The following is a 129,060-nucleotide window of genomic DNA, read 5'->3' as shown; positions in this document are numbered from 1 at the left end:
CATGTTCCAGGGGCCTCTCATTTGGGGTAGACTTGGAGATGGTGTGGACTACATGTGTGTGTTGGGGGGTGTATGTGGAAGGATAAAGAATATTCTGGAAGATTTTTGAGCCTGAGTAATGGAAGGACGGCAGGAAGTAGTGAGCTTGTTTCCCACTTCTCCACGCTCAAGTACAGCAATCACACTTGGACTTTCTTTACTCCTCTGAAAAACCAAGCTACCAAGTCAGGCCTGCCTCAGGACCTTTGTCCTGCTGCTTACTCCACTTGATGGAAGGCTCCAGCTCCTTTATCCTTTAGCTCCTATGTCACAGCCGCATTCCCTACCTGTGTAAAGCAGGCCTCCCCCAACCATCTTGTTACTTGCCTATACCCTCACCGTGCTTTTTCTTAATAGCATTAGTCTCAATTTGTTATGTTATTAGTATATTTGTTTAATAGCTCCCTACCTCCTCTGCCCAGCTGTCAGCTCCTTGAAGGCGGGAGGAACAGACCATAAATCTCAGAGCTAGAGCTAGGGCTCCCTGCATATTTGCAGACAGCCTGGATCCACAGCAAGAAAATGCCTGCTGCCGAGGGAAGAGGTTGGACCTGGGTAGTTACCTTCGGAATCTTCTGTGGCAGTGGACGAAATGACTACATGAAAAGTTTCGAGGAAAGAAAAAAATATCTAAGGTTTCTTGAGCCTGCACTCTGTGCCTGTTGTTAAATTAATCCTCCTAATGTCTCTGCAGCGAGGACCATAATTCCCATTTCACAGACTTGGAAACTGAGGCGCAAAGAGAGCAATCACCTGCTCAAGTTCCATAGGTACAAAGAGGGAGCTTGGAATGGACCCCTTTCCCCCCATAAGCTGGCTCCAGAGCCCAGATGAGAAGCACTGTCAGCCAGGAAGATGGAGCAGAGTCTGGAGTTAGAGGTGCAGATGGAGAGTTGGAGTCTCTGGACAGGGCACTGGTTGGAGACTCAGAAATGTCCAGCGTCAAACATGGACCCAATACTAATTAGCTTGTTGAAGTAGATTCTTGGAGGTCATTGATGACTTTTTTTTTTTTAATCACTGCTCAAAAATAATATAAATATAAAATGAACACATCAGAGATTTTATCTAACTCATTTAAATAATGATACTTCTAAGGTGTTAAGACCAAATTCAAAGGAGGATTCGAAGTACTGCACATCTAAGGAAGGAATGCTCAATTTACAAATAGATGCAAAAACCGGCAGTTCAGTATCCACCGGGCAATAATCAATTTCATTCCAGGGGTTCCATTTGCATTTCCATGGACAGCATCATTTGCATAACTATTCGTCTTCTACAAGTTGCAGAGTTGTAAAATAGTGCCAAAGCAATGAAAGGTACGGGTAACCCAATGGGGAAGCTAGGCAGGCTACACATTAATCTTTTTTTTTGCCCCTTTTCCAGTCTTTAACAACTTTCCTCATGTTACATTTATTAATTTAGTTTTGAAGAAGTAATACATTCGCATGGTTGAAATTCAGAAGATATAGTGGTGAACACAACATTGTAAATCAACTATACTTCAATTAAAAAAAAAAGATACAATGGTAAAGTCTCCTCCCTACTCCTGACCCCCAGCCACCCAGGACCCCTTGGAGGCAAACATTGCTAGCAATTTCTTAAGTATGCTTCCAAGAAATTCTATGCGTAATAAGCAGACATGCTAAAGAGACACTCACACAGGTTTGCTTATTAAAAAAAACAACAAATGACTTTATATATTCCATGTTCTGGTCTTGTGTTTTTTAAACTCAACAATATGTCTTAGATTGTGTTCCATAAAAGGGTTCCCAGATTATTATTTTTTTAAGATTAAAAACATTGGGAATTCCCTGACAGTCGACAGTCCACTGGTTAGGACTCGGCACTTCCACTGTGGCAGCCTGGGTTCAAGCCCTTGTTGGGGAACTAAGACACAGCAAGCCATAAGGCGTGGTCAAAAAACAAATTGCAAAAACCCCCACACCATTATTATTTTTATTGCAGTATAGCTGATATTTTATTAGTTTCAGGTATACATTTATATGCATTATGAATTGATCATGATTAGTCACTGTCACCATACAAAGTTATTGCAAAATTGACTTTATTCCCTATGCTGTACACTACAGTTCTGTGATTTATTTTATAAGTGGGAGTCAGTTCAGTTCAGTGGCTCAGTCGTGTCCGACTCTTTGCGACTCTTTGCGACCCTTTGCGACCCCACGGACTGTAGCACGCCCACCAGGCTTCCCTGTCCACCAGCTCCCGGAGTTTACTCAAAATCGTGTCCATCGCGTTGGTGATGCCATCCAACCATCTCATCCTCTGTCATCCCCTTCTTCTCCTGCCCTCAATCTTTCCCAGCATGAGGATCTTTTCCAATGAGTCGGTTCTTCGCATCAGGTGGCCAAAGTATTGGAGTTTCAACTTTAGCATCAGTTCTTCAATTGAATATTCAGGACTGATTTCCTTTAGGATTGACTAGTTGGATCTCCTTGCAGTCCAAGGGATTCTCAAGAGTCTTCTCCAACACCACAGTTCAAAAGCATCAATTCTTTGGCGCTCTGAGTGTGTACCTCTTAATCTCCTTCCTCTGTTTTGTCCAACCCCTCTCATCCCACTCCCCTCTGGCAACCAACAGTTTCTTCTCTGTATTTATTCATCTGTTTATGTTTATTTTTAGTCCCAGATTCTTTTTTCACAGCTGCATAGTATTCTGTTGTGTGGAAGGACCATGTTTATTTAATCACTCCCTTATTGATAGCATGGTGTCTTCTGAGTAAATAGCTAATTGAAAGGCATTAAGGAGTTGGTGAGTAGTGAGGCAGAAGAAACTGGAAGTTTTCTTAGAATAGGACTGTTGATTGTTCCTACCTCAGTTTCATCATCTAGGAAATGGGTTGATGATTCTAACGCTACCTTACAGAGTTGTGTAGGTAAATGGGTTAGTTCATGTAAATTGCTTAGAACAGTACCTGACATAGTACTTGGAACATGGTAGGTATCAGTTATTTATCATTTTCCTCCTTTGGAAAATTTATGGTGAAAGAAGAAAGAAAACTGAGTGGGAACCATCCAGGAAATATCCTTTTTAGAGTGAGTAGAGAGGGAAATAGGAACAGCAAACAAGTGAGTGCTGTGTTGCTGCAAGTCTTGATGGGGCGGGTCCATTCAATGTCTCCAGGTAGGCATTACAATTGTGCCCGTTGTACAGATGAGGAAATCAAGGCACAGAGAATTTTGTTGCTCAGGCAAGACTGCCCAGCTGGCAAGCAGGGCAGGTGCATTCACAGACAGCCTGATGCCAGCAGCCACACACTCAACCACTGCACCATTCTCCCTCTTGATGTGGGAAAGAGAGGAAAAAGGTTAAAGACGTGAGAGAAAGGCTGTGGAGCCAGGGCTCGGATCAGAGGGCATCTGATAGAAGGAGGAGGGCTGGGGGAGATGCGGTGATGGGTGTGGGAATGGCACCTTCTTTCTGAAACCGACAAGAAGGCAGGAAGGAAGAGCAGCCACATGCAGGCAGAGGAGGGGAATGGCTGCTTTGGATGGTTTGGGGAAGTTGGGAGGTCGTCCGATTGGGAGCTTGGGAAGATCAAGTGCAAAGGCCCAGAGGAGGGAGGTTCGGAGTCAGGCCCTGGAAAGAACAGATGGACAGAGGCTAGAACAGAGTGAGCCAAGGAACAGAGAAGGAGATGTATGAAGTCAGAGATGCCAAGGGCATTGATGTTCCGGGGAGGCCCGTGGGCCGTATTTAGTCTTCGGGCTTTTACTATGAGTTGGGAGCCATTGATGGATTTTGAGCAGAGGAGGGATGAGATCTGACTTGTTTTTAAAGGGTCTATGTGTGTGTGTGTGTGTGTGTGTATGTGTTTGCGTGCGTGCACAAGCGTTTCAAGGGCAGAAGCAGGTGCTCAGGTAGGAGACAAGTGCAGCTGCCCAGGTGGGAGATGATGTTTAATTGAGCTCTAATCCATATCGATCACAGTGTTAGACTCTGGGGGACAATGGTGAAGGATTCAGGCCAGATCTTTGCCCTGTAGAAGCTCTAAGGCTAATGTAGGGTTTCTCACCGTCAGCCCTGGAGACTCTGGGGCTGGCTAGCTCTCTGCTGTGGGGGCCTGTCCTGGGCACTCTGGGACACCTAGCAGCATCCCTGATCTTTACCCTCTCGATGCAGTAGCATCGTCTCCCTTCCTCCAGGTGTGACAACCTAAAATGTCTCCAGACACTGGCACTGGTCTAGTGGGAGACGGAGAGCATATAAATATGTGCTCTTCTTCCCATAATGGTCATTGCTAGAAATAAAAAGAGCAGGTCAGGGGAGGTCCTGAATCTTCCTGATTTTGATTTTTTGTTTTCTTGCATCCATTACATCTCTGCCCACCCACACTGCCACCATCTGCCTGATGGTCAAGTACCATCCCCTCCCCCCTCTCCACCTGCCCTTCCTTCCCTCCTCCTTTCATTAGCGTAATCCTGCCAATCCCTCCTAGAAAGAAGAAGAAAACAGAACAAAACAAAACGAAGAAAACCTTCTAGAGGACCCCTCTTCTCTGAGGTAGGGGACCGAATCCTAATTGCCTCTTTACGGCTGTAACATGACTCAGTCAGCTTCATGCTCTGAAGGTGAGCTTTTCTGATTCCGTGCCCGAAGTTGGCCTTGGTTTCAACTGGCCAAAAAGGAACAAAATAAAACAAGATATTTAAGACATTTCCCGGCCTCGGTCCCGGCCGTTTCACGTAACAGACAGGGAGGCCTGCTGCTCGCTGGAGGCAGATAACTCCAAGGGTGCTTATTTTCATAGTCAGCCCAACAGACTATCTTGGGATGCAGCTTGCAGAGGCGGTCGCTCCTGCTGCTGGCCTGGCTGCGGGCCATTTCAGTGGGGCCAGGCCTGGGCCAGGAAGAAGCCTGGGGAGGGGGGCTGAGGTCAACCCATTGCTCTCCTCGGAGGCCCTCAGCTTTGTCACTGAGACACTCTGGCTTCCTTCAGCCAGATTCTATCCCCAGATTCTGTCTCCTGGAACTATTAAAAGCGACACGGTTTCATCGATTCTTACTAGCTCATGGCTTATTCGTATCACCACGAAACCTGCTTGTTTAGGCCTGTGCTGGCTTTGCTATCCAGAGGCACAGTGGCTAGATTTTTCTTCCTTTCCTTTAAGCCAAGGTTTCCCACCTTGGTGCAGTGGACGGTTAGATCACGTAAGTCCTTGTTGGGGGCTGTCCTGTACGCGGTAGGTTATTTAGCCACATCCCAAGTCTCTACCCACTGGGATGCCAAGAGCACCTCTCTCCCCACACTGTGACCGCCCGAAAGTCTCCAGACATTGCTACCTATCCCCTGGAGGGCAAAACCACCCTTTAGAGAAAAGCTGATTTCCAGGGATTTTTATGTTTCTGATTTTAGAGTTGGCAAAGTGTCACCCTGGACATCTTGCTGGAGGTTTGTAGGGAGAGAGGAGCTTTCTCTGAGCCTTAGAATGATTCCGACCTAAAGGTCTCCCAGTTTCATTATTCAGTACTTGAAACATTCTCAAAGAAGTCAAACTCCTGAAAGCAAACAGAGAGCACGCAGTCACTGTTGGTAGATTTTAGCCTTGTTTCTGCTCTGCTTGGTTCGGCTTTTTTCTTTTCTTTAGAGGCAGGCAAAAGTACAGGTTTTAGGGATATGACGTCTTCACTGGGTTGGAAATCTGACCTCTAGCACTGGCTTGCTGTGTGACCTTGGGCAGTTCACTTCACTTCTCTGGGCTCAGTTCCAGCTCTCAAACAATGCTCCGTACTTCATGGAGTCAGTCTGTGTAAAATGCTGATTTAGCAGCGCCAGGCCCAGGGCGAGCATGCAGAAGCTGCTGAGATTACTCTGCAGTGGGGGGTTTGAGAGGGGCCCACTGGGTAATCTCTCGATTGAAGCCAGCAGCATTTGGTTTTCTTTATTCCCGGCTTATCAGCCACATTCCATCAAACCCCAGGAACTGGCCCTTAGTAGGCCTGCCCTGGGCTTCCTTTTTCCATCCGAGTCCCTCCCAGGATTCCATCTGCCACCATACCTTTGTCTCTGTCCCCAGCCGAATTGCTGTTTTCCAGATAACCTCAGACCTACTCGAATGCCAGCAGCATTCCTCAAACAGAGCGGAGCTGCCAGAATAAGCCGGCAGCTTCCTGCTCTTTGCCCCAGAAAACATTTCAAGTGATCAAGTGATCGGGGCGGGGGGGAGGGGGGAGGGGGAGGATGCTGCAGCTGCTTATGCAACCAGCTTTAATCCCGGGTTAAAATCCACCAGGGGAACCAGCGCTGTATTTTATTTCCTCATCGGCTTGGGAAGTGAGCTGTTTGGGAGATCCGCCACAAACGCGTCGTCCTACTCGTCTCCCCCACCAAAGCAGCACCCACAGACACAGATAGTATTCCTTAAGGGATGGCGGTGGGGGGCCCCTGCCCACACTGCCGGGAGGGAGAGCACAGTCCGATTAGCTCTGGCCTCCTGGCCCAGTCCCCCACCCCCCGTCCCCCGCCCTCTCTTTGGTCTCCCGGTACCCAGTTCCACCCCCAGGAAGAGGGGGCCCCTCCCTGCTGGTGAGGCCCAGCCTGTTGTCCTGAGTGCTAGACCTCTGTGGAGGTGTCCCTCCCTGCATCTTGGCCTCTTCAGCCTAAAATGCAATGACAGCAGCCACAAAATCCCCTCCCTTTTCATACAGCCTGGGCTCTGCCCCTGCGGTATGCAGTGTGCTGGTTTGGATTCCTGGCTTGTTCCTGTCTTCATAGGAGATTTCCAGCCAGGGAGAATTTATGTATATGCGGTGGGCATCTGTTGTCCATGGGGGCGAGGGGGGGGCGGGGGCAGGGCGAGCAGGCCCTCAGCTCCACCATTTTCTTTGTGGCACCGCACGGGGTGGGATGGAGAAAGCCCGCAAGTCCTAATTTTAGGAGGAGAAGGGGAGACTTTCCTGGGCTATGGTTTTTACCCCGTGGCATACGGCTGCGTCACCTCTGGAAGATTTCTCCAGCTTCTGAAGAATGGTGTTTAGTTTCTGTTGTTCCAGCTTGCTGTGTTTGTTTTTTTTTTTTTTTAAAAACCTTGTTCATTAAGCACCTTGTCTTAAAAAAGAAAAAAAGAAGAAGCAAGCGAGCACCCAATGTTTTAAGATCCTTTTTTGGATCTGCTTTTTCTTCCTCAGGCTACAGACCCACGACAAAGGCAGCCCGACAGAGGAAACAGGCACAGACCTCCTAATACTGTTGCGATGGGTGGAATTATAAGCGGTTCTGAAACTCTAGTTAATATTTTACTGGGGAGCAGGGCCACAGATACGGTGGAGGTGGTGGTGGGGAGGACTGCCAAGGTAGGGCTGAGGGTGAAACAGCCGTTCAGTCTGCCTTCGGGGACCTGAAGAAGCCGTTCTCTGTGGAAATAAATTTAAGCAAGAGTCCTTAATAAAGCTCATGGGATCTGTCTGCCCACCGAGGGCCCAGTCTCTTGAGCACCACCATACAAGGCTGATTGTGGCAGGAAGGTCTAGGCAGTGGGTGTAGGCCTGACTAATAATGGGGGTTCTTGTTCCCGGGCTGAGTTTGACATCTTTCTTTCTCCCTCTGGATTTAAATGGCTTCTCAGCCCGGGAGGCACTGCCTGTGCCCTGGATTCAGAAGGTACACGCCTCCTTGGGAAGCCAAGGCGAGAGAGACAGCGGCTCACTCTCTCTCTCTCTCTCTCTCTTTCTGCATCTGCCGGGGGAGCTGCCGCTGGTATTTTTCCACAGGCCTTTTCTGCGATCTCAGGGCCTAGTTCTTCCCAGCCAGGCCCAGAGTCCGAGAGAGGGTTAATAGGCAGGAAGCTGAAGCCATCGCAGACTAATACGGAAGTCAGATTTTTGTTTAACTGACAGGTTTAGCAGGCCTCAGCCGTGGGGGAGGGGGCCGGGGAGGGGAAGGGAAGTTTGTAGATGTAGGCATGTGGCCTGCTAGGAGCGCCTTTGGCTTTTCTTAGGGTAAGGACGGAGGTTGGGGTGGGGGTGGGGGCCCTGGCATCCTGGCAGGGAGGCTGGAAACCATTTTGGTTTTTCCTTTGAGTTCTGGCTGGCGGGGGCGGTGGGGGTGGTGAGAGGTTAGATTCTGGGCCGGGGAACAAGTGGCCTCCCTGGTCTGCTTTGTCCAGAGGAGGCATTCGGACAATGACGATGCAAACTTTGACCACTCGGTTGCCCTCCTCCCCTGGCAGCCTGAGTCCTCTGGCCTCTGAGAAGCCCAGGGCTGCTCTGGGGCAATTTCGGGGTGGGGGTGGGGGCTCTCCTGGCCTGTCTGGTTTGCTCAGAGGCCTGCCTCCAGCCTCTTTCTCTTGCCCCTGGGCCCTTTTCCTGGGCCTCCCCTCCTTATAGCCATCACTCCCCACCCTGCCCCCCGCGGATGGGGTGGGGGGCAGAACATTCTGCTGGATTGTTCCAGAAAAGGGTCAGCCTTCCTCCCAGGGAGAGAGAGCCGTTTCTGAGGGGGCAGATGAGGTTGAGTCCTACCAGCTCACCCCCCAAAACTCTCTTGCCCGTGGCCTGCGGGCCTCAGGCTTTGCTGGAGCAGGTCAGGCTGGCTGCACTGGTTCGCCCGCGCCGGGAAATCTAGTCAGGGTGTGGGAGAAGGGCGTCTGGGGGCCCCTTTCCTCAGTTTTTCTTGCTGCAAAAGGCCTAGCTTAGCCTGTCTTTCTCTATGCACAGGATGGCTCTCTTGCTCACCAGAGCCTCACAAAGATAATCGCTCAGGAAGTGTCTCAGCCAATCCGGGGCCGCCTTACACTCCGATTTGCCGGGGCAGCCAATCGGGGGTGCGCTTTCATGAGGCGGCCAGATCATCAAGCCGAAGTGCCAAACCCTTTTTCTGTGAGAACTAGGAGCCTGTCCTCCATGTTTTATAAGTATTGACATTACACAGTGTTAACAATGCATCCACAGAGGTAAGCTCGACTTTTTAACCATCTTTTCTCCCCCTCCCTCTGAGACATCCGCATTTGTGGGCGAGCCGTGTGATTTCTTGTGGCTGGCCGTGCCACACTCACCCCCACAGCACTTAGGTTAACTTGGAACTGTTTAGAGATAATTTTTTTTTTTTTTTTTTTTGCTTTCTTGGGTCACATGGCTAAGTAGCCATTAGCCAGAGCTCGATTTTGCAAACTGGCAAGGGCCTGGCACACCTTTTCTTCCACCAGGACATGGTGTTTCTAGAAGAGTGTGAAGCTAGATCCTGGTATTGCCAAAAAAGAAGCTTTTTTTTTTTTCTTCCTCCCTCCTCTCTCTCTTTCTCTCTCTCTCTGAGCAGTTCCCACCCCCCCTGCACTATTGTCTTCTCTTGTGTCACATGCCTGCTGGGGAAAGAAAATGGAAGGTAAGCAAGCAGGCTCCCCTCCAAGGAGAGCTCATGGCAGACAGCAAAGCAGGCAAGTTTACCTCCAAAGAGGTGCTGGGAAGCTGGACTCAGTGCTGACCAGAGAGGACGTGTGTTTGAAAAAGAACCAAAGGCCTCAGCACAAAAGCAGTGCTAAGGACAGATCCTAGGTCCTGGGGCCTAGGTGGGTGGTGGTGTCTCCCTATGGTCTTTTCTCTTCCTGCAGGGTTTCTTCACTTGAAACTACAATGTTCAGCCTTTTTTCCTGACTTCTGTTGATACAGAGTGTTCTTCTGCAAAGCCAGCCTATAGCCAGCAAATGTTTCTGAAAGTGTTTTCTAGGCTTTGGAGGAAGTTTTTGGAGTAGGGATGGGGATTGGGGGTGGGGGGGAGTGTAGGAGGTTGTGGGGGGAGAGATGTTGGACAACATCCTGCAATAAATCTGAGGAGTCTTTTGAATCCCTTAGTTTTCTCCTCTTGCATGGTTTTCAGTGAACTCATGTATCCTTTCTCCTGCTTTTTCATTCTCCTTTCCTTCTTTTACATTGTATCATCCTCTGTCCTCCTGTGTGATAGAGTGGAGAGGAAATAAAATCACGTCTGTGGCTCATGACAGCATTCCATATTCAGTGGTTGGGTTGTGTTGTTGTTGTTGTGTGTGTGTTTTTAATAATCCCGTGTAACTGTTTAAAAAAATTTCCTTTTTGATCAAGTCCCAAATCTGCCAGCCTGTTCTCTCTTCTTAACTGTGGAAAAATGAGACGGTTGCTTGAACATTTGTTGGGTAAGTAAAGCAATCCATTTCTGTGACCATGTATAAAGAGTTTGGCGAACATTTGGGGTCTGTTTGTAACAGGGGGGTCTTGGCTCCAGCCGTTGGGGGCTTTTTTTTATGAGCAGGAACCCAAGGAGGGCTTTTAAATAGAGTCTTGATTTCAGGTGACTGTTTGAATCCACTGTTTTTCCTGATAACCTGGGGCTAGGATTGAAGATTATACTTCCTGTTTACCCTCAGACAGGGAGAAACTGTTCAGTTCATTGTGACTTGACTGGAGACCTTGAATTGGGTTTGTTTGGATATTAAGTAGAAAACTCTGGGGAGGTAATCTGCTTGTGAAATATAAGGAAACTGCTTGATGTTAAGAGTCACAGAGCCTTAAAGGCAGGGGGTGGGGGGGAGGAGCTCGGGGGTGGTGGTGGTGTGTGTGTGTGGGGGGTGGTGTCAGTACTTATGTTTTAAGATACTTAACATGTCTGTAAAAATCCCACCCACCGCCAAACTTGGTCTGATTCAGGATTCAGTACATCCCAGACCCGGCCTTTTTCCAAGCCTGCCCCACACATCTGTATGCACGTCTGCCTTTACTTCTGATTTATTTCTCACTTTTTACATTTCCCCTTGATCTCTCAAGGCTGCAGCTAGAACTTCAGAGTGAAAAAAGTAGCTTCTTGTTTAGCGTTCGCTTCAGAATTTCCCTAGACGTTCACTTCATACATTTCCAGCCTGGAGACCAATCCAGGACTGTAAAAGCTGGAAGTATATTCAGTTGCTGTATTATGCCAACTTTATGGGGTCAATAATCTTTCTTTTAAAGTGGTGTTCAGCAACCCACCTTTGAAAACCCTTTGGAAAAGGGTCATTTAATAACGAGGAATGTACCTCATTCTAAGCTTGAGAAACGTCTGTGTAAGACTTTTAAAAGTCTGTGTAAGGCCAGCTTCTCAGAGTAAAGAGACAGGCCCTTAATGATGCAACATACTTAGAACCGTGTGCTTCTACCCCACACCAGAAAGTTCAGACACTTTAGCTCTTTTCTTTGTTCTTATCTCCTGGCTGTAAATGAAAATTACATATTGAGGTTCATAGGAGCAGTATCTAAACACAAGACTGCTGATTTCTTGCCGTCAGTGTTTGCATAAATGATGTATTTGTTGGGGTGGAAGGCAACCTAAGGGCCGGGCATTTGTCCTCCAAAAGCTTGCATTAAAATGGCTCCCACAGGTTTGCAAAGCCAAGATCTGTTTTCAGATGTGCAGCCCCAGCAAGTTCTCAGCCCTGGACCAAGCCAGCCTCTTGCCTCTGGTACTGTGGCCAAGCACCAGACATGAGTCTGTAAAAAGTTAATTGCTCTCAAAGTAGTGTTGTTTTCCAGTTTTCACTCGGGGTGGGGGGTGGGGGTAAATAAATGTCTGCATTGCAGCAGGACTAGGTAAGAGGCAGCAGGGCTGGCTCACGGTGCAGCCCAATGGGCTTTCTCTTTCCAGCTTTTGAACCAATAGACTTGGAGGAAAGGTTACAGATTGACAATTGCAGTGGCTGGACCCAGATCAGGCCTTCTGGAAATTTCTACCACCTTTGTTCCTTTTAGGAGAAGCAGGTCCGCTGAGCTGAAGCATCTCCTAGGTTCCATGCCTAGGGCATCTCCCTCCCCCCTCTTTTTCTTTTTTACATCAAGGTAGACGGGTTCTCTCTGCCACATTTGTAAATTGCAGAGGGAGGAACAGAACTGTTGGGCTGTTTTCCTTTTTCCTTCTGCCTCCTCAATCCCCAAAGAGGATGCACAGCTGCAAGGAACAAACACAGACACACTGGAGCTTTTGATTCCTCTCTCTCTTTTTTTTTTTTCCCTTCAAGACCCTCCAGGATGGATTCACTTTCTGCTTTGGGAAATTAAGTGGCATTTGTGTGGGGGAGGGGGAGTAACTGCTTTTATTAGCTCCAGAAAATGGTCAGTGTTCTGACTGTAACTAAGAATTAATTATATATAATCACTCAGTAAACTTTCTACAGAGTTTTTCTAATTGCTGCGCAGAAACATGGTTTGCCTGCTGAAGCTGTGTCTAGTTACTTTTATAATTAACAGCTCAAAGATTTGAGTCAGAAAGAAAAGCAACAATGGGACCTCCTGGATTAAAAATTAGAGATGAAAACAATAGCTTTTTTTTTTTCTTTCTTTCTTTCTTGTTACCCCTTTTCTTTTAAACAAAACATTCCCCTTTTTCCTACCCGGGGAGAACAGTGGGGAAATGGCTTCAGGTCTTAAACAGGAGAGGTGGGGGGGATGAGTCACTCTTTCAGAAAGCTGGGTGACAGCAACACAGAAAAACCTGAAGGCAAAGGTAGGTTTTTCTTTTTTGCAAAGTCCAGCCACTTCACATGTGTGTGATCTCTTTGTTTCTCTTGCCTCCTTTCCCCCTTCTCTCTCCTGGGCAGAGGCCACAAACATTTGTCAGCTGGGAAGCCCTAGGTCTGGCTTTGCCTCTGGTTTGACCCTGAAAAGAAAGATACCTGCAAAAGTGCCTTGATCACCCCACCACAGAGAAGGAGGAAGGGAGTCAGTGTAGCAAGCCAACCCTTGCCTTGCTTGCAAAGGCAGAAACAAGTAAGGATTCACCCTTGGCTTCAGGTTGCTAAGGCTATGGCCGCCCTTCCCCCTCCGCCCCACTCTGCTTACTGATAAACAAGCAGGCAGGAGCCATTTCAGCAGTGCAGCGAGCTGGGCTGCCAGCCTGTCCCTCCTCATCAAGATTACCTACCTACCGGCCGGCCAGGAGCCAGCCGCCCGCCTGTCCTCGCCCTGGCACAGCGTTGGGCACTCTGCCCTCCTTTCTCTCCTGGAGCTCCAAAACAGTCACCTTGAAAACTCTGAGGCCATGCTCAGACCTGTAACCGTAAATTACATTATCCACTATGAGGCTCTTAGCTCGGCCTGTGAAAGCAGGTTTTTCCAAACCCATGGTTAATTTTGAGGGCTCTTTTGGGGGTGCACAAAAATTAATTTGTGAGTATTCTCCTGCGCCTTGGCTAAGGGGGGAGGCTTTCCTGTTGTTTCTCCTCTGCAGGCTCGGATTGTCTTTCCTTGATGTTAACTTAGGACTGGCTGGGTGTTGGGGGGCCGTTTCCAGGCTTATTAAACAGCCTTTTTATTTTCCTTTGGCCTCAGACTGGGGTACAGCCCTTCAGATGCCTGCTGCCCTGGAAGCGCTTTTCATTTTCCCCAGCTCCTCTTTGGTAGAGATGCCAGGCTGGTTTCTAATCTACCAGCAAGGAGGAATGGGCTTCCTTCCCCCTCCCTAGCCTGCGCCCTTTTAAGATTTTTGTTGTCTGCACAGACACCTGTCTGTCTGCACTTTATGCCACAGGGCTGCCTGATGCCTAACCTTCCACCCACCTAATTTGAGGGTAAGGGGGCCTCACTGTAGAGCCTCACGTTGAAGGCTCAGGATCTGAAAGAGAAGGGTTTTCCTTAGGAACCTGTGACTTCACAAACTCCCCCTGTCACTGCAGATTTTTTTTAAGCCTCTAAACGTTGGGTTGTTGGTGTCCTTTGGTTGAGCTTTTTCCTAGTTCTGATATTTAGGAAGGTGGCTTTGAAACTAGCAGGGCTGCTTAAGCCAGAGCTACAGCTATTGAACAAACTGCTACCATTTTAGCTTCAATACAGGAATGAGGCAGTGTTGCCAGACGCCATTTTAAGAATCCTGCATAAATAGCTTAGCTCCCGATGACTCTGCCTGTTTTAGGTGAGTGCTTATATAAAGCTGCTAACCATTCCCTCCCTCCCCCGCCCCCCCATTTTTAAAGAAATTAATTGCAGATTTAGGGAAGCATGGTGTTTGGATTTTGATATTCCCTCTTTTGTGATCTGGAAGAGGAAAGATGTTTGTGTCTTGGGGATGAAATATTTCTTACAAGCCTGGACCAGTTTGGTATTTTGAATGAAAGTAAAAAGCTGAAGGAAAAGTCCTTTCTAATGATTGCATGATTCTTGAATTGCTGTGTGATGGTCCTCAGCTGTAGACCCAGAGTCTTGTGCATGCTGGTTATATAGTCTTAGAGGGGTTAGATGTTCTTGGTTAAAAGTCAAATAGGAAGGGCACTTGGGGAAAAGAAATATCTGGGCATTGTGTTTCCAGGCAGTTTTCTATCCAAACTAGCTATTTTTCTCTTTTCTCTCTCTCTCCTGGAAGTGTGGAGGGGATGGGATTCCTGGGAATTACGGACCAGCCTTGAGTCTCCAGAATTAATAATCAGAAGGCTTAAAACATCCTGGAGGTGCAGTTCATCTGCAACTTTTAATTGCTCTTTTCCAGTGCATGCAGGTTAAGTAAGCAGAGGTTTTCTTGCTCAGGCATTGGGGGAGAAATCTTTTATTCTTTCTGGGTGGGATGGGATGGTCTTGGTTGTCTGTGCAGGCGCTGGTTATTTCTTCTTTAATTGCCTGAAATGTATCAGCGTGTAAAATCCAGGGGCAAGTGACTTAGGCGAACCCGTGAGTGCAAGAGGGGATGGTGGTGGGGAGCATACAGTATATACAACTAGTTGGTGGTGTATTTTCCTGTTGGGGTGAGAGGCTGTTGTTTGATTTTCAGCTAATTTTACTCTTTCCCTTAGCGGGCCCCCAGCCTCCCCAGCCGACTTAAAAAAAAAAAAGTAATGTCAGTTTGAAACAAGGGACTGCTTGTTCCATTGTTTTGGATTTAAATAATCGGGGTTGCTGGAAGCTAGCAGATATGGAAGGAAAAATTCTGTGTATTTTGTAAGACTTTAATGTGTTAATGACAAGAGTTCAACGTCTTTTCTCTAGACGTAGCCTCTTTTTCTTAACAGTTATTATTTGACTTTTTTTTTTTCCTCCAAATGACTGAACAGTTCTTAACCTAAATTGACCGAGATCTGTGGGGCATTCAGACAGGTACAAATCTTTTCTCACCACCACTTTTGATGTAATACTCATATTTTTTCCCCCACTTAACAACATACTAGTACTTAACACTAAACCAAAAAAGCAAAAAAAAAAAAAAAATGAGATCAGTGGTGTAGAAAAAAGGAAGTCCCTTTAGATGTGGCTATTCAAAATGACTAATTTTGCGTTCTGGTCTTTGCTTTTGTAAATGAATTTTTTTTTTTTGCCCTTGAAATGCATAGACATTGCAATTTCCTTTAGTCAAATACAAGTTAGTGTGTGTGTGTGTATGTGTGTGTGTGTGCATGCATGTGCATGTATGAGTTCCCTTTGAAAGGATGGCTTGCTGATCTGTGAAAAAGATGGTTTTCTGAAATTGTTCTTCAAATTCTTGGCTAAAGCCGGTGGTGCTGTTGCTAGAGTTAGGTGATCATGGTGCCCACTTTGTAAGACTGGGAAAGATAAAACAGCTAAAGTCTCTTTTCCCTCTTTTCTGCCCCAGCATTGATTATCTTAAACTCTGCAGCAAATAGCCACCCCTTTGCTAGTTTGCATTTTCTTGGCCTCTCAGCAGCTTTCCTCCCTGAGGTATTCAGCCTCCTCTAGGCTGTTACAAGCCAAATAATTGTTCTCTTGAATGCAGCCCTCCTCCGTGATCAATACACCTTTGAATGTTTTCATCACTGCAGAAATCCTTCAAGTGGGTTTGGGGAGGGGGGCGCGGTTAGGCTGTGTAAATGCATAATTGTTTCTTTTCGTCACTGAACATTTTGGTTGGATACCAGATTAGCGTTTCCTACATCACTCAAAATATGGGATCAGTTTCAAGAAGTTTAGTATTTCACATACTTCATGCTAGAGAGGGGAACAGAATTCTAGTTGCTAGAAAGATAAAGGTTGCTCTTTGTGCTTTTGAAGCTGACCATTTTCCCCCTCTCTGAAGGGACCGCCTGGGGCTTTCTGTTAAAATTTATTTCCAGTCACCCCAAGCAAGAGACCATCAGCAGCATCCATTTGACAGTCTGGGTATGTTGCATGGGGGGTGTGTTTGGAAGTTGAGAATGTTTGCCTCGTAAGTTGGAAGAAAACGTACCTGTGCTAAAATCACCTGCCACAAATCACTGCTCTAATATTGCATGTTAGTGATGTGTTTCAATTTCAGAGGTGCTGGCTTCTGACGAAAACTGCTTGTGACAACATGTCCGTTGTTTCTTTGGTGGTCTGTGTCCCAAGCTTTCCCTACAGATGCAGGGTGAATGAAATTGTCAGCGGGGTTCAATATCAGAGGCCTAAATGTGTTAATATTCTGGTTTAAAAGCAAACTACCTTTCTCTTTCTTCCCTTCGCTGAGACCAGTGAAGTTGGGGGCCTCCAAGTTCTTCTAACTTAATTCTGAGCTCTCATCTCTTCCTTTTTCTATCTAGTCTTATCAAACACAGAACTCTCCTAAATGCATCTCCATCTGACCCTGAGGTTCCAGGCCATTTGGGACTTCTCTTTTGTCTCATCACTGTCCCAGACCACGAAACACAGAAGGGACGTTCTTACTCTTCCTGCCTTAGCCAGCCTCCCTCCTGTCCTGGCTCTTGAGTCTTCCAGAAAATTTCAGCCATCTCAATTAGAGATGCACTCATTTCTTCTTGTTGAGCCACAGTCTGATGGAAATGCACCTAGAATAATTGCTCAGATTCTTATCACTTCGTTGTCAGCTGAATGCTTGGAAAGTTCCAGCACCTCAAATAGTTGGCACTTTTAAAAGCAGATCTTCCTGGCTTGGCGTATGTGTGTCCATGGGAAAAATGGAAATGACCTGCGCTTTGTTCAGCTGGAGAGAGTTCCGGCCAAGAGAGGGAGAGAAGATTCTGGTGAAGGGGCCTGGTTTTCCCTACTTCTTGTCCCAACCCCCGACTCTCAGCCTGTCTTTTAAATAATCCTTCCTCATTCCACTTTGGTGGGGGGGGGGGGGAGATAATTAGTCACAGCTCAGAAGAGTGCTGAATGCTTTCTCTAAGCCATGCCTGCTGCAGAGAAGAAACATCCCAGGGGCTGGGAGTGTGGAGACCCCAATCTTAATTCCTGGGCTAAATGCTGGTGATTTGAATGTTTTGAAGCTAGGCCTTTTGCTTCTAGCCTAGGCATATTTTTCTACTTTGTGATTTAATGGATGTATTTTCATGTTCCTGCCTCATTGGGGAATTTTAAGATTTATCAGGGAGGTCTGCAAAGATACTCTTTGCCTTGCAGAACTCAAGAGGTCAGAACTCCAGGTACCCTGAAAACCATCTCCAGCCTGAACCCAGCGTTAAGAAGAAACTTACTCGGAGGCTGGGTTTTCACTGGTCCAGGGCGAGTAGATTGTAACTGTGTGTCTCATTTAAAAAAAGCCTTTTGCATCCCCCAATAGCATGACAACTGGAATAGTCATTTGACTTCAAGAACTAGTATTTAAAAAAACCCCTATAGGAATCTTACACTTCATTTGAAATCAGATGTGGGTTTCTTTCCCCCTTGCCTCATCTAAGGATGGGGGATTGTCTTAAAAAGGTGGCTTTGTTGTTAGAACTTCTGAATAAATGCCCCCATGGGGCAAGTTCTCAGTCTACCTAAAACGTGAACATAATTTGCTCTGTTTCAGCTTGGCTGAAGAGGAAATAAAAACAGAACAGGAGGTGGTAGAGGGCATGGATATTTCTACCCGCTCCAAAGGTAAGTAAAAACCTTGTATTATCTATTCCAGAGCAGAGGAGGAAACTGGAATTCCTTTTTCTTGTTGTTGTAGTGCAGTCAAGTGTGGCTTACGAGCCGAGGTTGCAACACTCCTCCCATTTTGAGAGGTTGGCGCCTTTGATGGATGAACCTCATTTATAGAGAAATCTCCTCCTGATTTTCTTTCCCTTGCATGTCTGGGTAGGTGTTCTGACCTGTTGGGAATTGTCCCGACAGTCAATTTTACGTGGTGTGTGTCATGACTGAGGATGGCTGGCTAGCTCTCTGCAGGGTGACTTTTGGGAATCAATTTAAATAAAGCATGTTCTAGAAGCAACGGGCATCTCCAGCCGCTTCTTGGTTTCCGATTTTAATAAAAGGTCTCTTTGGAATCGTGAAGGTGGAACGAAGGTGATCTACTTCCTGGAAAACGGTGGTCTTGGTTAGTGAGTAAAGGAAAATGTTAGGACCTCCTGGAATGCTGGGGCCAGTGTTAGAATTTTGCAAGTCAGAGTAAACACGGTGTGTGCTTCTGTGCAGAATCCTGTGTTAGAGCGCTTCAAAGATCTTCTAATTGCGATATTGATAACTTTTTGTTTGGTCTGGTCTGTGTGAGATTTTACGAGGTTTCCCACAAGGAAGCAGTTACCCACATTGCCTTCGGGGTGCTTTTAAAAGGTTGATGAAAATGTTCATCTCCAAACTAAGTGGTTGTACCATGGTGTTGTTATGCATTGGACAAGTCACTGGGTACCTGTGCTGGGGGTGGCTGGAAGGGCTAGACAGAGGATGAGTACAGACTCGGCCAGAAAGACTTCTTTCCAGCTCAAGAGCTTCACAAAATGTGGTTCCATAAAGGCATTTGAGACAACAGAGGTTTTTGAGGATTTTTATAAGACAGCCTGTCATTCGGGGCAATGATGAGGGTCAGCTAGTGGTGGCTGTTGTTGGATCTGGCCAGCCTGATGGGGTCTGGGCCTGGTTCAAAGAGGAGGGGAGGCCCCTCAGGTGGGTAGGCCGGGCTGCCCGGGTGGGTGGTCAGTGCCTGGGGAGCGGGAAGAGGATATTGGGAGGGAGACAAGGCCCAATCTGAGGCCTGCTGCCCTTCACAGCCCCCACCCAGCTCAGGCGAGACCAGCAGCAGAGCCGCAGGGGAATCTGAACAAAAGGTGTCTGGAGACAACTGCTGATGGGAAAGCAGGTCCTGGCTCCCCTGTTGTGGTTAGAATTGACTGGAGAAGAAACTCAAGAGAATGGGAGCTGGAGGCCCGGCTCTTCGTCCTTGCTCTGCAGATCACTTGGACACTTTTCTGGCTCTGCTGCTCAGTTTTCTTATCTGTAAAATGGGCTGTTGGGTTAGATTCCAAGGTTCCTTCCACCTTGGGCTTCTCTTGTAAAGACAACACGTCCTGGCAACATTTATGCAGGCTGTGCTTGGAGGGTCCAGGAGCCTTTTCTTAACCTGGGAAGATGTGGGAGGTCATTCATGTTCCCATTTTACAGATGAGGAAACTGAGGCTCCGAGTGGTAATGTCTCCCAGGTCTTAAGTGTAGGATGGGATCGGACCGATCGAAGCTCTGATTCCAAGGAGGTGCTTCTTTCCTGAGCACTCAGGGCCCGGAACCCAGTCGTTCTCCAAAAGGGTCCAAATTGGGGACTGTCAGCCTGCTCAGGCCCGTCCATCTGTGTGTGGAGACCCCACTTCTCATCTTCTTTCAGACCCCTAGATGTTCCTGGCCCTTCACCCTATGTCTGGGCTGCCCAAGGTGTGACCACTCTGGGGTCATCCCTGTCCCTCTTTCTTATCTGCCCCACCCCATCCTCTCCCAACAGCCGCCAGGGTGATCTTTGAAAAACACATAGGATCCATCTGCTCTTGCTGAGTCCCTCCACTGCCCTTCCAGTGCCCTCAGGCTCCAGTCTGAAGTCACTGTGACCCACCTGCCTGGCCTGAGCCCTTCAGCTTCCTTCACTTTTGTTTACCTGTGATGTTCTGTGCACCTGACCTCACTTGAGCTCCCCGCTCTTCCTTCCTTCTGTCTTCTGGGGGCCCTTTGCTGGGAGCAGGCCCCCCTGGGTCCTGCTGCCTAGTTCTCATCTCAGAGCCATCTCAGACGTTGTCTCCTCAGGGAGGCCTTCGGTGGCCACCCAGTCCACGGAGCCATTCCATCGTTTTCTGATATGTTTTCAAAATAAACCTCATTTTAGAGCAGTCTTTATGTTTCTGGATAAGCAGAGTGTTCCCATATCACCTCCTCCCCTCATGCACACACACATAGTTACACACCATTACCCCTTTCTTATTAACACCATATATTGGTCTGGTCCATATGTCACAATTAATGAATGAATTGGTGTGCTTCATTCAGATTTCCTTAGTTTTTCCCACTAAGATCCCTTTTCTGTTCCAAGACCCCACCCAGGATCCCACGTGACATTTAAGTAATGGGTCTCCTTAGAATCTTCTTGGCTGTGACAGTTTGTTAGATCTTCCTTGTTTTTGATGGCCTTGCTAGTTTGGCGGTATTTTGTAGGATGATCCTCATTTGGGGATAATAATTTTCTCATGGTTGGACTGGAGTAGACTGGAATTACGGGTTTCTGAGAGGAAGACTTTAAAGTACCGTTTTCATCACATCATATCAAGGGTATGTATTGTGAATATAATTCATCACTGGTGATGTTGACCTTGGTCACTTGGCCAAGGGGATGTTTGTCAGGTTTTTCCTCTTCCTTTTTGGAAGGAAGCCACAGTGCCCAGCCCACATTTACAGAGTGGGGAGCCACGCCCCATCTCCCGAAGGCCGGAATATCTACATAAAGTATTTTGTGTTCTTCTGTATGGGAGATTTGTCTTGTTTTTCTCATGTATTTGTTCAGTCGTTTATTTATATCAGCAGGAACTAAACTATTTCATACTTTGGGTTATAGTTCAGTACTACTTACTTATTTTGTTGCTCAAATTGTTCCAGCTTTGGCCACTGGGAGCACTTTCAGTTGGCTCCTGTGTCTTTTTGACGTCATTGTTGGTTGATCGGTTGATTGATTGAATACTGTTTTACTTTCTGCCACTGCAGAAATGCTCTCGGCATTTCTAGGATGCTCTAGGCTTGTTTGGGACTCCCTGGTGGCTCAGCGGTAAAGATCTGCCTGCAGTACAGGAGATGCAGGAGCCACAGGTTCAATCCCGGTCGAGAAGATCCCTTGGAGAAGGAAACGGCCACCCACTCCAGTGTTCTTGACTGGGAAATCCCATGGACAGAGGAGCCTGGTGGACTACAGTCCATGGGGTCTCAAAGAGTCGCACATGACTTAGCAACTAAACCACCACCACCACCACATAGGCTCATCTCGTATGTATTTTCTGCCGAGAATTAGCCATTTCCCTAAGGCCCCCTGTTTGTTATTGGAGAATGGCCTTAGAAACCAAGATCTGGGTGCTGGATGTGCTCATTGCTACTGAGGTATCTTGGCTTCTAGGTCCTTTCAGCTGACAGAGTGAAGAAACACCTATGTGTATGGGAACCTACATGTAGGCACATCTATAAGTGTTTCTGTCTGTATCTATGTTAAATTGAGTTCCTACAGTTGTCTCCGATTCTGATCCATCACCACCTGGACCCTTCTAGCTTTCTGTCCTTACTTAGCTCTGACCTCCCACTCTCACAGTGAGAAAGTGGCTCCTTCCATCTGCCATTCCTTACCATTTTCTGGTACATTTAAAGTCGTTAAAAAAAAAAAAAGTTTGTTTATTTGACTGCACCAGATCTTAGTTGCAGCACGTAGGATCTTTAGTTGCGGGGCACGTGAACTCTTAGTTGCAGCATGTGAGGTCTAGTTCCCTGACCAGGGATTGAACCCAGGCCCCCTTCATTGGAAGCGTGGAGTCCTAGCCACTGGACCACCGGGGAATTCCCCATCTAAAATCTTATGTTCAGCATTCAGCTTGAGGCACTTTAACACGTGTGTACACTTGTGGAACCATGGCCCAGATCAAGATAGTTGAACATTCATGGCATTCCAGAAGCTTTTCATAGCCCTTGTCCATGATATTATACTTTGATTTATTTGTTTATTGATGGTCTCCTATGCTATGTCGTAGGCCCCTTCTCTCTCCACGGCCTACACCACCATTGTCAACCTTTCCTTTCCATTTGAGAGGCAGGATGGCATGGAGGTTTAAGAAAATCCGGCTTCTAGAGTCAGACTCCCTGAGCATGCGTTCTGGCTGCCCTCTGCCTGGCTGGGCTGTTCTTTATGGCTCAGTTTCCCCTTGTGCATGGGGGGTAATAAGAACAGAGGGTTATGGTGGAGATAAACAGTGCCAGGGACATGGCTAGTGCATGGAAGTGTTAACCATGGTTAGAATCAGCTGAGGAGGGATACACTTGTGTTGATAAGCCTATCAGGTGGAAGCCTTACTCAGCAAGTTCTGGTTCTTTCCCTGCTTCCAGTCTCTAGGAAGAGGACATGGAGGTGGTTAATGAAGAATTGTATAATCCAAAATATATAAACAGTTTATAAAGCCCAATATCAGAAAACAAACAACCCAATCAAAAAATGGGCCGAAGACCTGAATAGACATTTTCCCAAAGAGAAAACACACATGGCCTTTGGGCATGCAGGAAGATGCTCAGCGTGGCAAATATCACAGAGATGCAAATCAAAACTTTAACGATAAGAGATCACCTCATACCTTTCAGAATGGCCATCATCAAAGAGTGTACAAATAATGAGAACTGGCGAGGGTGTGGGTGAAAGGAAACCCTTGCTGCATTCTTGGTGGGATGGTGAATTGGTGCAGCCCCTATGGAAAATGGTATGGTGATTCCTCAAAGAAACTAAAAATAGAACTAACGTGTTACAGCAGTTCCACTCCTGGTTGTGTGTATATATACTGAAAAAAAAAAAATAGAAAAGACACATGCATCCTGATGTTCGTAGCAGCACTGTCTGCAATAGCTGAGATATGGAAGCAACCCAAGAGTCCATCAACAGAAGAAGGGATAAAGAAGATGTATATATACAATTGAATATTACTCTGCTATAAAAAAAAATGAAATTCTGCCTTTTGCAGCAACATGGATGGACCTAGACAATATTTGGCTTAGCAAGATAAGTCAAAGACAAGTACTGTATGATATCACTTATATGTGGAATATATATATATGGGCAATGTAGGGGTATGGGATTAAGAGCTACAAACCACTATATATAAACAATAAGGATAAACAATAAGGATATACACATGGCACAGGGAATTATAGTCAGTTTGTCATAATGGGGTATAATCTGTAAAAATATTGAATTGAAATGCTATATACTTGAATTTAATATAACATAAATCAATAAAAAATTGTACTTCAATTGAAAAAAAGAGACTTGTATAGGGCAGCCCAGTGGGTATGCTCAGGACAGGCATCCTATCCTCTGAGACATTTGGACTGATTATTTCAGGACTTTTGGAGCCTCTGTTCTGGTGGGGAATCGGGAGGGGAAGGGGCACCTGGTTTTGAGGGAGACCTTCCACTCTCCCCAGGGACTGCCTTGGATGGCTTTCCTTGCGTGGAGCCGAGCTCCCACCCTCCAGGGTCATCGGATGGCCAGATGACTGGCTGCTTCTATGTCTAGGGAATCTTTCTGATAGAACCTCAGGGGTTAGGTGAGGAAGCTGCATATACAAAGAAAGGCCTGGAGTTATGATGCTGGGTTGCTGAGGCTCTGAGAGCTAAAGTTAGCCCGGTCCAAATGTGACCCCCTTGCAAAGGCGGGAGTGAAGGTTTATCTCTCTCTTAGTCCCGATGATTCGAAATCCACGTTGTAAGGCTGTGGGCTCTGTGAACACCTACTTGTTCCTCTAGCCTGCTTTTCTTTTGGTTTGGGAAATTCATGCTTCAGCCCTTACCCGGTACCGTCCGATCAGGGTTCTTTTGTCGTGAGCAGTGGAAGCCAGGTCGGGTTCTTTGGAGCAGGGAAGGGATGGACTGGAAGGTGGTCAGTTGCCTCACGTGCTCAGTGGAGTGGCTGGAGGCCCAGGGCTGCTCTGGGGAGTGGAGCTAAATGTAGTCTCTTCAGATCAATAGGGCAGAGTCCCCAGGGAGAGTCCTTACCTAGTGTCTTATTTTTGCCCTTTGGCCGAGGAAGGGCTTGGTACTAGACACTTGGACCCCCCAGAGTTGCCCTCACTGGGAAGAGATAATTCCTCAAAGGAAGATGGGGACCACCGGGCATCTTGGCAAACTGGCAGGATCACGCTCTCCTTGTGGGTGGAGAGGAGACCCTGAACTGTACTGAAGAAACTTAGAAATCCTAACAGGAATTGGCCTAGAATTCTTTCATTCTGTTCCTATGTCTAGTTTGTACGACCTTTCATATTCTCTAACTGAATTTCAATTTGTGCACCCTCTTCCCCCTGACACATACTCACTTATTAACTGAATAATTCCCAAGCCAGTCATTGCCATAACACCAGCCCTGGCATTTACTGGAGCTTTTTAGTTCTCAGGAGACAAAGCTTTCTCACTTGCAAGATGTCAGGTTGACATTTGTGTCCGGGGGTAATGATCTGCTGAAAGATGCTAGAGCAAAACTCGGAAGTACCGTCGAGGTGCCAAGTGTGTTTGCCTAGCTGCTGTTTTCCTGAGTACTTACTGGGTGTCAAGTATTAGATGTAAATTACTTCGTTTGATTCTCTTAATAATGCTGTGTTACAGGTGTGTTGTTATTCCCATTTTATAGTTCAGGAAACTGAAGCTCAGAGGGATTAATGAAGTGGCCAAGTAGAGAAGAGAGGTTAGGTTTTATCTTTGATCTTAAATCTTTGTACTTAGTCATGAGCTCTGCCCTCAGGATCCCGGGTGAGATGTCTGCAGGGGCCAGCAGGTGGACCAGTGAATGTAGCTGGTATCCAGGGTTTTGGGGCCTTTGGTGGGCGGGAGACTGTCTGTCCTAAAGGGGTAGGGTGCCTCCATCTGATCGCCGAGCAAAGCAGGAACCAGGAATATGTCTCACTTGGTGTCACCAGCTGGGATTTTATTCCCCTCCCCGCCGCCTCCTGTAAAAATGCCTGATTTAGAATCGTGATCCGTGTAGCCCAGTTGCTGAAAGACCATGCGTGAACCCAACAGAACACATCTCCGGGTCACAAGTGGTGGGAGAGTTGTGGGTTTGCATTTTCCGCAGGAGACTGGACACAGCACCGTTCATTGCAGGAGTTGAGCCATGCAACGTAAGAGTCAGAATAAGCTCCTCCAAGGACAGGGACTTAAATCTGAAAAATGACGGACGCTGGGAGCTCACGGCTCTGTGCAAAGGCTCCCCTGTTGGGCTGCCTGCATCTTGATCCTGCTATGTATGCATTTGGCAGTGATGATTGTGGTGTGAGGATGCCAGGCTGCCAAAGCTGAGACCATTTTTTAAAAATGTCTGTGTAACGTCACCCGCACAAGGGAACGAACCACTTGGAAACCGTGCACAGATGCAACGGAAGCCCAAGATATTAAAATCTTGAACAGTATCATTCTTGCTGAAATTTGCCTCAGTATGAATATGTTTTCCAAGACACAGGAAGCTGGAGAATATACAATTACAGCAATTTGCTAACCAGCCCCAGACCTTAATTAGTACAGGATCCTCGTTCTCACTGTTGTATGTAAATTAAGCTTGTTTCACAAAGGGACTGTTTATGAGGACGGCTCTCAGATAGAGACCTTGTATCATTCCTTTTTTTTCCCCCAAGGAAACTTTAAGAAAATATATCCGTAAACACCCTTTAAATCACAGTGCGAGGCTGAAGTGCTGAGAATATTTCTTTTCAAAAATGAGCATCAGTATTTTTAACTCGATTTTGGCTCTTTCACATTTCCTCCAGCCCGAGAAGTGCCATCCATGTACTGTGCAGTGGAAGGAACTGATTTGTGAGTTAGATAACTACCAGATTGTTCCTCTCCCAACAAGGTCTAAAATATCCTGCAACTCTTGAGAATGTCGGATATGGCTTTCTGAATGAGAAACCTTCTACCTTGTCTTGGCCCGCAGAGCCTCGGTGCAATCTGTTCATGGAATCCTGTCAGCACCTTCTGTGCAATTTATCTCTGTGGTTCACTCGTGGAAAACCTTGCGTTTGCCCCATTTTTGAAGCCTGACCTACGTTGTATGTTTATGTGACTGCTGTTGTTCCGGAAGACTGTGATGGTCACTGGACCATTTTCAACCTTAGTTTCAAAAGAACCATCTCTCCTTTTTCCTCCTCCCAGTGCCTCTGGAGTTAACATTCTAGGTCTGAGGCTTTTTAGAGATCCTGGCACTTTTTTTTTGTTTGTTTAAAAGTTTCAGAGTAGTTATTTCACTTTGCTCCATTTGTGGAGGCCCCTTGACGATTACCTTGAGGGGAGCAAGCTTGGCAAGCCCACATCTCAGAGTCGGGGTGAGTGCAGTGTTATAGGCGCCCCCCCATACCCACTACTGCCCCACCCCCATTCCGTCCTACCTTCAGCTTTCCTGGAACCCAGAGATCCAGCGTTTCAAAGCGAACAGTAACATAGTTTTTATTTTTAAATTATTATTACATTTGGCCAATTTGTGCAGCATGTGGGATCTTAGTTCTCCGACCAGGGATCGAACCAGTGCCTTTGGCGCTGAAAACACAGTGTTCTAACCACTGGATCACCAGGGAATTCCCAGCAACATGTTTTTTAATCCAGTCACAGAATTGTTCAGTGATCATCTTGTTTAGTCCTTCAGTCATGTCCAACTCTTTTGCAACCCAATGGACTGTGGCCTGCCAGGCTCCTCTGTCCATGGGATTTCCCAGGCAGGAATACTGGAGTGCATTGCCATTTCCTTCTTCAGGGGACCTTCCCGACCCGGGGATCAGACCCTCAGTTCCTGCATTGGCGGGTGGATTCTTTTACCACTGAGCTACCAGGGAAGCTTCATTCAGTGAGTCACCACAGTCTTATTTTGGAACATTTTCATCACCCTAATAAAAACCCCTGAACTGTTAGCAGTAACTTCCCATTCATCGCCCCTTTACCCCAGCCCCTGGTAACCACTAACCTGCTTTCTCCCTCTCTGGATTTGCTTACCTGGAACATTTTATATAGATGGAATCATTTAGAATGTGAACTTTCATGTCTGACTTACTTGTAGAATAATGTTCTTACGCTGATTCATGTTATAGCACATACTGCTTAAAAAAAAATTATTTGTTTATTTTAAGGCTGTGCTGAGTCTTAGTTGTGGCAAGCAACTTTGTGGCATGTGAACTTCTTAGTTGCAACATGTGGGATCTTAGTTGCAACATGTTCCCTGACCCAGGGATTGAACCCCAGCCCCTTGGACTCGCAGTGGAGTCTCAGCCACTGGACCACCAGGGAAGTCCCCTCATACCACTCCTTGATTCCTTTTTATGACTGAATAATGTTCCATCGCATTATTCCATCGTGACATTTTGTTTATCTATTTATCTGTTGATGGACTTGAGTTGTTTCCTTTTTTTGGCTGTCATGAAGAACAGTGCTGTAAACATGCGTGCGCAAGTTTTTGTGTGGGTGTGTGTTTTCATTTCTCTTGGATGTAGACCTCGGTGCGTGGTTATGGGGTCATAGGGTAGCTCTGTGTTTAGCCTTTTGAGGAATGTACAGATTTTTGAATACACGCAGGTCTTTTCCACATTTCCTCTCTTGACCCTGCATCTTTCCTATTAGTGTTTCTCCTTTTTCTGGCCTCTCCATAGCCAAATTTGGTAGAAGGAGCTTCAGTACTTAGGTCTTGGTTTCCTTACTTCCTGCTTTGTTCTGCCAGCTCCGTGGTGGCATCCACCCTGACTCTCCATGTTAACAGTTATCGCCCGCTTCCTGTAGACTCCAGTGGGTGGGGTCAGCACTTTGTGGCTTGATCTAGCAGAGGCAGTGGACAATGCTGACCATTCTTCTCATGGAACCTGCCTCTTCTTGTGCTTTTCCTCGACTTTCCCCGGCTCCTCCTCTTCTCCCCACCGCTAAGTGTTGGCGTTGCTGAAAGCTTGGTTCCTCATCTTGCCCAGCATGTTCTTTCCCTGGGTGATCGCCCCCACATCTGTGGCTTTATGACTCACAGATATCTTACTTCCAGCCTAGATGTTTCTTGAGTTATGACGCAGAGGGCTAGCTGCCTACCTGACCGCCTGAGCTGTTGTTCATGGGCTTCTCAAACTCAACATGTCCCCAACTGATTTCACTGTCTACCTTCCCTCCTGCTCCCCCAACAAACACCTGCTTCTCCCCATGGTGAATAAGCCAGGACTCTGCCAGTTGGCTTGGCCAGGGATGTGGGACTGAGCCTTGATTCTTCTATCCTTTTGCTTTTTTTTTTGTTGCTTCCTTACAATAATATATTGTACATAACACTCTTCTCCAGGTTATCACCAGTGAACTGGACTAGTGTTTTCTTTTGGCTTCACCCAGCAGCATGTGGGATCTTCGTTCCCCCAAGCTTGCACCTCCTGCATTGAAAGTGGGGCGTCTTAGACACTCGACCCCCAGAAAAGGCCCCGTAGTAGTCTTTTAATTGGTCTCCCATCTCTTATCTGCCCTGCCCTCCTGATCTTTCTAAAAGGAACCTCTCTTTCAGCTACCACCTCCTGCTTTGAAGTCTTAAGGGCTTGCTTCTTGGTTTTAGGATGAAGAGCAAAATCCTAAAATCCTTATGTGTGAGCCTTTCCCACTTTTCCAGCCTCCTGCCTCCGTGTCCCCCTTTCTCTCTACTCCAGCCACACTGATCTTTTCAGATCCTCAGAAGAAACGTCCTCCCCTCTCTTTTTTTCTCCTAAATCCTACCTTCCCCGGATGCTCAGGCTCCAGGTGGGGGTGGGTCCTGCCTTTTGTTTTTGTGCATCTCATTTCCCTGGTGCCCGTTTTACCACCACTTGTTCCTGTTCCAGTTGGAGCACAATAAATACATCTTTTGAATGAATGAGTGAATGACTTGACTTTGTCTACCAGGTGGATAGAACTTTTCTCCTAGAGAAGGAAGTAAAAGCAGCCTTTCAGCTAGGGCGGATGGCTTTGTTTCCAGCATCTTCTGCGCCTGGAAATAATTACCTAAGCTCAAATTTCTACTCTCTCTGAAACCATCAGTGGCTTGTCTGTCTTTCCCCCCAGAGATACGGGGCTCTTTGAAATGGCCCTCTTCCCTCTGATTTCTTTCCTTCCTCAGGTATTTAGCCCACTTGTAATGGGCCCTTTTCCAAACACAAGTGCGATTGTCTTGCTTGCCTGCTTTGGGTTGCTGGTGGCTCCTGACGATGACCCCAGTCCTGAGTCGAGATTCAAGGCCCTGCTCCATCTGTCCTTTCCGGGGCTCTGGTCAGTGTCCCTGCAGAACCTGCCCCTCTTATTCAGCCTGTCCGACCAGAGTGTTGGTCCTGTGATGTGCCTGCCGGCTCCCTCCTGCTCCTCGCCGGGTCATACCTTTGTCCATCCTTCCAGGCTGCTCTCCCCGAGGACCTGTCTTCTCCACGTCCTTGGGGACCCAGGCTCCCATCTTGCGGAACCTTCCTTTATACCTCCGACAGTGGAGATATACCTCCTCCTTTAGCTTCCAAAGTCAAATGTATCCTGGGGAAATTCCCTAGCAGTCTGTTTAGTGGTTAGGACCTCATGATTTCACTGCTGAGGGTACAAGTTCGATCCCAGGTCAGGGAACTAAGATCCTGCAAGCGTGGTGAAGAAAAGTCATCCCGAAAAGTCCCCTTAATTGCCCAGGAAAAGGACAGGATGGTAATCTGCTCTGATCAGACATTCTCACACATCCTGAAGGTTTGAGAAATTTCCAACCTAGGCTGAAGGTGGCAAGTCCACAAACATTTCTAGGCCCCGAATCATTATGCTTTGAAGGCTACTACCAGATTCTTCCCTTGGGCGTGGGTGGAGGATTCTGAAGGGTCCCGCTTGCCTGCTGAACTTCCTCCCTTGTCTGTTGTATATTGAACTTCTAAAGCTAGGCTTGTCTGATTAGGTAGCTACTCTGTGGCTGTTTCAATTTATATTAATTAAAATAAAAATTCCTTCTTTAGTTGGACTAGTCACATTGCAAGTGCTCAGTAACCACACGTGGCTAGAGGCTGTCCAGATATGTAGACAGCACAGATACGGAATGTTGCCATCACTATAGAAAGTTCTGTTGGATAGCACTGCGTTACAACTCTCAATACATTAATATGTCATGCTGGATGTAGTAGGTGGAAACACCTAGCTACGGATTGGCTCAGCATAGAACATGCTCAAAAAATAATTAATTCTATCGGTGTCTTAAATTTCACTTGATTAGATTCTCCTGGGCTTGCTGTTTTTTGAAAAGATCCGCGAAGAAAGAACACACCTATCTTCCCATCTTCTCGAGTTGGTATTTTTTGTCCAGGCCCTTCTGAACTGCCTTTCTGCCAGGCTCTTAGGCACCTTGGTGCACTGGCTGGGGGAAAAGAATCCAGGATGTGCTGGGCCACCCTCTCCCCAGCCTTCAGCCTCTGTTGTTGAATTCTTTTCCCTTTGTATCTCCTCCTGAACTGATAACAGGGACCAGGTCTTCTTACCTCTTTAATGTGGGGCTAGTGATATCTAGTACTGGCTTCCCTCGTGGCTCAGTCGGTAAAGAATTTGCCTGCAATGCAGGAGACCTGGGTTCGATTCCTGGGTCAGGAAGATCCCTTGGAGAAGGAAATGGCAACCCACTCCAGTATTCTTGCCTGGAGAATCCCATGGACAGACGAACCTGGCGGGCTACAGTCTGTGGGGTCGAAGAGTTGGACACGACTTAGTGACTACCTCAGCGATTTGTAGTAGCTGCTCAATAAATGCTTTTTGAATGAAGACTCTCTTCCAAAAAATAGAAACTAAGGGAAGAAAATGGTTTATTGGATTTTCTTTGCTTTTTTAAAAAAAGTAATTTTATTTATTTACTTTTGGCTGTGCTGGGTCTTTGTTGCTACGCGGGCTTTTCTCTGGTTGCAGAGAGCAGGGGCTACTTTCTCGTCGTGGTGTGTTGGCTTCTCCTATTGCGAAGCACAGGCTCTAGGACGCACAGACTTCAGAAGTGGCGGCTCCCAGCCTGTACAGCACAGACTTAATAGTTGTGCACGGGCTTAGCTCCTCCGTGGCTTGTGGGATTCTCCCAGACCAGGGATTGAACCCGTGTCTTCCACATTGGCAGGCAGATTCTTCACCACTGAACTACCAGGGAAGCCCTGGATTTTCTTTTGTTGTTCTATCTTTTGTTTTGATCGCACCATGCAGCATATGGGATCTTAATTCCCAGATCAGGGATGAACCCACACCCACTGTAGTGGAAATGTGGAGTCTTAACCACTGCACTTCCAGGCAAGTCCCTGGATTTTCTTTTCAAGTGATAAAGTCAGTGGATCTCCTGGCAACAAGCTGAAGTATACAAAGAAGAAGCTCAGAAATCCTCTGCCAGGTAACCTAGTTGACAGTTTGATATGTTTTCATCTGTCCTTTGTCTCCCTTCTAGAAAAATATAAACAAAGGTATACCTTGTTGGGCTTGCGTTGTCTAGATCTTGGCCATTTTAGCAAAGCATCCTTTATCTCTTATCCTACTATTTACCTGCTTTGCCCTTCTCTGCTCTACTCTGCCTTGAAGGGATTTTCAAGGTTACGATTAATTATCTTGACAGTTAAGAATGATGGAAACCTTGGCAAATGGGGAATTTCACGTTCCATCGTAAGGGTAGGGGAAACAGCCTGGAGGATCATACCATGTGGAAATGGGGACTTTTGTGGCTGGATCTTAATTTTCTTTTTTCAAAGAGGAGCTAGTAATCTGGATTTCTAGATCAGGTTTTCCCAATTTTTAAATATCGACAACTAAAGAATCACGCAGCTGTGAGGGCTGGACTGGATGCAGTCTGGAATCCTTCCGTGGGGCCATCTCCCACCCAGGCCAGGGCTGTCAGTTTCCTTAGATGATTTTCTGGCCATTGCTTCTCTTCTGGATCACTGGCTCATCTCATCAGCTGTCACTTGGGCCCTCTTCCTAGTAAGACTGACCTGGTTTTGCCCTTCACCTCCTTAACCAGCCTCTAGTAACTGCCCATACCCACACAGGAACATGGGGACCATCTTTCAAACCAGGCTGCTATTTCTTGGGTTGAGACCAGACATATTAGTAGTTGCTAAGAGTCACTTGACAAATATCTTTCAAATCGAGACTCCCCTCAAGCCAGGTGAAATTGCTTTTGTCTGAGAAGCCCAGGGGAACAAAGATGGAGACAGAAGAGAGCAGATTTAATTTCTCTTGTCGCATGTCTGTTGAGTGGGATGGAGGGAAGGTGAACTTGAGAAGTCATTTTTTACTCTCCCCTTTTTGAGGCAGAGCCCATCTTGCTGGCTTCCCATGGATGAGTGCCCATGCGATGGGCCCCTTTTTTCGTTCCGCAGGGCCGTGCTGGACAGTCCAGGCGAGCCTTCAAGGAGGCGTGGAAAAGAGAACCTCGGCGGCCTTAAAAAAGGGTCTGATAAGAAAAAGGGCCAAGAATCTGGGCTAAGAGGTGTGGTGAAATGGTCATCACAGTGGGGAGTCTCCCAGTTGGGCGTGTGTTTTCCCTGGAGAAAGTCATTTCTCTTTTCCAACACTAAATCTTTCTGAAACAATAGCTCTCCCCAAGAAGAATGGAGGGAGTTAGGAAATGAGTGGCCAGAGAAAACCCTTCTGAGTTTTCCGCCTTTGGTTTCTCTGTAATTGCGTTTAGCTGCAAGGCCCCATCACATTCAAGATATAAATCTTCACTTAATCTCCTCCTTTGGGGAAAATGGGCTCTTTAGGCCAGAAGCGAGAATAGCCGAGTACCTGTTGAAAAGGGAATTTCCTCCTCCAATTTGTTTCAGACCCTGGAATGGCCAAGGCTCCCTTTTGTGTAATCTTCCCCGTCCACTTCACCAAGACCCTCTGGCCTTCCTGGTTTCCTAGGACAAATGCTTAGACCTGGGAAGAAAAACTGGAGTTTGCTGTGATCACATCTCATTTAGCTGGTCCAGTGTGTTTGGGGACTGCCTCTGAGCCACGGTGGGTGTCAGGCATTGAGCTACAGCAAAGAAAGAGAATTGGAGATCGAGTTCGCATTCTGGAGGAGGCACAATAAGCTAGCGAATCAGTGAAAAAGAGAATGTTTTGATGATTTCCAGCCAGAGATGACCTCAGTGAAGGGGCGGGGTGGGGGGGAGCGGAAACTACCTCAAGATGATAGAATAAGAGACTGGGGTGGTCAGGGAAGGCTTCTCTGAGGAGGTGACTATTGAAGCCAAAAGTAGATGTCCAACTCTTTGCGAGCCTCCAGGCCAAAATTCTGGAGTGGGTAGCCTTTTCCTTCTCCAGGGGATCTTCCCAACCCAGGGATTGAACCCAGGTCCTCCCGCATTGCAGGCGGATTCTTTACCAGCTGACCCACAAAAGAAGCTGTTTGTGGTTAGGGTTGAGTGAAAGGTGGATGAAAGATGGGCAGGGCCAGATACCTGAGGGTGTGGCGAGTCCTGATAAGATGCTGGGTGTCTGCAGTAAGCCCCTTGGCAGTGGGTTTTAAGTAGGGGAGGGCTTATTTCATTTAGGTTTGAAGAAGGCTGCTGGCAAGGGCAAGTGAATAGTCCCAGGGCTGGGATCAAGATGGTGGCCACTGTGAAGGGCAGACCAAACGGGAACAGGCAGGAGGAGAGTGGGCAGGGGAAGAACAGCTCTCTGCAGAGCACTTGCTGTGTGCCAGACACCACGTAGACACTTCCATGCCTCCATCCTGACCCTGCCAGGTCCGGCATTCTTCCCACATGTTGCGGATTACTAGGATTCTGAGGCCAGCACTCTCCCAGGCTTCCTGAGTCTCACTTGAGTAGGGAGGAGAGGGCATTAGGAGGCATCCTAGGGCAGGGCTGGGTCTGTGGGCCACCAGCCTGGTGCTGCTTCTTTGATCTGGGAGGAAATCCTGAGCCCTGAGAGGATTTGAAGCTGGCTTGGTAGAACTTGTGCCAGCCTGGGAGGACTTACTGTGAAAGTCTGTATTTCCCATCAGTGAACCCTTTTCAGAAACAGGCTGGGAAGGGCTCATTGGGGGCAAATCAAGGTGAAGAGGCAAAATGATTGGGGGAAACTGGGTTGAGGTTTTTGGGTTCATGTCTTTGCCCTGGCACCTAGGTTACCTACCAGTAATAACTGGTGTTTTGATGAGCTGTTCACTGTGCACATAGTACCTCTTTTATTCCTAACAGTCCTTGAAGGAAGAGTCTTAACAGTTAACAGCTGGGTTGACTAGGCACAGAGGTTAAGTCACTTGCCGAAGGGCTCGGTGACAGGGCTCAGATTTAGACCTGGTGGTGTGGCTCCAAAGTCCACATGCTGAACAACAGCATTGTGTTGACGTTGGCTGGCACCAAACATGCCCTTGTGTGTAAAAGTAGCTCAGTCGTGTCTGACTCTTTGTGACCCCATGGACTATACAGTCCATGGAATTCTCCAGGCCAGAATACTGGAGTGGGTAACCATTCCCTTCTCCAGGGGATCTTTCTGACCCAGAAATTGAACCGAGGTCTCCAGCATTGCAGGTGGATTCTTTTACCAGCTGAGCTACCAGGGAAGCCCCCCTGGTAAACATGCCCTTAAGTGACAGAGAATTACAAGGTGGCACCCTGGACCTCAGGAAAGTCAGCTGACTGATTTGGAGGAGGGGGTGTCGTCTTTGGATTGGAACCCAGCTATGATGGAGCCCCAGCCTGCTGCTTTGACCTGCGTGCCTTAAGGCACAGGTGATTTCACCTCTCACCTATGAAATGGGTACGAAAACGTCATCATTGGACTTCCCTGATCCATTGGTTTAAGATTCTGTGCTTTAACTGCAGGGCACAGGTTTGATTCCTGGTCGGGGAAGTTCCAAAAGCCATGTGGTACGGCCGAGAACCAAAGCAGAAAGCCCAAACAAAAACCATCCTTACCTCATGGGATTTGGGGGAGGATTTGTAAAGTAGCTTCTTAATAAATATCAGCTGTGACTCACACAAGCCACGTTTGAGAAGGAAAGAGCAGAGATCCTTTCCAGTTATAGTCTCTCCCCAATGTGCTCTTCACGAATTCCCGGTGTTTGTCCTGCTCAGCTTTTTGTCCATCTGTAATCAGTTTCTCATTATTTCTAGGTTGAATATATTCTGTATCCATTATTTACTAGTCACTTCCTCATGGGCTTGCTTTCTCTGGGCCTCAGTTTCCTCATCAGTAAAGCGGAGGAGTCTCTGGCCCCACCACCTCCTAGAGCCGCAGTGGGGAGTAAGTCGGTTCACACTTGTGTCGAGAACAGGTGATACGTGGTCCAGGGAAGGGAGCTGTGCGTACTGTTTGTCTGCCAGCCGGGCAGGGCCCTTCCCTGGGTGGTTTCTCGGGGAGCCCAGATGTCTAGGAGTTTCTTAGTGACTATTTGTTGACTGACTGATCCCATTGTTTTCTTCTCTTTGAAATCTGAAGTCAGGGCCGCCAGGTGAAACATAAGGCATCATTTTCCTTCTTAATGGCTATATAAACCATCGTGGGTGGTGTATTGACACAAAGTTAGACCTACCTGGCAGCTTCCTGGAAGTTTCTTTACCGCCAGGGTTTTCCTCAACATCGGGTGCTATTGACATGTCCTATTCCTGATCATTCACTGGGATGGGAGCTGACCTGAGCACTGTGGGGTGTTCAGCAGCACCCCTGGACTCAGAGTCCAGGTAGCAACCCCCCTCTTTACAACCAGAAATGTCTCCAGACATTGCCAAGTATCCCCTGAGGGGAACGGGTTGAGAACCAGTTTTTCACTGTTTCAGACACCTGAGCCCCTTAAGAGCAGCTCCTCATTAATGCTGGGGTAGGGAGAGGGTGGTGGGGGTGTGGGAGATGTTCTGAATTCCTCTTGCGTGCGGGCGGTAGGGGTGGGGCGGGTGCTGGGGCTGCAGACGTGGTCCCTGGCATGTACTGGGAGCCCCATAAATCTTGTTATCATCCGTTTCTCCCCATGGCCATTTAAAAATACCTTAAGTAGTTAAATACGTGACCGGGATCAGAAAGCATTCAAAGAGGAGTTCCGTGCTGGCTGATTTTCCTGGGTGTTCCTCCAGGCCTTTGCAAATCCAGAGCCCACGCAGCTCCTATTTCTTTCACTCAGGTTCTATTTCTGGCCTTTTTTCATTTGGATTTTGCCCCACGCCAGTACATAAAGACATGCTTCCTTCCCTATTTCATTTTATGACAGCGCGTCAGTCCCCTATGGATGACATTGGAGTTACTGCCCATCTTTGTCTTTCCTCTTAAGGCATGTTGCAGTGGCTGTGCTAATCCATGCTTCTGTACACGCTTAAGCCTGGGGGCCTCCATATCCGGGTGATGTTAGGGCATCCTTTTGACCGGAGTAATTTGAGTGACATTCTGGGCCTAACGTCTTTGCTTCCTCCAAAAAAAGAAAAAAGGCAATGAGGTGACTAGAGGGCCTGTCCCTTCTTCCCTGGTGTCTTCCTAGAGAATTTTCTTTGTCTTCATTAAGGCGACATATAGAGGCCAGACCCCGCCCAGGGTGGGTGGGGAACGTTGCCTGGTTACCACCGGGGGCAGCACCTCTTCCTTCATCTGCCCATCCCCTTCTGTGTCTATCATCCCCCCTTTCTTCTCCAGCCCACTTTGCTACTTCAGCTGGCGGCTGGCAGTCTTTTTGTTTCGGAACTGGCCTTCTGATGCTGCAATTCCCCATTGCAGTTTGAAAGCCACCCACCAGCACCTGAGCTTTCCAGAACCTGAGCCGAGTCCCTGCCGCCTGGATAAATAATGCACACGGGCTTGGGACGCTGGGACCAGCTCCTCCTGTGACCTTGCTCCTCTGCCAGCTGCGCTGTAAAGGCCGAGGGCAACTGGTTCCTCCACATTTTCTTTGCGGCAATCTGGCGGGTCTTTAAAGGCCTTGTCTGTGTACACATGTTGGATGCCAGCCTTCTGGGCCTAGACCTGCTGAGGGGTGTGGGTGGGGCACAGTGGTTTTTTCTTAGGGAGTTGGGCCCTGCCTTCCCTCCGCTCTGTAAAGCCTGAAAGAGTTTGGCATTCTGGAACCAGGAAATTCCTGTTGAGATGTTGTCGTTTTTTCCAGAGGCTTCATCCCAGCTGGGGTGGGGGGGGGCGGCGGGGGGAAAGAGAAAGGGCTACTTGGTTGCCATTGCCTCTAGTTGTTGAAGGCTAAACCGGGAATTCATTTGTAAATCAGCCTCTTCTCCTTCCCTTGGTGGAAGCCATCTCAGTCTTGCCGGGAGAGTTTGGAAGTTCATCTTTTACATATGAATGTGCCCATTAATCACCACTTCTGCATTATTGGGAGAGAGAAAGAGAGGAGACAGAGGGAGGTGGAAAGGGAAGAGGGTGGGGGAGAGGGAGACTGAGTCTGTACAGTGGGAAGATGGTTTTCTTATTTCTGGGAGAGGTGCATCAGCACTGAATTGGAAACAATTATTTAAAAAGAAAAAAACACCTTCAAAATGCAAGCCATCCCAACTTTCACCCCCCACACCCCCATCCAACCTCCCTTCTGATATTCTCAGTCGGGCAAGTAGAACCATGAAATTTGTTGTGTTTATTCACATCAGCGAAATAAATGGCTCTTTGGTGCTGGCACTGAAGATTTTCAGCTCAGCCGAGCCGCTGTCTGCCGAGGGTGATAAATGAGAGCCTGCAAGCCTGGGGGACACGGAGGCCTGTCGTGGGCCTCGGGCTGCCTGACTACAGGGAGGCGAGGCTGTCCTGGCCCCGCCGGCCGGCCTGGGAAGCGGTGACTCTTAGCCTGCCGGCCCTGCCGCTTCCTCCTCCCCCTGGGAGAGGCCGCTGAGCATCCGGAAGCAGGAATGTGTGCCGTGTGTGAGCCTCTGTTCTCTTTTAAAGAGAGGCTAGGCCCTCAGAACAGCAGAGCTTTCTCAATGGCAGGTAAGCGCCCCGTTCGCAGGGTTACCTGCCCCTCGCTTGCTTGGCCTCTGAGGTACCCGGATTCTGGTCCAGTGACGTGTCCCCCAAGTTGAGAACGACCCCTTTACTCATCTCCATTCCAGCCTTCTTTTGCTGATCTGGAAGTTCACAGTCACATGCGGAGACCTTTAAAGGAGCCCGGCTTAGGCCAGGGCGGCCTTTCCCAGGGAGGCCCAGGTTGTGGCCATGTCTTCTAGCTTTTGTGGGTCCTCGGTCCGCAGACTGTTCACCTGAGGTTTTGGTCACTCACTGTTCCTCGTGGCCGGGACCTGGTCCGTGGCATGAGAAATGTTGTCCCACCCCTGCCCCCAAGCTTTGCTCTAGATTCCTCTCCTTTTCTTCTCCGGCCCTGGAGGAAATTCCGGGCTTTTGTTTCATTATGATGTAATTACTGGCTGGAGAGGGCCAGAAGGATTCCTGGGGAGGGAGGTCTGTTTGTTAGGGTCCCTGCTCTGTGTCTTTGGGAAAGACTCTGAAATGATGAGCCGTGCTGGGCTCTGCTGCGCCCGGGAAAGAGCAGCGTGTGGTCACGCTGGAAGGAGGCCATGATGAAGGCTGGCAGTTATGGCGCCTGTTTTCGTGGTTGAGCCTCCACAGGCCTCCGGTCCGCTGCTGCCCCTGCCTTCACTGTGGCAGGGGGAAACCTGGACTCTGCATGATCTGATGGACGTGGAGACATCACGTCCTGGGCTCCTTCCTGTCTCCACTTTATATAGGCTGGTATTTCCGTAACAGAATTTGTGGCCTTGATTTAACATGCTTTCTTGGAGAAATTGGCTCTGTTTTTGGAGAGGGATGGAGGGAGGAGGAAGATGAGGAAGAAGGGGGATGTGTGTTGCTTTTTTAAAAAACTAGCTACTGTTTATCCAGTGCTTCCTCTCTGTCTACTAAGAGCATCTCATGAATTAACTCTGTTTAATCTGTGGATAGCTCCGTGGGGTACCACCATCTCCATCGGCCGGAAGGAAGCGTGGAGGCACAGAGAGGTTAAGGAACTTGCTTAAAGCCACACTGCACTCTAGCGCAGTGGCAGCAGGACTGGGTCCTGACTGCCCTGTATCCTGTGCCGCCCGGCCTGACTTCAGTGTGGGGTGACCAGCTTGTCTGGGTTTGCCTGAGATTGTCCATCTCCAGCCAGCTGATGGCTGGTCACCCCACCTCTGTGGCCTTCGATGCTGGTCCAGGCCTGCTGACCGAGAATCTGTTTCATTCAGCCCCTCCCTGGCCGCCTCACCATTGACAGCATCAGGGAAATTTAACACCCATAAAAACACACTACTGGGCTGGTCCTCCCCAGGAAGCGCCCAGCCTTCAGCTGGGGCCCCTTCCCTCTGTGGAGGAGACAATTCCCTGTAATTGGTGTGTCATTTCCTGGACTCTGGAGAAGGGCGGGGGTGGGGGGGGCTGTGATTCAGGTGCCGGATGTGGATGGGGGCGGGGTGCCTGGATGGATGGATGGACGGTCGGACACTGGGGAGGAGTGTTGGGGGAAGGGAGATGGCTGTGGAGTGCCGCTCCCCACGGGCCCGTTTTGTGATGCTGACCAGGCTGTGGTGCCACTTGTGAGGGTTGGGAGGTGGGGGATGTGCTTCTGCATCATTGCGAGTGACACGGTCACAGTTTTCCATCTTCCTCCTGGTTCCTGGAGCACCCCAACCCCCACATCCCGCGTGATCTGGAGCAAAAGGAGCGTGTGCTGTTGAACACAAAGACCCTGAATTAGGAAGTCTTCAGGCAACAGAGCTGAGGCAAGCCTCTCCCTGGGGTGAGGCCCCGCCAGTGGGCCTCAGAGTTCTGCTGCCTGGGTTCGAATCCCAGTCCGGCCACTTGTGTGCTCTTGGGCCGGTGACTTAGAGGGAAGGACACGAAAGGCATTTTGAACAGGGCTTGGTGCATTGTGTGCAATACAAGAACATCCTGGCTGTTAATACCCACGGCTGCGTTATCTGGAAGGAGGGCGTCCCTTGTGTCAGGGGACATCTAGGAAGGGCTGAGCGGGATTATTTCTGGCCTTTCACAAGACACAGGTTCGGGGAGGATGGCATCACATGCCTGGTTCCTAATACCCAGGAGACTTGCCATATTATTAAGATTTCGGTGAAATGTCACAGGCGGGGAAATTCTGCTGCTTCCTGCTCCATGCCAAGCTGTTTTCCTGAGTCGTGGCTCTGGCCTTTTCTTCTCTGCTCTGCTCTCTTGCCCACGTTAACTCCTTCAGAACCAGACTGTGGGGGAGTGGGCGTGGGCCAGCCCCATAGCATCCCAGGTCCTGCTGCTTTGCCAGGAAGGTCTCTCAGATCAAGGGTGAACCATTTCCCTGGTGATTCGGTGCACAGTGGCTGTGTGTTATCATCATTTCAAATTTATACATGAAATGCATTTAGAAATATGTCCCTGTCACAATTAAATCATCAAAAAGGGGGAAAAAAAAAAACCTTTGACTCAGCTTTCTGGAAAAGGTCCTCGAGGCAGCTTTGTTACCATGACTACAGCAAGGTTCCCACCCACCGTTCTATCCCCAGCAGAGGCCTAGCCTCCACTGGAGTGGGTAGGCTCTGAAGTCAGAATGCTGCTGGCCTGCTGTTTTGTATCTCTGAAGGACACTGAACCCAACCGGCATTTCTCAGTTTTTCTAAGAGGCTTCAGTGGGAGCCTCTGCTGTTGACAGATGTGTCTGTTGTTGGGAGCCTATTAAATTTCTTGTATCCCCTTGGATACAGCCGCTGAACTCGCCTTAACTCTGGAGTGAGTTGCTGTGTGTGTAACCAGGAACAGAATTGGGGATTTTCTTCTGTTTTGCTCAGACTAGAAGGTTGGGGATCCTCTTGGGTGTGGGCAGCCTTGGGTTAGACCCCCTCCGCTCACTGAGTTAGACCCTTCTGCCCTTTTGTTTCCTGGTGGCCTTGGGGAAAACTGTTTCCTCCACTCTCAGTGGGTTATGAGTATATTCATTTCTAGTGAATCCCCCCCATCCCCCCGCACCATCCTGCTCTTTCACGTGGAATTAAAGAATTTCAAAGTTAAAAGACTTCAGGATCCTCAGGTCCTGTAGCTTTTGATCTTCAGAGTTGGTTCACCTTTAAAAAGGTGAAGTAGGCTCAGGCCCCCTTTCTCAGGAAATTGCATCCACGTACAGAACTGTGGCAGGTGGCTCTTGGGGCCTTGAGGCACTTTCATGGACTCCAGGTAAGAACTGGTCTGGTCCCTTTCCTTACCTTTGCTCCCATTTTACGGATGTGTCCCCGAGGCCCTGAGAAGTAGGGAAAGTCATTTAGCTGTTTTCATTCTTTCTCCTTGCCTCCTTCTCGGCTTCTGTTTCCTGGGGTCCCGAACCAACGCTCTAGTTGGCTGTGAGGAAGGAAAGGAGATTCCTGAGACTAGAGAACTCAGGCTCTGTCTCCCAAAGACACATGCACCTGAGTCCTCCAGAAGCCTGCTTAAACCCCGGATCGCTGGGCCCTGCTCCAGTTGCTGATCCTGTAGATATGACATGGAGCCTGAGACCACGCATTTCCGGCAAATTTATAGGTGACGCTGCTGCTAGTGTGGGGACAACACTTGGATGGGGAACCATCGTCCTAGGAGATCTCAGCCACAGGCGGATGATTTAGATGGCCCAGGGAGAAGCTGGAGCCATTTCTGGCCCCAGAGGTTGACCAGGTGTGGGCTGGGCTGTGGGTTTCATCTACTGTGCCCCATACTCCAGCTCCTAGGTGCTCCAGGAGGCTGGTACCACTCCTGGGAGGGTTCAGAAAGTATGTGGGGTGCTTTTGGTTGTCACAGTGTTTGGGGCCATCAGTGGCAGCGGGGGGAAGGGGGTTGGGGTTGTCCTTGCAACGAGGGGCCATCCTTTCCAAAATCCACTAGTACTCCATCGAGCAACATTGTCACATTACACTTGACTCTTGAAGAACACGTGTTGTATCTGCTCTGATCCACTTACACGTGGGTTTTTGTTCAATACATAGAATACTTGTCTTTTCATTTTGGGCTTCCCAGGTGGCTCAGTGATAAAGAATCACCCTGCCAATGCAGGTGACGCAGGTTCAATCCCTGGGGCAGGAAGATCGCCTGGAGTAGGAAATGGCAACCCACTCCAATTTTCTTGCCTGGGAAGTCCCATGGACAGAGGAGCCTGGCAGGCTGCGGTCCATGGGGGTCACAAAGAGTTTGACAGAGCTGTGGGAGCACGCACACATTTTCATTTTACCAATTTTTAAGTGCGGGGAAAAGTTTGTGTTCGAAAAAGTTTGTGTTTGATTACAGATCACAAAAACCAGGACTTGAGTCCTGATTCTATCCAGATTGCTTCAGCTTCCTGCGTTTCGGTGAGTCCTTTATCAGTTCCTTTGTTTTTGAGGCAGAGATAGCAGTATGTGGATTTTCAGCTGTTTGTTTTTGAGGCAGAGATAGCAGTATGTGGATTTTCAGCTGTGTCGTGGTTGAAGGCCCAACCCCTCTGTTGTTCAAGGGTCAGTGGTTGTTTGTTTTTTCCCCAAACATTTCCCTAGCTTTACACTGGCCTGACTGCTCACGTACTCTCCTCTTTCAAACTTGGCTCACTGACGAAACAATACATACAGAATCAAAACCTTGGCCCAGTAGCCTTCAGTGTCTGCCCAGCCAGGGCACCGTTTCTTCTGGGACACATCTCCTTTGAGCCCCCAAGACGATTTTGTTAAACACCTGTCCTCTGATACATAAATGGAGTTGTTTGGATTTATTAGATTCACACAGAACAAATTTCAAGCTCCTTTCTGGGGTCTGTAGGCCCACATGGATCAACCCTAAGTTTGTACATCTGGTCACATTTTTTATCCTGAATCAGGCCTCTGTCAATTAGCTCATTACCGGCTTTGGTTTGCACCTACTGCTTTTTTTAAAAATGTTTAACACTGAACCTTCTAAATACTTCCTTTTTATTTTTCCTTATTTTGATGAAGTAGTTCAGGAACATGGTAAAGTACAGTAAGATACACAGTGGAAAGTCCTTCTTCCACTTCTTGCAGATTCTCCTCCCCTGAGGTAACCTCCGGTCCCCATTAAGAGCTTATACTTTTGTGTTCAACTAGGAGTATTTTAGGCTTATGTAAATATGAATATATATGAAAACATCTTTTTCAAAAAGAAACAAAAAACCCCAACAAAACAGAGGGAAAAAAAAACCCCCGAAAAAAACCAAGTTAACCCAAACCGACCCATCTTTTTTGGGCTGTGTCTTTTGGTCTATTATTGGTGCTAGACATGCATTGCTTTTTTGTATATGGTGTTAGAGAATGTTCTAATTTTATTCTTCTACATGTAGCTGTGCAGTTTCCCCAGTACCGCTTATTGAAGAGACTGTCTTTTCTCCATTGTATATTCTTGCCTCCTTTGTCATAGATCGACCATAAGTGTGTGGGTTTATTTCTGGGCTCTCTGTCTTGTTCCATTGATCTATGTGTCTTGTTTTTATGCCAGTACCAAAGTGCTGTGATGCATGTATCTTTGTATTAAATAATATAGTCTAAAGTCAAGAGAGTGTGATTCCTCCAGCTCCGTTCTTCTTTCTTAAGATTGTTGTGGTTATTCGAGGTCTTTGTGATCCTATACAAATTTTAAAATTATGATTTTTTTAGTTCTGTGGAGAACATCATTGGTATTTTCATGCTCTTTTAACCTGACCCAGAAGCTTGGAGATTATCATAACGAAAGTTTGTCTCGAGATGCCTTGTTCTTCTTCATGGCCTCATCCCACTATATGTCATCAGACCAACTCCCAGTTTGTGGACACGGATGTCCTTTCTAGTCTTAGCTATAACACTCGGTGCTGCAGTTGAATCATCTTGCATATGCTTTGCTGCCCTGTGACCAGGCCTGTAGAATGTGTTTCTAGGAGGAGATAGTTAGGTCAAAGACCCTATGGAGAACGTGCGCGTTTTCACGTATGATGGTGATGTGGGGTGAGGATCCCTGTGGGAATGAGAGGAGGTTCTCTCCGGGGAAACTTGCCAATCGTAGGCTACATCTTTTTAGAGCATTTTCCCACTAACTAGCTGTTGTGTGCCTCTGAGCCATCCCTTTGGGCTCTCCAGGCCGCTGTTTTGATGTCTGTGGGGTGGCCCCTTGACTCTGAGGTCTCTTCTCCCTCAAGGTGCCTGTGGTTAGCATTTAATTTCCTCTCGGGGCTGGTCTCAGAGCAGCACTCGGAACATTTGTTCAGGATTTTCCTGCAGCCTGCCTGGTGAGCGGAGAGAACTCCCTGGTGTGGATTGGATTTTGCCAAAGTGGTCCGTTGTCTGAAGCGTGCTGGAGGGTGCTCCAGCTCTTGCACCCTGGTGATATGCCCCAGCAGCTCTGGCCACCATCCCAGACATAGGCTGGTGCTACACAGCAGAGCCCGCATGCTAGGACTTGCCGGAGGGTTAACCCTGGAGCTGGGGAACGTCATCAGGCCATCTTCGCAGATAGTCATCTTTCTGAACTCTGTATCCCATTCTGCCACCTGTGCTCTTGGCACAGCCCTGTGCTCTTCCGGTCCCAGGAGTTTTCATTCTTCAAGCGTAGAAGGGGCTCCAGGCCGTTCCCTTGTGGCCTCCCTCAGCTAGCGGGAGAGCCATCGGGCATGGAACGGGTTCAGATCTTTGCAGGTGAAGATGGGATGGTTGTGTAAATGCTAGTGTTTAAATGAAGTACGGGGAGAATAAAAATAGAAACGGATTGGCGAGGGTGGCGTTGGTATTTTTCAGATGAGACGCGGTGAGAATGTAGTTTTCTGTTGATCTCTCTTTGGAGGAGAGTCACAAACACGTTGTCTACTGGTGACTGGGTCACGGGAACTCTGGAGTGGGGTATATTTTTTTTACATAGTTATACCTTGTTAACCTGATAAACAGGAATAAATGTCTTCTACCACGAGTTATGTTTGCCTTCATTTTCTTAAAAGTGTGTGGCCTTCTTTTCTTGGTCTGTCTCTTTTGGTTTCCTGCTTTTGCCATCAGCCTTGGGTATGTGACAGCTCATGGCTGCTGGTTCATGACCTGCTCAACAGGGATACAGTAGGGAAGGCTGGTGGTGGTTGTTATTCAGTCGCTAAGTCGTGTCTGATTGTTTGTGACCCCATGGACTGCAGCACGTCCGGCTTCCCTGTCCTTCACTGTCTCCCAAATTCATGTCCATTGAGTCGGTGATGCTGTCCAACCATCTCATCCTTTGCTGCCCCCTTCTCCTTTCGCCTTCAATCTTTCCCAGCATCAGGGTCTTTTCCAATGAGTTGGCTCTCTGCATCAGGTAGTCAAAGTATTGGAGCCAGCATCAGTCCTTCCAATGACTCTTCAGGGTTGATTTCCTTTAGGATGGGCTGGTTTGATCTCCTTGAAGTCCAAGAAACTCAAGAGTCTTCTCCAACACCACAGTTCGAAAACGCCAGTTCTTTGGCGTTCAGCCTTCTTTATGGTCCAACTCTCACAGCTGTACATGACTACTGGAAAACCATAACTTTGACTGGATGGACTTTTGTCAACAAAGGGAAGGGTGGGGATTTTGGCAAAATAGAGGGCATATTCCCATTTAAAAAGTGGCTGGCAAGTGTTCAGCTCTATCTGGTTGTATAAGGGCCCTGCAGGCTCTGATTTTTTTTTTTTTAATAGAAGCCCCAAATCTAGGGTATTATGTGAAGTTTCCCCATTTTTGTATTTTGGCCATAAATTACAAATTTCACAGAAATGTTATGTATGCAAAAGAAAGAACGTCTTACCTCTTTGAGACATGCAATGAAGACAGTGGGGTAAGTATATTCTAGGAGGATCAGTAAGATGGCATTATGTTAGGGGACAAAATGAGTGTGTCCTCCACACCCCCCTTCCCACGGGGCCTAGTCCTGACTGCGTTAAAATATGTGATCCTGTGTGTCTCTTTCAGATCCTGGCTCCACAGAGAGAACAGCCCAGAAAAGAAAGTTCCCCAGCCCTCCTCATTCCTCCAATGGCCACTCGCCACAGGACACATCCACGAGTCCCATTAAAAAGAAAAAGAAACCCGGCTTACTGAACAATAACAATAAGGAGCAGGTAGGAGGCCACGGGGAATGGTGTCCACACTCGTGGGGCGGGTGGGGAGGGGGTGCGGACAAAGGCTGTTGTTTCTCTAACTGCCCGTGTGCTTGGCACTTAGGAAGCTGCCTCGCTCCGGCAGTCATTTGCATAGGACAGAAAGGGGAGCTCAAAATGGGCCTGGGGAGAAATTCCCAGTGGTTTTTCATATCTCTTTGTGGGGACAGGACAGTGACCCAGATAAGTCAGAGATACCGTACTCTAGGATTTGGTGATTTTCCATGGATTTCTTTTTTTCACGTGTTGGCACTGTTTGCCCTCGTGGCCTGAGGGTGTTGCCCCCCTAGGCTGGGCTGGTAGGACAGTTTGGAGTTCTGCCTGGAGGGGGTGGTATGGCTGAGGCCTGTGCTCCCTTCTGATGTCAATTTTCTCATCTGTAAAAGAATGGGTTTAGGACTGTGGTGAGAGACAGCCGCCCTCCCGACCCACTGCCCACTGCGACTTGGGTAATTGGTCCCCATCTCTTCTCAGAGTGCCCAGTCCCTTGCAGACCCCAGCCTCGATGCAAACATCGATTTGCCATCTTATATCTTGTCTCAGGGACCTTCTAGCTCTAAAATTCTGTGCTGCAAACTAGCTACTCTTCTGACTTAAAAAGATGAGAGGTGCTTTCCTGGTCCATGAGGTCGAGTTTCGTAGCATAGAGCAAGCAGGATGCCTGGTTTCCTGATACCATTTCAGAGGATTCCTCTGGATGTATCCACGCATTTGTGCAGATTATGGATGTGGAAGTGGGCCCTGGGGATTTGAGGTTGAATAAAATAAGATTGTTGCTTTCACGGGAAGAAACCGGGCAACGGTTAAACGGCCAGGACTCTGAGAGGGGGACGTTTCTGTGCACGAATCTATTTTCTCTCTCAAAATTACACAGTGAAATGCCAGCGCTGCTGCTGCCCTGTGGCTGTGGGCAGGTTAACCTCTTTGTGCTTCATTTTCTCATTTTCTGAAATGAGAATAATGATCTTATTGCTACCAAACTCGCAGGGCTGTTGTGAAGAGGAATTGAGCTAAATGACATAAATAATAAAAGTTAAGCGAGAGTCTACACTAAGTGAAATAATCACACAGACTATCTGTGAAATAATTAAATAGCTTTGGAAATGTTCCAGGCCTGTGCTGTTCAGTGTGATAGCCACCAGCCACGTGTGGCCACAGCACTTGTGAAAGTGGCAGCTGTGCCTGAGCAACTGAATTTTTAAATGAATTTAAATTTACATGGCCACCTCTGGTTTATAGCTGCCATGTTGGTCAGCCCAGGTTTAACGAGTTGGAACTCCCATTACTGGAGAAACTGATAGCTTCAAAGTAAATTTCTGGGAGGAATTGCAATTTGAAAGATCATAGAATAACAGTGTTGGAAAAGTTGTGAAAGTGAAAGTCATGTCTGACTGTTTGCGACCCCATGGACTATACAGTCCATGGAATTCTCCAGGCCATAATACTGGAGTAGGTATAATAGCCTCTCCCTTCTCCAGGGGATCTTCCCAACCCAGGGATCGAACCCAGGTCTCCCACATTGCAGGAGGATTCTTTACTAGCTGAGCCACCAGGGAAGCCCAAGAATACTGGAGTGGGTAGCCTGTCCCTTCTCCAGGGGATCTTCCCAACCCAGGAATCGAACTGGGGTCTTCTGCATTGCAGGAGGATTCTTGAGCTCAATTGATGAGACTAACACTAGAAGCAGAACTAACAGTGTGCCTATCCTTTCATAAGCTTTTTTGTGTGTGAATGTTTATAATGATGCTGTGAGGAAGGGTATAGTCGTCTCTGTTTTACTGGCAGAGAGGTTAAGTCACTTTCCCCAAGGCCTTATAGCAAGTAAGAAGCTTAGGTCTGCCTGTCTGGCTTGAAGCTGCTGCCCCCATCCCACCCCTCGACCCCCGCCCCCGTCACCGTTAGCCATCCCATAGCTGTTGGGCTTGAAGATTAAGAAACTCAAAGGCTATAAATAATCCTCAAATCTTAATTTAAGGCAAGCCCTCTTTTACCAGTTATCAATAAAGTCAGCAGATATTGTCCTCTCTGGGTAGAGATAGTCTCCTGGTGGTTCTGTGTGTGTGTGTGTGTGTGGTCAGTGACTTCCTCCTGTCCTTTAAGAATTGGCTCACATTAAAAAACAAAAACAAAACATTAAAACAAAACAAAAAAATTGGCTCACATCTCTTCCTAGAATCTGACCAACTTAGGCAATTCACAGATTTTCTTCTCCCCTCTTCCTCATCCACGGGTCCTCTTAACACTCAAACCTCATGACCACAATGGTGTATTTGTAAATCTGTGGCCAGAAAGTGGCCAGTGGCTGCTGTCGCCCCAGAGTTTGACGCAGGGGGAGCTCGTGAATGCAGAACGCGCTGTGCATGTGGAGCAGAGCAGCAGGGGTGACTGGACACAGGACGTGACTGTGCTTCTGCAGAATCGGTCATCTTCCATAGTGACGAGAGAGTGGTCCAGATCTGTAGTCCAGACTCCTTCCTGCCCCACTGCATCTGGGAAACCCACTGGGTGACCTTGTCAGTTGCTTTCCCATCCTTGTAAAACAGGGGTTTGAACTGGGAAGGAACATTCTAAGGTTTTTTGTAGTTTTTTGTTTTTCACATCTAAAACTCCCTGGGGCTGAACGGCCAGGAGTTGGCAAGGGAGAAATAGCCTGAACTGTAAAGAAAAGAAATTCCTGACCCTTGACCCCATAATTCATTCTAGTTTATAGTGTTTGCATAAACTATGCAAACCTTCCCTCGAGGCAGCTTCCCTTGAGCATAGTCTGTTTTCCTAAGGGTAACTTAAATCCTTAAAAAAAAATTCTCTGGACTTTTTTTTTCCTCTTCTCTTTCCCTTTACTTTCTTCTTTTAGATTACAGAATTGAAAAAAAGTTATGGAATTAAATGCAAAATGTATGTCTCCATATGCTAGGTTTTACCAATGTAATTTCTGCTAGTCATCAACATTTGATGATCATGAGATGTCAAACATCAACTTATATTTTATAGTTCCTATAAAAAGGCAGAAAAATCCAGCAATAGCTGGACATTGAATCTGTGTGCTCTGCCTTTCTGCACTCCGCACCCCTCCCTGTAGTGCTGGACCCGGCCAGCTTTGCTCAGTCCTTCTGCCTTTGGCTCTGTCTAGGCATTCATACTCTTTTGATTTTTCGTACATATCAAAATTCTTCACTCCTTTCTTGTTTCTCTTCACTCTGAAATTTCTCTGTGTTCCAGTGTTCTAAAAACAAAACCATTCTAGCGTAATAACCCCCCCGCCCTCATATTTTCCCATTTTTGGTAGAGATGGTTTATTATGAAGTAGAGTTATGGGTGTTAAGTTTCCACCCATTTTTCATGTATTGGGGACTCATTACTTTTAGGGGAGTTCTAAGAGTTCTAAGAAGAACTTTGGAACACACTTTACTTTTAGGGGAAGTGTTTCAAGGTTTGTATTTAATTTTTTTCAACCTTTTTGTCCACTGATTTTGCTTCTTTTTTTTTTTTAAATACCTTTTTAAAAAAAGACTTGTGGATTTTATTTTTTGGCGGTGGTGAGCCTTCATTCCTGCACGCAGGCCTCCTCTAGCTGTGGCGAACAGGGGCTACTCTTTGTTGTGGTGAGTGCTTTGCCTTGCGGTGGCTTCTCCTGTTGTGGGGCACAGGCTCTAGGCTGGAGGGCCTCAGGAGTTTCGGCCTGTGGGCTTAGTTGCTCCGAGGCCTGTGGGATCTTCCTGGGCCAGGGGTCAGACGCGTGTACCCTGCATTGAGAGGTGGGGATTCTTAACCACTGGACCACCAGGATTTCACCACCTGAAATGGACCACCACCATCTTGTTTCACCTCTTAACAAAGGTTAGAAAGTATGTAGGTGCTTTTTTGTTGGAACTGGGGGTGGGGGACATCCCAGAGCCTGGAAAGATGCTTCTGGTGTTGTGTGGAGGAGGGTTAGGTTGCTGAATGACCTCCGGTAGGTGGGGCGAGAATAAACGGACATTTTTGAGTTTGAATCCTTTGGGGAGGTTCTCTCTCCCTTCCTCCTTTCTTTACTTCTTTTCTTTCTTATTCAGGTATTGAGCAATAATCTGCTAACAGATTTGTGCGTAATGGCCTTAGGTGTACCTTTGATCAGATATGGCAGAGAAATGACAGGGCCCCTGTTGTGTCCTCTGAGTACAGGGCTATACAGATTCATACGGAGGCGAGCTGGGACTTATTTTGTTGGGCCCATGCGTGGTCTTGGGCTTCCCTGGTGGCTCAGACTGTAAATAATTTGCCTGCAGTGTGGGAGACCTGGGTTCAATCCCTGGGTTGGGAACATGCTCTGGAAGAGGGCATGGCAACCCACTCCAGTATTCTTACCCGGAGAATCCCCCTGGACAGAGGAGCCTGCGGTCCATGGGGTCGCGGAGTGGGACACACGAAGCACAGCATACAGCACATGCATTGTCTTTGAAACAGAAGTTCCTTGTTGAGTGGGAGCAGTATATTAACAGCCAAGATAGATCAGGGGACAGTCAGTAGGACTGCCCATCACTGGAGCCCCAGGGCCTTGAGGACGCTCTGCCCTCCTGCTGTTTCTCTCCAGCACCATCCTCACACTCCAGGGCTGAGCAGTTTTTCTTCATTTTGCAGCCTTTGTGTACTTTTATCAAATGCAGGAAAACACAGGCTGGAATGAAGACAGTTTTCCTTCCTCTATGTTTCTTGTGTGGCCCCAGAAGGAATTTGAGTCTGTGGTCCTCCCCCCGGCTCCCCGGACATGTTCTCTGGTTTTCACAGACCAGATGTGGCCCAGCGCCTGTTTCTGTAAATGAAGTTTACAGGCACCAAGCCACGTCCACTTAGTGACACCACGTTTGTAGTCACTCTGCTCTCCTGTGACAAGAGTGTTGAGGTAGAGACCATACGACCTGCAAAGCCTCAGCTGTTTACCTCCTATCTTTATAGAACCCTTCTGTCGAGAAGGTTAGCTGGCTCCTGGTATAGGCTGCGGTGTTCCATGGGGTGTCCCAGAAGCCAATGAACGAGCCTGTCTATTTCTCGTTAAGCCGACCTGTGGAAGGAACAGGGACATAAGAACGTGTGCGCTCGGAGCCTGCAATTAGTCCCATAGCAATGCAGGTTGCAGCCTGCTCGCCTGACGCTGGGAACACACCTTTTGCATGTGGGGGAGAAAAAAAAAAACATAACTCATTCTACCTGAAATGATTTACCTTTCCTTTTTTAAAATGTTGCGTATTTATTAGAGTTTTATGGAGCAGAAAACACTTACAGGCAGCGGATAAGGCCGGTATCTGATTGGCAAGGTGATTCCCAGCCAGCTAGGACTCATCAAGGATGAAACCTCCTAAACAAAGGACAGCCTGGTCCTCCCTCCTCTTGGTCCTCCCGGGAACGCCCACCCCTGGCCAGGTGGGGGTAGGGGCAGGGACGTGGAGGAGGGGAACTTAACTTCTCAAGGGGCGATACCCTGGCTTCTGTTAGATGGAAAGGACTTGGGTTGCCTGCTCAAGAGATGATGAGCTGTCACATTCTGATTCTTCTAGTTTCATTGAGGTCTTCATGCCTCTTCCTGTTCTATTATTAACTTACTGAAAGGAAGTTGGGCCCTCAAATACGCCTTCCTGCTATCTTGCAGAAAGCCGCAATGCATCCTGGAGGACCCCACTCAGGTTAGAAATAGTTCTGCTTGCTTGATAGGTTCAGTTTATCTCTCTGTGGGGGTTCCTCCGTCTTCCCCTCCCCCAGCCCCTCCACTTTCACACCCTCCCCCGTAGAAATTCAAGCAACCATTTTCCTAGGCAGAGAGCAGGCCTCTGCATGGGTGAGTCTCAACTGAGGGCAGTTTTGCCCCCCACTCGGGGACCTGGGCCTTGTTTGGAGACATTTTTGGTTGTCCCAGTTTGGTGCGTAGGGTGTGGGGGTGCCCCTGAATGATGCCACAAATCCTACAGTGCACAGGAACAGGTCCCCACAACCAAGATTTTCTAGCCTAAGATGTCATCTGAGTTGAGAACCCTTTACCCTAGACGCTGTTATCTTTTCATGCCCCCTCTATTATATTTCTAGTTGTCTTCCTAAATTTCAGATTTTTTTTCTGCTCTACTTTTTTGCGTTAGCAGAAGTTATTATTATTTTTTTTAAATTTTTACTGGCGTATTGTTGATTTATAATGTGTTAGTTTCAGGCATATAGCAAAGAGAAACAGTTATGCACATAACGTATATCCAGTCTTTTTCAGATTGTTTTCCCATATAGTTCATTACAGAGTATTGAGTAGAATTCCCTGCGCTATACAGTAGGTCCTTATTAGTAGTCTATTTTATATATTGTTGTTTAGTCACTCAGTCACGTCCAACCCTTTTGCGACCCCATTTACTGTAGCTCACTGGGCTCCTCTGTCCATGGAATTTCCCAGGCAAGAATACTGGAGTGGGTTACCATTTCCTTCTCCAGGGGATCTTCCTGAACGAGGAAGATCCAAACCTGAGTCTCCTGCATTGAAGGCGGATTCTTTACCACTGAGCCTCTGGGGAAGCCCATCTATTTTATATATAGTAATGTGTATATGTCAATCCTAATCTTCCAATTCATCCCCCGTTCCCTTTACCCCCTGGTAATCATAAGTTTGTTTGGCAGAAGTTATTTTGAATTACAGAGAATGTTCTCTGAGGGGGTCACTGAATCATCAGAACCTCTTCTGCATCCAGCTTCATCTTCTGTGGGGCACAGGGATGAGAGAAGGTGCTAGGAGACCCGGGGGGGAGTCCTTGCTTCTGGACTCGGGGGTCAGTAGACTTATCTGCCTACTAGGACTAGTGGTGTCTCCCCTGAGTCCCTCTCTGGATGATGGCGAGGACAGAGGGAAGATGGTGTGTGCGACAGTGAGCTGAAAAACGTAACATGGAAAGAATAGCATAATGGTGATATTATTCACTGGAAAGCAAGGAGAGCACTCTATTTAATGTTGAACTGAAACAGGACTCAAAAATTACACAATTGCCCTTTATTAGTCTTAGCTCTTTTCTTGGTAGAAATGAGTTGGGAGGCTTAGAAGGATTGATTCATGACGATCTGCTAAGCAAGGATCTCTGAAACTTTATCTAGGAAGGTGGAAGCACCAGGCATTTGGGAGACATTAAAACCTCATAATAAAAACCAGGAGCAAGATGGATGCCTGCAATTGTGGTCATTTTCTCCCGTTATCCTGGGGGTCCTAGCCGGTAAAACACGGAGAAAACTAAAGTGATACAAAAATATTAGACATGAGCAGACAAAACTAATGTTACTTAGAGATGATAAAAGTTTTTAATCAGTAAACTATTAGAACTGTGTATATATAAGTAGTATTAAAAGTCTAATAGCGCTTCTATGTACCAACAATAACTATTTAGAAACTGTAATGGGAAAATGACCCATTCACAGCAGCAACAAAAATTATGCAGCCCCTAACCAATACATGAGATCTTTATGGAAAAAACTGTTAAGTTTTACTGAAGGACAAGGAAAAGCTCGTTAACAAGGAGGTTTTTTTAGAGGTTGGCCCTGTGGTTGTGGCTGCCCTGTTGTCCACGGAATCAAGGCTAAAGTGGGTTGAGTAGCTTTCCCAAGGTCACATAGGAAGTTACCAGGTCATTTTGAACACTTACCCTAGACTTTCTCATACTTCCTAAACAAGATTTCTTACTGGTCTCTCCAATAGGCATTTTCTGAATGAGTTTCTTCTGAGGGATTGTTTTCAGAAAGTGGCTTTGCTGGAGTCTGTAATGCATCATTCAGTTCAGTTCAGTTGCTCCGTCGTGTCTGACTCTTTTTGACCCCATGGACTGCAGCACGCTAGGCTTCCCTGTCCATCACCAACTCCCAGAGCTTGCTCAAACTCCTGTCCGTTGAGTTGGTGATGCCATCCAACCATCTAGTCCTTTGTCGTCCCCTTCTCCTCCTGCCCTCGATCTTTCCCAGCATCAGGGTCTTTTCCAGTGCATCATTCGGGAAGCATTTCTCTTGCTATTTTGGTGTAGGGAGGGGCCTGGTTCCCATGAATTGGTACTCCCCGCTCTTATCTTTCTGCCATTGTTTGTCTTCAGTAAAAAATGTGACTTCTTTGCAAATACCAGGGCTTCCTGTGTTTGAGAAGCATGGTTTTAGGAAAGCCTCTTGTTGGCTATAATTCTTTGTGCATTGGGGATAGCCTTCTAAAAAATGAATGATCATTTTTGGTGACTCATTTCCAAACGGATCCATTCTCCCATGGCCCGTTGTTGAAAGACTCCCAGGGCAAATTGCCATACTTGCTTGGCTTTTTACATTTAGACTAACATATGTTGGACTTTTAAGCTTATTAGCAATATTTGTCATGGTGGTGCTGTGTTAATTGCATACGTTGTATGATTCCTTTTAATTCCAACCGCAATCCCATGGAGTTAGATATTATCAACCCCATTTTACAGATGAGAAAATTGAAGCTGGGGGGCTTAAGAGACTTGCCCTGGGTCCTGCAGCTGGTAGAGCTAAATTTGAAACCAGGCATGCTTCGGTTTTAGCCGTTGTGCTCTCCTGCTAGGCTGCCTGTTAACTCCCAGACACCGGCTTTTCAAGTCATGGCCTCTTAAAATACAAGGTTGAAAAATAAATCTTAATACCTAATGACTTGCAAATTCTATGTTAACATAAAGTAGAGGAATCCCAGATAGCTTTTTAATGAATGTGTGTAATGCTCTGATTTTCTTTTGTTGTTACTGTTGTATTTGTTCAAATTCCTTTTGAGAATGCACATTTGTTTTGAAACCAAACCTGTCTTTCTTGCCTACATTTCAGTCAGAACTAAGACATGGTCCGTTTTACTATATGAAGCAGCCACTCACCACAGACCCTGTTGATGTTGTACCGCAGGATGGACGAAATGATTTCTACTGCTGGGTTTGTCACCGGGAAGGCCAAGTCCTTTGCTGTGAGCTCTGTCCCCGGGTTTATCACGCTAAGTGTCTGAGACTGACATCGGAACCAGAGGGGGACTGGTTTTGTCCTGAATGTGAGGTTAGTTCCTGATGAATGAATGCATTGTCTGCCTCGTTTACTCTCCTTTCTGTTTCTTCCTTTGATATCGAATTTTTCAAATAATCCAAACACAAGGAAAAGAGAAGTTTTTTGCCTTCCCTCTGCTTGGTCCTGATCATCCCCTTTTTGGGGGACCAACGCTGGCAGCGGCCTTAGTACTCCAGCTTTTGGAGAGACAGTCGCACTGAATATTGGTTTTGATTCTTTGCGGGTTTTTGGATCGCTCTGAGATCTTCGGCCTTCTCCGATTCTTCTGTAATGAGCATTCCAGAAGTTACAGACTTCTACTAGTTCATATGTTTTGAAGAGATCCCGAGCTCTTTTCTGCCTTCTTGGATGTTGTTTCCTGCTGCATCGTTGAATCCTCGGCAGTAGCCCAGCTGGAAGACCAGTGTTGGTTGTATGTCCCACGTGGTGGCCATCTTATGCTCTTATTCAAACCTCTTAAATGAAGAGGTCCAGGAAGTCCTCTTATGATTTGAGAAAGACTTAAAAAAGGGAAGGAGCCATGGAGCCACGGGAAAAGGCAGTGGGTACGGAACCCAAGGCAGAAGCACGCTGGCACAGTGAAGGGAACGTGTATATTTCGTTTGTAGCAAAGCCTGAACACTCTTCATGAAACCAATTATTTTAAAGTGTCTTCTAGTCTTGGGAACATCCATCTATGATGCTTTTTCCAAATGCTGAAAATAAGAATGTTATCTAGAGAACAAAAACGAACTGAAACAACACCAGCAGCAAACAAAAAGAATGTCATCTACAAAGTTATTTAATATGGAATGTCACCTGAATTCAAAGGTACACTGGTATTAGATCTCAAATGAGGATGCTTTCTATGTAGGAAATGGGAAGTTCTCCCACATGTTGATCATGGGGGAAAAAAGGCAAGCTTTAGGACGGTGTCTGTAGTACCACTTTTGTGTACAGTAAAGGGAAAATCTATGGGAAGAAATCAGATGTCAGATCAATATGATGATGACATTTTAATGGTGTTATGCCCCTAGAATTGCAAAAGATGATCCCTGATTCTCTCTGGGTTACTTTAGACAGACACATTGTTCAGCAGTGACCTCCTGTTCAGAGTCCAACCTCATTCTCCTGCATTTAATTGTGGAAACTGGAGCCTTCATCTATTTCCTTTGTCTTGACCATTCCTTCCCAATTGTTTAATAACTTCTCAGCAAAGATAGTGGCTCAGATAGGATACTTTTGCTGTAGAGAGTAGAGCTTGATGAAAGGCAGCTGAAACCATAGGGATTTATTATCGTGTAGAAAGAAGCCAGAGGCAGGGCCAGGACTGAGTTTGTTCAGAGCCAGACTCTTTACATTTTGTTGTTGAGGTGACGTGTCCCTGACCATAAGATGGTGGCTGGAGGTTTTATCACGTGTGGCTAGACAATAGTCCTCCTGGGAGAAGTGTGTCTCCTACATCTTTTTTTATCAAGCAAAAGACATGCCCTTGGCCTCCTTGGTCAGGATTGGCTCACCAATCCCCAGGCAGGAAAGGCTTGAAAATGTCTGTCTGGCCCTTTTTCAGTCTATATTGTAGGACCCGGGCGTTGCCAGCCAGGAGGGCAGGGCTGGGGCTGGGAGAGGAGAGGTCAACAGTTGCGTGAGCCACTCAGGTGTTCCCCATGTTCACCTGGAAACGAACTGGAGTTCAAACAGAGGAGTGATCTGTGTTTAAGACTTTGAGTCCCGAATTTCTTCCAGGAGTGAACGGGTGAGGTGGTCAGCTGGGAAGAGTAGCTGTTTCCGGTTCTGGTAGCCAAACAGTCAGACCCATGCATCATTTCTTCTTCCGAGTGCCTCTTGTGTTGCCCTATTTTCTTGACAACCAACCTTGAAAGTTCCTTTTGGAGGATCTGGAGATCTGAAGAATGGAAACAAAATCCAGATTAGTTGCAGAAACCTTGCTTTGCTCTCCCTACACGGATGATTCAAGAGTGACATCCTCCGAGTTGGCTATTTTTGTTCTTGCTGCTACCTAAGGATTCCACAGCTCTGAGATCTGGTACCAGTTTATATAGCAGAATCTGGTTTCAGACATGTCTTTGATAGGAATTTCTCTTTTTTCACCCATGGAGGTAGACATGAAAGAGTGCTCCTTGGGTAGTTTGCTGGAGTGTCCTGAGTGGGTTCACGTCAGTGGTGATGGGGCATGAAGTCATACTTGTTATTGTTCACTTCCACGCATTAGACTTTTTCTATAGGGAAGACTGTCCCGTTCCATCCATGGTGTCATTGAATTAATGCCTTGTCAGTTTCCTGAAAGATAGCCCAGAACCTTAAGACGCTCAAGGAAAGTGGTTCATTCATTGTGTGAAGAGAGTACTCTGAAACCACCAGTGGCCTTTCATGTCCTATTTTTGAAACCCGAGGTTATAATAATGATGATTTTTCAGGTCCATGCCCACCTCCCCTCTTTTCAGATTATGTCGCCTCCATGAGCTACAACGCCTCTCAATCAGGTCATCTGTGGGTTGGCGTGCTGCTTCATTTTTATCCACTGATCCAGCACCCAGGTCAAGTAGATTGGAGTCCTCATCAAGCGAAACAACTGGTCTCATTTAGATGGGGATCGATTTTTATGTGTGAACTTACCGGAAAATTAGGAGGAAAGGGAAATGAATACATGGGATCGTAGTATTCTTTTCTAACTGGTTATTTGTATGATTTTGACTTGCAGAAGATCACAGTAGCAGAATGCATCGAGACTCAGAGTAAAGCCATGACGATGCTCACCATCGAACAGTTATCATACCTGCTCAAGTTCGCCATTCAGAAAATGAAACAGCCAGGGGTAAGGAGACACTGCCTCTTGTTACACGTGTTAATGAGAATGGTGATTTTTGTTCTATTAACATTTTTGTTCCTTGTAGTTACCTTGGCTTTTCAGACACCTGTGCTTCTTACTCTTTGGGTCTTGTGTGCCCAGATGCAAAGCCCTGTGAATTAAATTGGACAGAGGCATTCAGTGAATTCTCAAAAGTGAGCACTTTGTGTCCCCTGGGAGTTTAATCATGAAATGACATATATTAGGAAGCTGGTGGGGATTTAAAATTCTTAGTGGTTGTGAAGTGAAACCTCAGACCACACTAGATAAGGGGGAGTTGTAAAAATTCCATTTCAGTGAGAGAGCTGAGTGCAACCCAGTTTATTTGTAATCAGGATCTAATGAGGGAGCCTTCAAGGAAAACTCAACCAGTGAGATTCCTGTAAAGGGTGGGGATTTGCTTCGTTTCTTGAAGTTTGAATTGGGATTTGATGCGCAGCCTTTGCCCTTAGGAAAATCTTTGTGAAAGCAGGCCTGCCATGTTCAGCTGGCAAGCTGTGTACTTTAAAGTGGTTTCTCTCAAAGAGTCCCAGTTATAGCATAGCTGTCATTTTGTAGTTTTTTGCAGCAGTTTTCAGAAAGGTGGCAGTAAAATATCTTGTTTTTAAAAATAATACTTTATGACAAGATTATCAACATGTTAGGACATTTTTCGTACAGAAAGTTGGGTTCTTTGGTAGAGTTCTTTGGTAGATTTACACAAAGGCACCAGATGGGCTAGTGGTGACCCTTGATGAAACTCTTCAGACTCTGCTTTGTAAGTCAAAGGAATATATGGAAATACAGAATCTGAATGCTTTTTGTAGCCAATGTGGTTTAATTTCTTTAAAAATGTAGAAACTTTAGTTTTGAGATTATATTCTGACATTCGATATCATGATGGAAAAATTCAGAGCATGCCCGTTGGGTGTTGCTAAATTGGGAACCTGTCTGTCTCTTTCACAAAAACTCCATGAACGGAAGCAAACGTATATAGCCTCATTAAAAAAAAACACCAAACTTTGTCAAGAAGAATTGATTTATTTAGATTTGTCAACACTGTAGAATTATAAACCAAAAAGAAAAATCAAAGAAGGTGTTAATTTCTTCCCTAAATTGTTTATTATGAAATCAGGGCAGAAAGTTGCTGATTTTATGGAAGCATCTTTTAAACTGACAAAGCCAAACTTATTCTGGATGAGAAAGAGCTTGGATAACTGCAAATGGTAACCCATTCACATGCCTTGCTTGAGCACAATTTGGTCTTTAATTAAATCTTATCTATATGTGTGTGTGTGTTTGTATAAATTGTATATGTGTGTTCCTGGTCATAGTTCCTTGACAAGAGATCAAACCTGGGCTCCTGGCAGTGAGAGCACTGAGTTCTAACCACTGGAAATTCCCTATATATTTTTTTATTGATAAATAAATAGTACCCATTGACAAACTAGGCCTAGCATTTCGAACTGATTCAAACAAGGCTTAAAATAGTGGACTAAGATACAAAACCTTTACACCAGGGGCCCCAGCCTCCGGGCCACGGAATGGTACACTTGTCAGATCAGCAGCAGCATTAGATTGGAAATAAAGTGCACAATGATTGTAATATGCTTGAATCATCCCAAAACCATTACCTCACCCCAGTCCATGGAAAAATGGTCTTCTACAAAACTGGTCCCTGGTGCCGAAAAGGTTGGGGACCACTGCTTTACATAGTCCTTGTGTTGAAAGTAATTTGGCTCCTCAAAGGAGGAGCAAAATCTCACTAAGATTTCCACCCATGTGTAAAATATCTTTTGGCACTTAGGGCAACTTTATTTGGCATGTCATCTCTAGGTGTAGCCAAATCTCACCCCCAGTCAGTTTTAATTATGGGCATTTGCAGTGTACTACAGACAAGCCTCCTTCAGAGTTGAGGTCTAAAGTAACTGATAGCCCATTGTTCTTGTCAGTCTTAACTGAAGAGGCCTGGACCTGTTATTTGAGTATACACTGAGAACAGGTGGCAAAACCGGAACACCGCTGGGCCTGTGATTATTGATAACCAGGCAGAATTAGAGGGTAAACCACTTTGGAGCTTTTCAAGGGCCTGTTTTGTAGAAAGTTTTAGAACTGTGTTTTCTGGAAAGATGTCTCCATTGTTGAAGTACTTTGTAGGTGTTAATGCTTGTGGTCTTCCGTAGCAGTGATGAGTTTGTGTTTGTGTGTATGCATCCTTTCTTTTACAGACAGATGCATTTCAGAAGCCTGTCCCATTGGAGCAACATCCTGACTATGCAGAATACATCTTCCACCCCATGGACCTTTGTACGTTGGAAAAGGTGGGCTTCCATCAGAGAGCCCACAGCTGTCGAGATGACTCAAGATTCTCCCTCACTTCCCATGTCCTGTCTCAAGTTAGATGGCTGCTCTTTGTCTCCCCTGCGCCACTTTTATTTGGATGGAAGAACGCTCATTCCCCTAACTTTTTCGTAACATTTTCCCCAGGATTGCAGTGGGCGTTGAAACCCACTGCTTAGCGCCAAATAGTATTTCTGCTGGTGATTCTAGCCTTTTATCTGAGAAAGTTACAGCTTCTAAGCATTAGTGATTTGATTGATTTGGGGTTTACCCTTCTCTTTCTTTTGGAGGTGTTAATGAGAGCAGCAGGAAGGAAGTAGAGAAAATTAAGTATCTGGGAAACCTTCATGTTAGCAGTAAACATGTGGCTTCTTAGATCTTGACTTATTTCACGGTGAAGGGTATTTCTGTAGTGCCTAACCCTGGTTTTCAAAGGTTCAAACTGAAATTCCATGCTGAAAATTACACTGGTAGCATTTTAGACTGTGTCTGTCATCTTGGTGCTGATTTTCAAATTTTTGGCACCAAAATATTCTTAAAGAAAAGCATGAATGAGGAGAAAACATTACTTTATATTGAGTGTATTGATGGACCCACTCCCCCAACCTCCAAACAGTAAATTCAACTTGCTCTGGAAAATTGCTCACACCCTTAAGGTATTTAAAAAAAAACAACAGACATTCCAAAAAGACGAGGTTGGAATCCTAATTTCACAAATTTAATAGCTTTGGAAGTTTGTATTAGTTCTTTAACATTACTATATCTCAGTTTCCCTGTCTGTAAAATGGGGATTAAAATGGCTTCATTGAGTTTTCAATTATGAGGCTTATGGGAGACTGTACAATTAATAATAAATGTGTAAATATATAAAATACCCTGGTTCATTGGAAGAAGCTGCTTGATAAATGACAGTGCTATAAGATGAGAAAATTCAGGTTAGTGTGATGAATTCAGTGAATGCATTTTTATAGAGTTATAGATCTCAACTGTAATAGCATCTTGGGAAGTGAGTAAAAGCATTAATTAATTTGGCAAATGACTGCTAAGAAAATTATGTGGGACGCAGGTGTTACGGGCTGTGGCTTATGGAGACTCACTGGTGATTATTTTCTGTGGCTTTTCTCCCCAGAACGCTAAAAAGAAAATGTATGGCTGCACAGAAGCCTTCCTGGCTGATGCAAAATGGATTTTGCACAACTGCATCATTTATAATGGGGGTGAGTGGCTTAGATGACTCTTAGAAAAGAGAGTATGCTCTGTGTGTGGCCTGTTCTTCTGCCCTTTCATAAAAAAAAGAAAACCAGGATCTTTTTTCATGCATCAGAACCCAGAGCTGAAGAAGCTTACATGTAGATTGCTAATATGTGTGAATAGGGGGCGGTGACTAACGCATTTTAGGATATGAGCCGATGTCCACTGTTGCTTTGACTATATGATGCTTTTACCTGTCCTCTTAATTTTTTAAAAATACTTAAACTTATTTATCTCTGGTTGCACCGGGTCTTTGCGCTGCGTGTGGGCTGTCTCTAGTTGCGGCGAGTGGGGGCTCCTCTTCGTTGCCGCGGATGGGGTTCTCATCACGGCGGCTTGTCTTGTTGCCGAGAACAGGCTCTAAGCGCTCAGGCTTCAGTCGTGGTGCCTGGGCTTAGGTGGACCACGGCATGTGGCATCTGGGATTGAACCCATGTACCCTGCATGGGCACGCAGATTTTTAACCATTATATCATCAGGGAAGGCCTCCCTGTCCTTTTTAATGGAGGAATAATTATATAAAATAGAAAGCACAGGTTTTACAGGTACATTCCATGAATCTGACAAATGTGTCCCACCTCCAGAACTCCAGCCCCAAATAAGACCCTGGAACATTTCTATCACCCTATTATATCCCAGTTGCCTCTCTTCACTAAATGCACGCTCCTCAAAGGGAACTACTGTTCTGTTTTCTATAACTGAGAATTAATTCTCCATATTCTAGAATTTCATATCAGTGGAGTCTTGACTATGTTGACAGGGTGTATTATTTTGGGGATTCATTCCTGTTGTATGTATTATTGCTTTGTTTCTTCTTATTGTGGAGTGGTATCAGTATTGTGTCAGCACACGATTTATCCGTTTCCTTTGTTGATATTGATGGATATTTGCATTGTTCTCAGTTTTCAGCTGTTATGAATAAAGCCCCCCGTGAACATTGTTGTAGAAGTCTTTGTGTGGACATAGGCTCTCATTTCTCTTGGATAAATACCCAAGAGTGATATTGCTAGATCATTGAGTAGGTTTGTATTTAAATTATAAGAAATTTTACCAAACTGTTTCATCAGTTGGTTGTATTATTTTACAGTCCTTCTAGCAGTGTATGTGAGAGTTTTTGTTGTGGTACATCATTGCCAACATTTGATACTGTCTCTTTTTAACTTTAGCCGTTCTTGAAGGCATGACGTGTTATGTCATGGTCATTTTATCTGTCTCTAATGACTAATGGTATTGAGGATCTTTTGTGTTTATTAGTCATTTATACATCTTTTGTTGGTAAAACATCTATTCAGATCTTTTGTTCTTTTCAAAAATTGGATCGTTTTTTATTATTGACTTTTAGGACTTCTCTTGATTCTGGATGAAGTTTTGTTAGTTATGTTTTTGTGGATTAAGCCTTCTGGACAGATTGGAGGAGACTTCCCATTAAAAATCTCTTCCATGGGTACCTATCCCCTTGCCCTACCTTCTCCCGTAATCCTCTCTGTCTGCCTTCCTGCCAGGTAGATCTTTAAGAGGGTCCTGCCCCATCCTGCTCCTCTAGTCCTCTGCTGAAGCACTCCTCTCTCTTTGCCTTGATGATTTTTCCTTGTCCTTCAGTCTCAGCCTTCAGTCCTCTGAGGAGTTTTCCTTTGTGACCCAGACCGTATTACATATTACCATACTCTCAGTACCTGTCCTTCCACGTGACAGTATTTATCACACTTTCTTGATGGTGCTTTTGAAATTTTGAGTTGCTCACCAAGGTGTAAGCTCTTTAAGGGCAGATATTGTTTCCTATACATGCTTGGGCCTAGCGTAGACTGTTGTTAGGTGATGTTTGAAGAAAGAAATATGAGTGGATGACTATCTGCTTCAAGTACATATTTTGCATTACTAACGTGTTTGCAGGGCTGGGGATGCAGGGATGGGAGAAAGATATGTATCTAGGCATCGGGAATTTGTGTAAAGGTTATAAACTCAAATACAGAGAAAGGCCAGTAAGATCATATAAACAAGTGAATGAAGCCAGGTAGCAGAAAAACAGTAGAATAAGCCAGGATGACCAGTGGGGAGAGCCAGAGACTGCAGACAACAGGGAACTCCTACCCACTCTGGAGAGGTCGCCACTGGACACTCCAGTGGTTTATTGGATACAGAGTTTTCTGATCTTCTGAGTTTTCAAACATGTCACAAATCTAGGTGTTTATGTGTATGAAATCTTTTGCCACCAAATTTACAATTTCTAAAAACATACTGTTCAATACAACATGGCTTTTTGGCCTTCTTGTTCTCTGGTTTAGTGCAAAGGTGAGGGATCAAGAGTTAGACCTGGAGCCATAACCTCAGTTCATTAGCTCAGTGATCTCATATAAGTGATGACTCCTGAACCTCAATTTACTCTTAAGTGAAATGAGACCATTCATGCTTGCTTCCTAATAAGGCTTTTTTAAGGAGTTAAGTTCATTGCACCAGGCACACTGGAGTTAGTCAATTAAATGTTTTCTTTTGCCTGGACTCTTCTTGGGTTAGGGTCTGGTGACGATGGCAGAAGAAGGCTTCTTTATTTATGTATTTATTTATTTACGGCTGTGCTGGGTCTTTGTTGCTGCCAGGGCTTTTCTCTGGTTGCAGAGAGCAGGGGCTACTCTCTAGTTGAGACGTGTGGGCTTCTCATTATGGTTACTTCTCTTATTGTAGAACATGGGCTTTAAGGTGCTTGGGCTTCAGTAGTTGTGGCTCGTGGGCTCAGTAGTTGTGGCACATGGGCTTAGTTACTTGTGTAATTTTCCTGGACCAGGGATCAAACCTGTGTCCTGTGCATTGGCAGATGGACTCTTTATCACTGGACTACTGGTCCAGAAGGCTCCTTTCCACTAATTTAGGCCTTGAGACTATAAAAGCATCTTTCAAATATTAACTTGTGAGCTACTGGGAAACCACCACAAATTGTCACATTTCAGGGAGTATCTCAGCACCAAAGGTTGGTTCCTGGGAAAAGTCATCTAAACTGATGTTAGAAGCCAGACATGTCTGGTTTTTAACCTTTAAAGGGTTAATCCCAAGGGAAAGCAAGTGAAGAGGTTGTTAGTAGAGGTATAAATCCTAAGGCTCTATAGGTATAAATCCTAAGGTGTTCCTGTGTTTCCATTTGAATTAATCCTATTGTCTTATTCCCTTAGGAAATCACAAATTGACGCAAATTGCAAAAGTAGTCATCAAAATCTGTGAGCATGAGGTATGTGTTTCCCACTGTCCGTTTTAAGTGTACCTGTAATGGTGGGTTGGGTGATTGATGTTCCTATTGGTGAAATTGTCCGAGGGGAGTTGTGGAGATTTGAGAATTTGTTGATGCACAGACAGCGTCTTTTGTCTTCGAGGAAGTAAAAGCAACAGAGGGGACCCTAGTATGTGATGAAATAACAGCCTTACCTTATCTGTGATCTGAGAGAGAGGATTTTTTTCAGCCTTGACTGGTGGTCAAGCACTTCATGTAGCGTAGAGTTTATGAATTCTTTGCCCCACAATCTGTGCCATTTCCTTGGGTCCCTTTTAGGCTTCTTTTTTTGTTGTTGTTGCAGCACAACTTATATATTTCAAATGGACAAAAAAATCAGTATCATTTACAGTATCTTAAGATAAACTGCCTTTGAATGGGAGCTTTCTTTCCAGTACTTTGAGGTCTACAAGATGTATCTAGAAAATGTATTACTGTGGAAAATGAACACTGCTTAAATCAAATAGTGGGCAGGGGAAGGCCTGTGGTTTTTCTTTTTGATTAATTGCTGTAACACTGTCCTTCAGGCGGCTGAGGGAGTTTCAAATTTTCTTTAGACATCATTAGGCGCCGAAGCTCTTGCAGGACAACTTTGATGCTATATGAATTCTGCCATTTTGCTAGCACTGATATGGCTCTTGGGTCCACCACTCCATTAGAACTATTAGCTTCATTCGTATTAATTTTTGTTACAAATCTTACAAAGGGGAGGCAGGTGCTTCTGGGTATTTAGGTCCACATTCTATTTTAAGGCTGTATATTCGGTTTTCATAAATTGTCCGAGCCCGTGGTAGCTGCCGTCGGGCGTTGCTGCTGCTCAAAGGCCGACCCCTTCTTCCCTTTCAGTCTTCTTGTGGCAGGTGTTTGCATTTGATGTTATTTGCAGGAAATGTCCTGAATTTCTCCAAGAATGGCCCAGGTGTCCTGGAAAAATACACCCTAGTTTTGATGGTGTGGGTGAAATGAACCTCCTGGGCCAGGTTTGGGCTGTTCCATATGTGTGGGGAATGGACCAGGTTAGGAAGCTGGGAGACGAGGTTCAGAAAGAGATGACGATGGCTTGGGCTAGGTGAATGCATCAAGGTTCGTTAGAAATAGTCTGACTAATGTCCAGGGTGTTCCCTACCATGGCGCTTAGTTTAGCTAACCTTACCTTCCAGTATTGTCATGTATTTCTTGAGGGCTTGCAGATATAAGGCTCCTGGGAGTGACACATTCTAACACCTTTTTGCTTTACAGATGAATGAAATCGAAGTTTGTCCAGAGTGTTATCTAGCTGCCTGCCAAAAACGAGATAACTGGTTTTGTGAGCCTTGTGTAAGTTGGGTTTCCTTTTCTTTCTTTGTTTTCTGAACTCTGCCTTGGATGACCCAGGACAGCTTTCTCCAGGTGGCTTACTGGATGAAACTTTGGATGATGTTTTTAGATAATTTTCTTACTGATACAGTTATAGCCAGAAAGGGAGTAATCCAGGTGGGATAAACCTCTTTGGCTAAAAGTTCAAAGCATCATGATTGACGGGGTCTGTTAGTCCTTGAAAACAGCAGGATGCAGAGTAAAAGGAAAACTCAGAGGAAAGACACACCACAGTCATGTAGACAGTGAGCCGGTAGTGGTAAATGAGTCTGTTACTTACAAATCACCTGCGTCTAATTTAAGAGGTTTGGAAATCCCTTCCAGGATTAACTCCATGATCTCACCAAACCATGGTTCTTTTTTTTTTTTTCCCCTTTCTTTAAGATTTGATCAATGATTTAATCAACAATGACATAGTCAGAGCTCAGGAAAGAGCAGGAAAATACAAGGTTGTCTGGATTTCCCTTTTTTTTAAAATCTATTTTTAATTGGAAGATAATTGCTTTACATTGTTGTGTTGGTTTCTGCCATACACCAGCGTGAGTCAGTCATAGGTATACATATGTCTCCTCCCTCTTGAACCTCCCTCCCACCTCACACCCCATCGCACCCCTCTAGGTTGTCACAGAGCACCAGGTTGAGCTCCCTGCGCTATATGGCATCTTCCCGCTAGCTGTCTATTTTACATATTAAACCATGGTTCTTGAGGATGGGATGGGGGTAGGGAGAGGACGTCACTCTTGTTGCCCCCAGGGATCTGCATTTTCCAAACTGGTGCTTTGCAGAGAGAGGTGTGTTTTGGGGTGGGCTGGGAGTATGGGGCTGGGGTGGAGGGGATTGGGCAGCAAGACTTGTCATTAGAGTTGAGAATCAAAACGTAGTTGATAGCTTTTCCTGCCTTTGGAGATGAATATCTGAATAGTTAAGGCTCTGAGTAGCACTTGATAAAGAGTAAAGGTACCTAGTGCTGCCTGTTACTCTGTGCTGGATGTCATGTGCATTTAACCCTCCAACTTAATGGAGAGCATAGGTATTACTGTCCCTGTGTTGCCCAGAAAAGGTCAATCTCTTGCTCACTGCCATCCAAGCAATGGCGGCATAGCCAGGATTCAAGCCTGGTTTTGTCAGCGCTCACTTCTTCTCGGTTTCCCCATTTACCCCCTCTCCCAGCCTTGCCCAGGCTTACTGGCCGTGCATCTGGGGACTGCTGCTTGGGGAGACAGACCCTGCTTGAACCTATCCTCTTTCACTTCGTGGCCTGTCTGACTGCTCCCTTGCCTGAACCTCAACTACCGAGCTTTATATATGGGTCTTGGCTGTCGAATACGTACAAACTCGGGATTTTGTTTTTCTTTTCCTAGAGCAATCCACATCCTTTGGTTTGGGCAAAACTGAAGGGGTTTCCATTCTGGCCTGCGAAAGCTCTGAGGGATAAAGATGGGCAGGTGGATGCCCGTTTCTTTGGACAACACGACAGGTGGGAGTTAAACGCGGGCTTCAAACGCGTAGCTCTGAGTGAACCTTCGATCCTGTCAATGAATGCGAGATGGGGAGGGGGGCACGGCTATTATTTCATTGTCATGATACCCACCGATGATCTTGTACTTTAAAAATACTGCTCTGGGCTGTGTTAAGCCTGATTGTGCACCGGCTTCCGTTTTTTCAGGTAGGTTGGAAAGGATCTTGCTTTCGTGGTTTTGTGGATGTAGTCGTCATGGGCATAGGTTCCACGGCTATTTTAAGCTCTGCTGTTCTTTTTGGTTTTTTTCTTTTCCCCCTGCAGTAAATTAAATCACTGCACAAATTGCTTTTCAAAATAGTGCTTTCAGGGATCAGAAGCATTTCCCCAGATTGCTGGTAAATGAATCTCCCATCGTCGTGCGGGGTAGTCCCCTCCTGTTCCTATTTCTGTGGAGCTAAAATGGGAAATTATAAGGGGTTGCTGTTTTGACAGGTAGGAGCCCTCCCTCCTAGCCTTCCTGCCCTCCCCCTTCCCCCTCCCAGCGATGTGAATTATTCTAGTTAATAGCGGCTCTCTGCAGAGCGCAGCCCCCTGCCTGCTTCAGAACAACAGGTAGACGGAGATGAGCGGCGGTTAATATCTTCGGTTCTCTTTTAGCAAGTTATGTTGTGATTAAATGAGGCAAAACCCCCCCTTGAGCCCTAGCAGGCAGGCTGGGAAAGTGTTTGTGTGTGTGTATATTTAAAAGACATATTTTCAAAATTATACCCGCCCACAGAACATACAGAAAATACAGTTTATCATTTGAAACAACAGCAGAATCTGAAATAATTGCTGCTTGTGAAATTTTGCTTGTCATCTTGAGAAAAAAAAAAACGAATTTCAAAGTAATCTGCAAAGTCACTTACCAGGAATCCTAGCAGCCTATTGATAGGAGACAAGATGGAAATTAGCAGAGATGGTCCTGGGTTTGATGGCAAGTATTGTATTTTAATTTTGACCATTTTTTGTTGGAAAGCTTTCTGAAATTCCCTTACTCATTCATTCATTCAAAGAAACATGTTTTCAGTGTGTGCTGTGTGCCAGGCCGAGTGAATGCTACTGTGGCAGCTGACATTGTTTTAAGTGCTTTTTTTAATAGAAGCTGCTTTTATCCCCATTTCATTGATAGGAAAACCGAGGCCCAGAACTAGGAAGTAGTTCAGCTGTGTGACTGTGTTGCCTCTCAAGACATAGCCTCCCAGAGGCTTCCTGTCACTAAGCAAATAGGATATCCCTTTCAGTATTTCCTGAGTCTTCTTTAAGAAAAAGAAACCCTTTTCTGAAATCACTGGTAAAATAACTTCATGGAACTTAAGGCACCAGTTCCAGACAAAAGTGGGAGACGGTGCAATCCCTGTGACTGTGGCTGGTCAGCTCCTGGGGGTGCAGGGGACTGGTCAGGTGCGTCTCCCCAGCATCCTTCCAGGTAGAGGCTCATCCTCCACCTCACCAAGAGAGCGGAGGCTGGCCCAGCGAAGGGGCGTCAGCTGTCGGGGCTGCCTGGGGCTCCCCACTGCTCCTCAGCGCCCCGTTTTGGTCCGGACTCCTGCCCACTCGGCTGAAAGCTCCGGAGGCCCCGCAGACTCTGCCCGGGGGCATCTGGCTCCTGCCCAGCCCTCGTTCTGCCTGGCTGCGCCTTTGGTTCCTCGGGCCTCTGCAGAACGACAGCAGTGAGTGGGAGCGGACGAGAAGTGGGTGGTTTCCAGCATTCTGAGGGCACGGGTTGGTATTTTGAGGGGTTCCATGTTCATAGGCATCGTGACCTAGCATCACCAAGAACTGTGAGCTGTGGGCAGCCCGCCTGTGCCCTGGACTCTGTGCCATGGCCAGCTTTGTTTCTCCTTGGTGGTTTTCTCTTAAAAATTAGGAATGAGATGCTGTTAACATTTGGGTAAAATAGAAGATAAAAAGTTTATATTTTCTACTTTAAAATTTTGGAAGACTTGGTGTTGGGTCCAAATTCCCAAGGCACTTTGATAGCACCTGAGTAGGGGGTCCTTGCGTTAGACTGGGTGTGAGTTTTCCACCCGCTCTCCCCACTAAATCCACATTGCTCCCCATGGCTTTGTCCCTGGCTTGAGTTTATGGTCTGTGAAATCCCTGAGGTCTCCGTGGAAACGCTCATTCCTACCAGATTCCCGTCTACACGCTGGGTTGAGGCTAGGGACGTCAGGGATCACGAAGGCACACCCTGGATGCTCTCATATACACTCTTGCCTTCCCCAGAGTACGGTGGTCTTGTTTCCAGCTATCTCCTGCCTGCCTTCACTTAGGGGGCTGATTCCAGAAAAGCAGCTCACGTTCTAGTGGATTTCTGCAGAGCATTCTAGGATGTGAGGGTTGACGATAGGAAGACAGAACTAGCCTGAAGTGAGTTGAAGGGCTCATACCCCAAGGCTAATAGGCTCTTTTCTTATTTTTTCCCACGTGAATTATCTCACATTCAGAACTATGCACCCCTTTTAGGGATGTGGTTTTCTAACCTTTCCTTCTAGTCCCATGCAGAAACACAGTTTTAAAAGAGAAACCTCTTTATGTCTGAGTGCATGAGAGTGAGATTTGGGGAATAATTATCTTCTCGGAGGTGTGGTCTAGGATCCAGACTGTTTTCTTACTCTCTACCAACCCAGAGGCACAAAGGGGATTTACTATTTTTTTAATGGATTAAATTGACTAAGCTATTGAGCCTTTTAATGTAGCTGGGTGTCTTGTTCACATTCAGTCCTTGTGACAGAATATGCCTGTTAAGTGGATTGTTAATCAACCATTCAAACCAAGTCATTTTTAAAAAATGGGATATGTATTTAAGAATCTTGGCAAATCCACCAGGATAATTTGGTTTGCATTAAGAAAAACAAACAAACACCATTCTGGAAACGACCTAAATGACCGTCAAGAGATGAATAGATAAAGAAAATGTGGTCTCTACATACAGTGGAATACTGTTCTGCCTTAAGAAAGATGAAGCATCATGGCTGTACCAGAAGGACTTTTGGCAAAGGGGAATAAGCCAGTTCCACAAATACTGCATGCTTCCATTTGTAGGAGGTATCTGAGATAGTCAGGTTCATAGAATCAGAGTAGAGTGGTGGTTGCAGGGGCTGGGGACAGGGGAAAAAGGGAGACTGCTGATTAACAGATGTCAAGTTTCAGGTAAACAACATGACTAAGCTTTAGAGAGCTGCAGTACCAGCATATACCCACAGCTGGCTGTTGATGAAAAAATGTTTCCTGCTCTATCAGTAAGCAAAGGACGTTACTGCCATCAAGCCAGTACAGACACCCAGATGGTGAACCCTGAGGAAGCTTAGGATGGAGACAAATGGGCACCCAGCTGCCAAGCCCTCAGCCAATGCAGCCACCCTCCAGCAGTGCACCCTGAGGGGACTCAGGAGGAGAAAGCCCCAGATAGCTAAGGTGCATGTCAAAGGAACGATTTCAGTGAACCCAGACTCTTGCATCTTCCCCGACTGAGAGAAATGCTGAATTCCTTAACATGAGATGTCTGGTTTTCTTTAATAGCACTCTTTTGAAGTTCTGGCTACCTGGTCTTTGTTGCAAAAAATCTCCTGTATATCCTGACTCCTCCCTTGCCTCTTTGGAGCAGTCTCTCAGCCTGATCTGAGAGGCTGCGTCCTGGGCTAAGGTCCTCAGTTTTGTCCGCCAAATAAAACATAATTCTCAATTTTTAGGCTGTGCTGTTTTTCCGTTGACACAGCAGTAATGTATGATACACTTGTTAAGAGGGTACATTTGTTAAAAGGGCAGATCTCAACTTAAGTGTTCTTGCACAATAAAATTTGTAAAAAAAAAAAAAAAAAAGACTGAAGAATCCTGGAAACGACCAAAGCTGACTTAAACTCCCTTTCTCTTTTGTACTCCCAGGGCCTGGGTTCCAATAAATAATTGCTACCTCATGTCTAAAGAAATTCCTTTTTCTGTGAAAAAGACTAAAAGTATCTTCAACAGTGCAATGCAAGAGATGGAGGTTTACGTGGAGAACATCCGCCGGAAGTTCGGGGTTTTTAATTACTCTCCATTCAGGACACCCTACACGCCCAACAGCCAGTACCAAATGCTGCTCGACCCCTCCAACCCCGGCGCTGGTGCCGCCAAGATGGACAAGCAGGAGAAGGTCAAGCTCAGCTTTGACATGACGGCGTCGCCCAAGATCCTGATGAGCAAGCCAATGCTGAGTGGGGGCGCAGGCCGCAGGATCTCCTTGTCCGACATGCCGCGCTCCCCCATGAGTACAAACTCCTCCGTGCACACGGGTTCCGACGTGGAGCAGGACGCCGAGAAGAAGGCCACGTCTAGCCACTTCAGCGCCAGTGAGGAGTCCATGGACTTCCTGGACAAGAGCACAGGTCAGCCCCCCCCCGGGGGGGTGCAGGGGGTCCCCGGGACACAGGGGTTCTCATTGGGGCGACACCTGTCTGGCTCTGCCTACTTGGTGAGCATCACAGAGTCAGAGGGAGCTGTGGGGGTGGTTCTCATCCCAATGGAGCCGATTTTAAATTTTAAGTGAGTAAACCCGTTGGGATTCTTGCTGTCGTTGTTCATTTGCTACGTCGGGTCTGACTCTTTGCGACCCGGTGGACTGCAGCACGGTCCCACAAATGAGAAAAGCGTTCCCCAAAGGCCAGCTGGAGGTCATTCCTAGAAGTGGGCAGAGGTGGCCAAAAATCCTTCAGAGTTCGGTTCAAATGCCTCTGAGATGAATCACAACTTCCTGCAATCGTTTTTTTCTTTCTCAAGAATTTTATTTTAATGGAAACAGTATTTTTCTATCAAAACCAGATACTTGCATTACTGAAGGCTCAAATATTAGAGAAACATGTAAGGGAAACAAGAATATTATCTCCCCAGAGAGAGCGGAGCACTCCCACTTCTTAAATGGCCCCAGTCCACGCCTCCCCGCGCCCCCCTCAGCTTAACAGTCTGGGTGCATCTTGCAGCCTGGCTGCTGCAGCAGAGGGGAAGGAGGAGGATGCTGGTCTCGGATCAGGTCCCAGCTCTGCCGTTCACTAGCTCTGTGGCTTTCGGCAAGGTGCCTGACCCTCCCTTGCCTTGGTTTCCTGTCCTGTAACACAGCCATAATGATACGCCCTGCCTCAGTGTTTCTTGTGAGGGTTAATGAACCGATACACATAAGGAGTTTAGAGCTGCACCTAAAATAATAAGTACTACAAAAATGTTGGCTGCTCTATTATTTATTCTGGTAGTCACTCATCCCATGCTGATACGGATCCAGAGAGGTGTTGCAAAGGAGGGGTGCTGGCTGAGTGTAACAAAAGCAAGGATGACTTAAATTGAATTCTTTTCCATCCAGACATAATTCAGTTGCATGTTAAAACCTATGAGAGGGCTTCCCAGGTGGTCCAGTGGCTGAGACTCTGAGCTCCCAATGCAGGGTGCCCAGGTTTGATCCCTGGTCAGGGAACTAGCTCCCACATGCCGCAACTGAGACCTGGTACAGCTAAATAAATAAATATTAAAAAAAAAACCAACCTGTGAGAACTTTATGGTTTCCTCAAGGAAATAGGTTTACTGTCATTTTTCCTGAAACATGGCCTTTACTGTTTGTTCTTTCTTGTTCTGTCTTTGAGAGGCATAGGTAAAGAAAATAAAGCTTTACATAAACGCGATGATGAACACAGGCAGCCTGCAGGCTCTGGGCTGAGGAGACTGTTGGTGAACCTCAGGGCACATGCCCCATTCTCAAGGGTTTTAGCCTGTGGTTGCCGCCCAGAAATGTGGCCTTAGGGTTTTCACGTCTTAACATTCTTATAGAGAAATGGGAAATCTTCCTTTTTATGTAGACTCTCCAGTTATGAAAGTTCAGCTCAAAATGTCTGAAGATATTTTCCAGAATGAATTCAGCACATCACAGGTTGGGCCACCAGTATTTAGACTTCTGGCCAGAGCATTACCCTTGGATAGCCTTTCAGATCACCCCCTCTCCCTGCCTCCCTCCTTTCCTCTTTCCCTCCTTTCCTTCACATAGAACTCTTTAGGGAGCAGGCATCGGGAATTTCCTGGTGGGCCAGTGGTTAGGACTCCAAGGTCTCACTGCTGGGGCCTGGGTTCGATTCCTGGTTGGGGAACTAAGATTAGACAAGCTGAAGCAGAGTTAATCCCTAACGGCTTTTGATTCTTCCGAGTAAAGGCTGCAGTCTCTTCCTCAATTCTGATCCAGCCGCGTGGTTGACGGACTCAAGGTCGAGTTTAAGAGCCTTGTTCTGGGATGACATAACTTCTGTTGACATAGCTTCAGAAAAAAACTTGCCCTTTGCACCCTTGTTTCTTACCGGAGTCCTTAAAGGCTTACTTTTTATTCCATGACATGATTTCATTTAAGCCAAGTTAACAGCATATGGTGTATAATCACACAAGCTCCTCAGCCTCTGAGTTCCTATTGAAATCCTACTGTTGAGAAAGTGTTTTAATGGGCAGCAATCCCATGAATTACTGTTGCCTGAACTTTTCATCGCCATGATTTTTTTTTTTTGCTCTGGTGTACATACCACCTGTTCTATTACATTCTTAAATATTAGATCCACAATTTAACTTCATGTGAAGCTAAATAAAATACACAAGCTCGTGTGTTTAAATTGCTTGCTGTTTTTTTTTTTTTTTTCCTAATGTACATGAAATTAGCACATAGCTTGTAAAGTTAAACATGTTGGTCCATGAACCACTCTGGATGTTTCTACACCATATTTCAGGAAACACAGTTTCAGAGGAATATGAGGAACACATATAATGGGTTTAATTAAGCTTCTTTCTTCCTTCGAGAGGGGCAGAGGTTGAAATGATGCTAGAACTCCTGACAAAGTTCCTCATTATTTGAGTGACTTTTGAGGTAGTGAGTTAGCAGATGCCCCATTTCAGTAGAATTTAAAACCTGTTTCCCAAAACATAATCTGCTTGCTAGTATGTGTCTGGGTTATTTTGCTGATCATTAGTTAGGCAGCCAATGAGTAGTGTAGGGAGAGAAGGTATTTATTAAAAATCTTCTTAGTCTTAGAAACTGTCCCCTTTCTGGAGCCAGATGGTAAATATTTTGAGGCTTTGTAGGTCTCTTGTCACAACTCTGCAATTATTCAACACCTTGTTTGTGTTACTAAAACAGCCATAGGCAGTAAGTATGTGACTGACACTGAAATTTGAATTCCATATAATTGTTATGTTTTCAGGAGCTATGAATCCTTTTTCTCTCTCCTAAACCACTTACAAATGGTAAATAACCTTCTTGGCTTCCCAAGTGACTCAGCGGTAATAAATCTGCCTGCAGTGCAGGAAATGCAGGTTCAGTTCCTGGGTCGGGCAGATCCCTGGAGAAGGAAATGGCAACCCACTCCAGTATTCTTGCCTGGGAAATCCCGTGGACAGAGGAGCCTGGCAAGCTACAGTCCGTGGGTTCAGAAAAAGAGCTGGACACGACTTCGTGACCAAACAAGAACAGCACCCTTCTTAGCTTGCAGGCAGCATGGGTTGGTTTGCCAATATGTGGCACCAAGAGAAACTCTGAGTCACTCATCTCCTTTTACAGAAGGCAATTTGAGGTGCCTGAGAAGAATGGGGGAGTACCACAGCCAGATTCTGAGACTGGCTTTCTTTGCCCTGCACACCACTGCCCTCTGCTGTTGGCAGTGATAATAGCATTTAGTGGAAGAAGACGTGGGATATTTGTTGAAATGCCCCCACGATCATTGAGAATATAAATGAGACAAGACTGTGTTTTATCTAAGATTGTATTAAAATAGTAGCTTGTCATAGGATTGCAAAATCTTATTAGTTTCAGCAGGAAAAAATTTATAGCCTGCAGCATTAAAGTACACATTGAAATAAGTAATTAGATAAAAATTTCATGAGAGTTTAGAAACCCTCCTTTTGTTTAGGGCGTTGAGGAGCTCAGAATCACGTGTCTGTATCCTCAGGGCTGATTGTAGTCTTCGAGGAGCACTTTGGTCAGCCAAAAGCTGTTCACTCCTGGAATCTTGTCGTGTTAAGGGTCAGAGTAGTTTATATTCTCCATGCTTTGTCTGCATCCTCTATCTAGACCTCCTGGCCAGAATTGATGCCTTGCCAGTATTTTGCTTGCAGGATCCTGTTGCATTTTATATACATACTGCAATCATGTATATAAAATTATAATTAATATGTATTAGGGTAAGAACCCTGGGGCCTGGCTTTCACCAGCCTCTGGGCTAATGGTGGTCCTTTGGTCTTGCAGCTTCACCTGGGTTACTCCAGGGAGAAAGGTAGACGGTTGCGTATATACTGTGCCCTGTGAAATCAATATGTATTTGTCATAAAGCAATGGTTAGTTACAAAAACTAAAGTCGGGGATAATCCCACCTTCCACAGTCAGCCCTTAGAGATTGTTTCCTGAACTTGTTTTTGGCTATACCACACGGTGTGTTGGATCCTAGTTCCTCGACCAGGGATCGAACCTTGGCAGTGAACATGAGGAGTCCTAAGCACTGCACTTCCAGGGAATTCCCCGTCCTGAGCTTTTTTTTCTATGTTGGTTGACACAATCATATGCCAAGTTGAAAACTCAAGTACTTTGGGGGATCAGGCAGATACAGAAATAAGCGAGGATTGGAAATGATAGGGACTGAACTGAAAGCAGAAATATGCTTGTCTTCGTGACCATTTAACCACTCATGGGTGCTTGTGTCTGTAACGCTTCTCAAAGCAGTACTGACTCTCCCAGTATGTATGCACTGAGCTAGAGACCTGTGCTTTTTTAAAGTCACTGGTGGCCCTCTCCCCTTGCTGGTTCTAGCCAAGTGGGAAGGTTGGCTCAGTGTTGCCACATTTCTGGTTGTTCAAGAGAAATCCCAAATATTTTTTTAAAATGCAGACTACCCCAGCTTTTACGTGTTATCTCCAATTTTTAAAAATAGCTCAGAGGGACTTCCCTGGTGGTCAAGTGATTTAAGACTCTGCTCTCCCAATGCAGGGGGCATGGTTCAATCCTTGTTGGGATACTAACATCGCACGTGCTGTGGGATCTTACAAACCAAGACAAATGAAAAAAACTAGAGGCTGCATCAAATGCATCTGTGAATTACTTGCTTCGTGGACCACCTCTTCAGTGTAGACCTATTTAACGTAACCTTGTATTCTGAATGGGCTCCCCTGGTGGCTCAGATGGTAAAGAATCTGCCTGCAATGTGGGATACCCTAGTTCGATCCCTGGGTTGGAAAGATACCCTGGAGAAGGGAATGGCTGCCCGCTCTGATATTCTTGCCTGGAGAATTCAGTGGACAGAGGAGCCTGGCGAGCCACAGCCCATGGGGCCCCAAAGAGTGGGACACGACAGAGCGACTAAAGCTGAACTGAGAAAAATAAAACTGTTCTGACTACCTTTCCATGTTACTAAAATAACCACTCAGAACAGCATTTGTGTCCTGTACTAGACCATCCAGTGATTTTGTGCTACGTGGGTCCTGTGTATAAGCCACCAAGAGTGGTGCAAGATGCCAGCAGCGCTTGGAATGTATAGGTTGCTTCCAAAGTTCTGTAAGTAGAGGAGCTGAAGCATGAATCATTAACTCCTCCACCGCTACCCCACCCAGAGTGCCGGGGTGCGTGGGAGGAAAGGGCCTCTTTTTTCTAATTTAATTCTACACCTTGTATTCCATGTAGTCAAAAGGGCACGTAGCACAGGCCGGGGGTTTTGTAAATGTAGATAATAAATGATGTGTTTTAGCCAGCACTCGTGAATTGTACATCAAAGTAGATTATCTGATTGAATTATTTGTGACTTCAAAGGCAATTAGGTCTTCCTATGGGCAAGATTTATGGCTTTATAAAAGGATTGGCATCCATTTGAAGGCATAATTGAAATGAGCATTTCCAAATGTCTTTCTGCTTTTGAAAATGTCTACAGTGATTTAAAACAGGGTTTCTTAACCCCAGCACCACTGACATTTTGGGCCGGATGGTTCTGTGTGGTGGGGCCGTGCTGCGCCCTGCAGCATCCCTGACCTCCACCCATTTGATGCCAGTCCACACCCCTGCCCACTGTTACTGTGGTCAGTACATCTCCAGACATTGTCACACATTCCCTGTAGGGGGGCATGGTCACCTCTCCAGTCCTTATTGAGAATCGTAGATTTAGGTACCATGCTTTTGATTTTCAGCACCAATAAAACTTTGCTCAGCCTTCAGGTTTGAATCTCTTCACTATTTATATTTCATTTTATTTCCCCCTGAATATAAAATATTCCTTTGAAATTTTAACATTATAGAATAAATAGTCCATTATTCCACCTTGAGAGGTGACAACTACTAAGAATTGGGTGGTCCTTCAGATTTTTAATGTATATAATTACGTTGATGATGACAGTAGTAAAAATTATTTTGTGTGTGTGATAGAATGGGATCGTACTGAACTTTTTGCTTCTTTCAACTTGGCAATGTGTCTTTGACATCATTATATTTGCATGCGCATATTATTGGGCTTCTCTGGTGGATCAGTGGTAAAGAATCTGCCTGCCAATGCAGGAGACACGGGTTTGATCGCTGGGTCAGGAAGATCCCCTGGAGAAGGAAATGGCAACCCACTCCAGTATCCTTTGCCTGGGAAATCCCGTGGACAGAGGACTCTGGAGGGCTACAGTCCATGGAGTTGAAAAGAGTTGGACACGACTTAGTGACTAAACATCAACAACAGTTCTCATTATCAATAGTAGGTGGATTTTATGAGACCATACGAATGCAGGTGTTTTAAACAGATACATCAACTTGTTTCTTAATGTCACCTGTATATGTGTATATAGGGAGAGAGGCCTTGCTTGGTGTCTAACCCCCAGTACTGAAGGTGTTTTGGCCAGCTTAGTATTTTACATGTTTCTCTAGATGCATGAATGAAAGTCTTCTAGAACATACCTATTGAATGTTACTGGAATCATACAGAATTCCTCTCACTTCATTACATTTTTTATATTAACAAATATATGTTTGCACCCATTTTAATGCTTGCCCCCCAACAAAACCACAGTAAAAGCATTTTTAAAAGAGCAAAATGGTCCATAATCTAAATGCCTCTAGTTGACTTTTTAAAAAAAAACGACAAAAGGACTAAATGCACATGGTTAGAATTAAAACAACAAAATGACACCCAGGCAGTATTAGAGCAGGTGAGAAAGGTATACAAGAAAAGCTGAAGGTTTTTTTTTTTAATCCTCGCATTCTGGGGTCCAGTTTTTCTCCAAAGTTTCTATGGTTATGGAATGTGCTGCTAGGAAAAAAAAACCATGCATTCATTTAAAGCCGAGGGCCTGCTTTTAGAAAGCATTTACCCGTATGGGGGCATTTCTCTACACACTTGACTTTACCTTCCTTTTTTCCATACTTTTTCTTTTTTGGCTGTACTGTGTGACTTGTGGTCAAACCCAGGCCCTTGGCAGTGAAAATGCAGAGTCTTCACTGGGCTGCCAGGGAATCCCCTGTAGGTCCTATATGTTTCATTTTTATTTTTTAAAAGATTTATTTATTTGCATCAGGTTTTAGTTGCAGCACGCTAGATCTTCAGTCTTCGTTGTGGCATGTGGGATTTTTTTTTTAATTGCCATATGCGAACTCTTAGTTGAGGCTTGTGGGATCTAATCTAGTAGGCTGACCAGGGATTAAACCCAGCCCCCCTGCTTTGGGAGCACAGAGTCCCTGGACCACCAGGGAAGGCCCAAGGTGTTATTTTTTGTAACAAGTGTACCATGCTGGAGAGGGCAATGGCACCCCACTCCAGTACTCTTGCCTGGAGAGTCCCATGGACGGAGGAGCCTGGTGGGCTGCGGTCCGTGGGGTCGCTGGGGGTTGGACACGACTGAGCGATTTCACTTTCCCTTTTCACTTTCATGCATTGGAGAAGGAAATGGCAACCCACTCCAGTGTTCTTGCCTGGAGAATCCCAGGGACGGCGGAGGCTAGTGGGCTGCCGTCTGTGGGGTCACACAGAGTCGGACACGACTGAAGTGACTTAGCAGCAGCAGCAGCAGCAATACAATGCAGATGAAAAGGCTGTAGGATAGAGCCTATAAACAGACAGACTTTATCTATTTATCTCCGGACCTCTTTAGTAGCTGAGTTTACGTTTATTTATATCCAACTCAAGTTTCTCTCTAAATGTGCTTCTTGAGCTTTTGTATTTTTTCTGTGGGCTACTTATCCATGTTTCTCCCTTGGATGCTTAATCACTCAGAACGCCTGCAGAATATCGAGGAGATGGTGTAAATTGGCACCTTTGTATGGGAGAGGTTTCATTTTGATTTTCATTATCATTTCTGTATTGCTTATTGTGACCACAGTCACGAGAAGAGAGATGAAGACCTGATTCTTCAGTTAATCATCTCACATATTGACTCATTTTGTTGTCTCAGGCGCCTGGCAGCGTCAGAGGCTGGGAAGGAGCCTGCCCTTGTGGAGCGGGTATTCTCAAGGCCAAAGGGTCTCTGGGGCCACCTTAGGTGGGGCCAGTAGGGAGGGCTTCAAGGAGGTGGTGTTGGACCCAAATGTAGAGGACTGCCAGCCAGTATGATCTGAGTGGGAGTGGTGGGTAGGGGGGAGGGTGTCTTTCCTGGGAAATTTCAAGTGTCAAGGTTTGAGGTGGGAGCACACTTGATCTTGGAAGGGCTAAGCACAAGAGGCCAAGTGGCTGGAGATCCCAGAGAGAGACGAGGAAAGGTCGTTGGCTTTTACGCTGGCCAGCAGGATGTCCCTGGATATTTCCTTGTTTTAGGTGCCTCATAGCTGCTAGGTAGAGGTGTCCCGGGAGAGGGGTGGTGTGGCCAGTGGTTGGGGGACCAGGGGGAAACTTTTCCAGGATCTGTGGAAATGGTAGGTAAGGGCAGTGTTTCCCAACCCTTTTTTTTTTTTTCCTTTGATTATCACCCCCTAAGGAGCCTTTTTTGACACTTTCTTCCTAATTGTCCTCCCATGAATTTTTTAAGTGGAAGTGAGAGTCACATAACAGAAGATTGATCATTTCAAAGCCGACAGTTCAACGGTATTTAGTGCAGTCACAACATTGTGTGATATTGTGCAGTCACCGCTGTTACTAGATCCAAAACCTTTCCTCCAGTCACCGCAGAATCAAATCCTGTATCTACCAAGCCACTCCTCCTCATCCCTCCGCCTCCCCCGCCCCATCCTTCTCTCGGCCCACCCCCACCAGCCACCAGGCTTCATTCTGTTCCTATGAATGTGCCCATTCCAGGTATTTCATTTCAGTGAAATCCTGACCTTTGTGTCTGGCTCCTCTCACTTCATGGGATGTTTTCAAGGTCACCCGCATTGCAGCATGCATCTGAACTTCATTCCTTTACACTGTGGCTTGTCTGTTGATGGGTATTTGGGTTGTTTCCATCTTTGGGCTGTGGTGAATAGGGCTGCCTTGAGGCATTGTTTGAGTGCAAGTTTGCAGTTCTTTGGGCTCTATATCTAAGACTGGACCCTCATGAAATTTCAAAGTATTGTATGTCCCATTATATACCTTGTATGGGTTTTATATATATAAAGAGTAAGATATTTTTCAGCCCCTAAGATCTATTTTTGGGGGGGCCACATTACCCCTGTTCAGAATTCACAGACTAGGGTGATAGCCCTGGAGATGGGGATGGAGATAAGTGGGGAGATTTGGCTATATTTCGAAGTGGTGTGCAGAGGCCTCGCCAAAGGGTTGGGTGAGATATGGTTTAGACATGTTTCTTAAACCTTCAATACTTAAGTTTTATTAACAAAGGAAACTTTGTGAAATTAAAGGCTCATTTTTCCAGTTATTTTTTAACTTTGTGAGTATATACATATATATCTATATACACACAATTATAAAACTAATGACTCTTCTTGTGTTCTTGGTAAATTCCTTGCAGCAGGCCCTCAGTGGGGGAGGGCTCTGCTAGACTGCCTGCTGGCTGCTGCTGCTTTTGTAATTTGATCTGTTAAGAAGGCAAATATGCAGTCTACTTGCTTGAGTTCTCCGTGTGACCCCACACTTTTGCAGGCTTTTGGTTCCTGCTACCATTTGGGGTTAGAGTTCCTTGTCACAGTTGCCTGCAACCAGAAGCAGTACTTCTGGAGTGCGTTAAGACCCTCCCTTGAGACCTGCTCCCTCGTTTACTTAAGGGAATACAACTGAAACTGCCCTGGCTTTAATCCTTGTGGAGGGAACACACTATCCCAATGTTTTCAGCCACTGCTCATCTCTTTTGGAAACAGAACGTACATGAATGAATGATAATAATTTAAAAGCCCTAATGCTGAAGATTCTGTTGGTACTACTACATCTTTTGAAATGCCTTTATCTTTCTTTATTCTTGTTTCTTTGTGTGACAGGCGTGGCATTTCTGCTTGTTAGAGTGCTGCAGTTAGAGAACAAGTGGGAATCACGGTCATCATTTGAGAGGATATTGTCTGCCAGGTGCTGGGGCAAGGAATTTAATCCTTCCAGTAAAATTGATTATAGTTTATATTTTTGAAACACTTGATTCTCAAGATAATGTCAAATGTTTATTGAGCACTTGCTAAGCACCAGTTGGCATGTATTTGCTTATCGCATTCTGGCCTCCTCACCTTATTTGCAAATGAGGTGAAGGTTTCCTGGAGACACACCTCCTTCATCCCTGTGTAGATTTATCAACCTCAGCACTGTTAACATTTGAGGCCAAAGATAATTATTTGTTCTGGGCGGGGGTGGGGCGGGGATTTGCTGTGCATCATGGGATGTTGAGCAGCATCCCTGGTCTCTACCTGCTGGATTCCAGAGCACTCCCCTCCCCAGCTGTGACAACCAAAAATGTTTTTAGACATTGCCCACTGCTCCTTGGAGGGCAGAGTCACTCCTGGCTGAGAATCACAGGTTAGATGATTGAAACCAAAACCCTGGAGGTTAATGGGGAAATAATATGATAGTAATAGCAGATGATGATATAGTACTTAATAGAGATCAGGCACTGTTTAGATAATTGATGAATTTATTTGTTCCTTATAGTTGATGAGTTAGGTACTTTTTTTTTTTTTTTTTCCTAGCTGGTTGTTTTTATAGTAAGTTAAACTTTACTTATTTAGCTGTGCTGGCTCTTCATTGCAGCATTCAGGATCTTTTAATTGTGGCATGTGGGATCTTTAGTTACAGCACGGGAACTCTTAGTTGTGGAATGTGGGATCTAGTTCCCTGACTAGGGATTGAACCCAGTCCCCCTGCATAGGAAGCATGGAGGCTTAGCCACTGGACCACCAGGGAAGTCCCCAAGTTGGGTACTTTTATCAGTCCTTTTGTGTTGTATTATCAGTGTCCCTCCTTGTATCTATCAGGAAAGGAGATTCAGAGACATTAAGTCACTTGCGCAAAGTCACACACTATGTCAGCCCCAGAGTCAGGATTTGAACCTCGCTTCTGGCTCCTGATCTGTGCTTGGATCCATTGCTCCCTACCTCTAGAGTCTTTCCCACTCTGTTGTGTTAAAAATAGCATTGGCAGGTCTTGGCCCTGGAGCTGAGGCTGGCTTAACGTAGGTTGACCACCGGCTGAACCTGGTGTAGAGTTAAATCCATTAAATCCTCACTCTGAGGATTCCTCTTTGGCAGATGAGGAAACCAAGGCAAGAACCCACCAGCCTGTCTAAGCATGTGTGAAGTCCCTGGGATGTCTCAATTCTAAACCTGTCACCATCCACAGCTTTCTTGAGGTTTCTTGTGTGTCTGAGGGGATGCACAATCATTTGGTTGCCTGTCACACGTTTGTTTGTTTGTTTTTTAATGTTTGTTTATTTCGGCTGCACCAAGTCTTCCTTGGGGTACTCAGGATCTTTAGTTGCGGCATGTGGGATCTAGTGCCCTGACCAGGGATAGAACCTGGTCCCCTGCACTGGGAGTGCAGAATCTTAGCCACTGGACCACCAGGGAAGTCCCTGTCACATGTTTATAGTAACAGGACAGCCCAGTAATACAGAGCCATTGCTGCAAAGGGGCGGTAGGTAGATCAGAGATCCTTGGAAGGTCCCAGTTGGCCCATCTGAATGCTTTGTTTTGTTAAATGGTTTGGTTTCTGTCCTGGCTCCTGCCACCCAGTGGACAGGGCTCAAGGGAGCAGTAAGTAGGGAATTTTAACTTATTTTTAAAAGACTCAGGCATAGGTATGACTCTGTCCTATGAAAGTTTGAAACCCAGTAAGATAATTGACCAGCCACTCCCTCACTCCATCTGGTGTGGAGTCTGGCTTCGTTCAGCATCGCAGGACCTTTGAAATGGGAAGCCCACGAGCTCCCAGCGGGTCGAGCTGGCCCCTGGCAGGTGCATGGCTGTGTGCACAGCCCCTGTGTCTCCCACAAACGGATGACATGCCATTTGTAAGCCTGGCTCTGGTCTCTGCATCTGGATTGTGGTGGGGGCTGGTTTAATCGCTCTTTATTTTGAGATTTACACCCGTGAATGGGCCAAACCAATTTCAGTGGCAGCTTAGCCGATTTGTCTTAGAGCTTTGTGTTTAATAGAATGACTGGGGTGGCCTTTTTCCTTCGTGGCTTTAACGGTTTAACATTGGGTTAAAGCTCTTTACTCGAAATAAATGGCCAGCCCTTCCCGCTCCAACTCCTCTGTGGTGCTCTGGGGGTCTGGTTGAAATCAAATACAGTTTCTGTACTCGCTTCCCTGCCCCACACCTATAAGTTTTATATGTTCCTTTATTTGTAAATCTGTCTTTTAACAAGTAACCTGCTTTTTCAGCTTCACCAGCCTCCATCAAGACCGGTCAAGCAGGGAGTTTATCCGGCAGCCCCAAACCTTTCTCTCCTCAAGTATCAACGCCAGTTACCACAAAAATGGACAAGACATCCACCACGGGAAGCATCCTGAATCTTAACCTGGGTCAGTTGAAATTTTGGGAAGCTTCTTTCTGTGGCAGCTGTGCATATTTCTGCAAGTTAAAATGTCCTCTTTTGTGTGTGGTTCTTTTTTTTTTTTTAAGATTGGTATTTTTATTTTATTTTGTTTTTGGCCATGTGGGATCCTAGTTCCCCGACCAGGGGTCGAACCCATGCCCCCTGCATTAGAAGCGTGGAGTCTTAACCACTGTACCACCAGGGAAGTCCCCGTGTGTGGCTCTTGAACCCTGAACTCTTTTCTCTGTGCAAAATATTGAAAAGGTATACAGTGAACGGAGATGAGAGACCAGTAGAAGGAACTGGCACAGGATGGCTCGGGACTTGTTGACATGCAAGGCTGTTTTATTTTGAAATTCCCTTAGACCAGTATTTACAACCTTACTTGCCCTTGACCACAGCAACTCGGTTCTTACATGTGTAAATATGTATATTTAAAGTTATATGTATACACATAGTATTTATTGTTTTATGAATCAGTATTTACTTTCTTTTGAAAAACTTACTGTCAGTAGATTCTTTTAAAAGCATTGTCTCAGGTTAAAGTCACTTGGCACCAGGAATGCTAAACACTCAACTATGAAGTTATTTTATTAATTCATTCCATCATGAGCCCGGATTTTAATTGAGCATCTATTATGTGCTGTGCACTGTTTTCGGCCTGGGGCAGAGAATGGTGAGTGTGGGCCTTGCTCTCTTGTGGAGCTAGGTTCTAGAGAGGGAGAAATAATAATCAAACTGAAAAAAAAACAAGCCAGCTCATGTCACCATGGAAGGTAAAAGGCGTTCCTTTGATAAGGAGAGAGCTGGGCAGGATGGCGGTGGGGAGCAAGAGGCAGTGGTTAGGGGAAGCCTCTGGGGAGGTGATAGCCTGTCAAGGCTTTGGATGACAAGAAAAGCTAACCATGCCAGGATTAGGAGGAAGAACATTCTAGAAGGAAGGGGAATATCAAGGCCTTAGGATCAGTCTGAACTTGGTGTGTTGTAGGAATGGTGAGAAACTCCAGTGACATGTCCCAGTGGGTGAAGGGGAGGAGGTGAGGCGTTGAGGTCAGAGAACACGGTGACCTTGTGGACCTTGATGTGGGGCCATTTGAGCAGAGGAGCGATGTGACCGGGCATTTTAGAAGGGCCTCTCTGAGTGCTGTGCTGGGAATTAGCCTGTGTCAGCCGTTCTTCACCAGGAACAGCTCCCCCCTCCGCCCAGGGGATACTTGGCAACGTCTAGAGACATTTTCAGTTGTTGCAGCTCAGTGGGGAGGCTGTTGCTACTAGCCTCTAGAGCAGGACCCGCAATGGAGATTTGCTGGGTCGTGCCTGTGTTGACAGATTTGGTTACAGCAGGAGAAACAGGAGCCAAGGGTTCAGTTTTCAATTTCGTAAGTTTGAGATGCCTGTTAGATTCCTAGGTGGGGAGGACGTGAGGGCAGTTGGAGGCCTGAATCAGGCCAGGTCAGGGCAGAACGTGTAATTCTGAGAATATTGATTTATTCATGGCATCAGATTCAAAGCAATAGGTCTCATAACTTAGGGGATGTGGGGAATGAGGGACGCTGCTGGCATGTGATTGCTGACCAGGGATGCTGCTAAACTTTCTGCAGTGCACAGAACAGTCCCCACGACAGAGAGTTATCCAGCCACAGTGGTGATAGTGCTGAGGTTCAGAGACCCTGGCCCAGAGCATAAAGAAGGAGAGGCCTGAGCCTCTCGCACATGTTGTTTAGTTGCTCAGTCTTGTCTGACTCTTTGCAACCCCATGAACTGTAGCCCCCCAGGCTCCTCTGTCCATGGGATTTTCCAGACAAGAACACTGGAGTGGGTTGCCATTTCCTTCTCCAAGGGATCTTCCCAACCCAGGGATCGAACCTGTGTCTTCTGCATTGGCAGGTGGGTTCTTTGCCATCAGGGTAGCCCATTTGTGCATGTAGACCTTAGGAAGAGTGAGCAGACGAGACTGAGAAAGGAGCAGGAGACAAGCAGAAAGCAACACTCGGTGTGTTATCCAGAGGCCTTGAATATACCAGGTTTTGGGGGGGAAGGGAAGCCACCTGAATGCTCCAGCCTAAATCCACAGACTCTGGTGGTCAGTGCTCTGAGATGCCATTTTCAGATGGAGAAACTGAGGCCTGGAGAGGGGGCCCCAGGGACTGGGATTGCAGCGGCAGAGGTGGCAGGGCTGGGGCGAGTCTCTGTCCCCACGGAGGCCGAGACCGTGTTCACCCCGGTCACTTGGTCGTGCAGCCCAGAAGTGACGGGACAGGCTGGGCAGTGGCTTGAGGGGCTCCCGCTCAGGTTGGCCTGTGGGAACTCCTTATTTGAACACATGAGGACCCATCTGCGCCCCTGGGGATCACTCCTGTTCTCAGCAGTGTGGTTTGCTTTCTCACACTCTCCTCCACACCCTCAAAAAGAAAGCTGTATGGAGGCGTTCTCACGGTCACCCTTCCTAATTGCCAGTCATGCGTGGCAGGAATAGCTCCTTCCCTAAACAAGGCTGTCCTTGGGCACCTGTGCCATGCTCTGGGTCTTTCTGTTTGACTTGATTCACGCGGTGGAAGAGAAAGGTTTTCTCTTGGCTTGTGTATCAGTGGTGGGCACGGCGGAGTCCCAGGCTGTCTTTGCAGAAGCTCCCTGCCAGCCCCTTCCATTCCTGGGACATAGGCTTCATGTCAGTGGAAACAAAAGCATTGGCAATGTTGGCAGTTTATGGGCTGGGATTTCAGTTACCCGATGCCAAGAGGATCAGATAGGAACTGGTGAAAAGTGCTGTGAATGGATAGAAAAATCAGAAGATGGAGAGAAATAATAATTCACATGGCACTTGATGTCTGGCATCCACGTAACTACTTTGAGCAGAGAGAAGTGAGACAGAGTGCCAGGGATAATAATGACATTATTCTATCTAACAAAATAGTGTTTCATTAAAAAGCAAAACAAAACCAAAAACTAGAAAAGGCAAAATTATAGAGATGGAAAAAAGATCAGTTATTGCCTGGAGTTGGGGAGGGTTTGACTATACATCACAAAGGAATTCTTTGGTAGATGGAATTGTTCTGCATTCTGTTTGTCCTGGTGGTTACTTGCATCTGCGCAGGTGTTAAAACTCTTGTGTTCTCCAAAAAGTGAATTTTACTCTCTGTATGTGAAAACTATTAAAAAATATACAGTGACCTTCAAGGTAAGGTAATAGCCCCATTGCACAGAGAAATAAAGTTACCTACCCAGGATTACACACGGTTTGTGGTTGAGTTTGGCCTTTAGATTTGGGTCTGTCGGCTGTGTAGCTTGTGTTTTTAACCAAGACACAGTGAACTGCAGGGCTGCAGGACAGGGCGTATTTTCACTTTAATGGGCTCTCACCACTTAGTGCTGTAGGGTTAGTTGGCCCAGCTGTAGGGGTCAAGGGTCAGGTGAGGATTTAGATGGCAGTGGAATGAAGCACAAAGTGCTTTTTTCAAGGAAGCAGCTCCCACCCGTTGAACTTGTGCTGTCCAACCCTGAATTTTCAAGAAAAACAGAAATCCAGGTTTTTAATGTGAACTCTTCTAGGTTTTAAAAGTTGACCATCAGTTTCATTAAAAACCTCTGTTTGGGGATTTCCTGGAGGTTCAGTGTCAAAGACTGTGCTTTCACTGCCAAGGGCAAGGGTTTGATCCCTGCTCTGGGAACTAAAATCCTGCAAGCAAATTAAAGTAGATAAACAAGGAAGTAAGTAAATAAATAAACCAACCCACCCATCTCTCTTTAGACCAAAGAAACAATTGCAACCAAACAAGTACAGCCAGCCCACTGGTTGAGTACCAGTTGGATACTCTTATGATTTATTTTATGGCATGACGGGGGGAAGGCCCTGCTTGCTGACACACAGCCTCACTTGCTGTCTTGGGCCCCTTCTCTTTGCTCTAAAATAAGGAGCCAATTTAGGTGGATGGTTGAGTCTTGAATAAGAATGCGTTTGTGGCACGGTGGTGGGATGAGGGTGGGGTGGGGTGTGTGTTTCTTTCCTTCATCTCGACTCCTTTTTTGCTTTTTCTGGGAAACTTCTCTCCTGTCTCATGCACAGTGTTGCTTTGGGCTCAACAAACTCAGCAGTTAGTCATACTGTTAGTGACAAAATGTGCCTCGATGCCTTGTCAGAGATGCCGATGATGGAACGTCCTCAGACCCGAAAACTTACCTCTAGTTTATTCTTCCACCGTTGCTGTCACCAGCAGAAGGCAGGACTTTGGATGCCAGGCATTCTTTGAGGATGTGGATGCAGGACTGGGTACCCTGGTTTTCCAGATGTTGTCTTGATTTATTTTAAGAGTGAATGAGGTGAGGAAGATCTCTGCTTTACTGATTGATAAGAGCATCTGCCCGGGTGTCTTGTTTAAAGATATCCTTCCTTTGAAGGAGTCATTATCTTGTGCCTACTGAAAGACCGTTCTTTATAGTCTGCCTATGTCTTTTGAATAAAGGAGTTCTTTTTTTTTTAGCTTAAAAAGAAGTGCTTATATTTTTGTTTTAAAACTTTTTGTGGGGGGGTTGGCATGACTCATGGCCTGCAGGATCTTAGTTCCCGGATCGGAGATGGAACCTGTGCCCCCTGCAGTGAAAGCTTGGTCTTAACCACTGACCACCAAGGAAGTGCCCTTAAAGCATTTTGTATGATGGCTGTTCCTCTTGTGGCTGGAGCCTTAGGTAGTGAGATTTTAGTCCGTCATACGTCTAAGCTGGCTTGTCTTCTCTCAGGACACCACAGGGATGGCTTGGCTGTTCGCTAGTGTGTTCTGATTTTTGCAGAATCACACAATTGAAGAAAAAAAAAATTTGTTTTTGTAAGTAACGAATGCACACGGGAACAGATAGTCAAAGTACGACCCCATGGTCTGTAGCCCACCAGGCTCTTCTGTCCATGGAGTTCTTCAGGCAGGAATACTGGAGTGGATTGCCGTTCCCTTCTCCAAGTCAGAGGACAGAAAGATGATTAATGAAAAGGCGGTCTATGCCTGTCACCTCTGATCCCGTTTCTCTAACTCTTTACCCTCCCCCCACCGCCCGCCGAAACAGAGAATGGCCAGTGTTGGCTCCTTTTTTTTGGTCCATCCTCTGTCCCTGTTGGCTCCGTTTAGTCTCCTTGGAGAGCTCTTTGAGACATCAGTCGGGGTGATCTGGTCCCCCGTTAGCAGTGTCTCGACACTTTTGAAGCAGGGAGTCCAGGCGGGGACGCTGCACTGCGTATCTCATGTGGCATCTTAGTACCCTGACCAGGGATCAAACCTGTGCTCCCTGCCTTGGAAGGTGGAGTCCTAACCACTGGACCACCAGGGAATCCCCTGGACCCCTTTTTATTGTCCCAGCTGGGACGTGAGTGCTACTGCCATCTAGTGGGTGGAGGTCAGGGTTGCTGTCAAACATTCTGCAGTGCCAGAACCCCTCCTGGCCCCCTACCCCCACCCCGCTAGGCCCAAATGCCCACACTGAGAAGCCCGAGAACACATATATTAGTATCTGCATTTCCTTTCCTCCTTTTCTGCCCCACCCCAGCGCTCATGTCCTTGACTATTTTCCTTTTCATTAAACAGATGGGCTTTCCATATCACCACACAGAGAGCTATGCTGCTGTTATTTTAGCAGCTGTATTTTATTCCCTTTAAAGGTGAACAGTAACTTATTCATCCAGGCACTTGGGTTATTGAGTAGATCTCCATTTTTGCTGTTGGAAACAGCTGTGATGAAGACCCTTCTGCCCAGGTGGGAGTGAATCCACAGGATACGTTCCTAGAAGTGGAGCTGCGGGTCAGAGGCCTCGAGCTGCTGACATTTGGAAAGATATTGCCAGATTGCCCTCTGAAGGGTGGTTCTGATTTATGCTTCCTCCAGCAATGTGAGGATCGTGCCTTGTTCCTCTAGCGTGGGTGTTTTTTTTTTTTTTTTCAAATCTCTGGTTTCCATTTATAGCCTAAGCTGTCTTCCTATCAGCTGAGAAGTTCAGAATGTTGACAGCCAGGGTGGATTCTGCAGATATTCCCGATATAGAAGGGCAGAGGTGGAAGGAGTCCTGATAAGCTACTAGGAGCTAAATGAGAAAGGGAAGCTCATCTTTTCTCCCTGTGGAGGACAGTTGAGTCCACACACAGCTGAAAGTTTGAGAAAGATAATTACATCTGGCTTAACTCCTGAAGGTTCGCTCTCAGGGACCCCAGAGCAGCCCCCTCCCTGGCTTTTGGTGGTTTCTCATTAGAATAAACATCACAATAGCTCACTGACCCCGTATTTTATGAAAAGAAGTGCTTTATCTTTTCATTCCTCTTGATTATGAATACTCAATTTTTAGGCTAAAGTTAAGAGATTGCCCGTACATAGACACACAAAGGAGGCAACATGCCCTTTAGGCTTCCCAGGTGGCTCTGTGGTAAAGAATCTGCCTGTCAGTGCGGATTCCTGGGTCAGGAAGATCCATCCCCTGGAGAAGGAAATGGCAGTCCATTCCAGTATTCCTGCCTGCGAAATCTCATGGACAAAGGAGCCTGGTGGGCTGCAGTCCATAGGGTTGCAAAGAATCAGACATGACTGAGCACACAAACAAAAACAAAACAAAAACACAACGCATTGTAGACACACACAGGTACACAGGTACACACACATGCTCATACTTGATTATTCTCGTGATGTGTAGATCTGTTTGTGTGCACCCCAAGGTTTCATATAAGGTGCACAAGGGTTAAGGCTAATCATGAGGCATTTTCGTTACTCACAGACAACATGGGTCCAATACAGGAGCTTACAGCCTTACCTGCCAATTGTAAACACTTGGGGAACCTTTATGTGGCCAGTGCTCAGGCCTTCCCCCATGCCGGTGAGTTCAGTCTCTGGGGGTGGGGCCAAGTAGTCAGGGTTTTTTTTTTTAAAGCTCTGGACTGGACAGGGAGCAATTTCAATGTGCAGCCAAGGTCAGCAGTCAGGGACTGGCACAGTTTCCAGCCTGTGGACCAAATCTGGCCCCCAGCGTGTTTTTGTAAATAAAGTTTTATTGGAACACAGCCACATTCATTGAACACATTATTTTATGGCACTCAGCAGAGCCTATACACCTGCAGAGCTTCATTTATTCTGTGGCCCTTTATGGAAAAAATTTGGTTGACCCTTGCCTGATATGGTCAGTTGTGTTTTTCGGTGTGTGTGTGTGGAATCTGTTAACCACAGAGGAACGTTGTGGAGGACAGGGTGTCGTCCTATAACGTAGGCAACACTGCCATCTCCTGCTACTCCACTTCATGGAAAGGATTTTTGTGAGACTTCTTTTCCAACTTTATGCTTGAAAAGGCTGCCTGCATTTTCCCTCTGGAATGCAGTGCTTCTTCATTTCTGAGAGCAGAAATGACGAGACGGGCCTCCTGTCTTTCCCCCTTAACTGTCATGTTCTCAGCTCAGCGGTTGAAGTCCTTAAGTCCCAATCACACTGCTGTTTAATCGGATCTTCCTCTTTTCTATGTTGTCCAGTCGTCGTCCTCCCTTTTTTCCCCCCTCTTTTATCTCTTTCACTCTCTCTGTTCACTTTGTAAGATGTCTCTCCAGTAAAACTGAATGAATATTCTTCCCCCTCTGAAGTAGTTGTGCATTCAGCCATTCTCCTTGCAAGCACCTTCAGTCCTGGCCCTGAGAGGCTCTCTGAAGGTCCTCTGATCAGCATGTGCACACACACCAGACAAACACATGCGTGTACACACAGGTCAGTTTTTTTTTAGAGCCATTGCTTTAAGGACAAGGATGCTGTCCCTGTTTGCTTTGAAAGCTCACTTTTGGAATCTCCCTGGTGGCCAACCCCAAGTGTGTCTTTGGGACAGGGCTCTTCCTAATCTTATCTCGTTATGGTGATAAATGAAGTTGGAGCAATTTGTGGCTCCAGTCATCTGTGAGTGGGTTGTGTGGGGCTTTGGGGAGACTACCTGTGGCCCCTTAAAAGGGTAACTCTCTGCTGTGTGGTGTTAGGAGCATGCTCCCTTCTTGGGTGCAGGGCGGAGTGCAAGGGTCATGTTAAGGGGAAGAATGGAGGCTTTGGAGGAGCCCTGCAGTCCACACTCAGTCTGTATCTTGGTCTTTGTACCAGGCTGGTGGCTGGAGGTGGCATTCTGGGTGGGGGTAACAAAGAGGTGGGAGAAGTCAGGTAGTGAGCTCATAGCCGGTGGAACTAGCTCACAAGTGGCTCATCTTTGTTCCTTATGGATCCTTGAGGGATCCCACATCCTTTCTGACCCTGACCTGCTTTCAGGGATGGGGAAAGGAGGAGCTGGGTGCCTCCCCTACCCCCTTATCAGACCCCAAGCACATTCTCTGCTTGGGGTCTGTTGGAGGCGATGTCAGGGTGAAAGACCATGCTTCCTTCCTGCAGAGTCTCTCACTGTTTTCCCAGCCTTTGCTGCTTCCACCATTTTGTCCTGTTTTTATGTTTTGAGGGGTCACTAGAGGCAGCAGAGGAGGTAGGGAAGGAGTTCAAGACATACAAGCTCATGGATCCTTTGGAATCTGGGCCAGCTTGGTTGTACAAAGACCCACAGCAGACATGGGTGGGGGTAGGGGTGGGTAGGACCTTTGGACCTGAGTCATTAAGCAGAGGCCTTTGCCTGCAGTCAGGGTGAGGAGGAGTTGACATCTTACCTGAGCAAGAAGACACAGGTTCATGTCCACAACTAATCGGTCCCCATTCCTCAGATAGATACCAGGAGCCAAAGGGAGGTATAGCACACCAGCTCGAGGGTCTGCCTGTCTTGTATTTTCCCTTTCCTTAAATGTTTATTTGGCTTGGCCGGGTCTTATTTGTGAGACGTGGAATCTTTGCCCTTCGTTGGTGGCATGTGAACTCTTAGTTCCGGCATGTGGGATCTAGTTCCCTGACTAGAGATCGAACCTGGGCCCCCTGCATTGGGAGTATGGAGTCTCAACCTCTGTACCAACCAGGGAGGTCCCTGTTTTCCCTTTCTTTCTAATTTGAGCTCCAGACTAGGTCGACGAAGATCAAAGTCTCTGTGGTAAAGGAGGAGCTGGGCTCCCCGTCTTTATCGATGTGTTCTCCGCGAGGGGTCAGCGCCTCTCTAGGTTACAAGCCCGCTCTGATCTGGCCCTGAAATTCAGAGCAAACTGGCCAGACTCACTGTCACTTTTTCTGCTGTTGTTGAGGTTGAACATAGTGTGACCTTTGGCTTTGGAGGATCCACAGTGATGCTGAGCTTCCTAGAAACCAACCATCTGGCTGGGATTGTGCATTTTCTGTATTGAAAGCAACCAGGCGATAGTTCAGTAGAAACCTGCCAAATGTTCTCCCAGGCTCTTATCGCCAAGTCAGCCCAGGCTGTGGAGTAGATAATGTTGGGATAAACAACAGAGACATTTTAGGTTTTTTTCCTCTTGGGCTCAAAAGCGTGTTTTCGAGCAGAAGCCAAGTGATGAGCGTTATTCACCAGTTCTCTCCAGTGCCTGATTTCATGAGGGTGTGGTGGTGTCTTCCAGATCGAAGCAAGGCCGAGATGGACCTGAAGGAGCTGAGTGAGTCTGTCCAGCAGCAGTCTGCTCCTGTTCCTCTCATCTCCCCCAAGCGACAGATTCGCAGCAGATTCCAGCTCAATCTCGACAAGACGATAGAGAGTTGCAAAGCACAGCTAGGTATGTGTCTCGGTTTGCTTATATCATTATCACCATCATTACTGTCTTTAGGGGTACCACCTGGATGAAATGAAAGCCCGATCCTGGTTGCTTTTTTCGTAGCAGGTGTAACTTTGGCGTGTTTGTTCAACAAAAAATTATTTCTTGTGGCGGAATATTTCAGATTTGCTAGTTAATTGTTCAGCAGGGTATTTTGAGTTTGTCAGAGTGCATTCTTTGATTGTGGCAGCCTGTTGATTCGAGGGGCCGGTTGTAAGAAAGTCTGGAAGTAGGAAGAGCCTCCTGAGTTTGCCGTTGTGCTTCTCTGCACATGTCAATGTCTCCACTTCAGCATCACGTGTATTCCACAAGTGTCCCCAACACAAACTCTTCCCCCCCAGGCTGGGCCATGCCCCCGCGACCCTGGCACATGCATCCTGCTTCTGTATCTGTTGCCTCCCTTCCTCATCCCCATGCTGCCTGCCTTTTTACACTGTCTACCTGAATCCTATCCCTAAGGCTGAGCTTGGGTGTCACCTCCTCCAGGAAGTCTTCCTTGACTGCCCTTCCCATCTGCCCACCTCCTTTGGTACTTTATGGCTCCAAAGCATCCATCAGTGGTCCTTGTGGGGGGGGATATTCCTCCCAATCTCCCCTCCTTGAGGGCAGAGAGGTTTGTCTTATAAAGATCTTATAAAGACTTGCCTTCTCCAAGGTACTTGGTCTTATACACATAGTGATGCTCTAGAATGTTTGTTGAAGAGGTGAATAAAGTCAGGAGGGCATTTATAAGGAAATAGGGGCTGGCTGGGTCTCAGTAGAGAAAGCCAGTCTAAGATGAGGTTTCCATGTCACTGGGTGCTCCGGACCTTTGGGTGAGAAAGGAGCTAGTTGGGAGTCACTTAGGCTGTCTGAGGAAAGCATTCCTTGCTGGGTTGCCCATTTGGTTAGGACATTGAGTGACGTGGATGAAATTTTGCAGGCTATGTCCCTCTTGAGTTCTTCCAAGCAGCTGGTCTAGCTTCTTGGTTTGTTATTGTTAATAAGGATTTATGGAGGACTTCCTATGCCCCCTGCACTGTGCATAGATTGTCCTGGAAGTTTGATACTATTATCAAACCCATTGTACAGGTGAACAAATGGAGGCTCAGAGAGGTAGTTCACTAGTTCAGGGTCACACAACTAATAGAAGCAGAGGAGCAGGCTCTGAATTCACCTCCTTTGGGCTCCAGTATCCAAGCATGTGTGGTCATGCTCGTCATTCTGGTATCTAACCTTCAGTTACCAATTGCACAAACCCTGAGATGCAGAAATTGAACCAGATTTGGTTTTTAGATTCTCTCAATTTGAGCCCTGGAGAAGGTGGATATAATTCACTCCTGATTCTGCTGGGCTCTTTGTGGCCCTTACCCTTTTACAAGTTTCTCTTCCGTCACCCCACTCATGGTAACCATTGCTCTAGAATGAAGACAATACAGAGTTGATGGGGATTTCCTCCTTTCAAAATTGTAGGGTATTGGATTACTTACCTCCAGGTGGATGACGCTCACTACCGGCAGCAGGAAACATGAATAGGTTAAATGAAACTATTGTTTGAAATAGGCTTTTGCCCATTTTGGCTTGCGTATATAGGAAACTCCTGCTGTTTTATCATTTCTCCTTTTGCTTGAGACATGGAAAGGAGACATGGAGATGGGTGACTTTCCTCTGGACTCGGTTACAAGTAGAAAAACAGTAGAGACACGGTGGTTCACTCTGCTTCAGGGCAGGGAGCCAGATGGGGGCTGGGCAGCTGGGTCACCTGGAGACAGTGCTCCCCCAACCTAAAGGGGCCAGCGGTTCTCAGCCCCAGCCAGCCTTGCAGGCCTGTGACCCAGCCTGGCCAGGTCTTCTGCTCTTTGAGCACAAGCGTAGCATCTTAATTTTTGTGTGAAACTTCCCGATTTATGAATTGGCCAGCACGTTCTAAGTTAAAAATAAAAACAACAAATAACACCATGTTGGAAAGCATTGGGTCAAACCATTGCTTCCTAAATAACACGTCTGCTCATGTGGCTCGTGGGCTGTGAGTTTGCATCCCCTGCTTTAAGCTTTGGCTTATTTCTTTGAGTCCCGGACACAAAGGGTAAAAGACCTAATGCTTTGGGAATTCATGGGAAGAGCCCTAGTGGGGATTCGAGCCATGCCTCTGGCCTCGCCTCTCTGTCTTGGTTTTCTTTGTGTCCCAGGACAAGTGATTTCTCAGGGCCTCTTTTTTTCTAATCTGTAAAATGGGTCAGTTTTAACAACTCCTGTGTAGCATTCCCTTCCATCCCTCCCGTTCTCTGTGTCCCAGTGAGTTACCCATGCTGCCAAGATTGAGCTCTGGATAAATTAGAAATTCATGTTGTTTGGTCCCATGTCATCTTGGAATGTCAGTAACTGAAACCCTCTGCAGATAAGTTCCATTTGTCCCTGTAGTCAGCTGCAACTTGAGTCTACTGCTAACCCCACCAGGCCAATGTGATGCAATGTGAAATGTTTCTTTTTTTTATTCCAGCGTTGGGCGTGGAAAATGTTTGCATTTTTTTGGTCCTGCTCTTTATTCTGTGACTACGCCACATGCTGGGTTTTCTTTTTGAATTTAGGCATAAATGAAATCTCGGAAGATGTTTATACGGCTGTCGAGCACAGCGATTCGGAGGATTCTGAGAAGTCAGATAGTAGCGGTAGTGACTCTATCAGTGATGAGGAACAGAGGTCCAAGAACGAGCCAGAAGATGCCGAAGACAAAGAGGGGGCTCGGATGGACAAAGAGCCATCTGCTGTCAAAAAAAAGCCCAAACTGCCGAACCCAGTGGAGACGAAAGAGGAGCTGAAAGTCAGCACGTCACCAGCCAGCGAGAAAGCGGACCCAGGCTCGGTCAAGGAGAAGACGAGCCCCCAGCCTGAGAAGGACTTTTCAGACAAAGCAAAACCCTCGCCTCATCCCACAAAGGATAAGCTAAAGGGAAAAGATGAGACGGATTCCCCAACAGTGCATTTGGGCCTGGACTCTGATTCAGAGAGCGAACTTGTCATAGATTTAGGAGAAGACCATTCTGGGCGGGAGGGTCGAAAAAATAAGAAGGAACCTAAAGAACCATCTCCCAAGCAGGAGGGTAAGTGATTGTACCAGTTTCCGATTTCTTGATTTGGCTTTAGAATGCCACCTTGCCATTTGTAGTATCACGTGTCATGTCACCCTCTGACATCATGAAGGGTGGCACAGCAAAGCTTGGATTGGCTCCTGGTCACCTAGCTAGTTACTGAGTGGGACCAGGGCTTAACCTGGGCCTGCCCACCTTTTACCTTCTCAGTACCCAATGTGGTTGATTTTGAGCACAGGAAAAGAAGTCTCGTAGAATGTAGTATTGCTTCTAGCAGTCAAGTCATTTTGAACCTAAGCAGTTTCTTTTCCAGTATGTTCACTTACAGGCCTAAAGTGTTTGTCAATGTAAGACACTGGACAGGGCTGAAATTGTTAAAATTGTTCCGTTCAAAGACCTTGATGAGTTTATTCTCCCTTACTTCCCCTCACGCTGCTCAGGCATCTCAAAATACATTTTCTTACTAGAGTATAAGACCTTTTGGGTCAGTGGCACCAGACTTCTGGGTTCTTCTTAAGGCCTCTAGAAATCCAAGGGGCATTGTTTGATGCCCACCTGAGCCTGTGTTCTGCCATATTTGTGTTTAACTGACACGGGCCCGAGGTTTCTCAACCTTGGTGCTAATTGACTTTTTATGCTAGATAATTCTTTGTCCTGTGTATTGGAGGATGTTTAGCAGTATCCCTGGCATTTACCAGTAGCATCTACCCAGTGGTGGCCTTCAAAAGGGTCTTGACAAAGCAAAATCTCCCCTAGGTGTGGACTGCTGCCTGAGTCTTAGCAGTTCCCCCTTTGCTGCTGTTAGGGACTGAAACAGCAGTGGCTGCTCTCAAACCCGCCGCATCCCAGACATGTTGGCAGACCCCTCAGTGGAACATGGGAATGATTTGAAGGATGTTTGGCCCATGGGCGAAGAAGTCAGTGAATTTCTCAGCTGGCTTGGCAAGTGGGTGGTGAGGGGATTCCAATATGCCCAAGAAAGATAATGAAGAATTAATTAAGGGCCCAGCAGAGTCATGGCCAAAAGACAAATTGGAGGTTGTAGCCATTAAACGTCTTGTACTTTGTGGGTTACATAAGGGGATAGCCAGGTTTAATTCAGTGGCTCAGTGGTAAAGAATCCTCCTGCCAATGCAGGAGACGTAAGTTCGATCCCTGGGTCAGGAAGATCTCCTGGAGAAGGAAATGGCAACGCACTCCAGTATTCTTGCCTGGAGAATTCCATGGACAGAGGAGCCTGGTGGGCTATAGTCCATGGGGTCACAAAAGAGTTGGACATGGCTTAGTGACTAAACAGACAACACACAGCTTCGGACAGGAGGTAACTTCTCAGTTATATGTCCCCTGGGGATTTCTTGGTCTGGCTGCTTAAACAGGAGGGGGATGGGCTTTGTTGCGTCTTCCCTCTGTGTTTGTATCAACGTGAACTGTTCTGGAACCTCAGTTCCTGCAGTTCATTGAAAGAGGATGGAATATCGCTCAGTGATACGAGGCAGGAAGAGAGAGGGGCAGTTGAGTGGGTCAAGAAGGATGGATCACCGCCCCATCCCTTAGAATTATGAATGGCATCTGAAACTTCCATTTCTGTGTGGATTGGGGTTTGAGGGACCACTTCTGATGCTGCAGAAAGCAACAGGAGTAGCATTTATTCCGTGAAGTGTATGGAATTGTTGGGTCCCAGATGGCAGTATTCCTATGAATGATATGTTTATACTATTCCTCTCTTTCTGGAATAGATTTTTTGTTTGGTTGTAGGGGTTTTTTTGCCCCTTCCAGAAAGGGGCAAAAATACTTGTGACATACTGATAAAGTGGAAATCAAGACATCAGTGAGAAAGATGCAAATAGAACAGTGAGCGATCTGGGGAAAGTTTGTATATAGAAATAACTATTTCAGCCTTCAGAATTAGCAAAGTCAGGTTTCCATTTTGGCTCCAAGCTTCCTGGCAGTCAAAGTGAAAAGGGAAACACATATGAGTACCTTAAAAGATCTCATGTTTCCCCCCAAATAGAAAGCACTCCAGTTGTTAAAATGAAGCTGAGCTGTTCCTCTCACTGGTGTCTGGAGCAGATTTCTCTAGGAGCCCCTGAGTGTGTGGTGGGACTTTCAAGCAAAGGATGATTCTGAAACATAATTCAGTTAGAGAAACTTCGCAGGGGTTGAAATCCAGAGCCACCAGAGGATGATTTGGGTTTTGAAGAATCGACTTCGTGTAAGACGGTGCAGTTGAGCATCTTTTCAAACGATGTGCTTTCGCTTATGAGTTTATTAAGTGAAAGGTGTTTTGGAGAGTGCTCGGTGACCTCCAACTGATCTTCAGTTAGGAGTGCAGCTTACACACAGAATCTGAATCCTCAGATAAAAAGACGGCTTTTCTAGCTAGAGATCCCAGAGCAGAGGCTACGGGAGCTCGCTTCAGGACCTTGACTACGCTTTCCCATGTCACATCAGTCATTTCCAGCCTTCTCTTAAAAAGTCCTTTTTTGATGTACAAGACAGCGACCTAAGTCTTGTATAAGTGGGTTGGTTGGGTGGTGTTGCTTTTGGAGTGTTGACCTTTAAGAGATCCACTTCTTTGTGAGACTACAGGTGATTATACACTCCCAAATTTTTAGGACAAATGGAATTTTCCGTGGCCCTTCCTCGCCCTCCCCCCACACCATAAACCATCAGCATCCTCTAGAAATTAAAATGTTTTAGTGTCTAAATGAACCCCCCCTCAAGAGTGTGTCAAGCCTGAAATGTTTTCAGATTGCATAGTCCTGTTTTTTTTTAATTTGGAAAAGAGCCCCAGTGGGACTCTTGCAGAGCAGTAACCCATCTACAAAGCCAGCTGTTTGCTTTTGCAAGATGAGAGAGAGAAAAAGACCTTTTTGTGGTTGCCCTTTGCCCAAGGAGAGTTCAGGCTAGCTAATCAACAAAGGCAGTATATTTTTTAATCGCATGGCAGAAAAGAGAGGCACTAAAGATGCTTTTGCAGGTTAGAAGCCCTGCCTGTGGGATCTCTGCCTTATTTTTAGAAGGGCCAAGCTCAAAGCCACCTTTGCCCCCGGAAGGGGAAGGGGCAGAGGCTGTGTCCAATGTCTGGAAGTTTGTCAGGGGCTCCTCACTCTAGATAGACATCTTCTCCCAGCCTTGTGTTCTTGCCCAGGACCTTGGCTGAATTTTTCTCCAGAGGAGCAAGAGGGCCAGTCAGTTGTGATAACCACCAAGACACCCCCACCCCCAGGCAGTAAAGTCAGCCTGTTAACACTCCTTTCCTTTCACGCTCCTTGGTTTTTCCAGACCCACCGTTAACTGAAAATTTCCCCTAGAATGATCAAGAGCTCATGTCTTTTCTGGGTGATAGAAATCTAAAAATGACAGGCATGGAGTCACGTGGCGGAAGCATGCTGAGCCCCTAAAAAAGGTGTAGTCCTTATTAAGGGCTTCCTTGGCGGCTCAGCTAATAAAGAATCCACCTGCAATGCAGGAGGCCCAGATTCTTTCCCTGGGTGGGGAAGATCCCCTGGAAAAGGAAAAGGCAACCCACTCCAGTATTCTTGCCTCGGAAATCGCACGGACAGAGGAGCCTGGCAGGCTACAGTCCATGGGGTTGCAAAAGAGTCGGACAGGACTGAGCGACTTCACTTTCAGTCCTTATGAGAAAGAGTTTGATGTCCAGGCACATCATCTGAGATCAAGGATGCTGACTTGCACCTGTGTTTTTTGTGTGAACCCCAGGGAACCCTCTCTGGGGGCCCAGGGTCATCTCTGCAGGTCCTGGGGCCCCTGCAGCCGTAACTGACCCCCCCTTACAGACAAGCACTCGTGTGGTCACCCCTGTCCGCCGCTCAGTGCTTCTGGCTCTAACCTGCCTTCCGACCAGCCCTTCTCACTACCTGCCCTCCCTCACCAAAATGCTGCCGATTCCTGGGCATGTCTTGGCTAAAGCTGTTCCCCTCCAAAGTCTCCCTGCAGCCTGTTGACACCCTGCCCTCCCCCCTCACAGCCCAGCTCTTCCCAGAAGACACACTCCAAAAGGCAGCTTTTTTCAAACTTGAGTCACTCACATTCATTCTTTTTGCCGTTCCCAAGACCTGCTCGTACAATTATTGACTTAACATATATTTTAATCTGAAGCAGCAGCTCTTTTAAAAAAAAATTGAACTCAATTTTGGACTCAAATTTGACCACCACGCAGTAGGTGAAACAGTATTTTGTGCTCTGCATAAAAGATGTAACAGGAATAATTGCAGTCAAAACAAGAGCAAGGCTTCTAAATTCTGCATAAATACCATTGTGCTGGGGAAGGTTCTGGCCTTGGGGTGGAGTTCCTTGAATGTTAGGTGTCAAGGCTGCCAGGACCTCACGGAGACTATTCAGGAAGGAATTAGAAGAGATGAAAGACAATACTCTTCTTTCTGGGTGATTCATTGTTATTCAGTGCTTTGGCCATTGGGAGGCTGTCTGGTTCCTTGGGGTACATACTCTGTAGGTTTCCTGGCCAAGGAAAGGATTCCTGTTAATCTTTGGCTAAGTCTTTCTCAAAGTGCTTACTGAACTCTAGCTTCGTAAAACAAGGTACTTGCAGTGATTCTGTTCATCCACTGGGTCATCGACTAGCAGGTGGGCAACTCCAGGCCAGGGGCTGGGTCATGTTGGCCTCAGTTCCCCAGAGGCCTTGACAAGTATCTCAAATGTGAGCAAGTACGTAACCCAAGGAGGCTGATGTTTTAAGCTAGAACATGCTGCAGAAGTGGACTTAGCATATAAAGTGAGAATGTGCCCATTCACGGGGAGGTCCTTAGCATTGCTAGCCTGAGATGGTCACCTAGAACTTGCTGGTGTGGAGACCCTGCAGGTCAGCCTGGGTCCTGTCTACTTTCTGTTTTGTTTTTTCATGCCTTGGCTTCAGTCGTAGGTAAAGCTCCACCATCCACGACAGCGGGCAGCCAGTCTCCCCCCGAAACGCCGGTCCTCACCCGCTCATCCTCCCAAACTCCCACGGCTGGGGTCACAACCACCACCAGCACCACGTCCACAGTCGCGGCCCCAGCCGCCGCCTCCGCCGCCACCACCACCACCACCACGGGAAGCCCGGTGAAAAAGCAGAGGCCGCTTTTACCGAAGGAGACTGCCCCGGCCGTGCAGCGGGTCGTGTGGAACTCATCAAGTAAGTTTCAAACGTCCTCCCAAAAGTGGCACATGCAGAAGATGCAGCGCCAGCAGCAGCAGCAGCAGCAGCAAAGCCAGCAGCAGCAGCCTCAGTCTTCCCAGGGGACGAGATATCAGACCAGACAGGCTGTGAAAGGTACCGAGCCTCCCCCTCTGCTCTCTGTGGCGCCCGCTCCCTTTTCGCCACATGGACAGGAGAAAAATCGTCCTCGTTTTATTTTTTTCAGTTCCCCTTGGTTGCCTGGCCACTGTACCCTGGAGGCCTGACACATTCCATTTGGCATTATTTTTAAAAATTGTTTTGCAGCTTGCTTTTTGTACTTTTCTTTTTCCTTTTTCATTTTATAAACAGTACATGCACGTCTTAGAAAGGGGTGAAATAGATGCCTAGACACACAAAAATGTGTTGTCTTGATTGACTTTCTATTTCATTCTCCACCCTTTCTCAGAGGTTATTGTTAACCATAAGATCTTTTTTTAATGCATGTATGCATATATATGACTTCATAAAGATATTACTTTTTTTTTCTTTTCTTTTTGGAAACATAAAAATGGTACCATCCTTGCCTTTTTTTTTCCTCCCACCCATCAGCATGTTTTGGAGGTCCATCCATGTTAGTACATATAGCTCTCCCTGATTCTTTTGGACTGCTGCATAGTATTCCACAGTTTAAAAGTATTCCCCTACGGATAGACATTTAGGTTGCTTCCAGTTTTTTCCTGTTGTAAGCAGTGCTGCAATGAATACCTTTGTAAAAGTTTCCTTGTGCATGCCCATGAACGCCTGGGCATTATTTTTGAAAGAGTACAGTTTGAGAAATGGATAGTAAAGGATACCTTAATAAGTAAGGATTAGCCCCCCAATGCAAGAAGAGCCAGGATCAGGAACTGTTGCTGAAGCGCGAAATGACAGCTCCCAACAAGAGGTTCCATCTGGGGTGACTTAAAGCCGAACAAAGCGCTGATCTGATGGGTATTAGTTTGTCCAGCTCTCATGAGGACTGACACAGGGCTTGTTTCATGGGGAAACCCGCATCGAGATCCTTCATGGTTGGGCTCCTTGATCGAAACTCGCACGTCCTGAGTGCACTATTGTGAGTAGAACTCTGAGAGTTGCAGCAGGTTGTGAAATGAAAGAGTAGCTAGATCTTGAACTGGGCCCCCAGTGAAACCCTTCAAAGATTGGGGTGGGGGGAGACCGAGAGATTGGACACTCAGTGTTGGAGTGCAGCCGGATTGATCCTGCTGTCTGAAGAGTTGCTGGAGCAGAACCGTATCTGGGATCTTTCAGGTTGGGATGGCCAGTTCCAGTCTCCTGAATTCATAGCCCTTAAGTATAATGAGCCTTCCCGGGGAACTTGGGAGCTGGCAAGGAGGAGCTCATTGATGGTATGGTTCCTAATTCCCAGATTGTCCTGTTAAAGATAAACAAAGCTGGCCACTAGTTGAAGTAGTCAGGATAGATTTTAGTCTGCAAGATACTATTGCAGTAGGGCAGTAGGGCAAAATGTCCAGCATGAACTGATGTCAACTCCAACATGCACACAGGGGACTGGGGTTTTAAAGGGAGAATTTGGAAATAGGGAGGGGGAACCGTGGGGGCTCTGTAGAGTCAGAAAGGGAAAGGTTTACACAAAGTGGGAAGAGGGTGTTGGTCCATGTGAAATGTCTGGGTTTGCTGACGTTTACCTTTACATTTACATTTGACCTTTACCTCTTAAAGGTAGGCTTCTGCCCTCCCATACACTGCGCAGTGGGCCCTATAGTTAGGTGTTGACTGGAGCAAATAGGCAATTCTATTGGCAGCCTTGAGTTTTCTTAGGTGGAGACTTTAAAGGGGTGGGGGTCATCCTAGGGGTGCAGCCTTGCACTGTTGGAAACCGTATTAGTCCTCAAAGATCCAGGTGGAGGCCTTGCTGAGAAAGGGCTCGGAGGAGCCTCACTTGAGTTTAGCCGACAAGAGAATCTTTGTCCCTTGAAAGCAGAGAAACTCGAACCGTGTGGATTGGGCCCTTAGTCCCACCACAGCTTCGAGCTGGTGCAGCCTTCCCGAGGCAGTGGGGTGACCAAGAACCTTTGCTTTCCCAGCCGTCCAGCAGAAAGAGATCACGCAGAGCCCATCCACCTCCACCATCACCCTGGTGACCAGCACCCAGTCGTCGCCCCTGGTCACCAGCTCAGGGACCACGAGCACGCTTGCATCTTCGGTCAGCGCAGACCTGCCCATCGCCACCGCTTCAGCTGATGTCGCTGCAGACATCGCCAAGTACACTAGCAAAGTGAGTGCCTGCGGCGGGATCGGGGAGGACCAGCCTTGGATCTTTCCAGGAACTAAAGGGGACCGGGAAGTGGTGGAGTCTCTCCCCAACTCGCCTGTCCTCTTGGCATGTTCCTTGTGGAGGGGTGTGGTGGGCAGGCTCGCCTGCTCTCTGTTCACTTGTGGGCACCCTCTCCGTGCAGGTTCTGTCTTTTCTCTTTTAAAATTTGTTTTATTGAAGTATAGGTGATGTTGTATTCATTTATGCTGTATAGCAAAATGATTTCAGTTATGTACACATATACTTTTTCATATTCCTTTTCATTATGGTTTATCACAGGATATTGATTGCAGTTCCCTGTGCTATACAAGAGGACCTTGTTGTTTATTCTGTGTATAATAGTTTGCATCTGCTAATCCCAGACTCCCAGTGCGTCCCGTCCCCTACCCCAGCCCTGCTCTCCAGCTCTCTCTTAATTTGCCAAGTGCTTTTATGCTCACTGTTGAATTTGGGCAAGTAAAGCTTGCAGCTCTCCTCGCTGTCAGATGAGAGTGCCCTGGAGTGATGTTCAGGTTCCTGTCTGTAGAACCCAGGGAGTGAAAATCACCACCAGAATTGCAGCTCCCTGGGGAGTCTGTTCTGCTCTCTGCTGGGGCCTAGAACAGCACTTGATACATAGTTGCAGAATGAAAGCAGGTTGCTGCCTAACTTCTCATTGGGCTTCTTATCAGTAACTTTTTTTTTTTAATGTGTACAGTTTTTAAAGTCTTTATTGAATTTTTTGCAAGATCGCTTAATTTCCCTTCTTTTATAATGTTTTGGGTTTTTGACTGCAAGGCATGTGGGATGTTAGCTCCCTGACTAGGAAATCAAACCGGTACCCCCACAGTGGAAGGCAGAGTCTCAACCACTGGACTGCCAGGACGTCCTCACACCCATTTTATAGATGAGCACACTGAGAACTGGCCAGGTCACACAGTTTGTCCAGGGTCACATAATCTGTGAATGTCTAACTGGCATTTGAATGGTAGCAGCCGGGATCTAGAGTATCCTCTTGACTTGGCTTTGGGCTGACTTGTGAATTCACACCAAGCCTGCTGACCACAGCTGTCCAGTGTCCACGAACTGATTGTTCTTACATGTGGCTTTTTAAAGCAACCCCGCTTAAGAGTCAGTGTGGCTAAAGAGATAAAACCCAAGTCTTGGGGTAACATCTCTTATTTAGTATTTGTTTGCCCGTTTTGAATAAAACACAAGATTTTTATCACGTCCCTGAGTTTCAGAACAGGAAGGATTCAACTCTTAGGTATGGTTGCATCCTCAAGGTTTTTGTCTTCCCTGTTCATCACCTTGAACTAGGATTGACTTCGTATTTTCATTTATAGTGACTTAACAAATAAAATTAAGTCTAAACTCACAAGATCCTGTTCTTCAAGGCTTGAAGCCTAAGTCTGTCTTTCTTCTGTTAAAAAGAGTGATTAGCATGAAAGTGTTAAAGAATTAATGCAAGCTTCCCTGGTGGCTTGTTGGTAAAGAATCCACCTGCCAACGCAGGAGACATGGGTTCCATCCCTGATCCGGGAAGATCCCACCCCCCCTAGAGCAACTAGGCCCGTGACCCACAACTACCGATCCTGTGCTCCAGAGCCTGGGAACTGCAACTGCCGAAGCCTGTGCCTGGAGCCCATGCTCTCCAACACGGGAGCCACCGCATTGAGAAGCCTGTGCAACTAGGGAGTAGCCCCGTTTACTATAACTAGATAAAAGCTTGTGGAGCGACAAAGACACAGCACAGGCAAAAATAAATGCATAAAGTTCTATGAAAAAAAAGAATTAACGGTACCACATGGAGACTTTCTTCGTAACAAGATCTGTGGTAGAATTACAAGAGAACTGAAAGAGGGTAATTTTTAAAATGACTGATTTAAGATGTCTGGAATTGCCTATCCTTTTTTTTTAAATTATTTATCTGTTTGGCTGTTCCAGGTCTTTAGTTGTGGTGTGCAGATTCTTAGTTTGCATGTGGGATCTAGTTCTCTGACCAGGAATCAAACCCAGGCCCCCTGCATTGGAGGTGCAGAAGCTTAGCCACTCGACCACCAGGGAAGTCCCCCCTAAATGGCTTCTCGTTTGCTTGCCATTGATTGGACTTCTTGTATCACCTTCCATTGATTTGGTCCAAGTTGTCCATTTACAGATGAGAAAACTGAGGCTGCCGCGCAGCTCAGGCTGGTGTTCACACCAAGCGTGTTCTCTACTCCTGCAGCCATTTTTATTCCATCTCCTACAGTTCTCCCCCTTACTCATGGAGCAAAACTGAGGAATGAACTTTTTGATAGGCATTTTCTTTGCAGTTAAGAAAATAAACTCAGCGACATAGTTTTGGAGCTGGTGAACTTGCTTGTGTCTGAGGTGACCCAGAGTTGAAGACCCAGATTTGTGTGTCTTGGCAGAAGGACTCTTTTTATTAATGTTGAGTTCTTTGCTATATTTGGAAGTGGGAATGAAGGTCAGTCCACAAATTCATGATTTCTTTAAAATGGAATGTAACTATGGCATTAGTAAAGTATTGGATTTCATCCACTCTCTAAAGTTTTCTCGTAAAGCAATTTCGTTTGAATATTTTAAATGGACCTGAGCAGGGAGGCCCGTACAGAATGACTGACCATAAAGCACAAAGTGTTTTTGCTGGCAACGTCCCCCTGTGGTCCCTGCAACAAGGGGCAGAACTAATATTTCAACAGATACTTTATTCATTTTCCGCCTATTTTGGGGGTGAAATGGGGGTTACTCTTTTGGGAGTTGGCAGCAGTTTTGTGATCACATGTTCATGAGAATTAATTCTTCTGTGAAAATAAGAAAACAGATATTTCTTTGTGAACTCCTCAGCAGGTACTGAACCACAGTCTCCTCTTTTTCTCACTTAATCCTTGTACACACCCTACAAGGGGGCACTGTTACTATCCTTGTTTTATGCCTGGGGCTCAGAGAGAGTTGTGGATGGCAAGAGAATAATGGCAGGAACAAATCTCAGGCATCAGATACAAGGGTGCTCTTTGTCCTATTTTCTTGCTAAATTGGAGCAAAGCATAGCACAGGGGCCTCTTGGCAGTGGCTGGGCCAGATCTGAGACCTGGTTTGGTCTCCTGTCTGTCCCTCCTGTGATGTGGGAGGACTCAGTGGGTATGTGCCCATTTAGGTCACCACAGAGCATTGAGTAGAGTTCCCTGTGTTGAACAGTAGGTTCTCATGAGTTATCTATTGTATATATAGTGGTGTATATATGTCAGTCCCAGTCTCCCAGTCTGAATCTCCCCACTTCCCTATCCCCTCCTTTGGGAGCTGAAAGTTTGTTTGTTACATCTGTGACTCTGTTTCGTGCCTTTTTATGGCTGAGTAGTACTCCATCGTATATAGTTCATCTTCTGTATCCATTCCTCTGTCAACGGGCATTTTAGGTTTTGCCCATGCCCTAGCTATTGTCAGTAGTGCTACAGTGAACGTTGGGGTGCATGCCTCCTTTTGAATATGGTTTTCTTCAGATACATGCCTAGCAGTAGGATTGCTGGCTCACATGGTAGCTCTCTTTTTAGTTTTTTAGGGAACCTCCATATAGTTCTCTTTAGTGGCTGTACCAATTTACATTCCCATCAACAGTGTAGGAGGGTTCCCTTTTCTCCACACTGTTTCCAGCATTTATGGTTTGAGATTTTTTGACGATGGCCATTCTGACTGGTGTGAGGTTGACACCTCATGGTAGTTTTGATTTGCATTTCTCTAATCATCAGTGGTGTTGAGCGTCTTTTTGTGTGTTTGTTGGCCATCTGTATGTCTTCTCTGGAGAAATGTCTATTTAGACCCCCCCCCCATTTTTTGATTGGGTTATTTGTTTTTTTTAATGAGCTGCATGAGCTGTTTGTATATTTTGGAGAGTAATTCCTTTTTGGAGATTGATTCCTTATCGGTTGCTTCATTTGCAAATGTTCTCTCCCAGTGGGAAGGTTGTCTCTCTGTTTTGTTTATGGTTTTCTTTGCTATATACAGATAGATTTTAGATATATGTCATCTAGAAAAAGTCTCAGGGAAGTTGATCACCCAAATTGTTCCTGTTTTTATCTTTTCAGATGATGGATGCAATAAAAGGCACGATGACGGAAATATATAACGATCTTTCTAAGAACACCACTGGGAGCACGATAGCTGAGGTCAGAGGTGACACATGGCATTCTTGTATTTTTGTGGTTGTTATCTGTGTTTCATATATTTTTAAAAGTTTTTAAAAACTGGAGTAAGATTGCTTTATAGTGTTGTGTTAGTGTCTGCGGTACAACAGTGTGAACCGGCTCTGTGTATACATGCGTCTCCTCTCCCTTGAGCCTCCCTCCTGTTCTTCACTCCGTTTGCTAAGCATGTTTTTTCTGGGCTACTCCAGGGGCACCCTGAAGTTCTCTGGAAACCCCTCTCCGGTTCTGGCTCCAGTCACCAGGCTCACTGTGCCTTGATGGCAGTGTTGAGGGTATTTCTTCACTTGGCCAGGAAGCTGGCGCTGTGGAGACACACCCTGCTCTCTGCGATCACCTCACTTCTAACCAAACAGCCAAAACCAGAGCCTGAGCTGTTGACCCACTGGCGAAACCAGAAACCGGTTGTTTTAGCCCCATGTAAAATCGGCTCCTTTGTCATCTCCTCAAGTTTGGACGTTTTTATTCCGGTGATCTTGGTGTTCAAGAGGTAGTATCCCAAGCCTCCTCAGTTTAGGCAATTACTTAGAGAATGGAGTGGTTAAAACCTGGAAATGTCCACTTAGGAAGTGACCACTTATTTTTTTTTAAAAAAAGAAAAGCCTCCCTCAGTTTTCTTCCTAGGATAATGTCAGTGCAAGCTGGCTGCAAACGGCGAAATGACAGGTGGCAGGACTTGCTGAGATCGTTGAAAGTTGCAACGGAGAAGGGAGGGGAAGCCCATGCGGAGCCATTGATGTGAGAGGGCATGCAGAGGGAGGCTGGCACCCAGAAAGAGGGGAACGTCTTCAAAAAGATGCTCTGATGGGCCTTAAACAGAGAACCGTGTGCTTCAACTTTTTTTTTCCCCCACACTGAGCAGCTTATAGGGTCCTAGTTCCCTGACCAGGGATTGAACCTGTGCCCTCTGCATTGGGAGCGTGGAGTCTTAAACACTGGACTGCCAGGGAAGTCCCAAGAGAGCCGTGTGAATGTAAAGGTTTCAGGGAGGTCCCGAGAGAAATCGATGAATCTCTTTAAGTATTTTTGCTCTATGACCGTCTTTGACGATTATGCTGGGGTGTCAAACAGCAAGCCCAAATGCGGTTTTTAGAAAAACCTCCTCTCCCTCACCCTGACCTGCGCCATACTCGCCATATTTCATTCGTTTTTGTTCATTTAATTGATGTGGGGCTACCTGAAACCTTGGGTCTCGATAGATGTCAGAAGGTTCCAGATTTTAACGAGGTAATATGAAGCCCCCTTCCACAATTAGAGACAACATTTCTGCAGTGATACAGTACGATTGTTCCCACTGTGTTGGAAGAATCAGGATTTCTCAGCCTTGAAGCTACTGACGTTGGTGCCAGATGTTTCGCTATGGTGGGGGCCGTCCTGTCCGTCTGGGTTGTTGAGCAGAATTCCTGGTCTCGACCCTCTGGGTGCCAGAAACAACCCAGAATGTCTCCAGGCACTGCAGCGTCATAGACAGAGGAGGGGGGCAAAATTCATCCCAGTTAAGAACCGTGGCGATGATTAAACACTGTCAACAGCCTTGTATCAGTTCCGTTTGGGTTTATATTTTCTTCTCTCCAAATGCATTTGGCCCCAGATATACTCCTCCTCCCTTCCACCTCAAATCCCCTATGGTTTCCAGAATGGTTAGGCTTTGGGATTTCAGGTGAGTGATTATGGCCCCCACCTAGAATTTTAGGTCAGAGATAAAATAAAGCTGTTTTTAGGATGTTTTAGTTTTATTTTCTTAGGCCAAAGTCCTGCTCAGAGCTTTTACATATAGTAAGTCTCGTACGTGTGAACCTTCAAATTGGGAACTTTCAAAGACGCGAATGTTTGCACGTCCAGTCACTTAAGTTAGTTCACGTGTCTGGCGAACACTGTCCTGTGCATACATCCTCTACAAGTGGATGTGCTTTGTGTGCTTTACTCTGTAGAGTGCAGTATTACAGTACCTTTATTTCAATCCCAGGATGTCCAGAAGCAAGCATAAAAGCAGCGGTGATGTAGCTGGTACTGTACTATATAGCCGATTGTGTTAGTTGGTTGTTTAGGCTAATTTTGTTGGACCTATGAATGGGCCCTAGGAATGGAACTTATTCGTATGTAGGGGACTCACTGTACTATTTATTTTGAAAATCTGGTCTTTTTTGCTTTAAATGGCTTTCCCTGGAGCATCTCTTGGAAAAGATAGACCACCTGTATTTGGTTTTTTGAAGCAGAATTTCTCACGAATTTGGATTAACCCACTGGCACCCATCTGGGGGAGGCCAGCAGAGAGACCAGACCGCCTGCCCTTTGACTCAGCACATGACATTAACCCATAGTGAGAGCTGGAGCTTCCAAGCCCTATTGGCAACAGGCACCCGGATGCACTTTGTAAGTGTTCTGTCTGGTTACAGATCCGCAGGCTGAGGATTGAGATAGAGAAGCTCCAGTGGCTGCACCAGCAGGAGCTCTCGGAAATGAAACACAACTTGGGTAAGTGCTGCTGACCTGGTCTGCACTGATGAAGGTTCTGGATAGGAACTTCTTGGCGTGTCTAGAGTTGGGCCCAGATATGAACTGGGTCAAAAGTAGGCCAGGGGGATGTACCACTCCTGGGGAGAACACAGCATCCTGGCGAGTCTAACCTGGAGAAACCAGGTATGAAGCAGGAGCTGGTGGGAACCCCCTTTCCTCTCTTCCAAATACCAACATCAGCAGCCAATTCATCCCAACAGCTGTGGTAGCTGCTCCTGCTTGTGAGCTCTGGCCTGTTGTAAAATTGAGAGACATCTCAGTAGCCTGAGCAATTTGATAATTGTCCTGTCAGTCTAATGATCAGTCCTGATCCCCTGTCTGGCAGATTAGATCTGCTGCCACTAAACACATCAAGAAGGAAGTATGTCCAAGTTGTAGCCCCAGCTCTGCCCATATTAGCTGTGTGCCTCAGTTTCCTCATCTGTGAAATGGGTATTATAGTAGTAGTCACCTCCTTAAGATTAATGTAAGGATTAAAAGAGTTCATACTTATAAAGTGTTTACAACAGTGCCTACAGATCATAGGTGCTGTAAAAGTATTTGATAGAAAAAGAAGGCTTATACGAATGATAAATTTCAAAATGAATTGAGTGAAAATTGTTCTGAGGATTTATGTGAGCACTTCCTGCAGAGTCACCATGGGGCCCCATTATCAGTATCCTCAGGACCTGACATTCCTGATCACAAATAGTTCCTCAGGTTGGCTCGGTGGATGCCCATTTTACAGATGAGGATGTTGCAGCTCCGGGAGGCTGGGTGACTCTCCACACTGGCTCACATGACCAGGGCATCCCCGAGCCAGGGATTCACAGCTCTTAGGATCCACCCTCTTACCTGCCGTGAATGAGCCCACGGCCCGGGATGGGGGAATGAAGTTGGCATCCTCTCCCGTCCTCCCCTCCTCTGGCAGAACTGACCATGGCAGAGATGCGGCAGAGCCTAGAGCAGGAGCGGGACCGGCTCATTGCCGAGGTGAAGAAGCAGCTGGAGCTGGAGAAGCAGCAGGCGGTGGACGAGACCAAGAAGAAGCAGTGGTGTGCCAACTGCAAGAAGGAGGCCATCTTCTACTGCTGCTGGAATACCAGCTACTGCGACTACCCCTGCCAGCAGGCCCACTGGCCCGAGCACATGAAGTCTTGCACCCAGTCAGGTAGGAGGGCCCTTGCCACGCTCACTCACCACGAGTGACTCCTGCACACGGGAGCAGCAGGCAGACACGCAGCCAAGTCTCCAGGCCCCGTTGTCTCCACCCTCTGGTTTCCTTGGCGGCGTTCCCGTGTGTGAACAGAGCTTGTAATGACAGCCCAGATGACTTTAGTTTCCTGTGGCTTGCTGTGGTTCTCCACTGGGGCCAATATCTGTCTCTGCCGAAACCAAACATGGGCGTCCCTGGTAGCTCAGGTGGTAAAGAATCTGCCTGGAGTGCAGGAGACCTGGGTTCGATCCCTGGGTTGAGAAGATCCCCCGAAGAAGGGAATGGCAACCCACTCCGGTTATCTTGCCTGGAGAATCCCACAGACAGAGGAGCCTGGTGGGCTACAGTCCGTGGGGTCACAAAGAGTCAAACATGACTGAGTGACTAAGCAGATACACACACAAATCAAATGCATCTTCTACCCCATTCTACAATGCACAGGACAGCCCCCCACCATGGAGCCCATCCTGGACTCCAGGCTTTAAACAATCACCACTTCTTATGTGAACGACAAAGTGTTCGTTTGGAACTAATCTGTCTTTAAAATCTCTTTCTAATGGAGAGCGAGCAGATCCCAGGCCAGGAGACTCTAGCAGGAAACACCGTCTAGTTAGAACTTATTAATAATATTTATTAGTAATATTTTACAGTTAGAGCTTATTTATGGCCAATATTAGATTTCTGTGTTTAGAAGTAAAAGTCTCCACTTCAAAGAATTTATTTAAATGCAATAATACGACAAGGGAATGCATCAATGGATTGGCAGATTTTTCAAAGGTGTTAGATGAATGACCTGAGTTTGGAAGCTCTAGGCAAGGTTTGGTGAGCTTTTTTTATGAAGGTCCAGAGAATAAATGTTGTAGGATTTGTGGCCCATGGGGTCTGTCAAAACCTCTCAACTCTGCTGTTACAGGGTGAAAGCGAGTGCATGAGGTGAACACTGGTCTAAAATTAGAAATTATGAAATGAGTAATTGGAACAGCCGTACTAGGCTGTTTGCTTCACGAACATGCTTTTGTCTCTAGAATGATTTAATAAAACTTAAATCACAGACTCTGAAAAATGAACATATCTTCGCACACAGCCTGGAATTCCTGTGTCTGGGAAGGCTTCAGTCCAACTCTTCTGGGCCTGCGCTGTGCCCTGGGCAGGGCTGGGTGGCATCTCTTAACACGTGGTGGTTTGCACAGAGCAGGGTTCCCTGGGGGCCTGGGCACTACTACGCTTGGCTTATACGTGGCTTCTGTCCCCCTTTTCCCTCAGCTACTGCCCCTCAGCAGGAAGCAGACCCCGAGGTGAACACAGAAACACTAAATAAGTCATCCCAGGGCGCCTCCTCCAGTACTCAGGCAGCCCCCCCGGAAACCAGCACCTCCAAAGAGAAGGAGACGCCAGCTGAGAAAAGCAAGGACAGTGGCTCGGTGAGTATCCATCCCACATGCCTCGGGGCCAAGCAGAGCCTCAGACCTGTCCCCCTCCCACCGCCACGGCGAGTCCCGTGCTGTAGGAGCTTGTCTGTCTTCAGGCTGCAGGTGGGGGCGACAGGGTCTCTGCAGGGCTCCTCCCCAGGTGTGTGTTGAGGGCAGGCGTTGTCCAGTAGAACCTTCTGTGATGATGGGAGTGTCGTGTATCTCCTCCGCCCGTTGTGGGAGCCACCAGCCTCACGTGGCTGTTGAGCACTTGAACTGTGGCCAGTGTGACCAAGAACCTGGATTTCAGATGTTATTAAGTTAATTTAATAATAACTAATTTAAATGCAATAGCCATGGGTGGCTGCTGAATTGGACACAGAGGTTGCACCTCTTATTTTCCCGGGGTGTGGTGTATGGATTGTATGCAGACTTTATTTTGGACGACACGTTGGTCATTTTTTACATTTGTAGCCATTATGGTTTTACTTCATGTGTATTAGGGAAGACATCAAGTCATCCCAGAAGTCAAACCTCTTTGGTTTCCTTGATATTGTTGCCTAGGAAGAGGTTATTGTGAAATAGAAGTGAATCAATATAATGTGATGTAATGTGTAGTCAGCCCTCAGAATCCGTGGATTTCTCGTCTGTAGATGCAGCCAGCCAAAACGCCATCTGTATTTGGTTGAATACGTGAATGTGAAACCCTCGGGTACAAAGGCATGGTTGTATTCATCCTTCTGGGCCATTTTATATAAGGGACTTGCGCATCGTTGGGTTTTAGTATCCTTGGGGGCTCCTGGAACCATTCCACCTTGGGTCCTGGGGGACGGCTGTACTTCCTTTGGGGATAGGGTAGAAATCCGGAGAGGGGAGTAGGTCAGAGAGAGGGCAGTTGAGGAATAGTGTTCCTGAAGCTGAGGCTGTAGAGTGGAGTAAGGGGCCTCCCTAGTCCTGTGTCCAGGGAGACAGGGCAGAAAAGGGCACAGGGTTAGGGCCACCCCAGCTGACCTGGCCTCCCCATCCTGAGCACGCCAGGCAGGGGGCATGAAGGTGCTGGCGGGGCCGTGACGAGCACCCCCTTGGATCCCTGGGCTTCCCTGGGGGGGCTCTGTTGACCCCAGTGCCTTGCCTCCATCTCTCTCTTTTTGTGTTTCTAGACCCTCGACCTCTCTGGCTCCAGGGAGACGCCCGCCTCCATTCTCTTAGGCTCCAACCAAGGCTCTGGTATGTTGCCCCCTGGTGGGTGAATGTGCTCTCACGTTCTGCACGGGCAGAGGGGAGCCATGTCCTCAGGGAGAGCCTGAAGGGTTCAGGGCGGTGGTTTTCAAACTGTGTTTCCTTAGGGATCCTCGGGGGTGCCCTGGGCGGGTCAGCAGGGCTGAGGGAGTGGCTGGGCAGGCGGCTTTGAGGCATTTCTCCAAGCGGATCAGTATTGACCTTATTTTTGATATTTTTTTTGGAGTTCCACATCAAAGACAGAGAGAGGTTCTGTTGCTGACCTGGGATGGGCTAGAAGATGCGTTTGGTCTGGGCAGTTCTTCTGCCCTCAGAACTGACCGTAGTAAATGAAACTGTCCCTGAGGCCCCAGCGCCCACATTCCATGGAGGAGGGTACTTGAGCCTTCAGAGGAAAACAAACATTTCTAGGTAGATGATCTTTCTGTAGAAATCTTTCCTCTCGAGGGGTAACCTGGCAGGCTGTCTGGGGTGGGTTATCTGGCGCTAACTTTTCTAGCTGTCCTCTTGTGTGGCTTTTGAGCTGTCTTCTCTTCTAGCCCATTTGGTGTTTCCCCTGCACCCTCTCAAACCACTTTCAGGGCCTTCCAAAAGGGTTTGTCCTCAGTGAGAACCGTTCTGCTTCTTTCAGGGTCCTTGAGCTCCAGCCAGGGTCTTTCTCTCTCCCAGATCATTCTCTTCTGTTGAAAACCAAGCTTTTTTTTTTCATTTCTGCATATTGAGTACATAGAGGAAGAAGTGACGTCCCTTATTAGGGTGGCTGGAGGTTTCCCAGTGGTGCTGGAAGTGGGGTTTAGGTTCAGGGGACATGAAAGGGGAGTGGCATGAGCTGACTTCAGGGGAAATATGAACTTGGCATGGAATTACGATGGAACTGCCTGTCAACTCCCTTCTCACTCTCACTCGGGTCTTGTGATGACATCTTCAGGACACGTTGAGTTTGGAGCTGAGGTGTGTTCCTCGTCCCTTCTTCTAGCTTCTCTTTTTAACAAAGGCAGAGCAGACTCGAGACCTCAGCAGCATGGCACCCACCTAGAGCTTCCTGCTAGTTTGGTTTTCATTATGTTGATTTGTAGAGTTACCTGCTGTGTACGGCAGGTATTATGTGTTCCTGCTTTTGGTGGTGATATAAGAGTTTCTGTTGACTTAAGTGGAGAGTGAGTTTAGAAACACCAGCTGAGCCATAAGCAGGAGGATTTTGGATGTGTCAAAACTGCAGAGGTGGTTGGCGTGGGGAAGGGTTCAAGTTGTGGAAAACACTGCTGCAGGCAGGGGGCGCTGTTGAGGTCTCGGAGCAGCAAAGTGGCGGCATCCACGTGGGAAGATTAAAGGGCCTTAGGTGGGACATTCTGAGAGAATAGCATTGAAACATGTATATTATCATATGTGAAACAGAACACCATTCCAGGTTCGATGCATGAGACAAATGCTCAGGGCTGGGGCAATGGGATGACCCAGAGGGATGGGATGGGGAAGGAGGTGGGAGAGGGGTTCAGGATGGGGAACACATGTAAACCCATGGCTGATTCATGTCAATGTATGGCAAAAACCACTACAATATTGTAAAGTAATTAGTCCCCAACTAAAATGAATACATTTATTAAAAAAAAAAATAAAGGGCCTTAGGAAGATCGGCGATCATGTGGGGTATGGAATCTGATGGGGCAAGGAGGCTTGCGTGCAGGAAGGCGGTTGAGAGATACAGCATCTCCCAGCTGTGAGGTGGATGAGGTGTTCCCTGGCCCAGGAATTGGCAGACTTTCTGTAAAGGACCAGAGAGCAAAAGAGGTTGAAGCTACGAGGGCCACACTGTCTGTATCATAACTGCCTTTGTCGGATGAAAGCAGCCACAGATGTCACATAAACAGATGCGCCTGTGCTGCAGTGAACTTGCCCTTGGAAAAGCAGGCATTGGGCTGGATTTGGCCTGTGGGCCGTCACTGGCCCCGACCTGAAGCACCCTGGTGTGCGAGGGGGGCGGAAAGGGAGGGTGGAGAGAGGAAGTAGGGAGGCTCCAGTTGCTGGGGAGTTGGTGCGGAGGGGAGGGTGGAGTCGGGAGAAGACCATCCCAGGGAGTCTGATGATTAGAGGGGGAGGGAGGGAAAGATCCTGAATTGTCAGCGTTTTTTAGGGACTGGCTGCAGTGTTATTCTAGAGCGTGAGCCGAAGGGAGCTGAACTGGAGGTCCCTGGAGGCCGGATCAGGACTGGGAGCTCACAGCTCCTCATTGCTCCCTGTTTGCGCTCCACAGCCGTCTGGCTGATGGGTTGTCATCAAAGCAGACAGACCAGCTCATTTTCTGACTCCTCATACGTCTCCGGGCTTCTGTGAGTGCTTGCTGCTCACTGACAGCGTAGAAGGAATCTGGAGAAAAGTGGACTTTGCAAAAACATGGAGGTTTCTGTGCTCTTTATTGGCTTCTGGAACCAGGCTGGTTAAGATGAGGGTCTAGTCAGGAGGGAGAAAGGTAAAATAGGAGATAGGAGCTTCCTCAGGGTGGGTGTGGGCCTCTCCTGTTCACTTGTCTCTTCGTTTTAAGATTTTAAAGTGGTGCATGCATGTCGAGCTGACCCTTGAACAACATGGGTTTGAACCGTGCACGTCCACGTCTGTGTGGATTTTTTTTTCCCATAATGAATACAGTTCTACACAATCTGTCAAATCTGTGGATGTGGATATGGAGGGCTGACCATGAGACTTAAGTATCCATGGAATCTGGTATCCATGGTGGGCCCTGGAATGAATCTGCTGTACCATCCCTGATACCAAGGGATGACTGTAGTCAGAAAAATAAAATCATACAGGGAACAACAATTCCTCATCCCTGTCTCCATGGCTGTCTTTTTGCAGCTGGTACTGACTTGTAAATAACTTGTTTCCCCATATTTCTGTTTCTCAACTTCACCTAGACATTGCTTGTTGACTTCTGGCTTTAGAAGATGAGAATCGGGGTCACTTATCACCTCTCTTCTCCCAGACCACTCTGGTACTGTTTGATGTGCTCTGTGGTTCCCTTGGTCCAGCACAACACTCACTCCTTAGTCCTTGTTCCCAGCTGGAGCAGACGGTGTCCCTGGCCCCCCCTCTTGGTGCTCATCTCCTCCCACACCTCTCCTCCACTGTCATATTCAGACTTTTCTATCTTCCTGCTCTGACTTCCCCATCATCAAGGTGGAGAACGCGTGCATTCTATTCTGTAACTGCAGTTGGCCCTTCTCAGTTCCGGCTGTTGGCTGGGTCTTAAAGGCTGGCATGCGATCATCCGTGTTTCCATCATTATGGTTGTGCTGTTTGTTCCACTGTGAATACATTTCCATCTCTGTATAGCCTTACTTTTCCCTGGAGGTTTTTTTCTCCCCCCTCGTGTTGTATCTTTAATGATTTCGCTGCCAAGTTCTTCACCATGACAGTTGTTTTATCGAGACACTTTTCCTGTCGCACATTTCGGGCTCTTCCACTTCAGACAATTATGTGCTGGTGTCCTGCCATTGTGGCTGAGGAGTGGCCCACTGAAATCTCACCTGTGGCTCCTCCCTCAGTCCTTCTCACCACACGCAGCTCCATCGCCCTCTTTCCTGATCTGTCATCAGCCTTGGCAGTAGATTCGTGATTATACTTGCCCTAAATAATCTGGGTTCCTTGGGTGGAGCCTTCCCATCTAAGTGTGGTGGAGCTGGCACCTCCTGTTTCCCTGGCTGAATTAAGCTCTTGGTAGAGCTAGTGGTTCCAAGAAAAAATGTGCTTTCAAAATTCACGTGGTTGCTTTTATGTCATTGTACGCCTTATTTCCACCTGTAATCTCGTGCTGTGTCCAGTGACCCTGTTCATGGTTTAAATATGCATTTTAAAAGCCTTAGTCTCCTGTGAATGCCTTGAGTTGGAAAATGGTGACATCGACCCAGCAGCCCCCCAGTGCTAAGACCAGTAGCCTGCTGATGAGCAGGAGAGCGAGCCCGTGGGGTTGTGTGGACTCGGCTCTCTGCCAGACTCTGAGGGGGCCTGTGCTATCTCTTCAGTTAGCAACAGGTGCGACAAACAACCTGCCTCTGCCCCAACCACCACAGACCACCAGCCGCACCCCAACTACCCAGCCCAGAAGTGTAAGTATGAACCCGCCTCCCGGGAGCCACCGGGGAGCTCCTCCCGGCAGGCGGAGGGCTCGTCTTGTGTGTGTCCGTGTGTGTTTCCTTTGTGGGCGTGTCTTCTGTTCTCCTGAGTGACGGGTCTTGGCTTTGCCTGGTTTCTTCCTCGCTGTGCCTCTGATGGCCATCGCAAACTGCAGTAGGAAACGAGAGAGCCAGGACAGATGGTCCGGCTTCTCTTTTTTTTTTGTTTGTTTGACCATGCTGTGCAGCTCATGGGATCTTAGTTCCCCGAGCAGGGCCTGTTACCCTTGGCAGTGAAAGCACCAAGTCCTAACCACTGAACTGCCAGGCAGTTCCCGATCTGGCTTCTTGAAGGGGCTTCCTCCTTGGTCTTTTCATGATGAGTCCTGGAGTCACACCCGTTGTCCTCTGCAGTGCCTGGCTGAAGCAGCCAGCGCGCCCTGTCCTGTCGGTGGGAGAGGTCAGGCTCTGCAGTTACTCAGGTGGCCAGCCTGGCTCTGGGATGCGGCTCCTGTGCTAAGTAAGCTAAGCCCTGCTGCCCAGCTGGTCTCTGCCTTCAGCAGAGCTGGGGAGACGCCAATGTGACTTGATTGCCTTGTTGTCAGAGTTTCAGTGTCGTGATGACCAGCTGCATCACAGACCTTCCAGAGTAACAACAGTGTAGGTGTCACGAGTAGGGAAGAACGTGTAAGAAGAGGTGGATTCAAGGACCGTAAGAGAGCTCAACCTTGGACCCCAGCTCTGCCCACTGCAGTAGCGCCCCCTTTGGGTCACAGATGCAAGTGACGAGGAAGCCTTCCCTCCTGAGTCAATCAAGGACTTGGGAGATCCTTATCACTGTCTTTGCAGCTTCTCTTCCAGAACCAGAGCTCAGGACCACACACATGCCTGCCTATCACCAGGCGATGATAAGAGCGGTCACCCTTCTAGGCGATGATCCGGTCCCTTGCTCCCTCACTCCAATTCTGTCTCTAAGCTTGACAGCCGACTTCTTTCGATCAAATATTATCATCCCACCTCAAGAAGTTAAAAAAAGTTTTGTCCCAATCTGTCTGAACTTGGTAAATGATCTAGGATACGATGGGATCTCAGTGATGTGCTGGTGGGTCTCTCAGAGTCAGCCATCCCGCTGAGCCTGCAGGCTGACAGTCTCCCAGCTGGACAGACACCTCCTTTGGCTCTTCCTTCAGTGTCCTCACATCTTACTCATCCACAATGTAGGTCCTTACGACACACACGTCCTTGAAGCTCCCTGAGGTCTTACTGTGGTTCTTGCATCCTTCAATTGACCCTTAAGCTTGTCCTTACTGGGAGCCAGTTGGTCTTATAACCATTAAGCCCAGGTGGGCTTAACCATTCTGGTCCTCACTCCTTTTCCTTCGGCTGGTTTAGGTGTAAGTCTGTTTTTTCAAGTTGCCTATACAATGATTAAAGAAACCCCATTAACAGAAGTAAGTAGATAGAACGCCAAATTTCAGTGCCTTTTTTAGTGGCCGAGGTTGGACACAACCAGGACACGGGGTGCTTGGTGTCTGCTCATGCAACAAGGGTGCCTGGTCCCAAGTAGCACACAAGAAACGTCTTCCTCGATAATTTAGTACCTTTTCCCCACTTGTCTTTATTTTCTCTGAGCATGATGCCCTCCTGTTTTTCCAACCAGCTCTTGTTAAATCCTTACAGACCCCCCAAATGCAGGGCAGTAAAGGGTGGCAGGATTTTGCCCCTGTGTGTTGTGGGGAGTCGGGAGGGGAAGGTGGCTTCCTGGGGGAACAGGTGCAGATGGCGTAGAAGGGATGGTTGCCCTTGGCCAGGGGTGGGCAGGGATGCTAAAACTCCCTTTCCCCTTGGTTTCCCCCCTCCCCAGACCATTCCCGGAGCAGTAAATCCAGTTGCTGGAGCGGCAGCGAGGAGAAGCGAGGATCGGCCCGCTCTGAGCACAACGCCGGTACCAGTTCGAAGAGCCTCATCCCGAAAGAGTCCCGCCTGGACACCTTCTGGGACTAGGGACACGCTGACACACAAGCCACCCGCCCCATGGAGGGAAACAACCCAGACACCAGGGAAACCGGAAACAGCAAAGAAACGTGAGCCCGGAAGACCGCCACCCTCAGACTGGAGGATGCCAGCCATTCAGATTCGGCCTCTGCACCCGGCACGGAGGGCCGCCCACACTACGTCACGTCCGGCGATAGCCTTGACTGAGGACTGTTCCACCCACGGGAAACCTTTGCTTTAGATGTAAATAATGTACAATTTGTGGATGTCATCGAGCCTAGAGTACCTGCCCTTTTTATATTTGTATTGACTTTAACTTATAAAAAAAAGAGAGAGAAAAAACAATAAAAAACAGAAAACACACCCAACAACAAAAAGAAGGTGTGGATGCTGGAGAAAGGATGGTCATCCAGCCCGTCTGTCACAGGGGTGCGGAGAGGGCGCGGGGCTCGCTTTGTGGCGCACAGCTCCTCCTCTGATGCCCCATGAGCTGTTTCCATTCGTATGTCTGTACACGGCACATTGGGATCAGGAATTTCCAGCACAGAATTTGGTGCTGCTCTGGACACATCACATGCACCCATTGGCCCCTTTCAAATACTACGTTATCATGTTACAAAAGGCAAGCTCTCTGGACCAGAAGGACACACGGAGGAGCTCATTAATTTTATGTGATTTCCACGATGACTCTACTCCTATAAAAGGGAAAAACAAAAAAAACCCCACATCCTTGTTTACAGAAGATTAACTAGAAACAAGCCCCGCTCAGCTCATTTTGCAGAAGAAAAGACCGTAGAAAGCGTTCAAGTCAGAAGCTCCAAAACAGAGTTTTTCTTTGCTTTGTGGTTCCTTTAAAGACACTCACACCCGCTTGGTAAGAGATGGCCGTGCTTCACGGAAGTGAGAAGTCAAAGGCGAGACGCACGCGGAGGACATTTGAGTCTGAGATGAAGCATGTATGTAATATTTATACGATGGAATTTTACGTTTTTATGTCAGCATGAAACAAAGGCAGTTTGAGGGGAAGCAGAACACCGCTGTGCTGTCTGTTACACTACGTGTGCTGTAGTACCATTTTGTATGTTGTGTAAAACAAGAATCATTGAACAAAGCAAAAAGGTGATGTATGTATATGAGAAAAATTAATTGTACGATATCATTCCAGTACATTCTGTTGTACATTTTAGTCTTGTTTCCTTTCTCTTCATTGTTGATAAGAGGATGCGAACCTGTACAGTTTCCAGCTAGTTACCCATATTAGAAAAGAAATAAAAAAGAGAGTCCTAGAAGAAAACAGGAAAGAACATTTGTCGATTGCAGTTGTCAAAAAAAAAAAAAAAACTAGCCTAGCTGGCCTTATTTGTGAAGCATAATTGCTTTTAGCATATGGAAGTATTTTTTCACATTTTCTTTGTATAAAATTTGTATTAAACTTAAATATCTTTTTTGATGATGGTGTTTCTTTGTGACTGAGCCAGTGGACTCACGCGGTATGCTCTCTTGGGTTCCCCCCACCCCCTAATTTTTTCAGATTCTTCACCTTTTTTTAATTAAACTGTTTTGGAAAAATGCCTTGGTCGTCCTCGAATTTGCAGTTTTCCCTTTGGTTGGGATGGCCATGTCAGGTTTGGACCAAACACGGAGACAGGGCCACATGAGGTCAGGAACCCCTCTCTCCACATTATAAATAACAACCCCCACTGGGAGCTTTCCTGGGAAGTCCAGTTCTTGGGGATTTACTGACAGACATGGAGACAGAAGGGAAATCCTGGGTCAGTCTTGGAAGAACACTGGGAGGGAGTGAATTTGTCTTTCTTTGGCCAGGATGGCAGCCTGAGCTACGAGGAGCTCTGTGGGCAACGTGTGACCTTGACTCTGCCCAGGCACACCCTGGTCATTTCATCTTCATGCATCACATAATTGTTTTGGTTTTGTTTTTTCAATCATTTAAACACGTGAACACGCCTCAGTGCATGGCTGGACAAGAGCAGGGCATGGTTTGGCCCCTCAGGCCATCCCTGGCCAGTGCTGTGAAAGGAACGGAATGGGACTGTTTTAGAGAGGACCGTACAGGAGCTTCTTTGTTCTTCGTGGGTGTGGGAGCTGCCACGTGGAAGGTGACGGTGCGTGTCACAGCCCCCAGTTGATGGATGTTCAGGCATGGCCAGCAGACCTGCCTCGTGTGCAGGTCATGAGCTAGCTGAGGGGCCTGTGGGAGTCATCCCAGGTTACATCCAGGGCTCAGTGAGTGGCCAGGTAAAGAGAGGGAGGACTTGGAGGTTCCGGCGGGACCTTCTCTCTCTGACTTTAGTCTGAGTGGAGGGTTTTCAGGGCTCAGTGGCTCTGAGTTTAGGAATGAGGAGAGGGAGGACCCCATGCTGTCTGCCGTGGTCCTTGCCCCTGTCTCTGAGCGATGGCCGGGCGCAGGGCAGGATGGGCCCCCCTCCTCACCCTGCCCTGCCCAGCTGGCCTGGTGGGTCTAGGGATGCCCTTTAATGCAGCCAGGCACTATCGCCACCTCGTGGCCTCCCTGGAGAACTGCAGCCCCTAGGGCTGGCGCTAGACCCAGCGGGGGACTGGTGGAGGGTCACTGCAGCAACAGCTGTGTGCTGAGCACCTGTGTGAGCCAAGCACTGAGGACCCAGCCTCTGCCTTCATCCATCTGACATTCTCACTAGGAAGCAGTCAGATATGTATATGATAGAATCCTAGGGGGGATAGAATCAAATAAGCAGGATACAGAAGGGAAGTAGATGGTGTGATTGGGGACGGCCTCCTGGAGAGCTGGCCTTTGAACTGAAACCTAAAGATGGTGGGGACTGAGCGTGATGTCTTGGACAGTGGTTTCTTAATGCTGGCTGAACGTTAGAAGCACCTAGCAAGTCAATAAATGTCCAGGTGCCACCCTCTTTCCCTAAGTAATGACATCGGACTCTGAGGTGGGGCTTGGGCATCCATAAAGCTCCTCAGGTGATTCCGATGGGCAGCTTGATCTCAAAGCCTGTAACCTGATTGGAAGAACATCCCAGGCAGAAGGGAGAGCAAATAAAAAAGACCTGAGGGGGTGTCTGGATCTTCTAAGAAGAGGAGGAAGGCGAGTGAGGGAGAATGAGGGCTTCAGCACTGGAGCTGGGCTTGATGAGATCAGAGAATGAAGAGAAGCCGGGGGGCGCGGGGGTTGAATTAGGATCAGAAGGAATTGGGAAGCCAGGGTGGCTGGTATTTTAAAAAGCTTTATTGAGATAGCATTTACAGTGTGTAACTGCTTGGGGTATTTTACTTTTTTTTTTTTTTTAAATGGGGTAAAAGAGATGTAACAAAATTTGTCATCTTAACCATTTTTTTTAAGTGTACGATTCAGTGACATGAGTCAAGGTTGGGTTTTAAACATGTAAATGTTTTCTAAACTTCAGCGTTCACAGACCATCTTCATCTTGGACTCCATGAGGACACCACCTCTATTATTACTTATTTTCTTTAATCCAGCGAAACGAAGGTCACTCACATTCCTTCTAGCATCACTGGTGTGGGTGCGTCCCACAGGCTGAGCTGTATGCTGAGAGATTGCTCCGTACTGGAATCTTTTGGTCTCCATGATAACCCCATGAGGTAGGCACTAATCCCAGTCCATTCTCCAGATGAGGAAAGTGATCTCTGCAAGGTCACACAACAGGTCAGTCAGGATTCAAATCAGTCTGCCTGACTCACGACCCAGGTCCGTGACCCCCTCAGATGACACTGGCCCAGAGTCTGTGGCACTGTGGTAAGTTTACAAAATGCCTCTCCCTGACTCCACTGCCCGTGGGGGTGGACATTTTCCCCCTCTTTGTCTAGGCTGGGAAACAGACTTGATGGTTAAATGAAGTTAGAGGGGTGTCAGGTTTTTACTTGAAAACAATAGAATCCATTATAGGTAAGTCTGAGCAGGAAAGGAACTTATAAACGATATTAAGTGACTCAGATCTCTGGGAGGGAGGGCTGCAGAGACAGCCATGAACAATATACAAACGATATTGCAGGACCTTCAGCGGCTGTCACTAGTTATGTCTCTTCCACTTCCTCTGGATTGAATTCTACGCATCAGAATCCTCCTGCATTGCTTTCACCTGTAGATGTATCCATTGGAGAAGCCTACATTCCATGTGGCTGTAGCTAATTGAGGCCCAAGTACCATCTGGATGTATTTGATTGGCTGAGCCTGGGTACCATCTGGGTGTATCTCATTGGTTGAGCCTAGGTCACATGCTTACATTCTGACTGCAAGGAAGGCTGGGAGAGTGAGATGCAGGCTGTTTCTAGTGCAGATTCGAAAGATGGGAAATTAAAGCATTGACAAAAAGGTCTACCCACTGCAGACTTGTCCAAAGTCTCTTTACTGGTCAGGTCAGTTTTCCTGAGCAGAAGTCACCCTACTAATTGAAGCAGAAGGGTTTAGTAAGCCAAGTAGTCTGTACTCCGCTGTGTTGATTTGGTTAGGCTGGGACTACATTTCCCGGAATCCCTGTGTTTGGTTCCTAGGTAGAAATGGACAAAAAGAGTAACTTGGGAGAGAGTTTAAAGGTGGACCGGGAGCAACAGTCTCTCCTCTTGGAAGGTCGCTGCGGTTTGATGTGACAAATAGCTGCAGGCTCCGGCGTGTCCTTGCTTGTCCTCTGGGCTGTGTCCATGTCTTCCTCCTGACTCCTGGGCATCAGCACCTGGCTGTCACTGGACGCTTGGCTGCAGAGGCAATGGTTCCCGATCCATTTCTCTACTGTTGGCCCTCGGCAGCCTCACTTGGTGACTAGATGGACCTCATGGCCTCTTAATTTGCCTAGTTGGTGGCTCCACAAGTCCCTTTGCAGACCTCACTTCTCAACCTCCTCCCACAGCTGACATATAAGGCTTATTAATAATTCTCATAATAAATTGTACGTGCGTGTGTGCATGCTAAGTTGCTTCAGTCGTGTCCGACTCTGTAACCCCATGGACTGCAGCCCACCAGGCTTCCTTTCTCCATAGGATTCTCCAGGCAGGAATACTGGAGTGGGTTGCCATGCCCTCCTCCAGGGGATCTTCTCCACCCCGGGCTCGAACTTGCATCTTTTGCATCTCCTGTATCTGCAGGCGGGTTCTTGATCACTTGCTCCATACCCCAGCCACATGGGCTGGATCTAGCTGCTTCCCTGATTGGGTGTGACTGATTGTTGTTCAGTCGCTAAGTCTTTGCAGTTCTTTGCAATCCAGTGGACTGCAGCATGTCAGGCTCCTCTGTCCTCCACTGTCTCCCTGAGTTTGCTCAAATTTCCTAGGGTATGACTGATAACATCACGAGCATTTACAGAATCACAGGAGGGCTGAGGAAGCCACACTGCAGGACGGGGCCGCAGGGGAGCCACTGCCACAGGATCAGGAGGCCCTACTCATCTGCAGGTGAGTCTCCTGTGTTCAGCCATTTTTCCTTTCTTAGCTCAGCACAAGCACAGGTGTCTTGTGGACACTGCTGATGGGTGAGCCCTTAAAGGCTTCAGATCCCTGGCTGCAAGGGAATCTGGGAGACGGAATTTTCAGCTCTCCAGCCTCTTCAATTCAGGAAGGTTAGCAGCAAGAGGAAGGCTTGGACGTTGAAAAAGCCGGTTATCACGCAGAGATGTGCCTGGGGATCGAATCTCTGATGTTGCCATCTGGCCCAGGGCTTTCTTTTCAGGCTATGATGTTAATGGGAAACCATCACCTCCCTGGCCCTGCAGATAATCCAAGGCCAGGCTAACTGGTCACCAGACAACTTGTTAACATGATCGAGTACTGACCTCGGTTCACCTTGACGAAATGAAGGAGGAGAAGGGAACTTCATTTATCCAGCATTTTTCACATTCCTGGTCACTTACGTACATGGTGCCCTCATCACCTGCATTTTGCAGCTGAGGACACATCGGGCCCAGAGAGACTGAGGAAGCTGCTTGAGGTCACACAGCTAGTTGTGGCAGAAGCCGCACATGAGCCGTCCTGTTGACCAAAGAATGCCTGCTCCTCACCGCTACTGTGCGTCTGTTAATATTGGGAGAAGCTCTTGTATAAAAGCCATTTATTCTTAGGCACTTTTTCTTGGCTGAGCAGTTTCAGGGGCTGGGGACACAATGGTGGGCAAACCAGGTGGAGGTAGATAAAGGATAGTGTTAAGAAGGGGGTTGCAAACTCTCAACAAGTCAGGGAATAGAGACAAGTGAAACAGATTTGGGGTTAAGTTGATATTGATGTGTTTTCTTTGTATTTAAATATGTGAGAAAAGATTTGTGCATTTTTTTTTTTTTGAAATGTAGGTCCCTTGGTTTAGTTTTTGTTTTTCCTTTTTTGAAAAACTTTATTTATTTTGGGCTGTGCTGGATCTTCGTTGCCGCGAGAGAGCTTTCTCTAGTTGCGGTGCATGGGCCTCTCCTTGCGGTGGCTCCTCTCGTTTCCAGAGCATGGGCTCTATCAGTAGTTTTCATGGGCTTAGTTGTCCCACACATGTGGGATCTTACCAGACCAGTGGTCGAACCTGTGTCCCCTACACTGGCAGGCAGATTCTTAACCACTGGACTACGAGGGAAGTCCTGTTTTTCCTTTTGTGATAGAAAAATATTCCTCCATTCTGAAAAAACCATAGTCTATGGCAATTGATGGTTTGTCTCAGTGTCTGGGACACAAAACGGCACAGTGATTGTTGTTGTTTAGTTGCTAAGTCATGGCTGACTCTCTGAGACCCCATGGACTGTAACCTGCCAGGCTCCTCTGTCCATGGCAAGGTGGGGACTGGGGCAAACGAATGAACCTGGAGAGCAGCTCAAAGTGGCAGCTCTGGTGTGGCTCCTGCTGATCCCGTGCGTACGTAGGCCCCCGTGTTGCCAGATTGCCCACTGTTTTTAGTGAGAAGTTGAAATTTTATATTTTGAGTTATGTCTTCCAAGTTATATATAGTTGTACCAAATGTTGCAAACATTGTGAAAATCAGTCAAACTTCTCTGTGGGTAAGATCTGGCCGGTTTGCATCTTGTGCAGAAGAGCCTTAATTTAGGTGTCGGATCCTGGGTTGGAGTCTGGGCTCTGCTACCGTCCAGTCACAGGCAAGCCACGACACTCTCTGGGCCTCAGTTTCCCCTTCTGTAAAATGGGACTTCTGAGAACAACATGGTCTGCCGAGCCTTTTACTAAACCAGTATTTTCTAAACGGTGGGTCATGGAGTCGATTTAGTGGATTGTGACCTGCATCTTTTAAATAGAAACCAGGACAGGATGGAAAATAACAGGATGTATCATAGTATTATAGGTCAGCATTGCTTTGTGGAACATATCTTAGTTTTACACACATAATATGCACACACATATATCTATGTTAGACTGGGTCTTGATATATATAATACGCATTTCTCATGTGGAGTGACCGAAAAGGAGGCTTTCAAATAAAAAATGTTGTTCATGTCTGAATGCATTCAATGCTGGCAACATTTCTGTGAGGTGGGTTTTCTCATCAACCCCATTTTACAGGTGAGAAAGCTGAGGTTCAGAGAGTGAAGTTTCCACAAACAGGAAAAGGAAGAGCTGGGATCTGACCCCAGGCCACATCTTAACCACGTGCAATCTGCCCTCTCCAGACAGCACCTGTGTGACTGTGATGAAAGGAGCTGATGCAAGTCAAGGGCTTAGCCGGGTGCCTGGGACAGAGCAGGTGTTGAATAAATGTAGAAGCCAGGCTTGTGTGTGCAGCTCCTCATTCAGCCACACCAGGTGGCCTGCAGGAAGCCAAGGGCTACGAGAGACAGGAAGGCTGGGCTTCAGTGGTCCTGATACCTGTGCGGTGGGGACGGGGCTACAAGGGCAAAGAGGCACCTTCTCCCCTGCAGCCCGATCGAGT

General features: G+C 46.8%; 1 protein-coding gene, 2 long non-coding RNA genes, 1 other non-coding gene and 1 pseudogene across 49 annotated transcripts; 3 read left to right on the top strand and 2 right to left on the bottom strand.

The window, feature by feature from the left end:
• Window positions 1-7,933: 7,933 nt before the first annotated feature.
• ZMYND8 (zinc finger MYND-type containing 8) lies at window positions 7,934-122,640 on the top strand. Of its 46 annotated transcripts, none has more exons than XM_081559424.1 (25): window positions 7,934-8,002; window positions 8,720-8,955; window positions 17,706-17,776; window positions 36,339-36,350; window positions 45,677-45,825; window positions 54,667-54,885; window positions 57,596-57,709; window positions 59,950-60,042; window positions 61,191-61,278; window positions 64,474-64,529; window positions 65,808-65,885; window positions 67,286-67,401; window positions 71,314-71,795; window positions 84,170-84,310; window positions 93,814-93,966; window positions 96,573-97,085; window positions 101,971-102,366; window positions 104,319-104,509; window positions 108,613-108,693; window positions 111,126-111,204; window positions 112,157-112,396; window positions 113,705-113,862; window positions 115,011-115,077; window positions 119,106-119,189; window positions 121,060-122,640. In XM_081559424.1, exons 2-25 carry the CDS (start codon window positions 8,942-8,944, stop codon window positions 121,197-121,199), a joined length of 3,735 nt encoding a protein of 1,244 aa, XP_081415550.1. In that variant the 5' UTR covers window positions 7,934-8,002; window positions 8,720-8,941; the 3' UTR covers window positions 121,200-122,640. The 46 variants fall into 46 exon arrangements, with proteins under 46 accessions (XP_081415550.1, XP_081415557.1, XP_081415567.1 ...); XM_081559431.1 differs by lacking the exon at window positions 36,339-36,350 and adding an exon at window positions 12,598-12,766 and having other exon boundaries at window positions 54,742-54,885; XM_081559441.1 differs by lacking the exon at window positions 36,339-36,350 and adding an exon at window positions 12,598-12,766 and having other exon boundaries at window positions 101,971-102,228.
• On the bottom strand, window positions 30,650-38,087 carry LOC145533048 (uncharacterized). Its single transcript, XR_014073781.1, has 2 exons — window positions 34,747-38,087; window positions 30,650-32,855 (listed from the first exon to the last, which is right to left on the bottom strand). It is a non-coding gene; the product is annotated as an uncharacterized LOC145533048 (long non-coding RNA).
• On the top strand, window positions 42,044-44,672 carry LOC145533047 (uncharacterized). The gene is made up of 2 exons (XR_014073780.1): window positions 42,044-42,149; window positions 42,194-44,672. It is a non-coding gene; the product is annotated as an uncharacterized LOC145533047 (long non-coding RNA).
• On the bottom strand, window positions 65,070-65,737 carry LOC145532243 (ubiquitin-conjugating enzyme E2 variant 1 pseudogene; annotated as a pseudogene).
• Window positions 88,975-89,121, top strand: LOC145533621 (small nucleolar RNA SNORA79). Its single transcript, XR_014074208.1, has one exon. It is a non-coding gene; the product is annotated as a small nucleolar RNA SNORA79 (small nucleolar RNA).
• Window positions 122,641-129,060: the final 6,420 nt, after the last annotated feature.

This window comes from Giraffa tippelskirchi, chromosome 13 (assembly GCF_054371585.1).
Source record: "Giraffa tippelskirchi isolate mGirTip1 chromosome 13, T2T-mGirTip1v1.2.pri, whole genome shotgun sequence".
Taxonomy (NCBI): Eukaryota; Metazoa; Chordata; class Mammalia; order Artiodactyla; family Giraffidae; genus Giraffa; species Giraffa tippelskirchi.
The sequence above is the reverse complement of the archived record's forward strand: the minus strand, read 5'-3'. Positions and strand labels throughout refer to the sequence as shown.

Bases quoted from the DNA above. Each gene is read 5' to 3' on its own strand.
- ZMYND8 (XM_081559424.1), top strand. The intron at 45,826-54,666 runs GTAGGAGGCCAC...CCTACATTTCAG, and splicing joins ACAATAACAATAAGGAGCAG to TCAGAACTAAGACATGGTCC. The intron at 113,863-115,010 runs GTGAGTATCCAT...TTGTGTTTCTAG, and splicing joins AAAGCAAGGACAGTGGCTCG to ACCCTCGACCTCTCTGGCTC.